Source organism: Gadus chalcogrammus, chromosome 11 (assembly GCF_026213295.1).
Source record: "Gadus chalcogrammus isolate NIFS_2021 chromosome 11, NIFS_Gcha_1.0, whole genome shotgun sequence".
Taxonomy (NCBI): domain Eukaryota; kingdom Metazoa; phylum Chordata; class Actinopteri; order Gadiformes; family Gadidae; genus Gadus; species Gadus chalcogrammus.
This window is the reverse complement of record NC_079422.1, coordinates 19,673,558-19,816,801: the sequence shown is the minus strand read 5'-3', so window position 1 is coordinate 19,816,801 and position 143,244 is coordinate 19,673,558. Positions and strand designations below refer to the sequence as shown.

The 143,244-nt window shown below is 46.5% G+C and overlaps 7 protein-coding genes across 10 annotated transcripts in view; 4 read left to right on the top strand and 3 right to left on the bottom strand.

Annotated features, from left to right (window-relative positions):
- Positions 1-24,332, top strand: part of LOC130392233 (CUB and sushi domain-containing protein 3-like) — a 232,674-nt gene extending 208,342 nt beyond the window's left edge. Inside the window, 10 exon segments of the mRNA XM_056602701.1 lie at positions 2,601-2,774; positions 5,083-5,156; positions 7,296-7,407; positions 15,101-15,280; positions 16,275-16,340; positions 18,365-18,523; positions 19,334-19,449; positions 20,429-20,516; positions 22,534-22,675; positions 24,072-24,332. Coding sequence (XP_056458676.1) covers positions 2,601-2,774; positions 5,083-5,156; positions 7,296-7,407; positions 15,101-15,280; positions 16,275-16,340; positions 18,365-18,523; positions 19,334-19,449; positions 20,429-20,516; positions 22,534-22,675; positions 24,072-24,237 — 1,277 coding nt within the window. The 3' untranslated portion in view covers positions 24,238-24,332.
- Positions 24,333-44,137: 19,805 nt separating this feature from the next.
- Positions 44,138-53,156, top strand: zgc:110410 (uncharacterized protein LOC553618 homolog). Its single transcript, XM_056602696.1, has 11 exons — positions 44,138-44,225; positions 44,987-45,126; positions 46,439-46,634; positions 47,724-47,802; positions 48,203-48,256; positions 48,667-48,757; positions 48,965-49,002; positions 49,526-49,613; positions 49,986-50,075; positions 51,176-51,223; positions 52,000-53,156. Exons 2-11 carry the CDS (start codon positions 45,025-45,027, stop codon positions 52,150-52,152), a joined length of 939 nt encoding a protein of 312 aa, XP_056458671.1. The 5' UTR covers positions 44,138-44,225; positions 44,987-45,024; the 3' UTR covers positions 52,153-53,156.
- LOC130392217 (ankyrin repeat and IBR domain-containing protein 1-like) lies at positions 51,496-96,348 on the bottom strand. Of its 3 annotated transcripts, XR_008896988.1 has the most exons (21): positions 96,008-96,347; positions 94,039-94,344; positions 91,462-91,762; positions 90,157-90,339; positions 86,507-86,624; positions 83,313-83,524; positions 81,650-81,738; positions 80,803-80,947; positions 77,754-77,920; positions 76,005-76,093; positions 74,753-74,883; positions 69,779-69,913; positions 68,433-68,519; positions 67,428-67,494; positions 65,501-65,646; positions 64,191-64,372; positions 62,680-62,731; positions 59,627-59,738; positions 58,164-58,201; positions 51,923-56,595; positions 51,496-51,580 (listed from the first exon to the last, which is right to left on the bottom strand). XR_008896988.1 is itself a non-coding variant. In XM_056602675.1 (20 exons), the coding sequence occupies exons 2-20, from the start codon at positions 94,224-94,226 to the stop codon at positions 55,576-55,578; spliced, it is 3,459 nt and encodes a 1,152-aa protein (XP_056458650.1). In that variant the 5' UTR covers positions 94,227-94,344; positions 96,008-96,348; the 3' UTR covers positions 51,839-55,575. The 3 variants fall into 3 exon arrangements, 2 of the variants coding, with proteins under 2 accessions (XP_056458650.1, XP_056458649.1); XM_056602675.1 differs by lacking the exon at positions 51,496-51,580 and having other exon boundaries at positions 51,839-56,595; positions 65,501-65,643; positions 96,008-96,348; XM_056602674.1 differs by lacking the exon at positions 51,496-51,580 and having other exon boundaries at positions 51,839-56,595.
- Positions 96,349-99,720: 3,372 nt separating this feature from the next.
- On the bottom strand, positions 99,721-103,759 carry LOC130392219 (eomesodermin-like). Its single transcript, XM_056602679.1, has 6 exons — positions 103,209-103,759; positions 102,909-103,063; positions 102,593-102,714; positions 101,703-101,861; positions 101,404-101,465; positions 99,721-100,594 (listed from the first exon to the last, which is right to left on the bottom strand). The coding sequence occupies exons 1-6, from the start codon at positions 103,757-103,759 to the stop codon at positions 99,721-99,723; spliced, it is 1,923 nt and encodes a 640-aa protein (XP_056458654.1).
- Positions 103,760-119,565: 15,806 nt separating this feature from the next.
- Positions 119,566-123,473, top strand: cmc1 (C-x(9)-C motif containing 1). Of its 2 annotated transcripts, none has more exons than XM_056602699.1 (4): positions 119,566-119,718; positions 120,369-120,458; positions 122,527-122,617; positions 122,754-123,468. In XM_056602699.1, the coding sequence occupies exons 1-4, from the start codon at positions 119,700-119,702 to the stop codon at positions 122,872-122,874; spliced, it is 321 nt and encodes a 106-aa protein (XP_056458674.1). In that variant the 5' UTR covers positions 119,566-119,699; the 3' UTR covers positions 122,875-123,468. The 2 variants fall into 2 exon arrangements, with proteins under 2 accessions (XP_056458674.1, XP_056458675.1); XM_056602700.1 differs by having other exon boundaries at positions 119,573-119,718; positions 120,336-120,458; positions 122,754-123,473.
- A 2,983-nt stretch (positions 123,474-126,456) lies between these two features.
- On the bottom strand, positions 126,457-134,639 carry LOC130392227 (5-azacytidine-induced protein 2-like). Its single transcript, XM_056602695.1, is given in 9 exon segments — positions 126,457-127,133; positions 130,323-130,447; positions 131,519-131,580; positions 132,288-132,421; positions 133,213-133,312; positions 133,663-133,779; positions 134,421-134,438; positions 134,440-134,537; positions 134,540-134,639. Coding segments are annotated over 9 exon segments (1,284 nt in total). The 3' UTR covers positions 126,457-126,603.
- A 3,780-nt stretch (positions 134,640-138,419) lies between these two features.
- Positions 138,420-142,319, top strand: LOC130392230 (zinc finger CW-type PWWP domain protein 2 homolog). The gene is made up of 7 exons (XM_056602697.1): positions 138,420-138,503; positions 138,756-138,963; positions 139,217-139,416; positions 139,984-140,146; positions 140,341-140,464; positions 140,660-140,757; positions 141,824-142,319. The coding sequence occupies exons 2-7, from the start codon at positions 138,799-138,801 to the stop codon at positions 141,962-141,964; spliced, it is 891 nt and encodes a 296-aa protein (XP_056458672.1). The 5' UTR covers positions 138,420-138,503; positions 138,756-138,798; the 3' UTR covers positions 141,965-142,319.
- Positions 142,320-143,244: the final 925 nt, after the last annotated feature.

Sequence of the window (143,244 nt, the reverse complement as noted above, 5' to 3'; positions counted from 1 at the left end):
AGCGCCGGCCGCCATTGTCACCGGCGCGCGTCGTCCGAATACCAAGACGCGGTTAGAAGTGTCAGACAAGCGTCACGTCCCGCTCCAGCCGGCGTCCTCATTTGCATCTTTATTTGTTGGCTCATCAAACAAGATGTGCGTGTTCACCTGGAGCGATCTCGTTGGGCGGATTGAAGACGCACGCCTCACCGCCGAGGGTGATGCAGCACAGGGGGGGAAAAAAATAATGACAAGGTCTTACCCGGCGCAAGAGGGTCTGTGGATACGTAGATTCCGGTGCGGATGTGACGGTCCTCGCAGGCCATTTATGCCATCGTCTGAGATCTGTCTTTTTCTCCACGGGTCTCTAAACTATGGTAGTTTAGCTGGTATCCATCGAGCCAGAGGGGGGGGGGGGGGAGGCTGCTTGAAGCCCCCTCGGCCCCCCACCCGTCCCTCTGTCGTGTCTTGGAGGGGGGGGGGGGAGGCTGCTTGAAGCCCCCTCACCCCCCCACCCGTCCCTCTGGCGTGTCTTGGGGGGGGGGGGGGGGGAGGCTGCTTGAAGCCCCCTCGGCCCCCCACCCGTCCCTCTGTCGTGTCTTGGAGGGGGGGGGGAGGAGTCTTCTTGAAGCCTACTCTCCCCCAACCTGTCCCTCTCTCGCCCTCACTCCACCATATCATGCAGGTGTGAGGGGGGGGGGGGGGGGGGGTCTGCTTGAAGCCCCCTCTTCTCCCTCCATGCCCCCTCTCCCCCCCAATCGTTCATCGCTCGCCTCAATATCTTTTTTCTTTTTGGGGGGGGGGTGGGGAGGGAGTCTGCTTGAAGCCCCTCTCTCCCCCCCCGATCGTCCCTCTCTCCCCCTCGCTCTGGTGTCTTGGATGACGGTGAGACGGTAGGAGAACTTATCTCTGACTCCAGGCCTTAGCACGCCAACAGATGTGTGGTCTCCCGGGGCCGGCTCTGTTATTATGACCCAGTAGCAGCCTGCAGCCGCGTGCCGCTGCCTCGCTCAAGGCTGCCTGGCTGGTCGGCTGTGTGACCCTTCTCTACCTGCCTCTTTTATCTAGCGTTTCTCTCATCCCCCCACCCACCCCCACCCCCCCCACTATCACTCCCGTGGCCAGTCTGTGAAGCTCCCCCACGGCAAAGTAAAAGCAAAGCCTTTGCTGACTATTAATAATAATAATGCATTTGATTTATCTAGCGCTTTTGTAGATACTCAAAGACGGTTTAAAGAGTGACCACAAAACAAAATCATTTCATAAGAATGTGTATTAGTCAATTGAAACCTAAGGCTAGTTAAAGGGTCGAACAATAAAGCTAGAACGTCAAAACACGAATGTAGTCTCAGGTGGAGAAGCGGCGGTCAAAGCAACGGCAGTCACTTTTTCTAAATAACACGGACTGCAGAAAGCCGGAGAAAATTGACATTTTGTCTTCAAAACCAAGAACATTATCCGTACACCAGAGACACATGGGGCGTGCAAGCCTTTGAAATGTACAGCTTAGAAGCGGCGGGTTGTGGCCGGAACAACCTCTCTCGAATAAACCAAACCAAATGATGAATACGCCTTGACTGGAGCAATAGGGGACTAATGATGAAGGTAACTGGATAAAGGAACAGGTGGAGTCCGATAGCGGAAGAGGGGCTTATTGTCATGGCGGTGTCTTCCGGACTCCAGCGATGACGAACACAACCCTAAAGAGAGGGCGGAGAGAGTATTGGACGGACTGCGGTCGGGATGCCATAAAGAACAATCCCGATCAAGGAACTATGTGTTGGGGAGGAAACCTTAAGACCTGTTTTATCTGCCACGGTTGTCGTGAATCATCTCCCCCTGACCTGGGACGACGGCGGCTATGCGTGGTCGACGCTATGTCGGCCATCTTAGCCGCTCACCGCCACCAACTGCCCTCCATGTCAACCATTTTGTTTCAGGAATTTTCATGTTAAATGTTTCATGTCTGATTTCATGAAGTTTCATGAATTCATGAATATAATAATAGATAATAGATTAATAATAACAGATTCCTGGCTCCAACCTTTCACCCGGTCCATACAGTCTTTTAATGGCAGTGAATACTATTTAGTAGAGCTGTCAAGCGATTAAAATATTTAATCGTGATTAATCGCATTAATGTCATAGTTAACTCACGATTAATCGCAAATTATTTTTCTATGCTAAATATCCCTTGATTTTTTTGTCCCATAATTCTTCTCATTTTAATTCTCTTATCAACATGGTGAAGTGCATCGGCTTGCCTTGTGCAAATTATTTATTATTGATAACATTGGCATATACTGATCAAAACAGGACGATACAAAAAAAGAGCCTATAGCGCAATCAAACGACTGCTTTGAACAAATGTCATTTGAACATAGCAGTCAGGCTACTGCTTCTTTGTTTTGAGCCAAAGAAAAAAAAAAAAAAAAGATTTATTTTTTAAATAAAATAATACCGTTAATCGCGCGATAATTTTTTTAACGACGTTAAATTTGGTTTGTGTTAACGCCGTTAATAACGCGTTTAACTGACAGCTCTACTATTTAGCGATAAAGACAAAGACAAAGCCCTGTGTAATCAATCTGTTCAAGCAGTGCCGTCTCTTTCCTTCGCAGCCAAGTTCTGCGGGGACCCGGGCACCCCGGCCCGGGGACGGAGGGAGGGCCGGAGCTTCATCTTCAAGTCGGAGGTGTCGTACAGCTGCGGCCCCCCCTTCCTGTTGGTGGGCTCCACCACCCGCCTCTGTCAGGAGGACGGCACCTGGAGCGGAGCGCCCCCCCGATGCATAGGTAAGACAGAACTACAACTCAACCTCATCGATAACACTAGAGCTAGGACTCAACCTCATATATAACACTAGAGCTAAGACTCAACCTCATCTATAACACTAGAGCTACGACTCAACTTCATATATAACACTAGAGCTAAGACTCAACCTCATCTATAACACTAGAACTACAACTAAACCTCATATATAACACTAGAGCTACGACTCAACCTCATCTATAACACTAGATCTACAACTCAACATCATCTATAACACTAGATCTACAACCCAACCTCATCTATAACACTAGAGCTACAACTCAACATCATCAATAACACTAGATCTACCACTCAACCTCATCTATAACACTAGAGCTACGACTCATCATTATACATAGCAATTTAACTACAACTCAACCTCATCTATAACACTAGAGCTACGACTCAACCTCATATATAACACTAGAGCTACAACTCAACCTCATCTATAACACTAGAGCTACGACTCAACCTCATCTATAACACTAGAGCTACGACTCAACCTCATCTATAACACTAGATCTACAACTCAACATCATCTATAACACTAGATCTACAACTCAACATCATCTATAACACTAGAGCTACCACTCAACCTCATCTATAACACTAGAGCTACGACTCAACATTATACATAGCAATTTAACTACAACTCAACGTCATCTATAACACTAGAGCTACATCTCAACATTATCTATAACTACAACTCAACATTATGTATAACAATATAACTACAACTCAACATTATGTATACCAATATAACTACAACTCAACATTATATAGAGCAATATAACTACAACTCAACATTATATATAGCAATATAACTACAACTCAACACTATATATAACAATATAACTACAACTCAACATTATACATAACAATATAACTACAACAATATAACTACAACTCAACATTATATATAACTACAACTCAACATTATGTATAACAATATAACTACAACTCAAAATCATATGTAACACTAGATTTACAACTCAACATTATATATAACAATATAGCTACAACTCAACATTATGTATAACAATATAACTGCAACTCAACATTATGAATAAGTAAGTAAGTATTTTATTCTCTCTCTCACAAGAGAAATTTGCTTTGGGCAAACAGAGCGTCGGCGACACATACATAAAGGTTTTTACATAGACATACATAAAACATGAAATATGAAACACATTGCACTACCCAAAACGTTGACTCACCCAAACACATGTCCTAACCCCCATCTTGAAACCCATTATAAAAAATATAGTATTGCATTTATTGCCCCCCCAGTTATTGCACTTGTTCCATCACGGAAAGCTCCCTCCATTAACAACATAACTACAACTCAACATTATGTATAACAATATAACTACAACTCAACCTTATAGGTGACATCATGACTCCAACTCAACATATATGTAACACTAGAACTACAACTCAACCTAATCAGAGTCTAGAGCTACAACTAAAACATGTGGGTAACAACACTCGATCTGCAAAAAAATACCTAGGTAACACCTAGAACTAGAACTCAATCAAATAGATACCAACACCAGAACTACAACTCAACCGTATAGCCAACACTAGAACTACAACTCAACCTAGTCAGTAATACTAGCTCTACCTTATCGATAACACCAGAACTACAACTCATCCAAATCAAATAGATACCAACACCAGAACTACAACTCAACCGTATAGCCAACACTAGAACTACAACTCAACCTAGTCAGTAATACTAGCTCTACCTTATCGATAACACCAGAACTACAACTCAACCAAATCAAATAGATACCAACACCAGAACTACAACTCAACCGTATAGCCAACACTAGAACTACAACTCAACCTAGTCAGTAATACTAGCTCTACCTTATCGATGACACCAGAACTACAACTCAAGCAAATCAAATCAATAACAACACCAGAACTACAACTCACCCGTATAGCCAACACTAGGAACAACAACCCTACAGCCACCACCAGGCCGTGGCAGCCCTGGCCGTGAGCGAGTGACACCACCGTTGACGACACATAGCCCGGCACTAGATTAGGAGTTCATTGGCTGACCCTGACTGGAATTACCCCAGGGCTAACAGCGCCATTAGGGCCGCGTGTCTCGCCGGCGGTAATTGACAGCATGAACTATTTAGCGGGGCCCTGGCAGAACCCCTCCCCCCCAGGACCCATCCATCCCCCCCAGCATCCAGGGCCCCTGAGACGCCTTATCGCAGCCGGCTCTACCGGCGTCCTGTTGTGCGGGGACCTGATAAGTCTGCCCTTCTTTTCCAGAGCCGTCCAGGACCAGCTGTGAGAACCCGGGCACGCCGCAGCATGGCTTCATGAATTACACCACCGGGTTCAAGGTACGCACACCACGGCGCCGTCTCCCAGGGAGACCAGGGTCGATGAGAGGGGGGGGGGGGGGGGAATCAGGAGGGCGGGGTCCTGCTCTCTCTCTCTCTCTCTCTCTCTCTCTCTCTCCCTCTCTCTCTCTCTCTTTCTCTCTCTCTCTCTCTCTCTCTCTCTCTCTCTCTCTCTCTCTCTCTCTCTCTCTCTCTCTCTCTCTCTCTCTCTCTCTCTTTCTCTCTCTCTCTCTCTCTCTCTCTCTCTCTCTCTCTCTCTCTCTCTCGCAGAACCTCACAAAGATGGACTGCTCCCCACATCACCTTCAGCACGTGGAGGTAGATTGATCCGGAGGAGCTCACGTCTGCCTCCACGTGCTAGTCAGCCCTGTCTGTAACGTCGAGGTTATCCTTACTTTTTCTTTTTTTCTCAATCTACGTTCACCTTGAGGTGACGAACAACAGAGCCGTGGCCTACTTATTTTTTTACCCTTCTTTCTTCCCTCCGTCAACATGTAGTCACTCCCCCTCCTGTCAGCCGCAAGGGGTCCTCGCTCTGAAAGCCCCTTTAATCCACTCCACTTAATTTCACTTGACTGGGGTCCTTATGAAGGAGCCGAGCAACAGGGAGGTGGTGGCTGTTCTCCCCGCCCACTCGGTTTAACTTTGCACCCCACACTTCTCTTGGTACTTTCGCCGTGCGGCACTGTTGTTATACAACGCCCATGGTGAGCGCGCCCTGTTTTTCCAGTACGGACGTGGATCTCCTCGACGTTACACACACACACACACACGCACACGCGCGCGCGCGTACATACACACACGCGTTTCTTCTATGTGCAGGACTTCAAACGTAAATACTATAAATAAAAATTGGTAGAGTGTAGTAACAACCGCACACTTTAATCAGAGAGTCATTCAGCCTTCTCTCAAGCACGTCATTGTGCTCCAACTTCAAATAGTCCTGGTTTAAATATTCAACCAGGATGACCAGCACTGTATGTGTTTAGCCCAGGGAGGGAGTAGCATCCTTGGGGATGCGGTATGGCCACCGCAGGTGGGCACCAGGGGCCTGTAGATAGGGGGACTGCAGGCGACTGGAGACTATCTATAGCTGGAGTCCCAGGTGGCTCTCTCACGCGCGGTCATTGTTTATTCCGTTGGATGACGAGATGTGGCTGCAAGGACGTGCAGAAAAACCCAAAAAAAGTGTTCCCAAGTTTTATCCCGACCGGGTGTACCGGAGACAACAGCCTGTGTTGCTCTTTTTATTTTCACCTCCCTTGCACTTTTACTTTCACTTTCGCTTTCTCTCAGAGATCCATTTTTTTGTGCTGGTGTCTCTCTTGTCCCGATGGTCAGCAGACATGGTGGAAGCACTTCTATTTTAGAAAGTAGAGAGAAGTTATTTTATCGTTAAAAGACTGCTTGCGTTTGGGGTGAGGAAAAAGCAGTTGGGAATAGTGTTTCGCGTTTCCCGTCTAGGGCGCCAACTTAAACCGTGTTGATATAATTAAACCATGTTTAATATTATAAACACAGTTAATTGGCCGGGAAACACAGCAGCTGTCCCATTTCATGTTGACAAATAATGTTGTATCCATCTCCATCTTATTCACCAAAAACATTGTACTCTTGGGACATTCAGAAACAATTGCCTAAAACCAAATGCACGTATGAACACACAAACACATTCACACACACACACACACACACACACACACACACACACACACACACACACACACACACACACACACACACACACACACACACACACACACACACACACACACACACACACATTTATCAGTTAACACAAATGCAAACATACACACTGACATGTTCACCAATTCACACACTTGAACACATATTCACAATTACCAATTCACACACATGCACACATACACACTCCCACATTTAACAATTCACACAGATGTAAGCATACACACTGACATATTAACCAATTCACACACACACATTCTCACACGCATTCACACATGCTTTATTTATGATTTTCAAATGACATCACCGGTGTGGACTTGCATTATATATGTGTGTGTGTGTGTGTGTGTGTGTGTGTGTGTGTGTGTGTGTGTGTGTGTGTGTGTGTGTGTGTGTGTGTGTGTGTGTGTGTGTGTGTGTGTGTCTGCTGAGCAGGTGGGCAGCCGGGTGGAGTTCCAGTGTCAACAGGGCCACCTGCTCCAGGGCTCCACCACCAGACTGTGTCTGGCAGAACTCACCTGGAGCGGAACACAGCCTACATGTGTCCGTAAGTACTGCTAGCCCTCTCTCTCTCCTGCTCGCTCACAACCTCTCTCTCTCTCACTGTCTCTTTCTGCTGCTCTCTCATAAGCTCTCTCTCAGTCTCTCTCTCGCTCTCGCTCTCTCTCTCGCAGAACCTCCCACAGACACACACTGACACACACAGACACACAACAACACACACAACTCCCCACACCACCTTCAGCTCCTCTGCTGGAGACACGGAACTGATAACTCTCCTTCAGGTCGATAAGTAATCGACCCCCCCCCCCCCCCCCGGGGCCCGCGGCCCCCCTGATTAAGGGTCCCTGGGTAAGACCCCCTCCACCAGGGGGCGAACCCATCAGGGAAGCTCCCCTTACACCCCCCCCCCCATCCCCCCCGAGTTGAGATGGATGGATGCTCTTCGTTCGGGCCCTCCGGGGAAATGTTTCCCTCAGCCCTGTTAATCCATCTCCCGGAGCGCTGGGCAGACAGGGTGCCACGCCCTGGGCTCCAACGCTACCACTGGAGCCCCGGTCAGGGGCAGACCGGCAGGGCATTCAATAACCAAAATATTTTTCGTTTTATTCATGTTTTTTATTTCTTCTGCGTTTATTTTTGCCAGGAAGATTCTTCTTACAGGGAGTCCTGGTCCAGACCTGGTACTGGTCACGAACGTGTACTGGTCGAGAGCCGGTCCGGGTCCAGACTTGGTCCCCATTGATGGCTGTTTGTTTTGTGTTGTGACGATATTGTGTGATGTTATCAACATTTATGGGACTCGAATCGGAAGTAAAGGCGTGAAGGCGTTTTCATTTAAGGCACGGTCAGCCCCAGTACACAATAAACTCCTTCCAGTGTATTCCTACGGAGGAAGCTGGCGAGCCATTACAGGAAGGGGAGGGGCCAGGCGCCAGAACGTGGGACAATTTGCCTCAGAGGGGGCTGTTTTCAAAGTCTTCATCATTTCACCTTTGCCCCCTGCAAACAATGGATTAGTGGTACAGTCCCAAGACGATAGCATGTTTTAGGCTGAGGCTGGTTCTGTGTGTGTTTTGAACTCATGTCAGTCAGCCAGAGAAGGCACCTTTACACATCCCAGCCTCCCCTGGGTCAGACCCGGTCTGAGTAGGTGTTGTGGGCGGTGACCTACATTGCGTTCTGAGGGTTTAGTCTACCTGCCTCGCAGTAAAGCGGTGTTAAGGAACAACAGACTGGTGCGGGCCGCTGGAGGGAATGCAAATTATATTTAGTCCAGCATGGTTCCTTATCCAGGCCGAGGATGTAATACCCAGCAGAGTTTCCTCCTGCTGAGCCGGCAGAAACACTAATACCTAGACTTCACAGTCCACCTGATCCCTCAAGCACTGTGCCCAGTGTGTGTGTGTGTGTGTGTGTGTGTGTGTGTGTGTGTGTGTGTGTGTGTGTGTGTGTGTGTGTGTGTGTGTGTGTGTGTGTGTGTGTGTGTGTGTGTGCCCTTGAAGGTGTATGTGTGTGGGTGGGTGTGAGTGTGTGCGCTTCAAGGTGTTGGTGTGTGCGGGTGTGTGTGTTTGCGTGTGTACGTGTGTATTTATGTGGGTTATGTACGGTGGGGTTTGTCTGAATTGCTGCATATTTGACTGCTGTCTCTACAAGTGTGTGTGTGTGTGTGTGTGTGTGTGTGTGTGTGTGTGTGTGTGTGTGTGTGTGTGTGTGTGTGTGTGTGTGTGTGTGTGTGTGTGAGAGAGAGAGTCCGTGTGTATGTCGGCCCCTGGGGTCATCTTAGAATCCTTTAGATTCCTTTCAGGCAGATTGAACATTGACTTTGGCTGCCATTTAAACTCTGCCTAAAGTATGAAGCCCCCACGGCTGCTTACCTTACCGTATCAGAAAGAGCTCAGGGGGGATTACCGCGGACGCTGTTACACTTTAATGGAATTCAATCGATCTAATGGAAGAAATCACCAAAGTTCACAGGTAGCGCTCCGCTCAGCGCACCGGCAACGGCACATATTGACATCAAAACAACCGTTAAGAAGCTGCATGAAATATTCAAGACGTTTTGACTTTTTCTGCTACCCCCCTTAGCTCCGATACCCTCAGTGTTGCGGCATAAGCATTCACTCACCCTTTTTTCGCATCGTCTTGGCAACGCAGCCGTCACGATCGGACAGAAGATGCCGCTCGACGTGGAGCACCTTAAGTGGAGCCCAGGGGTTTGTGTGTTTTTTTATTCCTATACATAGATAGTTGACATGATCGATTGTAAAAGGCTGTTGCCGACAGACACGGTCACAGCAGGGGGGAGCATGTTTGCGTTGACCCAGTTTCCTTCACACACACACTCACCCACACGCGCCCAGGTGTGACAGACACATGTCACACCTAGCTGCTGTTCCCTCTCTTCCCTGCGTGCCCTACACACCGTTTGAGCGTGTGTGTGTGTTTGTTTGTTTATGTTTTTCGGGGGGATATTAAAATGAGCGCGGCGAGGTGACCCAGATTACCGACACACTGATGTGTGTGTCGTTCCCGCTGCCGCGTGTGAAGGCTGGTGTCGCCGGGCAGAAACCAGCCTGCCTCGGTGGTAAATGGACTGCATTATATAGCGCCTTTTTGTAACCAGTGGCCACTCAAAGCGCTGTACAATCTTGCATTCACCCTGTCATGCACACATTCACACACCGACGGCGGCATCAGCCATGCTCGGTGACAGCCAGCTCGTCGGGATTAGTTAGGCTGAGGTGCCTGGCTCAGAGACACCTCTACACTCATCTAGGAGGATCGGAACTCGCAACCTTGCGGTTACCAGCCAACCCGCTCCACCTCCCGAGCTACATGCCGCCCAATCGCTTCCCTTCCCGGCGAGGACTTGACTCCGGATACCTCTCTGATCCGCACGCTCAAAGCGGCTCAGCGACCGAGCCTCAGGGGCATCGGGTGTTTCTCTGAGCCGCGAATGTCCCTCGGACTGCTAAAAGGGCCGACTGACCTTCCATGTCTTCTGCGGGGCCCTTTAGAGGCGATGGATGTAGGACGCCGGTCCCCGCGGCGTCGCGTAACACGGATCCCGGCGGCTCCAAACACGAGGCTCCGTCGCCTGAAACACATTCTGGACACGTCGGCTCGGAGTCGGAGTGGGAGGGAGGCTGTTCCCGCTCTTCGTTGTTTTTTGATTCCTCTGCGTCACTGTTGTTTCTCTTCCTGCCAGTTCTCTTTATTTTTTTCTCCTCTTTCTTCTTGTTGTTCTTCTTCGCTCTACACGACATGTATTCGTTATTTTCCGCGGCATGCAACGTAAACACAGATTGCAAGCGGGAGGTCGGCATGAATAATGCGGCCAGTCATCTTTTGCAATGGCGGTGTAGGTGGGGGCACGGCATCCAGGAAGAACACCAACTGCTCCGCTCGCACCGCCCTCCCGACCGACCGCCCGCCCGCGCACGCCGCCTGAATCAACAACGCTCTCTCAATGCAGATCACAAACCGCTTCCGAGGCTGAGCCTTTTTTCTATCAGTATTTATTCTGGTGCTCTCTAGAAAGAAAGTCTATTGCTAGGGGGCTCGTTCGTCAGAACGCATCAGCTGAGGTTTTTTCTGGGGCGATACTCCGCCATGTTGAGGGGAGTAGAGAGGGAGAGAGTGTTGTAGTTCTGTAGGATTTGAAATCAACATAAATATACCATAACCGCGGCTGATGAAATTGTTGTTTTTCCCCCCGGTCTCGCTTGAGGAATCCTGTGGCGGATTCAAAACACAACAAGTTCTCCCCGTAATGACAAATCACTTCAGGATGATTTGGCATCAAACAGTGACAGAAAACTTTAGATTCACATCATCACCCCAAACAAAATAACTCGCATTCCGATGCTCCTGTGCTTCCAAAATAGAGACGATCACGGCGTTGTGACAATGCAACGTACAAGCCCTAGAGCAAGGGGAGAACTCAACACAGATACAGTAGATATATATTCATTATAAAGGAGATGAGCAGTCAGCTCGCAGAGCTCCCAGAGATAAGCTGCAGAGCGGATGTTGTTAGTCTGCAGAAGGTTACTGACTACCTGGGGTTTAAACTGTGTGTTTTACTAGACACAACGCACCTGCAGCTCCACACAGGTTCCCTCTCTCTCATGGTCTGTCTGTCTCTCATGCACACACCCACAATCACACAGATGCATGCACCTATGCATGAAAGTATCGTTAGCTTCATAGCATGACCGCTTGAGTCATATTTTGGCCAAATTGTGATACCAACTCTACTCTTGCTCACCCTGCTGATTCACTGCACCTCATTGGCTTAATCCTAAGCATATCAGAGTGCTTTTTACATTCCATGATCACTATCTGGCTAAGTCCTCTATTTGCCTTTTGCATTTTTTTGCATTTTGACATCACGTGACGCAAAATACAAGATATGACTTGGACGATTATGCTATGATGCTATCGATATGCAAGCATGCACACACACACACGCAGAAACACACACATACACACACGCTAAATGTACCTCACATCGAATGAGCATTTAATGCCAGGCTGCAAAATAGTTTTCTTTGATTGAGATATCAAAGCTGTCGCGTTATGATGCATTAATTTCATCCAGAGGCCTAATGGGTGTTTCAAAGTGGTTAAAAGATACACTTTTAACCACTTTCTATAAAGTTGTGCGCTAGTCGTTTGAAGTGGCGAAACACTCGCTTGGGCTTTGAAACATCGCTGTTGTTTCTCTTCATGCCAGTTCTCTTTATTTTTTCTCCTCCTCTTTTGAATATAAAACCCAGTTTGAACGAGCTCTCCTTGTCGATGGAGCTCGCCAAACATTGTTTCCACGCCGCGCTTTTCTACAAGAATTAGCCCGGGACCAAAGGCTGAAAGCACCTTGCTGCCAAAACACCAGCCCCCGACTGACACCCAGAGGCGTGTTCATGTACGAGCGCCTATGTGCGTGCTTAGCCTAATTAAACGAGCTACCGTTGGAGCGGGAAAGGAATAAACAAATGACTTGTGAAAAGGGTGCGAATAAAGTGCCAGAGGAGGGAGAGAGACTGTGTGTGTGTGTGTGTGTGTGTGTGTGTGTGTGTGTGTGTGTGTGTGTGTGTGTGTGTGTGTGTGTGTGTGTGTGTGTGTGTGTGTGTGTGTGTGTCTTGTGTGTGTGTCTTGTGTGTCTTGTGTTTGTGTGTGTGCGCCTGCTTCTGTGTGTTTGTGCGCTCTCATGTGTGTCTGTGTGTGCCCCTGCCTGCCTGTGTGTGTGTGCATGTGCCTGCCTGCGTGCGTGTGTCTATATGTGTATGAATGCACCTGCCTGTGTTTGTGCCTGTGTGCCCGTCCGTGTGCGTGTGTGAGCTTCCAGTGACAGGGAGAGAACAACCAGGGGTAACCGCGCGGCTGGTGCCTGAGCCGGGTGCTGTCAGAGAGGCAGGCAGCCTGGCTGGTGGGGACACACCGCCACTCTGAATTGGCCTTTCACAGGCTCTTAATGACATTAGAAAGACGTAGACGAGAAGAGGAGCGGCGCCAGGAGAGCGTGGTGACTCTGGGATTCATCTAAGACATGTTTAGGGGGGGGGGGGTAAGTACTGAGAGGGTGGGTGGGCAGGGATAAAGGGTCATGTGATGGTGGGGGTGGCCTAACTCAAAAGGTGGGTGCGTTTGTTCGAGTGTGTTTGGGTAAGCGTGCGTGTTTGCATAAGTGTGTGTGTTTGACACGAATATGACCCTGGCCTACCCTTTCTCATGCAGAGATCCATTGAAACCCCCAGCTCTCCTCTTCAGACAGGCCTTTCATCTTTGCACATAAAGCTCTCCTTTGCACTGCACACACCCACCTCTTCTTTGATATGGAGTCATCTATTGTTTTTGTGACTTGTTTAATTTTCCTTATGAAAGACAATTCTGTTTTGCATCCATAGAAAGGCGTTGAAGAGCCCTGTGTGTGTGTGTGTGTGTGTGTGTGTGTGTGTGTGTGTGTGTGTGTGTGTGTGTGTGTGTGTGTGTGTGTGTGTGTGTGTGTGTGTGTGTGTGTGTGTGTGTGTGTGTGTGTGTGTGTGTGATTTTATGCACTAAATCCATATGGATGTGAGTGTGTGTACACTGGGCCCTGTTCCACATGAAGGGGCTTGCTGGAGCTGAGGCTGTGTATCCTATAGTCCAGGAGTGTACAGGTAGTACATGGTACAGGGCAGTATCGCTGTCGCTGTATACATCCCCCGTCACACACTCTGCAGACTCTCTGCATGTACCGTATCTCCCTCACACCACATGACTGCCATACATGTTCTCATTACATTTGTATAAGGCAATCAGGCGTGTATGAGTAGTTTGCATAGAATGGGAATTCATAGTCTGCCAGTGAATAGGAATATTCTTCCCTTGGTTACTTTATTTCGTAATTCTTGTAATTGTTCTGTTTTATATTTTTTATATTTTACTTAAAGCCTGGTCTTAAAGACTGGTATTCATGCCTGGTCTTAAAGCCTGGTCTTCAAGCCTGGTCTTAAAGTCTGGTCTTAAAGCCTGGTCTTAAAGCCTGGTCTTAAAGCCTGGTCTTAAAGCCTGTTCTCAAGGCCTGTTGTTAAGGCCTGGTCTTAAGACCTGGTCTTAAAGCCTGGTCTTAAAGCCTGGTCCTCATGCCTGGTCTTAAAGCCTGGTCTACAAGCCTGGTCCTCAATGTGCCTGGTCTTGAAGCCTGGTCTTGAAGCCTGGTCTTCATGCCTGGTCTTCAAGCCTGGTCTTAAAGCCTGGTCTTCATGCCTGGTCTTAAAGCCTGGACTTCATGCCTGGTCTTCAAGCCTGGTCTTAAAGCCTGGTCTTCATGCCTGGTCTTCAAGCCTGGTCTTCAAGCCTGGTCTTAAAGCCTGGCCTTCATGCCTGGTCTTAAAGCCTGGCCTTCATGCCTGGTCTTAAAGCCTGGTCTTAAAGCCTGGCGCTGCTGTCACTGTGGGAGCTGTGAGTGCTCCTGTCTCTGGGTGACCAAGGCTTCCCACCCTCCATCCCCAGCTCCTCTCATCAGCCTGCACACGTGGCAGCACAGTGCGCTCTGGCCCTCCCTTTGACACCTCACTGTGAGCTCTGGGGCATGGATCCCTAATCAGCCCTGTCTCATGCCTGCTGTGATGGTAGCATTGGGAGGTATCGATGTCGGCTGTGGAGTCGGATGGAATGGAGTTATTTGTTCAAGTGGATCGATTGTATTTGGCCATATATTTACCTAGCGTCCCGTGCAAAAGCGGAAATCATTGAAGGTAGCTATTGACACATACACTGCACAGGTTCACCACAGGCCAGTGGGTGGAGGTCTGTTTCATGTTCCTGAATTTTGGTCGGTTTCACATTCCTGAATTTTTAATGCCTGGGAGCTAAGTTTGTAAAAGGCTTCCGGTGTACTGTAGGCTTTGTCTGTTCCTGTGGCAAAAGAGGTGTTCCTTTTCATAAGGAAAAGGAACTCTCCCCTCTCTCTTTCTCTCTCTCAGTAAAATCCCCAGTTACAGGGATGCATGGACAATATAACATTCTCTCTCTCACACTCTCACTATTTCCTTCCTTTCTTTTTTGGAGGTGAGTGAGTGTTTGAAGTGATGCACAATGTAACCTTTTCTCTCTCTCACTCCCTCTCCCCCTGACTCTCGCTCACCTTCTCCCCATCCCTCTGTCTCTTTGTCTCTCTTGCTCTCTCCGCCCTCTCTCTCGCTCTCCCCCCCTCTCTCTCTCCCTCTCCTCTCCCCCCCCCCCCCCCCCAGCCCACTCCTGTAAGCAGCCCCGCAGTCCGCCCAGTGCTGACGTGGTGGGTCTGGAGCTGCCCTCCTACGGCTTCACGCTGGTCTACGCCTGCCAGCCCGGCTTCTTCCTGGCCGGCGGCTCGGAGCACCGGGTGTGCCGCTCCGACGGCAGCTGGACCGGGAAGGTGCCCGTCTGCCGAGGTGAACCCCCCCCCCCCTCACCCGTCTCATCCTCCTCCCCCTCCTCACCCACCCTCGGCCTCACCCTCCTCCTCCTCCCCCGCCCTTTGTATCCCTCCTCACCCTCCACATCCCTCCTCCCCCTCCTAACCCTCCCATCCTCCCCCCGCCCCCATCCTCCTCCTCCTCCTCCAACCCTCCCCCCGCCCTCCGCATCCCTCCCCATCCTTCCTCACCCCATATCCCTCCCCAACCTCCTCACCCTCCCACCCCCCTCACCCCTCCTCACCCTCCACAGCCCCCCTCCCTCACCTGCCCCCGGCGTCCCTCTCCCTCCACGTTAGACCGCGGTGTACGAGTCTGGCGGCGGCTTTGTACCCCACCTCATGGCTCCGTTGGCGCTGCACTCCGCCAACGGTGTGGGTACCGGCGTGGTGTTCCCCCTAAAAGGGTCGGAGAGGCGGAATAATTGGTCGGAGTGCGTTGTGTTGTGTTGTGCTGTGTTGTGTGGGTCAGCGCGTGCCTCTCACCGACCTCTCGGCCACGGTCTGTGAACCGCTGCCATGTCTACGGCGGTGAAAGCTTCTTTTGTGGGTTGTTTGCGGGGTTGAATCGCGCTCCAAACCGGCATTTAGTCAACCTCCGTCGTTTCATGCATATTCATTTTGCCGCCGTGAGTGTCACAATGAGAAACGCAGTCGCACACTCTGGCGCCACACCGCTCAATGATGAGACCGCGCAGACAAAAGGAGTTGATTAAAAGTCACTATGCACTCCCATTGTGCGCAGCATGCAAATATCGATGATTTGTTGTTTGTCGTTTTAATTTTTTAATGCGCGCCACCGTACACACGAAACCACCGAGGCCGTGTTAAATCGCCGACGCTGTGTGTGTGTGTGTGGTTGGTTTAGCACGCCCCGGGGTCGCTCAGCCATCGCTGACCGTCCATTTTGTTTCTCTTATTTGTTTCTTCGGTGTGTGTGACATCCGTTCTCTCCTTCCGTCTGCCCACAGCCGGCTCCAAGTCGCAGGAGAAGAGCGCCAAGCCGATGCAGGGGACGGCCAGCCCCAAGATAAATGGTGAGCCAGCTGCCGTGTCCGCCAGTGACCGCCGTGTCCGCCGGAGACCGCCGTGTCCGCCGGATACCGCCTCCTCCTCCGCTGTCATCGCTCTGCCAATTTATGCTACCTGTCAAATTGTGCCACCTAGATAGATAGAGAGATGGGTAAGAACTTTATTAATCCCTCGGGATGGTTCCCTCAGGAAATTGCACCTCCAGCAATAGCAAACACTGCAAATATAACAGTGAAGAACAACCAATATAAACAAATATAAATGTTCAAAAGTAAAACCTGCTGAATACTAAACGCAATATGCCAAAAATATAAAAAATATATGTGCAGGGAACAACATAACTCATGATTCTGCGCATGTGCAAGACGATAGAGGAAATGGGACTGCAGATTCAATACGCTACCAAACACATAAGGGAGCATTTTTTAGTTGCATACATTGTTCTGCTAATCTATGCTACCCCGGTCAGAGTCTATCGTTCCATGCTACCCTATCAAACAGTGCTACCTTAGGTGTTTGGTTGCGTGCTCGATCTGTAGACCGATTGCCTCGTATCAAATGATGCTCCCAATAAAGAATCAAATTATTTTACACCACGACTCACCCCAAGTACACTTTTAAGGATGTGGCAAGCATATTTTGATACTGCATTATGACATGGATAATACAGTACAGAACACGGTCACTCGCCCACACGCGCACTTCACCGGCCATAAAGGGACCGGGCACGAGGGGGGGGGGGGGGGGGGGGGGTCCGCGGGGGTCTGCGTCCTGTTATGGCCCCTTCCAACGATATAATGAGCGGGTATTCCGCGCCCCGCTCCAGTTGTCTCTCGGCGTGAGATGGAACATTCCGTTCTACCTGAGTGTGTCACCGGGGCAGACTGTAAGCACAGACTGAACACGGGAGTCACGCCGTAACAGGGCCTGTAATCAACAGTACACTGTACGACCCGAGTGGCCCCCGTTTGAAGACCCTTATAGCCTCGGGGAGGACTTTGAACAAATTGGCCCCTACCGTCACAGGAAGTGTCTCGCTGTTCGCTTCAAGGCGGCCTCTTCCCTTCTTCTTCTTGGAGTTAATCAGATACAGAGCACTAACGCTGTGAGTTAACTCTGCGGGGGGTAAGTCATGGACGCCCCAAGGAAGGTTTGGCTTTACGATTGCCTGGACCATTCCGAGAATTGCTTTATTCAGAGATAAATGTAATGGAATCGACCACATTGTTAAATATTAAATTGTATGTTGAAAAATCTGGGAAAACGTTAAGAATAATAATTTAATTCCCATTACCGATGAGGGCCGCCATGGTCTGTGTTGATGATGACATCAGGCCGCAGCTCAGAAATGATGACTAATTTCAGAGCTGGTATTCTAAGTTTGTAACAAGTCAGAGCTTGTTTTTACAAATTTTTAGTTGTTTTACACGCGGAAAAAACAAACCATTCAGTTCAATGTCTCTACTGTTGATGGGGCTCCCGGTCAATATAGATATTGTCAGTTGTGATTATAATCACAATGAGACAATATCCGAACATCCTAAGCCCATGCAGAGATAATTAAAAGATGCTTATCGACAGATTGGATTTCAGAAATAAATAAGGTACTTACCAAGCATTGCGTGGGTGCAAACATGCCATATCATACATCATGAAAATGATGTATGATAATTGCAAAGGTATAGATTATGGATATGAGTTTGATATACGTATCTATGTGACAGATCCGTAATAATCAGTCAATGAAAAAGAAAGTTAGAACCTTAAGCTTAACTTGACGAAAAAATTTAGGACAATTCTTTTGTCCAACCCTAAACATGGAAAAGTACGATTATTCGATGTAAACCAAAATCCAAGAAAAGTCCTCAGTATAAAGTAATTATATTTGTGTTGCTCCTTGAGTAGCTTAACTTGTTTACCAGTGAGTGAACACAAAATGTCTAGGTGTGTATTGCGTCGTTCCGGCGCTCCGACCCAAACGGTAACCGGTAGTGATTATTCCTCCCATGTTTGATTCCGCCTTCCCCAGTCCCGGACGACGTGTTCGCGCCTCACTTCCTGTGGAAAGGCTCGTACGACTACAAGGGGCAGAAGCAGCCAATGAGCCTGACAGTCACCAGCTTCAACGCCTCCTCGGGCAAAGTCAACGCGACCCTCACTGACAGCAACATGGAGTTCCTTCTTTCCGGTAAGTTAAAAATCAAAGTTTACAAAATCATTCACTCCCTTCCCTTCTTCATCCTCCTCTTCTTTCTCCTCTTCATCCTCCTCTTCATTCTCCTCTTCTTCATCCTCTTCATGCTCATCCTCTTCTTTCTCCTCCTCCTATCCATCCTCCTCCTCTTCCTCCTCCTCTCCTCTCGCTGTCTTCTCGCTGTCGGCCACTTTCATTTATTTTGTGCCGGACCTCCTGTCAATCAATCAATCTGCGAGCCGTCTCATGCATGAGAGGGCGAATTAACTATTGGCTCCGAAGACGGATGCATCAAGTCTCGGGTCGACTTAAAAAGTCTGGCTACTTCTCCATCCCCTCTTCCTCACATTCCTCCTCCTCCTCCTCACTCTGACTTCTCATCTATCCACCTTATTGCTTCTACCCTGCCCCTCCACTCACTCAATCTTCCCTCGCTACCTTCCCTTCTTCTTCTCCTCCTCTCCTTCACTTTCCTTTTCTCATTCAATCCCTGCCAACCTTCCCTCACCCCTCTCCCCCTCAGCCTCACCCACTCTCCCCCTCTCCCCCTCTCCGGTTACCATTTCTCATTTATTCTCTTCGATTCCACTTTCACTGTGCCCCTGTGTTTTCGTTGTTTGTCTCTGTGTGTGTGTGTGTCTGTATGTTTGTTGTGTGTGTGTGTGTCTTCGTGTGTGTGTGTGTGTGTGTGTGTGTGTGTGTGTGTTTGACGTTGTGACTGTGTGTGTGTGTGTGTGTGTGTTTGACGTTGTGACTGTGTGACTGTGTGTGTGTGTGTGTGTTTGACGGTGTGTCTGTGTGTAGGAGTGTACAAGAGCCAGGAGGCGCGGCTGACGCTGCTGCTCAGACAGGCCCGGGCCCTGGCCCACGGCTCCCCCTTCAGCAGGATCACACACGACTCCTGGGCCATGGACGGATTCGTGAGTACACACAATGAATTATGGAGTGGGTTCCCCCCTCGCACGCACACGCAAACACGCACAGGTGCACATGCGCATGCACACATGCTCGCGAACAAGCACATGCACAGGTGCACATAAACAAACAGACGCGCAGACATGCGCGCCGACACACACACACGCACATAGATGCGCAAACACCAAGACACACACACACAAACACACAAGAACACAGCCACAAGCACACACACACAAACACCAAAATAGTTCTTTTTAGGGAGGGAGACCTGATTGAAAAGTAGATTACTCTGGGAGAAAGTGAAACTGCAGTTGAATTCAGTTGTGGAGCCACAATGTGTACAAGCGACTCAACTTCGCCGCACCTCAACTTCTTCCTCTCCCGGTCCTTTTTTTCTTGTGTTTACATCATTTACAAATTAACCGTGAAGACGATAGTTTCTCTTTGACTCGTTATTATTTTGTTAGACGATGTATGTATACATGCACTTGAAACGTGAAGAGGACGCGGGGGCGGAAGAATGAGAAAAGGCTGTTTCCACGGACCCCCTCGAATCATCGGGATAATTGCATTATGCAGACGTATCGTACGGGATTACAACAAGGGCCCAGATGCGTTTCATCCGGAGATGTTCATGGTCATTGATTGAACTGAATTAAGAAACTGCTTGGGAATTCATCTTCCTTTAATAAACGTTGCGGCGCGACTGGGTTGTTCACGAGGGGCCTTTTCATCCTTCTGGGAACGATAATGATCACATAGTGTGCTGTGTCGTGTCTCCTCCTCGCTCCTCCTTGTGTGAATACACACATACATACACACACACAGACGCCAAACACACACACACACAGCCACAGAAGAGCTTGTTGGGTACTTGGGTACTCGCAAGCCTTCCTTTTGATTTGTATGCGTTGCCGGTTGTGTTGTGCGTTTCCAAAAGGTTTGTGTGTGCGCATGTATGTAACGCTGTGTGTCCTATAGGTTTCCGCGGAGCCAGACGGCGGCAGCTACGTGCTGCAGGGCTCCATCCAGGGCAAAGACTACGGGCAGTTTGGACTGCAGAGACTGGGTACGTCACGTCCACTTCCTCCAACTCCAAAAAAACAACTTTGAGAAAGTGAGCAGACTGCTTGAAAAGACACGGAAGCAGCTTCTTTGACCTCTCCATCGGGTCAGAGAGGAATAACTTTATTCCGCTACCGGTTTTTGGGGGCAGTTAGAAATCGAATAGATGGAAATTTGTTCGAAGAATACTCAGTATTGTGGAAGCGAGCTAAACCTCTGGCCGGTAGCTGAATCGGCAGCCTTAAGTGGCCTGTCAATCATTCAACACAGACACTTTTTGGGAAGCCTTATCAATGAAACAAAATGTTTCAAGGTTAATGTTTTTTGGGAAGGGAGGCTTCCACAAAGAGTACTGACCTGATGGAAATGTATTGACGTGGGGGCTGGAGATGGGGTTAAGGTTGGAGAAAGTTGGCTCCAACTCATGCGGGTGTTGTTTCTATAATGGTATCTAGCTTCATACTGGAGGAACATCTCGGGGCACTCGCATCACTGCATCGGCTCTAAGGACAACCCAACCGTAAAACAACTTATTGGAGAAAAAAAGTAGTAAAGGGTCGACACGAAGTTTGTGCGGAGGTGTTTGAGAAAAGTTTGATAGTGGGTGGGGACTAGTTCCACACGATGTTTGGCTTTGCTTAAAACATCAGACCGTGGAGACTAGTCTGTGTCCGTCACAATCATCCAATCCCGATGGGGTTTCCACAATCTTCCTTCTATATATTTTATACGAGTGGATTTGCCCATGAAATAGACAGCTTTTCCAACCCTAAAATGCAAACACCCCCCCCCCCCCCCCAGGGATAAACTTCCACTTTATTTGCTCTTGGACAGGAGATATCTCAACGCAAAGGGTTAAATGTCACATATTGTGGCAGGATGATATATTCAAGAATCACATCACCGTCCATGAAACCATCCCAGGGAACAGCCATAGCGCTTCACTCATTCCCTGAGTCATCTCTCAGGACCGCATATTAATACACTAATCATACAAATTAGTGGGTGAAATGACAAACCGAATAAATTGCAGATAAAGAAAATCAAAAAGCCTAGATCCTATAAAAGGTGACAGTTTGTTGGAATCATTATCTCGCCTGTTGAACGGGTGTCAAAACACAAGTGTTTATCCCCCTCCAAAACACTGATCTCATTCCATCTCGTCATGTCTTTCTGTTTACTTTTGTGTGAGTTATCCATTCATCCATTCACGTGTCCTTAAGAAGTCAGAGCCAACTTTGTCAGAACCGCAGTCTCTGATGAAAATGCCAACGCTCCTCGAGTTGGAAAACCAATCAAAGTTCCAAAAGGGACGGCAGATGTGCTCCGTATTAGCGGATAATAGATCAGCAGATGCTCATTAGATACAGACGCTGATCGCACCGCTGCCTCCCCCCCCCCCCCCCTCCCGCCCATCCCTCGCCACGCCGCCACCGCCGTCAATGCTGATGTCCTCTAACGCCATATTGCCGCTCCTATCCTTCCAAGATCACGCATCCTTAAAGCGGGCACTCCCCGTCCCTTTCAACCTAGCAGGCATCATCATCATCATCATCATCATCATCATCGTGATCATCGTCATCATCATGATCGTGATCGTCGTCGTCGTCATCATCATCATCATCATCATCATCATCATCATCATCATCATCATCATCTCAGTCCTCGTCCTAATTCAGAGTTTCTGTCCATCCAAGGTCAGCCATCCTTAAAGTGGACCAATCCCTCCACCCTCCCAGGTATCATCATCATCATCATCATCATCATCATCATCGACATCATCGTCATCTTAATTCAGAGTGTCCCTCCATCCAAGGCGCCTACGTTCCCTCCAAGACATCCACAGCGTCATCTTCATCACCTTCACCATCGTCATCGTCATCATCATCCACATCCTGCTCATCGTTCCCATCCGAACGGGCTTCCCGTTTCCAGAGCCTGTTCCACTGGGCGCCGGTCGTCGTTGGTCTGGCCTTGTGGTCCAAACCCTGGTTGTGTGTGTTGGGGACCCCCCCCTGCAGGCATGAGCGTGCGGGAGAACGTCACGGCGGTGGAGCCCGAGTCCAGCGGCGCCACCAACAGCAGCTCCGTGGCCGTGGCCATCCTGGTGCCTTTCTTCGCCCTCATATTCGCGGGGCTCGGCTTCTATCTCTACAAGCAAAGGTAATGCCCTCTGGGCCTGAGGCCCAATTGTTCTCAAATTGCGGTTCTCGCACCCATATGGGTACTTTAGGGGACGGTAGGGAAGAAGTAGAGGAATTGAAATAAGAATATTGGTTATTAACAATTGTAATATAAATCCACAGCTAATACAGTGAATTCAATCCGAATGCCTCCTAGATAAAAAAAGATTAAGTGGCACATAGGAATTCTAACCTACAAGTTCGGCAACCCGCGTTTAATATTCATGTGCACTCCAAATAACATGCAAGTAGAGGAAGTAAAATAAGAATATTGGTTATTAATAATTGTAATAGAATTCCACACGTAACACAGTGAATCCAATCCGAGAACCTCCTCAATAAAAAAAAAATGAAGTGGTACATCGCAATTCTAAAGTTTGGTAATATGCATTTAATATTCTTGTGCACACCAAATAACATGCGCATGCATTCATGATTTATATTCATGATTTAAATCTACTCCGCAATAAGGTTGGTCCTGTTGAAAGGGGGTACTTGGCTGGGGGGCTACATTAGTGTTAGTGTTTGACAGCCCCCCGCTTTAGGCTTTGGTTGGCACCACTGCCTCTCTGCTCTGTAAGGGGGAGTAGAGCAGAGTCGCGTTGTGACGTACCTGTCTCCACATGTGTATTTACTAGACTATATAAAGACACAAAATAGCACGCTTTCTGCGGCGCCTCTCTCCACACTGTCTGCCCCGCAGAAATGCACAGTGACGTTTTTAATGTGGCGGCTGTGGGTTAATGCCCAGAGTTATGTGTGATGTGCCTTGTAAACACAGGATGGTATACAGTGTGTGCACAGTCCAGATATCAGTGGAATGAGTTTGACAGTTCCCTTGCAACCGAATGAATCACTGTAGGGATGTAATCGCGTGTGTGGGCTCGCACTCACTGCAAGCCTGCGTGAATGTACGTATTTGGACAAATCTCAAATTTTGTTATCACACACACATGCCTACTGATAGATGCATTCCGGGCTCTGGAGATTCAAAGCACATCGCCTTTGTCACGTTCATTACCCAGCGAAGCCCTCGGCTGGGCTCTGCCTGCGAATAAGTGGTCCCACCGTTTAGTAGCGCATGTACCTCGGGTTGCACCACCTCATGCCAAGATAAGGGAGGAGTAATTGCTGTTGGAGCTAGCTAATTTGCTTGTTTGTATTGTGTGTCTGTGTGTGTGTGTTTGTCTGTGTGTGTGCCTGTGTGTGTGTCTGTGTGAATGTCTGTCTGTGTTTATCTGTGCGTGTCTGTCTGTCTGCGTCTGTCTGTCTGTCTGTTTGTCTGTGTTTGCGTGCGTGTCTGTCTCCGTGTGCGTGCGCGCGCGTGTGTGTGTGTGTGTGTGTGATTGTTCCCTTTGACGTCGGCGCTGCAATAGGAAAACGGACAAGGCGCAGTACACAGGCTGCGCGGTGCACGAGAACAACAACGGCCAGGCCACCTTCGAGAACCCCATGTACAACAGCAGCAGCACCACCAAGGCGGCCGAGGGCAAGGTGGTGCGCTTCGACCCCACCCTCAACACCGTCTGCACCATGGTCTGAGGGCTGCCTAGTGGGGCGGAAAGAAACACAGTCAGCACATATTCACACGCGCATACGTACGCGCACGGAGGGAACGCACGCATATGCTTTATGCTACACACGCACACACACACACACACACACACACACACACACATTAAAGAAAAGAGAGAAACAAACACAGGGCATGCATATATTTCCTGTTTCCGCCCACACACACACACACACACACACACACACACACATACACACACACACACACACACAAGCTAGGTCTAGGCAACACAAAGCACACTTTGAGCAACAGATATGACGGTTCAATAATTTGCTGAGTAAGTGAGGTAATGGAGGGCTTTAGGTCGGCCCCCCCTCCTCCTCCTCCTCCGTTGGGTGAAGAGATAGGTTTATTTATTTCTTTACACTCCGTGAGTGTCAGCTTTATTAAGAAAAGGACATAAATACTAATAAAAATATCAAAGCTGCCCCTCCTCCCTCCGGGAGTATTTTATATTCCTGGGGTGCGGGGGGGGGGGGGGGGGGGGGGGGGCTGAATCGAAGATGCCAAACTACATGTTGAGTCCCGGACGGCGTCGTTGTTGTGTAGCGGCCATTTCCCCGGCGGCGGTCTGGGGGAGCAGGGGGTCTAGGTACTAGAGAAGAGACTGATGTGGGCACTGTTCCCCCTTCAAGGTTCATTTCTCCCCCCCCCCCCCCCCAATTACCTCTACATCGATGTTTACCCCCTCCACACTTAAAAAGAGAACGTTTAAATTTCCAGATTCTTTGGGGTGTTTGGAGTTTTATTTATATCCGTACGGTGTGTGTACGGTTTCCAGTGTCATGGTGTCCCTCTATGGATCTCTCCACAGTGCTGAATCCAACTGTGAAAAAGTATGTTTTTCTACGGTAGTTTTGTTAAAAAAAAGAACACTTTTAAGTATGTCGTACATGTACCGGGTCGCCAACTCTTATAAAACTGGCGTTCTGTTACTGATTTAAGCACATCAGTCTTAGAATAGTCTTGACTTTTCGGTTATTTTTTATTTCAACAAGTTTCTCTCGCTCTCTCCATCTTTCTCTCTCTCTGCTCTCTGTGCTATATCTCTCGCTCTCGCGCTCTCTCTCGCTCTCTCTCTCTCTCTCTCTCTCTCTCTCTCTTGCTCTCTGCCTGTCTTGCTCTCTGCCTCTCTTTACTCTGCTCTGAAGTTGTAATTAAAACCTTTATAATTAAAGCTTTTCTAAATGTAACAGATTAAACGGTACATTACGAGAGTCCTCTGGAGTTTTTTTCCCGGAGTCCAAACTACCTTGAATCTGTCGCTCGGAATGACACGGTCCGACGTCGACCGGCAGTTAAGAGGCTATGACGCTCCGAGCGGAACGTTTTATTTGGGGAGGACTTCAAAGGGCATCGCATCCGTCCTCCAGTATACGTGTCACTCTTTATTTTAGTACGTTCACCAAGAAGGACCCGTGGTTTACCCCCCCCCCCCCACCCCCCCCCCTGCGCGAATCACAAAGTGTATTTCATCTCCTCACCAACACCGTATGTACAGGACACACATATGGGATTTGCACACGACGCACCACCACCACCACCACCATCTCCCATTTCAACCACTCCTCATGGAAACGAGTAATAAACCCACCGCTCACATCCCATCTGAGTCATTGCAGTGCCTTGAGAAAAACACACACACAGAAAAAAAAAAAAAACGGCTACTATAGGGGGTATACAAATTTGAAAGGAAAAACATATTTATTTTGATAATGAAGCGATGTCGTCGGCGTCACCAGACAGGACCCATGCGAAGGAGAAGGGCGGTTTGCAGTTTGTGTTCGGGTTGTTTTTGGTTTGTGTTTGCTCATTCTCGTGCATGTCGGCCATATGTGAACCAGTGAAGCGACTGCTGCTAGCGCACTTTGTGTCTATTCCCCATCACTGCTGTTGCATTTTGTACATTTATAACGTTTTGATACACGGTACCCCCTTGTCCTCCGTCCCCTGACCCCCCCACCCCCCCCATCTCCAACAGGTTTTCGTTGTGTTATTGATATGTAATATATATTTTGCGAGTTCACGTTTATTATTGGGGAAAAACCTAATGCGGCCGTGGAAAAAAGAGCGAAGCCCACACTACAGGTTGAACTGTTTTTGAACGCGTTTATCTGTCACTCACTCTGACGGACATCCAGTTGGGGAAAAAATAAAAATAACCGTGTTTATGTATACTGTATGTACATACGAACACACTTTTATATAGAGCTCTATTTTTATGCCGATAAAAAGATTTGTAAGTTATTGATTATATTGTGTACATTTTCACATGTAAATGTCATGTAAGATCAAAAAAAAATGTTTTGTATTTTTTCTTTATCTGCATAAATGTATAAATCCTTAATTTATATATAAAATATGAACTAATGAACTTGAGTGTTGCTACTGTCTTTTATTGAAGGAGATAACAGGGCCTTCTACCCCATTTTCATTGGCAAATGTCCAAAATAACCCAAAATGGGTGAAGGTCTCTATGATGATAAAACTGTTGCTGGATTCAGGTCTTAATAAACGTTGTTGCAATAAAATCGAAGTGTCGCAGGGAGGTGCTGACATTTAATCAAGCTTGGAAACAGTTCGTAAACTTACTAACGAAAACCCAACGAGGGCCGTTTAGAAACCAAAACCAAAATGGAAGACCGAGGCGGAAAATTTGTCTTGCCTATTTTAATGGCCGGTGCCAAGACCTTGTGAAAGAGATTAACTAACATGAATTGTGTGAGTTTGCGTGCAGGTTCTGTGAGGAGAACTTATAAGGGGGTTGTGTGATGGCAGAAAGCCCAGTTTATTGCCCTGGACGGCTGATCTGAGGGGATTATACATCAGTTTCACAGCCCATCTGACTTGAGTACAGTCAAACAGTAGCATAGATGCACATCAAAAACAACAACCGGGATCAAATGGCAGCGAGTGGTTCAAACAGCATCTCCGTGGCATGGAGTTACATGAAACATTGACATGAAAAATGTATCCAAGAATTGAAATTGTGGAAAGTGGATGAGAAACCCATCCATTCCCCATTTGATGAACTCTCTGTTGAAAGTGCTATTTGCCACAGAGTTGGCTGCACATACGGATGTGCCAAAACTGAAATTATATAACATAATGAAAGAATGAAAAAACAAATGGTAGCAATAAACGCGTGGGTAGAAATGATGAGGAATGCAGAGTGTAGGAGAAATGATCAAATGTAGCGTCGGAGAACCGGCATCGCCAAGCACCGTGGAAATCAAATAGCAGGCTGTGGAAATGCTAGTTTGATGTACAACCCAGGTTAGGTGTAAACCCCAAAATCTTAAAAGCAAGGATTAATGTATGGATTAGTAATATTTGCCCAGGGGGATTTTCTACAGAGCTTTAAGTATTAGCAAACACATTCAGCGATGATCTGAAAAAGTCTTTATAATATGCATGGCTCGGAGAAAAGTAATTGAAGATTTGCCACAGATGGATGTACTGCATCTACCAAATACTGCGCAAGCTCCCCTTCGCTTTGGAGGGTTGCGGTATTCGAAATGACTTTACAATGCATCATGAACCGCATTTCTCTAGGAAACCAATTTTCTCTTAAAGTCTCGGGATGTCACAGCCTTCAAAAGCACTGGTAAATGCGCCATTGAATGAAAAGGGGAAGGGCTCATGTTCAACTATGTTCAGCTTTTTCCTGAGCAATCACATGGACATTGCCATGACTGAAAAAATCCATCCTCAGATGAAAGTGAAGACATTTGGTACCTTAAGAGGAACAACTGATCCGCCGTTCCTCTCAAACGTTAATATTTACGCTGATACTTCTTTCAATGTTATGTTTATGCATCGCAAATTGAATCAGATATAGTCTCACTTTTCTGCAGACCTCAACCGTTTACAAAACTCCCTTCAAATACTCACTCTAAATCAGACTGAGCAACTTGATGTATTTTTATATTTCCTTCAATGTTCCTTCAACGTTTCTCCCCGATCCCTAGCCCACAGCAAACCCGCTTCCTTCCACTCTGCCAAGAGAAGTGGAACGGTGCCGGGGCCTCCGACTGTCTTACCTCGTTGTCGTCAAAGCGTGACAGGTTCTGCCTCGTTTTGTGGATCAGCCGTATCGTTGGGGGAATGTTAGTTTACAAACAAGTGGTCCCTCCGTTTGAGCGGCACACTTTGTGCACCCGGCGCGCAAAGGGTGCTGCCGCATAATAAACCGGACCCTAAACTGAGCTTGTGTCTCTCTTCCACAGAGAGACATTTACATTACCTTTATCCAAAGCGACTTACAACAAGTGCATTTGTCATAGTGAAAGTGAAACGATATATCGCTGTCGGTACAGTAAGGATCTTCATGGAACTAGCTTAACCCATTCCCCGTATTCAACAAAGATAGCTAGGACAAGATGCTATATTACTAAATCCAACATACAATAAGTGCGTACATTAAGTGCAAGGACGTACAACAAAGAGTAAGTAGGTGGGGTGGGAGGGGGAGGCTGTGCAGAGTAGGTGAAACCTCTGAACTCTCAACAGGTGCGTCTTGAGTCTTTTGCAGAAGCTGATGAGCGACTCTGCCGTCCTGACGTTGGCAGGGAGATCGTTCCACACCACAGCGGTGCCAAAACAGAGAAGAGTTGTGCCTTTGATGATCGACTTTTTCTTGCTCTTAGCGATGGTGGTACCAGACGAGACAGGTGTTGCGTACAGTAAAGCTCAGCCGAGTGGCGGCTTTGCGCGATATCAAAGCGTAGCCGGTTTTAGCTTGTTTATCGCTCTGTGATAGCCAGCTGTAATTGCCTTAAATAGTAAATCAAGGAGACAGCTGCCGTCAATAAGTAATCAAGAGTTGTAGTCTTAATTGACCTTGTCAGGTCTTGATGGAAAAAGTAGGCTTTGCTTCTCATTAGTACAATTAGAGTTGCAGCAGGCTTTCTTTTTTGTGTCGGTGCTTTCACTATAATGAATTGCTTTCAATAGATTGGGATTTGGCATGCTATACCAGTTTTAAATTGCAGGACCATGGGGAGTCACGTCGTTTTATATGATGTGTTTTATCCTTGGATTAATTAATAGTCTACCGTTTCCCCTAGCCAAAGTGCTGGAACATTTTTAAACAGGCAATTTAAACACGGCCATTGGGAAATTGGCATTGGAATGCCCTGCTTGATCTTGGATTGATGGATGTATCGCATTTCATTTCAGTCTGAGATACTCTCTGAATATGCATGAATATACATAGTTTGACAGGACAGATATTTTAATATCGTTCTCTTCTGTCCACTACCGTTGGCCAGCAGGCCGGACCAAACCAGCTGTAATATTCATGAGATGGATTGGTGAATTTCTGCCCTAGTTGTGTCGAGTTATTCTCTGTTTTCACTATCGGGATGTAATGGCTTTAAGTCTTTGAGTTCATTGGATTTGTTTCAGAGCCCACAGCCATGCTCACCACTTCTGTGATAAATTGGCTGCAGTGGGCGGCCAACATCCCCTTGTTTGATGCTTCATCTCATTGTGTTCGTTAAGCATGCTTTCTATGTAATATGCACAAGTTAGTTCCTTTTGCGTTCACACCCATTACTGCATACGCACTGACGGAGTAGACATAAAATGTACTCTCTGAGACTCATACCATCGCTCCTGTCGCAACGAACGCACACAACCAACTTCTTTACGAGTTGGTTGGCAGTTAGCATACAGACAATGCTGCCATTGTGTGTTTATGTTGCCATAAGAAGGGTGTGAATGATGCTCATATGTCATGTTCATTATTCATCAAGTCACATTCACATTTGTCCCATGAATGTGACGTGATGCATCTAGGGAAAACAAGAAGCTTTCAGACAATTTAACAACAAGCAAGGGGGTAAGGAAGAATTATTCAGATGGGGATGGCTTTTGGTCCTCCCAATTATTAGAAAATCACAATGCAACATTTTTTTACTAAAGCGACATCTTTTCTGTCGTTGACATGTCCTTTCAGGTACGACTTAGATGATCCGGCAGGCCATCTCATAAAAATATGCAGTATACTTTGCAAATTGCAATATACAGATGTGTAATCTTTTAATTTAGGCTTATAATGTATAAAGCTGTGGTTGGAGAAACCAGCCAGAGTAAGCTTTATTTTGAGATAGTGACAAAGCCACGCCCCCAAAACAAATGACTAGCTGGCTAGCTGGTGAGGGTTCAGCGAGTGCCTGTTCACGGTGTCGGATTGATGTGGATTCTCATGATGTTAACTATGTTAACCATTCCTTTGCCACAGTAGGCCTTTCATCACACAAAGAGAATATGTGTGTTTGATTAGAAGTTCATGAACTGTATTCACCGAAATAAATTGTGAGTTAAGGGATTCGTCTCCTTTATTGCGTAATAGGCAAGGTTTGATGTGTGATAAGACGTGGGAGAACCAAGATCAATACACAATGAGGAGGGTTCAGTCACACTCCAACCCTTTTTAACTATAGAAGTTGGGCAAATTTGAAACTCTATGAAGAACTTACACAGCGGCCCATCCAAACCTACAGTGTATGTAGCAACTCAATAGACAACACTTCATCAAGTGATGAAGGGTAAACAAGATGTAAACATTGTGTAAATGAGCATGTTTCTAATGGATCCCTCTCAACCGGTGAGGAATGAAGTGACAACTTATTTTTAGCCTATAACAGGGTATATCTGCTTATTTTTAGTCAGCCATCAGAAGGAAGTGTATATATAGCCAACCTGTCCACAGTCATGCAGGCACACACACACACACACACACACACACACACACACACACACACACACACACACACACACACACACACACACACACACACACACACACACACACACACACACACACACACACACATTGGCTACCATGTCACATCTGTCACTTTGGGGAATTCTCCGAAGCAAATCTTTGAGAAAGCCAGATCCCTTAGACATCAAACGGACACATTTAATATACGCTTCTCTCACCACAGATGGGCCCTTCCCCAGACGCACGACAGAAATGCCTGTTTCCTATTCTTTTCATCTCTCTTTCTTTTTCTTCGTAAAACCACATAATATGCATTGTAATTCCGTTTCGCCTTCGCAGCCTCGTTTGCGGTCGTCGTCTCGAAACTTCAGGCCTCAGGAAAAAAATATCTCCCTCCGGAAGATTCCAGAGAACAGGAAGTCCCAGTTGTGCGGGGTGAACTGCTTGATTCTGATGGTGGTAGCCTGTGAGTGAGTAATTGCTCCCCTAATTGAAACGGGAGAACGTATAATATTTAATTCCGGGGCCCCAGAACGACTGAAGAGCTTCCGTGACCTCCCTTTCCCCCTCACATACTAATTCTCTCCCTTTCTCCTTCTTGTTGCCTTTGTCTTGTTGTCGCCTGCGCCTCAGTCTCACCACTTGTTTTAGTAAATCTAAGTTCAGGAGTCAACAGAGAAAGGATGCAACAAACGCTAAAATTGAAGACAATTAAAACAACACATTAAATATTTGTTGAACGTCAAAGTCTTAATTTGGCTAATTTCGAGGCACTTGTTATAGCTCTAGATCCCAAACAGTTGGCGGAAAGAGAAGCGAATATGACAATATAACACTGCAACAATAATGTGAACTGTACATTGCAAGGTTTTTAATTGTGTTGCAATAACATTAGAATCCATCTGTTCAAATTGAAACTTGGAGAGCTCAGTTTGAATCCCAGCCCAATGCCGGTTTTACAAAACCGATATATACTCTTTTACTCCCTATTGTTTAATTTTTACCTCAATACCTAACATCAGATCCCCATTTTCTCCATATTTTAGTATCTAATATAATATGCCAGGTAGCTTTTGTATGGTTAAGGACCCAGCACAGTGGGGGACATTTAAACAATGATTCCCAGTGTGTTGTGTGTTGACCTGGATTCTGCCATAAAGCGAGAGAGGGAGAATGTGATGCAGGAATTCATATCCAACGATGCGAACAAAACTAATAAATGCCAGCTCACACCTCAGGACATTGTTATCAATCATATGATCCCCACATTCTGTTTTATAACTCAGTTGATTTTTCTGCTTTTGTCACCGTGTCTCTAGGTTACTGCTCTGTATGGTAGGAAGGCAAGCAGACTCGTGTGCGTGCGTGCCTGTGTGTGCGTGTGTGTACGTGAACGTGTGTTTGTGTGTGTACGCGTTCGTGGACATGTGCGTGTGTGACGCTCTGCTCTGTAGCACGTCGCTAGGGACAGAACACAAAACACGCACAACCCTGTGTGTGCATGTGCGCTTGCTTGTGTGCGGTTGTATGTTTGTGTGTGTGATGTTCTGCAAAGTATGTGTCTAGGAACAGAACGCCAAACACACGTACCCGTTTCCATAAAGACAAGTGGGCATGATGAGGCTGTCATTGAAACTACCATACAGTGAGCTCCTTCCCATGACACTATCAGAGTTCCTCCTGTCCCACACCTTAGTACTGTGTTTCGGACAGCCACACTACACACACTATGGACCACGCCTTCAAAGTCACTTTCCATTCATTTTGCAAAAAATCTGTTTGAAGCCGCAATCCATTGATCGGACATTCAGGAGGTGAAGGTGGTCTCAAATCAGAGCCCGGGCTAGTTTAAACGCCTGGGAGGAAATCGAATTGTCTTTGTTCTGAGACAGTAGATATTGATTTCTCACTCATTGGAGAGTGGGACTCCACCGTGGTCAGCCAACAAAAGGATGTCTTCGGACTCCATTAGCAGGAGTGTTGATGTTTAGTGTTTTCTGTGGTGTTGTCTGGTCAGTCTGTCTACCTCCTTCCCAGTGCCTGTGGTTGTTTGGATTTATTTGCCTTTAACAACCAATTCTTGTAATTTTCTGTACGTGTGTTTGCGTGTGTGTGTGTGTGTGTGTGCATGTAGTGCGTGTGCATTTGTTTATGTGTGTGTGTGTGTGTGTGTGTGTGTTAGTGTGTGTGACTGGAAATCCAATTCGGGTCCTTTCATTGGTTTAGCCAGGGACAAAGGTCTGTTTGACCGTTGTCCATGTGGCCCCGTGCCATTCGGTAATGCATTCTTGTCATTTCGTATAGGGCTATTATGAGATATTCATCTCGTCATTTTAGATATTAAATACATTTCACGGCGAGTCACAACGTTGCCTCGTGGATATGAGGACAGCAGACAGAGCTGAACACTGCCCAAGGGGCTGTGTGTTATCACTCGCCAAGTCTGCCACAAAGTCCTTTAATGCCTCCTTGTTTCAGGGGCTGCTGGGTAATTCCCACTCAAACGAGTTTAAGGCCAACTCTCTGCTTAAGGGCTCCCCTTGATGGTTCATGTAAATGTGGTTGTTAATGTAAACGGGGGTGCTGAAACACAATAATACACTGTGTTGTGCCATCCCTTCAAACGGCTGTGGAGTTCAGTGAGGGCATGTGGTTTTTGTAAAGCAGATATGACTTGATGGTGTTTGTGAAGAATGTGAACTACAGCAAGAGCAGAGAAGCCAAACTATTTGTGTTCCGACAAATAGAAGTTTTAGGAAAGACAGAAAAATAATGTGGTGCTTTATATATTTATTTCACATAATTCATAGAACATTTGCAATAACTACAAAATGTATGTAGTTATCAGACGTATTATAGCCGGTTTCTGCCAACGCTTCTCTTCCATGCTTTGCGTTTGAGAGGCTCAACTCTGTGTGTGTGTGTGTGTGTGTGTGTGTGTGTGTGTGTGTGTGTGTGTGTGTGTGTGTGTGTGTGTGTGTGTGTGTGTGTGTGTGTGTGTGTGTGTGTGTGTGTGTGTGTGCGTGCGCGGCTAAGCCTAATCCTAACCCTAGCTGTTAACATAGCTGCTATCACCGCAGGGGGGGGCACACTCTTGTACAATAAAATCCCTCTTCCCAAATTGATGGGGAGAAAAAGAGCGCTGGACTTAAAACACATTAACACATGAGAGCGCGCCCTCCTGGTGCTTTGCTTAACAGAACTCCCTACTTTACTTTTTCCCCTCAAACTTTCGCAAAAAACCGAGCCAGAAGGTATAATTAAACCCCTGTCCTTCTACCACAATGGAGCAGTAAAATAAGAATAAAACTGTGCCCCGTTCGGTTTTTAACATGCCTAATGATTTTTCCTCATGGATTTTCACCATCGGTCTGACTGAGCTGATTGGATTATACCCAGTCAAGAACTCGCTCTTGTTTCAGATTCTCGGATTAAATATTGTTCGTGTTCTAGTCGGAATGGAAGATAGACTGACAAGAAATAACTTGTTTCCACCATTTTTTTGGTTTTGTTTTTCTATAGCTGAAAATTGGACCTCCAAGTTAAGACTGGACAGAGGAATGGAGGAAACCACCGCAGATTCCAACTGTCCTTATTCAGGTTTATACCGCAGCGTTAATTAATCCTCATCGGTCAATAGTGTTCAGAGGGGTGCAATATCTTCCAACAACGGGACACAGCTGCCTCTCTCCAGGCCTGAATCAATGCCTATACTCATATCCTCAAAGCCTGCGGAGGTATATTTACATTTCAGCTGACTGAGTCGATAATAAACCAACAACGTTATAGATGAAGGTAACTAAAATCGAATCATTGTTGGCAACTGTGGTATAAGTGAAATAAAGCACTCCGGGCTGTTCCATTATTGGAAAATAATGTACTGTGGTAGTAAGCAACTTTTTAGCTTCGCCTCGACCCCACCTGTGCCACCATCATTTTCCAATAACTGGACACCTCGTCCTGGCTTATCCTATACTGTAGAGTTAAGAGAGAGTGGGAGGGGGAGTGGGGCTAGGGGTGAGCGGAGAGGGGAATTGGAGTCAGGGGAGGAGAGGAGGAGAGAGTGGAGGTCATCACTTTTGAGTATTCGGGTGCGGATGTGGTCATCCCCTACCGTCTCGAATCTGTCAGACAAACAGATGCAATATTTAAATGGTGTCCAGCTTTTGAGATGAATAGATGTTGCTATGACAACCTGCTGAGTGTGTGTGTGGGTGTGTACGTGGGTGTGTGTGTGTGTGTGTACTTGTGCGTGTCTGGAGTGGCACAGCAAGTGCGGTCTCCATGGAAACCCAACGTATCGATGGCATTTTGGAAAGTAACCGCCATGTGAAATGTAATGTCAATTATAGCCTCGGACCAGAACATAGCTGCTGTCTGGTAGCACAGCAGAGCCCTGCTAATGGCTACCAGCCCCAGAGAACCGGGTTCAAGTCGGGCAACGGCGCAGTGATGTACGTTTTTAAACTTAACAATGAAGTGGGAATCGAATTGGTTCTTTGGTTAAAATGTATTTTTAACGCTGATTTCAATTATAACTTCTGAGCAGATAATAATTTGGACAATAATGATAAAACTAATAATAATTACTTTTATTTGTAGAGCTCCTTTCATGCAATAAATGCAGCTCAAAGTCATTTGAGGCATGTCAGCAAACAGACCCGTGGCTTAGCACCAGAGATTAAAAACCAAAAAACAACAAATAAGTCAGACTCTACTTATAATTACTTATAGATATGTCAATATATTTAAAACAATTAAAATAACAAATAAGAAAATAAGTGGATGATTCATAATGGAAATGGAACACAGATTTAAAGAACGAAATTAAAAACGGTAACTTAAAGTGGTGGTCATTCTATGCTAGTTAAAAATTATAATAATTTGAAAGTACCCACTTAGCCTGCATCTCAAAACTATAATAAACACAAAACAAAACTCCAGTAACGTCTGAAATATCTTTTACCCATGCATTAACGCCAACAGCAAAAAGGGAAACTCAAAGAACAATAGTTAAAACAGCCATTAAAGACTGCTCTCTACGGTCTTGTATAGTCTCGTATTCCATCGTTTAGGGGCATAGTTAACAAACGCTGCCTCAGCCATTTTCTTTTCGGGAGGGGTCCTTCAGGGTCAGCTGCCCGGCAGTGAGGGTCTGGAGGGGGGGGGGGGGGGGGGTCGATGTCTGCGGATCATATCAGCCAATCCTGGTGACGCAGGTGGTGAGTGCTGACTGCATAGACAATCTCCCTTTGAAGGGACAGGAAATGTGCTGTGGTTCAGCTAGTCCCGCCCACATTTTAACAAAAAACGAAATATGAATTTTGATATGTGTTTACGCCAAAGTCAAACACACAAAAGGGTACAAGCCTGAAATCACAATCAGATCAGATTCTCGACGGATTTTCCGTTCCGATATACAAAGGAAAAACAAATTATAGTCGAGCACCCCGGCCAACACGTCGTGGTTTATGTGGAATCCATTTTCTCAGTTTGGACACACTGTGACCCGACTGTCTGTCTGGGGAAAAGACAACGAAGTGAACTTGAATGTTTCCCTCTGTCGTGTCTGGCAGCCAACATCTGATGGCTGAATGCCTGTCTGCTCCCCTCTCAGATCTGTCCCTCACGTCGCTCAACTGTCACTCGTTGTTTTTATCAAACCTTCGTTTCTCGCCACGCCTCATTATTTTACTTAATCTCAAAGCTTCGGCGTGTGACATCACATTCTTTATTTTTTTCAGCCCCATATAAACCCCCTCTTCGTGTGTCTTGAAGGCACCGATGATTTATGTGATTTATTAAATGTTCTCATCTGTAGGCTATGTTGAAGTATTTTACAATACGCAGGCCGAGACAAGATTGTGCTTTCTGTGCTAGGCCTACCATTGTGAATGCGTGTGCTGTGTTTTAGTTTTCTGTCCAAAGGCAGATGAGCTCTTTCCTCTATGACTGCCTCCTGTGCGCTGGTGTGAGGACTATCGATCGGTCCCTTAAAACAAAGCTTGGGCTCCTCGTGCTCTGAAAACATCTGTCTGTTGATATTGATCGTCGTACCACTGTTAGTTCCGACCAAGTGATTTGACTAGACAAGTGGCTACGAGGCTCTGATATAAAGATAAACAGCCCTGGGATCCCCGTCGTTTTCACCACACATGTATGACACTGCTTTACAGGTGCTTCTTTTAACCTGTTCAATTATTTTAAAAAGATTCAGCAAGGTGGGCCTCTTTCTGAATCAACCGTGTCCCCATAGCAACTGTCAACAGACTCTTGTTTCACTGGTTACACAATAAATGGAAACACACAGATATATATGTACATGGTATAAAGCAGCTGGCCGGCACAAACACACAGCGTAGTAAGCTGTTGTGCTGGGAAATGTTTATGTGTTGCTTAGAGACGGTCCAGTCACATTCCAGTTGCAGAACTATTCATGTTTGCGGAGCCAAACAAATGATTAAATTTTCTTGAACTGATGTTGCTTATTATTGTTAACTAAATAAATGGCAGTTGTAGAACTGTTGTATAACAGCGAGATCAAGGCGGCTGAAGTACAGCCTTTGTTGAAGGGGGGCCTCATGCCTTCATTCATAACCCTTGTCTGTGCATCGGAACGCGTCCGGCGTTGCTTTTGCAATTTAGACGGGAAATCCACGTCCATCGCCATTCCCGAGGAGTTGTAGTGCTGCCAGGTGCAACTGAGACGCAGACACATTTCACTTTCCTTTCCAGTCGACTCGGTCTCCGCCTAAAACAGAAAGACACAACTGTACTTCTGCACGGGTTATTTCCGAAAAAGCTCCTGCTTAAAGAAAATCCTATTTATCATCAAGATGGCGATAGGAGAAACCCCCCCCCCCCCCCCCTTTAACATGTCAGCTCTCCCTCCTCTCCTTTCTATTTGTAGTTCACTGCTGTTGTTTTTAGATCCCTTCCAAGCAAAGACCTGCAGCGGTTACCACACAAATTCGAGCGGGACTAAAGTTTGGCCGATGACACTGCGCTCCCAGAGCCGTGAGGCTGGTTTCTGGGGCTATATTTGAGTTGGCAGGCCTGGAGCCGGCCTGTCGGGAGAGCCAGGGTCTGCGATGAAGAGCGCTCGCTCGCACTCCTTCAGTGGCACGATGACATTCCCTCCTTGCTCCGAGTCAATCACTGCAGCAGACCCTCCCTCCCTCCCTCCTTCCCCCATCCCCATCCCATCCACCCCCCCCCCCCCCCCAACCCCACCATGCACCATCATCCTATGTCCTCTCTGGCCCAGGACCAGTCAAAGCAGGCTCACGTCCATCTGGGACTGTGTGGAGAGATCTTGGGGTGAATTGTGTTGGTAGATCGACCATGTAAGCCTCTCCAACCATCTGGGTGCTTAAAGGTTGTAGCCTACACAGTTTCGGTTTCGTTTTATATTCAATCGTTTGCCTCATCGTGAATCTGCTTTTGCATTTTTATTATGTTTTTCTGGTGTTGTGCTTTGAAAATAAGTCGTGATGATGGATGATGAATTTTACACTGACGAAATGTTTGGCCCATCAAAGTTATTTGTCACTTGGGATGTAGAGAGGGTTGGCTTGTAGCCGGAAGGTTGCTAGTTCGATCCCCGGCTCCTCCTAGCTGACACCTCACTTTAACTGCTCCCGACGAGCTGGCTGTCGCCTTGCGTGGTTGACTTTGCCATTCGTGTGTGAATGTGTGTCGGAATCGTTGTCGCTTTGGATAAAAGCATCTGGTCTTATATATAACTTATAACTTGACAGCTATGTGAACATGATTTAATTAGCCTCTTAATTTATGCTCATAATTAGTTTTAAATTGGCTAAGTAAATATTTCCTCTAGTTCAACAAAAAATAACCCAAATGTTCATGTTGAAATCACACATGCTACTAGATGTTTTCATCAATTGAATCTGTTTGCTTATTTGTAGACATAGTTAAATAGACTTTACTGCATATCTTTTTAACGTCTTATCTTTTAATATGATTTCTCACTTAAGCATTCTCACCGTTGTAACAGTTTTGTTCAGAGCTTCCAGGAGATGAACAGTTCATTTGATGAAATAGATATCGGTGACAGGGCAAATGCAAGCCCCTATGAAAGATAAGCTATTGTACATTTTAATATTCTCTGTGCCGGCACTAGTTAATTAAATCAACCGCAGATAGCAATATTTCATTCACTTAATTATGGTCACTGAAATGAAGTAAGATGCATAGCATCGTGTTTATCTACGTAGCCATCCACTAATCAATATATACATTGCTTGCTATCAATATAATTCTCTCAGCGTACTTGAGCAAGATGTAGTACGTTGTGGTCTGTATTCTTATTCCCCGTTAAACAAAAATCGAACTGTTAACATTGCTAACACATTAAAAAAAATATGTAACGTGATTTGATAATGGAAGAAAATTAGAGGATCAACACATTTGACCCTTGGTAAATTACATCATGTATGATTTCTTATGATGGATGATTTGTTGATAAGGTATTCCTTATCATTATAACTCATAACAGAAGGCCACTGACGTGACATTTAATTAATATTCAATGTTGCTGCATAATGCATGTCCAACGTGGCATTGATTCCACTTACACGTAAAACACACAGAATAGCTTTAACCCCCAACCAATAACGCTGATGCACGACCACCCTGGGCCCATGTACAATTATGGGTTGTCAATCAATTCACCCAATCAATGCATCAAACCAATTAGTCAAGTGTCTGTCAAAGTCAGTGTGTCAAATCAATTAATCAATCAACCAATCAAGTGCTTCAGCTCCCAAAGTGCCCAGAAAAACACGCAACTGTGCAAGACTGGAAAGATATTCCACTTACTCACACAATGCCTACGGTTCTTACTGGAACAGTGGTGTGTGCTGTCCACGATAACTCTTCAAAACACTTGAATCGATACTTTCCATTCACACTCACAAAAAAGTGAGTGCGGGTGTACTTCTCCCACTGTCTTTAGACACCAGCCCCATTACCTTACGCTGTTGTGTTCCCCAGTGGCTGTGGACCGCGGCTCTTTGTAGGGAGGGGAACACCATTACCTTACGCTGTTGTGCCCCCCCCCCTTCAAAGAGCCACGGTCCGCAGCCAACGGGGTTAAACGAGGCGGCTCGTTACGACCAGAGAGAACGGATCTCATTCCAAACCAATTGGGTTTTATTCGGCGCATGCACTCGCTCCGAGCTCTTCTGGCGCCGCCGCCTCTCGCCCCGGTGCCGTCACCACCACCCCCCCCCCCCCCCCCCCCCCCCCCCCCGATCACTCTTGGACCTCCATACCATCCTGGAGGAACTTAAAGAAACCCGCCACTGCCTGATTGCTGATTGCCTCTGCTCCAGGGCGCCTGAGTGCCAACCCTATGGACCCCAACGGCGGGGGTGTGTGTGTGTGTTGGATGGTGGTGTGTGTGTGTGTGTGTGTGTGAGTGTGTGTGTGTTGGTTGGATGGTGTGTGTATGTGAGTGTGTGTGTGTGTGTTGGCTGCAAGTACGAGTGCTCTCGACAAACCCAGATCCGCATGTCATGTCATGCTATAGGGACAGAACGTGGCTGAGCCACGGCGAAACGACAGACGCTTCCCCCGGCTCAGCGCTCTCTGCTACGGGCCCTGGGACCCCCGAGGCATCGTTGTCGTTCATCATTGTCATTTTTCCTCATCGTCTTCGTGGTCGTCGACATCGTGATCGTCATCGTCATCGTGATCGTGATCGTCTTCATCGTCATCATCGCCGTCTTCTTCATCTGTATCATCGTCGCCGCCATCGTCGTCATCGACATCATCATCATCATCATCATCATCATCATCATCTTCATCATCGTCGTAAGTCTTTGTCGTCGTCGTTTGTCTAGACAAAAACCAGGAGAGCTGTAACGGCGGCGGCCTCATTTGGTATGGCGTGCGTGCGTGCGTGCGTGCGTGCGTGCGTGCGTGCGTGCGTGCGTGCGTGCGTGCGTGCGTGCGTGCGTGCGTGCGTGGGTGGTCGGGTCCGGGAGGAGGCTGGGGATTGGGCAACAGGACGGAGGATGAAATGTCAGGCGGCTGAGGACACAGACATGCGGGCAGATCCGATTTAGATATGATAGTGCCCCGTAAGGGGTACCGGCATCGATACGGCCCTGTGTCTTTGTGTGCGTCGGGACAGAGTCAGGCTGACCTTAACAGGACGAGCAGTAGGGGGGGGGGGGGTCTAATAAAGCACCCTCCCAGGGAAGAGTTACCGGACACGGAAGATGGACACCCTACTCCTTCAGAGCACAAAGGGAGAGATACTGAGGTTCTAGAGGAACAGGGGGAGTGGACACAGGACACAATGTGTTGTTGTTCCATGGATGGGCTCTGTCGCTGTAGATGTTTTTCTGCTGGTACATAGATCTTCTACATAGATAGGACACTAGTGTAAGGGTTGATCTAGGGGTCATGCAGGAGGAACCACAACCGTGAGTCAAATTTAGGATGAAAATGTTATTATTAGGGTGGCTATGTCACAACTTGCATTCATTCTTACATTCAGGGTTAGGGTTAGAGTCAACCATGCAGGGCGACAGCCAGCTCGTCGGGAGCAGTCAGGATGAGGTGTCTTGCTCCTTGTCTACCTTCAGGGACACCTCAACAGGTGTCTACCTTCAGGGACACCTCGACACACAGCCATAGGAGGAGCCGGGGATCGGACTAGCAACCTTCAGATTACAAGTCAATCCGCTCTACCTCCTGAGCTAAACTGACCTCTGTCGTACAACTTCCCACTTAAAACTGGTGGTCTCATAACAGACACGTTAACCAAGGGATAGAAGGGTTAAAACGAAGTGGTTTAAAGGTAAGGTGAATAGTAAGAGTGAAAGGCCATGTTCATAGTGGAGCCGTATACCTTGAGAGAATAGCAGGATCCCAGGAGCTCAACACGAGCTGTGAGTTTGTTAAACACTGCCGAGTCATGTCATTTATCGTTTTCTTCCCCTGTCTAATTTCAGCCAAGCAGAAACGACAGCAGCAACACTAATGGGCTTGGTGCTCGTCTCCCTTACGTCTGCGTGTCTTGTCAGTCTCTCTGTCCACCTGCCAGCCTGTCTGTCAGTGCCATGGAGATATCTACTAAATAGGAGGCAGTGGACTCTGAAAGCCATGTGTTTTCTTATTTGGACAGCTCAGAGCTGATAGGATCGCTGTTAGCTTTGTACGGTGCTCCGCCGGAGTGACTGGTGCGTCAACACAGGACGGGTTTAAACAGCCTGCTCGAATCTGACATGGGTTGTGTACGTGAGGAATACGAAGTTCATTTCATGTTTCCTAAATAGGGGAGAACCCCTACTACTGCACTAGCTTGTGTTCACTGGTGGCGGTCGCCATGGAGATCTGGAGTCAGAATAAACAAAGCCTGCTTTTACTACTTCTTCTTCTGCTTTTGCTTCTGATTCTTCTTCTGCTTTTTTTCCCATTTGTAAATGGCTTAATTTCCCCAATGGTAAGACTATCAGATTCCCAAGAACCTTCACGGAAACAGTGTTGACTTCCCAAATCACTTTGGCTTTTGTGTGTGTGTGTGTGTGTGTGTGTGTGTGTGTGTGTGTGTGTGTGTGTGTGTGTGTGTGTGTGTGTGTGTGTGTGTGTGTGTGTGTGTGTGTGTGTGTGTGTGTGTGTGTGTGTGTGTGTGTGTGTGTGTGTGCTCGTGTCGTGTGTGTCCCCTCCAATCCATTTGCAAATGAAGAAAAAACTACCTGTCACATGGATAAAAAAAAAAAGAAGAAAGATTTGACCCAGCAGCTAAAATGAATTTGCAGCCAGTCCACACAACTCTCTGGAGGATCCCGTAGTGCCAGAGACCAGTGCCAGAGTGGGAGAAAGGGGGATGTGGTTAAAGAAATTATAATCGGATCAATTAGGGAAGAGCACAGGAGAATAGTGCCCCCTAGTGGTGGCCACGCCGCAGCTCACGCAGTACCCGAAACAAAAGGGCGTTAAAAAACAACAACATGGCAATGTTGTGTAAGCCGAGGTACCAGTTCCTTCACAACTTTATGAAGTCATAAAATAATTCATAAATGATTAGCATGTGAATAATTCAGGGTATAGCCTGCGTTCCACTGGGCTTCATGAAAGTGAAATGAGTCGTGTATTAGAACTCCCTCGTTTTTACCCATATCCCTTTTTCTCTCAGAGCAAACTCTATGGAGAACGTAGTGTGTTTTGTTTCACAAAAGCGTAGAAACACTGGAATTCCACCTAGAGGTCAATTCATGATCTTAAAGTCTGGCCTGCTATACTGTCACTTCACCATGGCAGCCAAAGACAAAGGTGTTAAAAGACCCTCATCTCAACGAATAAATGACAAAATTGATGTTTCTGTTAATGGCTACTCTTCAGATACGAAGCAATAGGTGTATAATAACCTTTTTTAAACATACATTTGTTTAACTTAATTATATTCACACCGGGCTAGACATCAACCGACAAGATGGACGCCATTAGTCACCACATAGACCTTCCGTCTTCATTCTCGGTATTTGCCAACCAGACATGACTCATTCCTGATCATTATTTTATTACCAGTTACGTAAATTAATGAAGGAATCAGTCCGTTTAGCGGACTGGGTGATGGAGGGCCCTACGCGGCCAGGGCTCTATGAATGATTAACCGCGGTAATAAATGACGCCATGGAACCGCACCATTACGGTCCAAATAGCCCTCCTAACTTCCTTCTATTTTCTTCCTGTTCCGTTTTGTTTCAACCCAAACTCCCTCAGTCAATAATTGCGGCACAAAAATACATGTGCAAAGAAAATGTGTGGGTTTGTAGCTAAGAGAATAAAAAAAAAATGGAAAACCCCATCAGAATCTTCATTGACATAAGATGGAGCGGGAGGGGACACTTTGCCCTGACACAACGCCATCTTGCTCCATTTAGTTTAACGTTAAAAATGTCTTCTTAATACCCCCATTCAGCCTAATGAAGGGGACATCCTCTCTCTTCCCCGAGCAGAAGTCCTGTGTCTGTGGGAGAGGACTGATAGCGAGTAGACTTTGCCCCTGAGGCGACACACACACACACACACACACACACACACACACACACACACACACACAACACAACACACACACACACACACACACACACACACACACACACACACACACACACACACACACACACAGGCGGGCATTCACAGTCCAGGAAGAGGAGCAAGGCTTAATTCCCTGTCAGACCGCAGGTAAGTGGGTGACTTTTGTTACGTACATTATTAAAAACCTTTTTATTTATTCATATATCGTGTGGCAGTAGTGCCTAAAGTGATATTTAAATATGATAAGGATGGGGTATTTTGTAAGGGGAATGGTACTTTTAGTGTGCCGTTTCAGGGTTGTTTGGTGTGAGATACTACAGGCGAGATTGAGAGAAGGTGTATTGCCTCAGAGAAGCTCACCGTGTTATGAGCAAAAGGTCATAGGTCGTATTTATTTGTTTCCAGTGCTTTCTCTGTGGAAAGTGAAGAGCCATTACTGGCTATGTTTGACTATTCTACTGCAAAGGCTTGATGTTGACGAGTTTGGCTGTTTGATTTTGAGTTGGCAGTGTATCTGACCACAGCATTGGTTAATTGATGGTGGACTATATAGCCGATCAGCAATGAGACAAAACATTTCACGCGATACTTTGACTAATTTGACTCTGTTGATGACATCTGCATGTCCTCAGTTCAATGGTGTACTTAAACCATGAAATGCATTTTACAATATCTGTACATATAATACAGCTCTTTCCATGTGAACCTCAAGCCATGCTGACGCAACATAACTATCAGTGTTTCCTATCTGCCTTATCATCCGTCTTATATCTTCATTTACTGATTTGTCAATCCACAGTTAATCAAAGTCATATCCACAATGCGCGTCGCCCAAGGAAGATGCATCTTGTATAATAGAACAGTAAATAATACTGTGGTGTGGCTGTCATAATCTGTATTCATTGTAGCTCGTGCGTTGAGCATCTTCCGCAAGGATTCTGTTGGAATGGAGCCCAAAGTGGACGGAGTTAGGAACGACTATGGGTTCAATCCACCGCCTTACAACGCAGGCTACGGTTCCGACAGGCCTTACCAAATTGGCTATGAGGTGAGTGATCTCGGAGGAGACGGCATAAGCCTGGGCAGGAAACCGAAAACAGAAAGGGGCAGAGTTTCACCTATTGAGAGAAACTCATTCAATCCAGTGGATGAGGCTTCCACAAGGGGGTTAAATCAGTGTATAGAGTCTACTCGGTGTTCATCTGAAACCCTTACAGAAAAAAATTCTACAATTTAGGCCCGCTAAGACAAAAACCGGACTTTAACATTATTTTGGAGACATTTTATAAATGAGTGCTTTCTGTACTCACTAATCGAAGGTTCCGGTTAACCTGCATCACGGACCTCAATGGTCTACTTCGCACCAACAGATTCTTTCCCGACAGCAACATTTAGCCAAAAGTGAAACGCCTCGTTCAGACAGATCTGAGCTGGTTTGTTATCAGAATTTTTTAGATTTAAATGTCATTCGTAAGACAGTGGTTATAAGCCTATCTGAGAACAAATATGGGAACAGGGGAAATTGTCTAAATATCCCCGCTTTAACAGAGACAAACACTGAAATGGTCAAAATAGAAACGCTTACAAATTGAGATTTATTGAGTTTGGTAATTGGTGATTAGTTCACACATTCCAATTTGAGTTCAGCTTTAGGGGAATTCAGAGCAATCCTGGGGTCGTAACCAGTGCCATCCCCTGTGTTCTTTGCCTAAACACATTCGTAATGCTGCCAAATCACTTCATGCTCTCACTAGGATTGATTCCATTTATTTCCTTTGATCTCATACATAAGTTACCACCACTCCCAATGAACCTGTAGAATCTTATGAATTCAATCCCAGACCATAATCACTCCAGGGATACTGATAAAATCAATAAAGAGAACGAGAGTGGTAGAGAGAGACAGAGATATAAAGAGAGGGAGAGGCTGGTTTGTATAGGGTGGGTACAAATGTCAACTAGCATCAGTGTGTGTAGACCTACATGACCAATTGATTGTGATAGATAAGTTGGTGCGTAATGACAAAAATGAAACCATTAATCAACGTACAACTAGTAAAAAAAAAAATATATATATATAAATTCTCAAATTGGAAAATACTAATTATAAAAAAACGAAGTATATATTTATATATATATGGTTATATATTATATGTGTCTGGTATGCATACGTTCACTGAATGTAAGACTGAACATGAGAGCAGCACCCCAGCAGAGAATCCTATCCTCCATACATTCATGTTAACTCCGTTCCCACGGTGTTCCCCACGTCCTCCGCCCAGCATGGGGTCCGACCCCTGACCCCCTCACCCTCACCTCACCCCCCTCACACAGCTCTGCTCCGCCCCCCCGTTCCCCAGGCGCAGGTGGAGGCGGGGAAGTCCGGCATCGCGGTGGTGTACCCCCCGGGGGGCTACGACAACACGGCGTATCCCCAGGGCCAGGCACCGTACGGGGGCGTGCAGTCCCCCGACAGCCCCCCCGAGTACCGGGTGGAGGAGGAGGAGGAGGAGGGGGAGGAGGAGAACTGCTTCAGCGACGCGGGAGTGAGAAGAGGTGACGGAGGAGGAGGGGGGGAGATGGTGATGGGTGCGGGGGGGGGGGGGGGGGGTAAACGAGAGATTGCCGGGTTGGGGGTGGGGGGAGAGAGAGGGGGGAGAGAGGTGGAGGAGAGAGCGGGGGGGGGGTCTTTTAGTATGGGCAGCACGCATCCCTTAGTGTGTGACTGGACTACAGAAGCCAATGTTTACCCCTTCATTTGTGTGACTGTGTTTCCTCGAAATTGATTTGAAATTGAAAATGGTTCCCTGGCTCTCCCCCCCCCCCCCCTATTCACTGGGCCTCCTTACCCATAAAGCTCATTTCATGAAGGGGGAAAAAAAAAAGGCTGTGCAATAGGGCTTTCAATACATAGCTCAACACGTTTATGGTAATAAACTGCTGCCCTAAATGGACCGCGCGTCTCTCTTGCACCTGTTCTGTTTATCCCTTTTTCTCCATCTCTCGTGTGGCTCTCTTCTGTCTGAGTCACTCCTCCTCCTCGCCCACTCTTATCTTAGTATTAGTATTAATACAAGTATTACTATTATTACTATACATATTATTGTTGGTAATATTATTAGTAGTGTTAGTATAATAATTATTAGTCGTAGTATTATTGGAAGTTTTGTTATTGGTATCAGTAATATTAGCATTAATAGAATTTGCATTAGCATTGGGCTGATGATCCGCTTTACGTGTCGACCTGTCCGGCTAGCCTGTCTGTCTGCCCCACTGTCTCTCTGCCCCCCTGTCTCCCTCCTCTCTGTCTCCCTCCTGGTCTGTCTGACCCCCCCCCCCCTCCCCCATGTCTGTCTGACTCCCTCATGTCTGTCTGACTCCCTCCTGTCTGTCTGACTCCCTCCTTGTCTGTCTAACTCCCTCCTTGTCTGTCTGACTCCCTCCTCGTCTGTCTGACCCCCCCCCCCCCCCCCCATGTCTGTCTGACTCCCTCATGTTTGTCTGACTCCCTCCTCGTCTGCCTGACCCCCCCCCCCCATGTCTGTCTGACTCCCCCCCCCCCATGTCTGTCTGACTCCCTCCTGTCTGTCTGACTCCCTCCTCTCTGTCTGTCCTCCTGTCTGACTCCCGTCTCTCTCCCTCCAGGGTTCATACGGAAGGTGTACCTGACCTTGATGATTCAGCTCCTGGTTACCGTGGGGATCATCTGCGCTTTCCTCTACTGGTGAGTCATCCCCGCCAGAGGCACGGCCTCCGTTCTATCGGATCGGAGAAGACCATCGTCCAATCAGGTGGCCATCAGCCCCTAACTAGCTTTGGATGGGTTTTTTTTTCCGTTAAGTTTTAAGAGCACTATTCATCTGATTGCAGCCATTATGGTTTGGAGTCATTTTTATTTGTGTCGTTATTTACGGCCATCGCGGTTCGCCAAAGTGCCTCGCTGGTTATTACTCAAACGCAGCGGCAGTTGGCTACGGAGATTGATTCACTCTGGGTAATGGCTGTGACGGACTACTGGCCAATCGTAGGATGCAAAATAGTGGCATGAAATCATTGTGCATGTTTGATATAAACAAACATAGAAAACAGTTTCAAATGTGTCTCTCCTCGTTGTGTTTCTGTAGGGACGCTCTCAGGCAGTTTACCTTGTCCACCTACTGGTTCTCCTACTGCATGATGTAAGCAGTGCTCCTCCAATCAAATCCAATGTACCTGTGGGCCTGTCCACCCACAGCTAGCTTGTGTGTGTGTGTGTGTGTGTGTGTGTGTGTGTGTGTGTGTGTGTGTGTGTGTGTGTGTGTGTGTGTGTGTGTGTATATTTTGATGTGTGTGTGTGTGTGTGTGTGTGTGTATGTATATTTTGATGTGTGTGTGTGTGTGTGTGTGTGTGTGTGTGTATGTATATTTTGATGTGTGTGTGTGTGTGTATATATGTGTATTTTAAAGTGTGTGTGTTGTGCATGCACATGGGTATTTATGTGTGTGTGTGTTTGTGTGTGTATTCCATGTGTGTGTGCGTGTGTATGTACGTGTGTATTCATGTGTGTGTGTATTCATGTATGTGTGTGTATGTACATGTGTGTTGAAGGGCGGTGGTGCTAGTAATGATCTTCGTCTTCTCCTGCTGCGTTGGCATCCGTCGGCGGGTGCCCCTCAACTTCATCGCCCTGGGCCTGTTTGTAAGCCTTCCTCATCACACCTCCAGCCCCACACAGTGGAGGCTGTCCTGCTGCCCACCACTTCCCTGGCTCTTGCCTTTGTAGTGTTTGGTTCCTTTGTTTTTACTCACCATCATCGCCCTCTCCCTGATTCCCTGCCTGTCTGTTTCACTCTATTGCTATTGCTAATTTGTTCACATTCTCTCTCTCTCTCTCTCTACCTCTCAGACCATTGCCGAGGGTATGATGCTGGGGTCCCTAACAGTGTAAGTCTCCAGAGCTGTCATGTTCGCAGAGAAAGCAGCTAGGAAATAGAGGGACATTTAAATATGATTAGGAAGACATTACAGCTGGTATATGCTGATAAGTCGTTGTTGATGATTTGGCAACGAAGTCAACAAAATATGAAACAAAACGTAGGAGTTCAACTGAACTCAATGCTACATTTTCTACTGGGGCTACTTCTCCAGCCAGGCTTCGATGAGCCTGGCTGTTTGATGCCTTCCGTCATCAATAATGCATTCCATATTATCATATTAATAGAAGATTGCCATAACTGATGCTTTTAGTGATATCAATTGAGCAACGGTGGATGTATAATGCAACGAATATCCAACGCGTGGTCTCTGGTTCCCTCACATGAAAGAGACTTGTGGATTCATAAAATAAACGAAAGAAACATTTATATTCCCCGGAGATTTTTATTTTTTTAGAGCTAGTGCTAGCTAGCTGTGGGGTAGTTCATGTGTGTGCGTGAGTAAAAGTGTGTGTCCTCATCTCTATCAATAGCTACTATGCAGCGGAAGCAGTTCTCTGGGCCATGGGGGCGACGGCCCTGGTGTCCTTCTCCCTCAGCGTGTTTGCCATGCAGTCCAAGGTAAGGCCCCGCTGCCCCCACCAATACTAAACCCAAGGTGAAGGAAAACTGAAAGTGAAACCGAGAGTGAAACCCGCTTTGTGTTTGTGTTGCAGTCTGAAAAAGTGTTCAAAGCATCTGAATATTAGATCTTTGCAAACACACACTTCAACGGACAGTATTCCAGGTCTTTGATCTGTTGCCTTGTTTTGTTCTCTTGTGGGGTTACTGCAGTACGTCCCATAATGCCAGGTAGTGCCGAGCACAGCTGCAATGCAGGGGCTCTCAAGCACAGCTTCTGTTGTAGGTTTCAATGTAGACTTACAATGTTCCAGTAGCTCTTCATAATTAGTCTGAACTTATCCTCTTTCTCAACTCCTGTGTGTTCTCCAGTGGGACTTCACCGCAGCCAGGGGCTCTCTGTGGGCCTTCGGCTGGACCCTGGTGTCTTTCGGATTGCTCTGCGCGATATTGAGATCCCAGGTAAATCTAGGGGCCAGACTTGATTTATCAGGATGTATCCATCTGCCCTCAGGAGAAAACTGATGAGTTGTTTTCTCACACAAAGTGAGGAATAGCAACTATAACTATTGTTAGAAGCACTTCCGGTGTCATCATCACTCTCTCTTAAAGGGGACATATTATACCACCGGGTGTGAGTGTGATTAGCCTTACTAACCGTTTCGAAAATCTGCCCCATATGACATCAGTAGTTGGCATGTCCACCTAGATCTGTGCTGGATAGATGAGTAACGTTTACTTAAGTCCACTTGGTAGGCTGGTAGACTGATCTATCCAGCACAGAACTAGGTGGACACGCCCACTAGTGATGTCATATGGGGCAGATTTCTAAACGGTTTGTAAGGCTATTCACGCTCACACCTGGTGGTATAATATGTCCCCTTTAAAGACGTCAAACAAGAGTTTTTGGGAGTATTTCGGCAACCGACAGTCATATCGTCCACTCGCAGACTAATGTTGAATCCCATTCTAGGCCTTTTCCTAGTCGCCGGCTCCCACGGAAAAACAATAAAGCTGGCCATTGTAGAATGCGAGACTCAATGGAAAGTTTGAAACGTCTTTATATGTATTTTTTTAAAACCACGTGCCCTTTTCCCGGCATTCATTGTGGTTTTATCTAAATATCACACAAACAAAACAGGCAACTGGATTATTCAGTAGGCTATTCCCGTTTTTATTTAAAAAACAGAAAAATTCAGTTTATTTGTTTATTCCTTTTGCCCTTTTTCCGTTTCAATACCAAATCAGAAAAACCAATAAACGACTCTGTTATTTGGTTTTTCTGATTTTGTTTTAAATCTGAATATTCAAAGAACGAACCATACACGGATTTTCATAGTACCCAACTAGTGACTTATTGAATGGGATTTTATTGATGAACGCATTATTCAAGACTGTATTGCATGAGAACAGTCTGTAGCACTCAGATGGTTGGCTGATTAGAATCTCAGTGAAAATGGGTCCACTAGAAGAATATGGGTTACTGCCTCAAGTTCTATTTGGATACAACCAGAAATATGCTGTTGTTTTGAAGCTGTGCTCTTTTTCCTCTGTCTACCCAGTACCTCTACATTATGTACGCATGTATTGGAACCCTGCTCTTCTCCATAGTAAGTAGCACACAAAACACTAAACTAAACGGTTCAAGTGATTTCTACGATATGCGTCTCGGATGTGACTGGGGGGAACCACAAAAGAGCAGCTTCAAGCCATGCAAAGAGGTTCAGCCAGAGGTCAGACATGCCGGTGAGTGTTAAGTATTGAAGAGGACACTCTTCAGCTCTTGTTGTTGCGTCGACTGCGCGTCGCCTGACGGCGGTGGTGAGCTTTCATCATCATCACCGCCCCCCCCCCCCCCCCCCCACCCCCCCCCGACCGTGTGCTGTTGGCCTCGACAGCGGATGTGGTGATCCAGGCTTTCGTTCTGCTGACCTGTGTGGTGACGGCCGCACGCAGAGCTCAACAAGCTGTCGACGGAAATCCACAAGTTGTTTATGGGCGGCCAAATGTCAACCTTCAATCCGTACTTCACCCTCTAGGCCTACTGGGTTTTATTTTTTCTGAAGCTGCGATGAACTCACACACACTAAAACCTATTTCCTCCGGAATACATTAAGATTTACATTTAGGCCATTTTGCAGATCCAAAGTGACTTAATATGAATACATTTATCAGAAGAAGAGAAACAACAATATACCGCTGTCGGTCCAGTAAGGATGTCCATAGAACCAAGTATTAACAATCTCTAGGTTAACCCAGTCCCTCTATACAACTGATAGCTAGGATAAGACTACAAATGGAATCCTTACCTGCGCAGGGATACTGCACCAGTTATGTAGAGCTGTCTACCCCTGAATCCTTGTCTATGTCTCTCCCCGTGTGCCAGTACTTGGTGGTGGACACCCAGCAGATGGTGGGAGGGAAGAACCGGAAGTACTCGATCTCACCCGAGGAGTACATTTTCGCCGCCCTCAACCTGTACCTGGACATCATAACCCTGTTCCTGCTACTGCTGCAGCTCATCGGCCTGTGCCGCTGAGCCTCTGTCGAGACCTGGGTTTGAATGATGCGTGTTAAGTGAAGGCACGGCCATCTTTAATCAATCTCGCCGTAAACAGATTTATCCCAGTTTATCGCACTTTTGTGTTTAACGACGAGCAATGCACTGACGCTGGTTTTCCCTTCAATGGCACTTTTCCCTGTCCGTCGGGTTTAATGGTAGGGTTTCTTACGTGATTTGATGGTATGGCTTTAATGTGTTCTGCACTGAGGTGTCTGTCTTTCTATATATTAATTCCCAGGAACACTTATGGCTAATAGTTGGTTGAAAAGCCGGGTGTGGGAACAATTATTCAAAATGCATTACACGGTTGTCAAGAGGGGAAATGGATGTAAATATTGCATACTGTTCTTACAATTTGCTGTTATTTTTGTTATGTGCAAAAGCCGTTATTGTCTGTTTGCCTGCCAAGCAGCCCTCCCCTTCCTCTACCCTTCTGTACATGGAAACCCTGCATCTGGGATTTCAATGCATTTTCCCAATACGATCCCTCCAAACTCAGAGGGCCATCAATCCCTCACCCTCCAGAAATGTTGTGTCTCTCCCTGACTGACGGTTCTGTTGGACAGGTAGGCCTTTCCACCCAGATATCCCCCTGCTTAATTGCAGATATTTCTGCTTAGTTGGTTTAAAGGCTGCTCTTGGTAGAAACAAAATGTATTCCGCTGCACTACAGCAGAACGGTTTGACCAAGGCTCATTAGCCGAAAAGGGGCTGTCCGCATTAGGGAACAACTCTTTCCCCTGGAAGACAGCTGAGGGGCTCTTGAATTACCATTATGTGTATCACAGACTTTTAATGACTTTCTAATACAATTGCATAGGAGCTAAAGTGACATACCCTTACTTTAATGCAAATGTATGAGGATAGAAATATTCATCATCCGTTCCTATGTTAATTCTCGGAAAAAAAAACACCACCTTCAATAAAACTCAACTCATTTTATTGGCATCAGCACACTTTTTTTTTCCTTTCATATAAAGAGGGAATGTATCAAGTATAAACTATGAAAGTGCAAACGGCATCTCAAGGATTAGTTACTTTACAATAGAAAAATCTTAATGTGTTACAAAAAGTTTTGTCAGTTTTAAAATCATAATCACCTGAACAATCGGAAGTGCAATACACAGGAGAACACACAATCCTTAAGGAGGACTCGTGCCCTTTTACACACACGCACACACACACACACAGTGGAGAAGAAATAGGAGTGGGGGGAACACTTTGCAACCACACTCATTACCACACCGCACCGTCGTCGACTAATGACTCACCGCGTCGTAGCGCGCGCGTGCTATACATCTTCAAAGACGCGTTTCAAAGCCATCAACACATTAAGATCCACTGCTACGTTCGGGCGCCGCGGAGGTCCCCCAGAACAAACACTCCATTAGCGGGGACTTCATTTCCAGATAACGAACCCTATTTACGCCCCTCGGCTGTGACACATCTACTGTACATGGGAGCAAATTACACCGTTTCAGCTTGCGAACCGTTTCGACTCGCTGCGTCGCGTTGTTTTTCTCGTCTCAGACGCGGCGCCTGGTCTTTGCTTCGACATAAATTGCTGCTTTGAAGGGTGTTCCTTCATCTTGTGGTGGAGGCGATAGGTAGTCAATTGTCGCAGTGCTCTTGTTCACCGAGTCAACCCTCTTGAGTTTACGCATCAAGTCTTTACTTTCACGTCTACTTCCAAAATAACCCAGGTCAACCATTTCAGATCAGCACAAAAAGCCGAGGGGAGACATAAACCAAGCCAAAATGTACTTCAATATAAACATTATGTACTTCCTGAATAAAAAACAATGAACTCTCGTCACCAGGGATCCAATTAAGTATTTTCAGAAAGGCCGTTAAAATATCAAGTCATTTAAATTAGATATACTTTGTTGGGGCACATACATTGCCAAGTGTGAGGGAAGTCAAATTTAAGGTGAACATTACTTATTTTATACACCGTTTTATACTATGTATATTATAAATTATATATTTCTATATGGTTTGTGAATACTGCTCAGTAACACTCTTAAGAAGTGCGTCAACAGAATAATAATTATAATAATACGTTTCGATATAGGAAGGCACTGTGAGAGAATGCGTCGGAAACCGTTCTTCTGAAGGCTCCAGATGTTACTTGGAATTGGCTCAGCCAAAGCTTTAGCCGGGCACCATGTTGCTGAGGACAAATACAAATGACTCAGGCCTGATTAACTAAGTCACAGAGCTCAAGGTCACCCACTACATACCATCTCAGTGGCTTGGTTACAATGTCTATCTTCTGCAAGTTAAGCCGTGTGAGATTGCTGCAGATTCAGAACATACAGTATATTCTTTCTTTAGTTCACAATAAGCAAGATTGCAATTCCTTTTTGAGCCATTTCTTTCAAAATAAGGACATGTACTAAATAAGTATACACTTATAATTCCATTGAATGAAACCGTAGGCGACTTGTTGTCTTAGCAGCTCACCTACTATTTATAGTAGAAATTGCGCTATGGATAATATTTATGTATAGTTACTTCAAAGACAACCCCCTTTTAACATCTTAAAGGATGCACTCATAATAATAATAATGATAATAATCATATCTGAAAGACTGGGCTCTCAAACCGAGATCCCATTTCATGACTCTCAGTTTGTCGGGTCAACAAAAATGCAAAGAGGCACAATTTGCTTTGAATAATCCACTTGGTGACGACAAACTGCGCTCTTGCTAGTCAGTGTTTGGCACCCATTTACCGGAAGGCTGATAAGGAGAGGAGTGAATAGCGTTACACAGACGGCGAGATACCCAGTCAAATAACATGTAAATAAATCTATGCGCTCTAATTAAGTTTCAAACTCATCCCGAAAACTACAGTAGGCTTTAACTCCAGTGGAAGAAAAAAAAGAAAAGGTAACAGAAGACGTAGAAATATTCTTACGTCACTCTAGCACAGAATCCAGAGACGCGACTCATTTACACAAGCACTCAATCGACGTTACATTAACACGTGGCCTCGAAAATCTATTGGTTCAGTTATTGGTTCAGTGAGTGCTTACCGTAGGGAATCATGCCCACCACCCACCCAGACAGATAGCACTGAGTAGCGGGCTGCCCAATCACGCCCATTACAGGAACCGATGGGTCTAGCAGAAGGTGAGTGCAAGCCACTAATTCCACCGCAGCCAACCTCTGTGAACTACCGCTAGGAGAACTACGACTCATGAAGATGAGAAGGGACTCAGAAGATGGCGACCTGTAACACATTCCCCAGTCTTAGTCCCCGACCCAGTCAACCCGCCAACACCCACTGCCTTCCTTTCCTCTATTTCCCCCTGCTTATTTATCCGGGCCTTCTCCACATAACAAGCCCTCCTCTTCCTCTCGCGACCTCCTCCTCCTCCTCCTCCTCCGTGGGTCACACGGTGTGGATCTGCTCCTCCCACTCCGAGGAGCTGCTGCTGGCCAGCGGGTCGGAGGTCGAGGAGCACTGCGGCGTGTCCACGTGGCACGTCCTGTCCCTGCCCGCGTCCGTCACGTCGAAGGTCTCCCCCGACGACGACGTCTCCCGCCCCTTCAGGTCCAGCTGGGTGGGCCTCTCCACGGCGGCGGTTACCGTGGCGATGGCGGCGGCGGCGGCGGCGGCGGCGGCAGGGGCGGTGGCGTCCCTCTCGGAGTGCGTCTGTCTCCCGGGAACGCCGCCGCTAACCCCCCGCCGCTCCTCCCCTTCCTGGAGCTTGGCGTCGTCCGAGAGGGGGGCGGAGGCTGTCCTCTTCACCTCCAGGTACCCTTCCCCTCCCCCTCTTCCTCCTCCTCCTCCAGCGGCGTGGGGAAGGAGCGCGTCCACGTCCGTGTCGGAGGAGGCGGAGGACTCCAGCGCCACGCCGGGCCGGTCGGCGTCGTGGAACCACGCCATGATGTTGCCCAGCAGGTTGGCGTTCGCCGCCTCCGCCGCCGCCGCCGAGGACGGGTCGTGGCTGCCGCAGGTGGTGGAGTCCAGGGTGTCGCTGGACAGGGAGAAGAGGCCCGTAGACGAGCCTCCACATCCGCCGCCGCCGCCGCCCCCACGGGCGGCCGCGGGGAAGGGCAGCGAGCCGCTGAAACGCCGCTGCTGTGGCGGATGCTGGTGGTGGTGGTGGTGGTGGTGGTGGTGGTGCTGGCTGGAGGACACCGCCACGGCAGAGTACTGGCTGGGGCTGATGTTGACGCTGGCCAGCTCCAGCAGCTCCGAGCTGCTGAGGGAGGACCGGGGGAGGACCTCCAGGCCCCGGGCGCTCTGCTCCAGCCGGGAGGGCAGCGAGGTGCCGATGGCCCCCAGGGAGGCCTCGTGGGCCGGGGCCGGCGGGTTGGCCCAGCCCCCTGGCATGGCGGAGTCCTGGAGGGACAGCTGGATGGCCAGCAGGATGTTGGGGTCCTCGTCGTCCAAGGAGCCGTGGTCCTGCGGCCGACGACAGAAGTGGGAGTTATGAGACACACAGACTAAAATGCGTTTCCAACAGAACGCACACACTCCAAAACCTCTAAAAAATCCCACGCCCGAGTGCTTTTTGAGAACGGAGTCCTTGAGAAGAAATGCAGCATGTGTAATTGTGCGCCTTGAACAGATATTTTTGAGCGAGGGAGGCAAGGCCATCACTTTCCTTTCTGAATAAACTATCGCCTCTACACTGCCAGAAAATCTGCTTCTCTTTGTCGTTGGACATTTTATGTGTTAAGTGTTCTCTTCCGTTGACCAGAGTCGCTACTTCATGCCCAGCGACCAAAGTTTACATTTAATCACACAAGTGTAACTCATCGCAGCACAGCTTGACAGTAAAGCACACGATGCGGTTTTCATTTCGCAGTGGCCGCGTCCCCTTTGCGCAGCGGCGTATATATAATGTATGCATGCAGCGATTCTTTTGTTATCTTACGAACATCAAACCGATAAGAGACCGACCAGGGGACCGACCGAGGGAAGCCGACACCCTCGAGACACTCTTGGTACACATTTTTCCGCTGTGTCACCGGTTTCTCAGACTGCGACACACACCCTCTCCCCCCCCCGTGCTGGCGCTCGGCCAGGAGTGAACGTAGTTAAGTAGAAGGACCCCAGACAGCCATGATCCTCAAGGCGCTCGCAGGACAGCGCCTCCTCAACAGCGCCTCCTCAACCCCCCCCCCCCCCCCCCCCCCCCCCCCCCTCGCCAAATACTTGTTTTATCGCTGCAGCGAGTGACCTTTGCGACTTGTCTTTAAAAAAAAAAAGAATATAAAACGCTGCATCCTGCGTTTTCTGTCCGAGGAACCGCCTCACCTTGAAACCCCGCTATGTATGTATATCACCCCCCTGGACCCCCAGTCCCAAAAGTGCAGAAGAAGAAAGCCGGAGGTGCACCCAACCTCTGCCCTCCAAATAGAATAGCAATTACCCAGCGAACGTTGTTTGGCCTATTGTACTCTTTCTTGGCCGGCGACTTTACATACGCCACGTCTGAATTACAATGACTGATTCATGAGTAGGGATGGGGAACGATCGTCGAATATTCGAAACAGTCGGAATCACGTAGAATATCGAATAATGAATGTGAGTGCCGTTATTTATTACACAGCTCTTCTCAATGCAGTTGAACGCTCCGTTCACTTGCATGGGCCTTCACAACTTCCGTTGGTGAATAATTTTTTGAGAATTGTGTTAAGTAAAATAAATGGCGATCTGTTTTCGGCGCATGTAGGCCTATCTGCCTGAGCCTGAAATAATTTTGATGTTGAATGTTGATGGCGCAGTTGTTGAAATAAACGAATTGATTTCAGACAAATAATAAAAGCCTCTTCGTGTCATTGTTCGGGCTTGTATACGAGGTGCGTGTGTGCGTGCGTGCGTGCGTGGGTTCTTGATTGACCGATCTTTTAATATTATTAGAATACTTCTCAGCGAATATCGAATAGTATTTTGGCCAGAAATGCACATCCCTATTTATGAGGCGCCCCAATGTACGCATGGCATGCGAACATTGGTCAACTCACCGCCAGCCGACGCCTTTGTCCATGCCCTTCCGGACCACCTGGGGAGGAGAAAGAGAAAGTGAAACCACAGGGTCAAAACTACAACGTGGGAGGCCAATTGAACCGAGGCAAGAAATAAAGCCATTGTAAAACGATATGATTTATCCGGCCCTTGAACCGATGTCCACATTTGATGAAATTATCATATTATTATCCTCCGCAAATGACCAGGTAATGGCCGAATGACACAGGCCATTTATCACCCTGCCCACTCAAAGGTTTTGATGTAAAAGTGTAGTGAGCCATTATCGCTGCAGCGTGAAATGTGACGTGGGGAAGACATGACACGTTTCTTGCCCGACACGGAATAATCTATTAGCTCACAGTGGATAAAAGACCCTCCATTAGCCTGCTGTAAAGAATAGCCGACTCTGAGTACGCAAGTGATTGCATACATTGACTTATTTCTAGGAAATGGAATGTGGATCTGACCTTCATTTTGCAACCCCAACAGAGATTTCAAAACACATTTTCAAAAGTCGAACATCATAATGTGCTTTTAAGTACATAATTGTAGTGCTGTATATTCGAAGGTTATTAATGAATATTATTTTTGAATTATACAATTTAGGGGGTGTTGGGTCGATCATTGCAACACTATAATTACAGTTAGCTGCAAATAGCAGCTTCTCTCAAACCAACGGTATTTAACAGGCGGTTCAGTTTGACGGTTCAAACTCAGACTTTGTCAAGTCTCAGTTTATATAAAATGGAGGCAAAAGGGTCTTAAGAGGAACCTCCCGCAGCATGAATCAAACAGCATGGAACCCATCGACTTCACAGCATGTTTGAGACATCCAAATCACCAACACTGTGAAACAAAGCGATGCTGAACTATGAGATTCGCGACTGCAGTATTTGAGCGATAACATCTGAATAGCCGTCCTCGCTCCCAGGCGGCTCAGGAAGGAACGCCTCGAACGCACATTGCTTCCAATGTGCGTGCACTGCTGCGAGAGAGAGGGCGGGACTTCCGCCCACGCATTGGAGGGACCTACATTTGGTTAGCAGAGAGAGAGGGCGGGACATCTGCACAGGCTTTGGAGGGAGCCATAATAGTTTCAGTTACATTGGGGTCAGCGGCAAGAGGAGGCAGGACTTCTGATAGCAGGATGTCCTGTGTCCACCACATGTTTAGGATATTGCCATGTCAAATTCCCGGTCAAAAAACTCAACATTTATTCCCATTGTTGTTTTTCTCATCTTTATTCTAACTCTTTTCCCTCGGGGGACTGGTAGCTGACATACACCTCTCACAGGAAGTATGGAGCGGAAATTGCTTTTTGCGGTTGGAGCGGTTCCGCAATTAAAACCTCACAAGCTTCTCTCAGCCGGCTGACACCGAGTAGGCGTGTAGGTCCTGCCAAACCAGACCCGGGTTCGGCAGGGAAACGCGGGGGAACACATGCTGCGATTGGCGGTACCTAAACCGGGGTCCGCGGGGTCCTCTCCGTCTGGGCTGTTGCTGCGCAGACTGCCCATGTCTCCTCGTCTCCTCTGCCGGTGTCTCCGTCTGTACTGGAACTCGGCGTACTCCTGGGGGGCCAGCAGAAAACAGCCGCGTCACAACACCCCCCGGACCCACCCAGACACCATGAGCGGCGGCAGCATCAGCATCATCATCATCATCATCATCATGCAGTCACGCCGTTCGGGTTTTCTACGTTGATTAGTCACACATGCTGCGTCGACAGGAGTTAGGGATGAAGCCGGCCTTGCCAATCCAACACTAGACCACATCTTGAGTGTTTCTAGTGGAAAGTGAGATATGGAGTTATGGTACAAATTTCCCCGACATAAATTTGTAAAATCATAACGTGGATTCCTCATTAGAATGCGTGGGGTGGATACGCGTGTGTGTTTGGGTGTGCGTCTGCGTGTGGGTGGGTACGTGTGCATGAGTGCGAGTATGTGCATTTGTGTGCGTGTGTTTGCATTTCTATGAGTGCGTGCCTGAGCGTGTCTGTGCATGTGCGTGCATGTGTACGTGTGTGCGCGCATGTGCATGTGCGTGCATTTGCCTTTGCATGTCCGTGCGTGCGTGTGAAATGTTCCCGCAGAGAGAGCACCAGAGCTCAGCCTCCTCCAGTGGCTTTGATGTGCTGAACAAGCGATCCGATCATTAGGCCCAGAGTGTGGACCGGGACTGTCACAGAACACCCCCAACACCCACGCAGAAAGGGACTCGGATATTAGGTAACGCAAGAATTAGGGTTCAGATGTTAATAATAAAAAAGAGGATTTAGTCGACAGTCCTCAAAAAGGGAGAGCAAAGATGATTCATCAGAAAGTGAACTGGCCCCTCTGACTGACAGTATATAAGTGAGAGTTATGTGAAAGAATGTATTAGGATTCGTGATTCGTTTTAACCGCATATCTTGCTGAGCTTTTGTCAAAACAACAGGTGCATAGCTACAACCCTTTCCCTACTAAAAAAACAGAGTGCAGTGTGTTGCTGCATGAGAAACAGTGAGCCAGACAACATATTATGGGCTTTAATTATTATAACGAACAAGCCCCTACTAATTCCATAATTATTGCACACTTTCACTCTGGGGAATAGAAATGATGTAGAATGAAATTAAATGTTATTCTGACAGAGGCTTGGTAAGAACCAACATGGTCTACATTTGAATTTGAATTCAACTCATTTCTTATCTCCAAAGAATAACAATTAGAGACTGAACATAGTCTGTTTGAATGTGTGTGCGGGAACACAGGCACACACACAAATTGAAGTAAAAGGTATTAAAGATGAATTGTATCACAATACTTCAAAGTAGTGTGTGCGCTATGGGGTATTTAAGGTGATGACACATCACTTAGCATATATCAAAGCGTTGATATAGACAGCGTTAATTAAATTGTACATCCTGTTTCTTTACATGGAGGAAGTGTGTGTGTCCGTGTGTGCGTGTCTGTCTGCGCGCGGCGTGTGTCCGTGTGTGCGTGACTGTCTGCGCGTGTGTGCGTGTCTGTCTGCGCGTGTGTGTGCGTGTCTGTCTGCGCACGCGCGCGCATGCGTGCGTGCGTGCTAGTCTGTCTGCCTGTGTGTGTCTGTGTGTGTGTGTGTGTGTGTGCATCCATCTGTCTGTGCATCCGTCTGTCTGTGCGTGCGAGGGGGGACTTTGAAATTCAAGCATTCAGGCATCAGGCATTAGATGATGTAATGATGACGCATGCATATTAAAAGAGCAAAACCAAATCAATGCTAAAATGGGGGAAAATACATACTGAAACATTCTCAGAGTCAGACTGAAATCAATGCAGGTTAAAGGGAAAGGGTTGTTAAAAACGCACACATCACTTTTGTCCATTATACTTCATATCTCCCTCCAACCAAAATATATAAAAATCCATACAATAATATAAAAGGAACACTTAACCACAGTGTTGAATTTTAACAAGGCATAAAAAACACCCCAGAATCATTAAAAGCACACTATTGAACATCCCATTCCAGCCTCTCTCAGGGCTAGCAGAGCTAACGTTTAGCAGTAGGGTGATTTCGCCCCAATACTGAGTGTGCAGTAACAGCAGTCACCCAACAGGTACGAGCCAAGCCGACCGGCGCCCGTTCATCAGCCGGTAGTGGGGGGCCCATGGGCACGGGGCCACACAGGGGCGGGAGGGAGACAGGGCTGCGGAATGTACTGTGATGACATATGGCTGCAGTCCCCCCAACCCCCCCCCCCCCCGGGGAAGAGCCCCCGAATACACAACTCTGCACCTCTGATGATAATCTAAAAATAACAGCGTTGTTGTCATACATCATTGTTTTTTTCGTGGCTCCCACTGTGTTTGGGGGAACTTACGGACACCTGTTTGAGAGACCTTGGCCTGTTAATGCTTTTACGCGGGGTGGAGCTTTTCTGAAAATACCCGTGCAGGCGCGCAGCGGTCTGCCGGTAGTGGAGAGGGCCTGGTGAGAGGGCCATCTGCAGCCATCCCTCCCCTATCATCCCTCCCCTATCATCCCTCCCCGAGCCAGCCATCAGGCTTTGATTGCGGGTCGACGGGGCCCATTACCTGCCCTCGGCTCTCAGTGATCACCAGGCAAAGAAAAGTTGCATTCTGCCGCCTATTTTCCCTTTTTCCGACTGAATTAGTATTTTAGTCCCACGGAGAGGCTTTCGGATGGCAGCCAGAGATAGGTGCTGCTGGCGCCTTGCTTTTGTTATTTCTAACGCTGTCGGAAGAAGAGACCGAGGAGATAGCGCCTTCAACCTGAATCTCCAACGACGTCGGGGCTCTTCTGATGAGAAGCCACGTCTTTGTAGTGTACGCCCGCGTACTTAATTAAATCCGTCCCTCTGAAATGCAATGGCGTCCTGTTTTTTTTTTTTTGTGGTGCGTTTTCTTTACTTCCTTCCTTTTCTTCCGCCTGCCAAACTATATCGGTATCTGGGGAGTTTTTAATTAAGGGTGCCCGCGCCGGCCAGCCTGCCTGGTTCAGACGCGTTTGAGCAGTCATTACCTCGGGTGATGCAAAGCCCAAATACTCCCAGTCCCAGGTCCCGCCAGCGAAGCTGAAGGGGGGAGACGGGGGAGGGAGAGGGGGACAGATGGAGGGGGAGGAAAAGAGAGAGGGAGGGAGGGAGGGAGGGAGGGAGATAAAGAGAGGGAGGAAGGGAGGCAGATGAAGAGAGCGGGATTAAGAGGGAGGAAGGGAGGGAGATAAAAAGAGGGAGGGAGGGAGAGAGGCAGATGAATGGAGCGGGAGTAAGAGGGAGGGCGGGAGATAAAGAGAGGGAGAGGGAGGGAGGAGAACAGAATAAATATGGGCAAGATCTCACAAAATGTAATATACGTGCATTCAGGGTGTAATAGAACAAATGCTGAGGTTCCACTACTATTAAATATTTATTACACTTTTTCAATAAAGCTATAATGATGACATTTATTTACATGTGTTAAGGCAATAATAAGCATCAACTAACAATGAATTGTAAATTGACTTATGGTCTAGAAATAATTTAGTAATAGTGTTCATGTTAACTAAGGAAATGGTGTTCTCATTAACTAAGGTAATGGTGTTCAGGTTAAATAAGGTAATGGTGTTCATGGTTACTAATGGTTTGCATGGTTACTTGTGGCGTTCATGTTAACTAAGGTAATGATGTTCATGTTAACTAAGGTAAAGGTGTTCATGTTAACTTGGATATTTATTCATATCATACATCATTTAGGGTTAGAGTAAACCCTCATCCACTAATTTCAACCCTTATGCAAGGATATATACGGTACTAATATTTTATACTGCATATAATTATGTAAACTAATGGTTAATATATGGGCCCTTTCCATCATATGATAAATTATTTCTGCAATTCCCTTTTTGCAGATCATATTACACTTGAAAGATAACGTTTGGTCAAAACCGACGGCTCAGTTTAGAAAACTTCCTTGGATATTAAACTTAAGTTTACTAGGCTTGCTAAGAAATGTACTTATTGTGAGTCACTTTGGATAAAAGTGTCTGCTAAATGCCCTAAATACAAACGTAGGCAGAAATTGAGCTCAGCATCTGGGGTGCATTTCCCTGCATTTAAAATGATTATACATAAGACATGTGATTGGCTTATACTGATCGAAAACTCACTGTGTGAGTGAGTGAGCCATCGAGGGAGGGAGGGAGTGAGTGAGTGAGTGAGAGTGCAAGTGAGTGGGTGAGTGAGTGAGTGAGAGTGAGCAAGCGAGTATGTGACTAAGTGAGAGTGAGTGTGTGAGCGAGTGAGAGTGAATGAGAGTGAGAGAGTGAATGAGAGGGAGAGCGGGTGAGAGCGAGAGAGAGTGAGCAATTAAGTGAGAGTGAGTGAGTGCGCGAGTGAGTGAGTGAGCAAGAATGAGAGCAAATGGGAGCGAGAGTGAGAGCAAGAGTGAACTAGAGTGAGTGAGAGTGAATGAGAGTGAGTTATTGAGCGAATGAGTTAGCGAGCGAGCGAGAGCGAGTGATTTAGAGTGAGTGTGCGTGCGTGCGTGCGTTACCTGCTGCGTCTGGGGGCATCGGGGGAGTCGTTGGGGGCCACGCCCCTCGCCACTGAGGCCAGGAACTCCTGCCTCTTCTGCTGCACCAGGCAGGCGGCCCGGAGGATCTTGTGGCGCGGCGTGCGCAGGTACGGCCGGTTGACCTTCTGGGCCAGGTCCTCCGTCACCATCTCCAGGTCCGTCTGAGTGGGGGTTCATGTTCACGTACGCTTCATACAATTATAGTGTGTCCAACAGGTGCGTTCATGTTCTGCTTATGAAAGGACAGAAAAGTACTCATAACGCCTTGGAGCACAAAATGGAATTGGGAGACTTGAAAATCGTTCTGAAAAGTTTCCGAAATTGCCGTATTTGAACGCAAAAAGCCGGGGCGACGCCACGCGGTCGTCAAGGCTTGGGGCCAGTTTGAAGTGGAGCAGATTTAAGAGTCTGAATGGTGGACGCGCAGGCGAGCTGGACCCTGTAATCATGGTGCACTCATGAGTAAAAGATGCACATATCCTCAGTAGAATAGCCAGGGTTCAAAATCAGTCCAACATGTTTGGATATTATCTCGGCTGGCCTTTGGGTGACCGTTGTGTTTGTTCCCCTCAAAGACAGAGAGTGGTTTCTAGACAAAGAATAAGCTGGAGAAAAACGGGATGACTTTCAAAAACATCAGCCAGTATTCAACCCGCCCACGCACACATCTCCCTACACCAGCCAATACTGGCACCCTATCCGTTTTCCACCACTTCTTTCAGTGCGAATGGCTGAGCAAACAGCCAAAGTGGCGAGCTGTACGGCGGCCATGTGTGTTTATCACCGAGTACGGCACAATACACCCTCTATCAAGGAAAGGGGTCGCATGGAACCGCGTCCGACCGTTCCTTTGTCCTCCTTCTGTAGACACATCAGCGTTGCTACGTGATCGCAGATGAGACGGGGAAATCAGCATTTGTCATTGGTACAAGGTGCCTTGCTAAAGCGTCTGGTAGCTTGTGAGAATCATGTAATGTGGCCCCTCCTTCAGCGCCACGAGCGACACCAGTTCACAATCTGGCAGACTGTATAAGTTAGGTTCACCTAAGGTGACACCCCACTTAGAACGCCATGCATTTTGCATCCACATGGCCTTCAAGACGATACATTATGGATGCCTGTCTCCTTATGCCCAGCCCATGCAGGCACAGAACTGAACACACACACACACACACACACACACACACACACACACTTAATTAACGCTGTTCCTCGTCCTCCGTTGACGACCCCACGCACGCGAGGGGTCGTCGTGGGTTCAGAGGAGCAGAGTCGGGGGGGGGGGCTACCTGCATGAGCTCGTAGATCTCCTTCTTGGTGCTGCGGGGCTCCAGGAAGAAGCCGTAGGGGTAGGAGCACTTGAGGATCCGTCGGGTCTTCAGGAGCTCCAGCACCGCGGCCTCGATGAACGTGGTGTCAGGGGGGCCGCCTTCTTCTGGGGGGGGGGGGGGGGGCAGCAGAGAGACGGACTGTATGGGTCTCATGAGGAGCCAGAGAGGGGGATGGAGGGAGATAGAGGAGGGGAGGTAGGGTGAGGAGGGGAGGAGAGAGGAGAGGGGAGGGGAGGAGAGGTGAGGATAAGAGGGAGGGGAGGAGAGGAGGGGAGGTGAGGATAAGTAGGAGGGGAGGAGAGGAGAGGAGAGGAGAGGAGAGGTGAGGATAAGAGGGAGGGGAGGAGAGGAGGGGAGGTGAGGATAAGAGGGAAGGGAGGAGAGGGGAGGAGAGGAGAGGGGAAGTCAAGTGAGGTGGGAGATGGAGAGGGGTGTTGAGGATAAGAGGAGGGAGGTTAGGAAGTCAAGTGAGGACACGAAGGAGAGAGGGCAAGTGAGGATAAGAGAGGTGAGGGGGGAGGGAGGGAAGAAGAGAGGGCAAGGGAGGAGCAGAGGGGAGGGCAGAGGAGAAGAGGGGAGGACAGAGGAGAAGAGGGGAGAAAGACAGGGGGGGGGGGAGAAGAGAGGGCAAGGGAGGAGCAGAGGGGTGGGGGAAATAGGAGAGGGGAGGCAGCGTGGGGCTAGGAGGGGAGGAGAGGAGAAGAGGGAGGTGAGGAGAGGAGATGGGAGCGGAAGAGACCGGAGGGGGAAGGCAGGTGAGAGGATGAGAGGTGAGGAGAGGGGAGGGGAGGGGAGAGGGCAAGGGAGGTGAAGGGACGTTAAGGGAGGAGAGGGAGGCGTGGAGAGGAGTGGAGAAGGGAGGGGAGGTGAGGGGAGATGACAAAGGGATGCTAGTGTGCTACTTTATCTGCGCAGGGGTTTCTGGCAATCGTTAAATCGCCACCCACTGCCTCTTGGCAAGGCCATCCACACATCTGAGCAGGGAGGGACAAATGAGTGTGTGTGTGTGTGTGTGTGTGTGTGTGTGTGTGTGTGTGTGTGTGTGTGTGTGTGTGTGTGTGTGTGTGTGTGTGTGTGTGTGTGTGTGTGTGTGTGTGTGTTGGCAGGTGTGTTTGTCTGTGTGGTGTGTGTGGTGGCAGGTGTGTTGGTCTGTGTGGTGTGTGTGTGGTGGCAGGTGTGATTGTCTGTGTGGTGTGTGGAGGCAGGTGTGTTCGTCTGTGTGGTGTGTTTGTGGGCAGGTGTATGTGTGTAAATTGCCGGATGTGTGTGGGATGGCAGGTGTATGTGTGTGTGTGCGTGTAAACGTGTGTGTGTGTGTGTGTGTGTGTGTGTGTGTGTGTGTGTGTGTGTGTGTGTGTGTGTGTGTGTGTGTGTGTGTGTGTCTGTGTGAGTGGGTGAGTACGTGTGTAGGCGGATGAGTATGTTTAAATGTGGGTGTATTTCGTGTGCGGGGGTTGGGGGCTATGGGGTATTTAAGGAGATTACACTTCACTTAGCATATCAAAGTATAGTTATAAACAGCGTTAATTAGATTGTACATCCTGTTTCTTTACAAGGGTGTGTGTGTGTGTGTGTGTATGTTGGTGAGAGTTGAGTAGGTTTGGAAGGCCTCAACTTCAAAAAGAAAAATGGGACAAGTGAAATTGAACAACCACAATAAACACAACACACAAGTGCATTTTGTGGCGATCTAAAAGGCTAATTTCCTCCCACAGAGTAGTATGTGTTGACTCAACCAGATTTGATCAAAGGGTCACTTCACTCTCCCCTTCCTCGTCTCCCGTGCCTCCAAAAGGCTCAGAAGGGGGGAGAAGATGGGGGAGAAGGGGGGAGGAGGAGGGCTGAAGAGGGAGAGAGCCCGAGGACGCGCGTTCCGGCCACTCACTCGAACACAGCGCACGGCTAAGCTGCTCCATCTTGTCCTTTGCCGTCTTCAGCAGCCGATGCTCCAGCTATTGTGAGGAGAAGACACACGTGATTTTACCCTTCATTGTTCTGGAAAATGGCTTTGGGTGCGGGGGGGGGGGGGGGGGTGTCGAAACCACCAAACGAAAGAAACTGAAGAGATTTCCTCAAAGAATGCGCCAGGTGCACAGAGATGTGTTCCGAGCGTGAAAGAAACAACATTGTCAAGGTGTCCCCGGGGATTTTGTCATGCGGAACACAGCCAGCTCTGCGTTGTTTGTGGGGTGGATGGCTGGTGTAAGCAGCCTCACCTGGTGAAGCTGCTTAAACCAGTCCAACTGAGGTGTATGCATGTGTAAGCGTGTGTGTGCATGTGTATGTGTGTATGTGTGAATGTGAATGTCTGCCCACGTGTCTGTGTATGCATGTGTATGTGCTAACACATACAGTCCACCGCTCCACACACTCCACACACAGAAGACAATTTTCTTGCATCCCATTGGCCAGGCCTGCGTTACCGCACCATTCCTCAGGGGGCATACTAGCAAGGTCCGTTGATAGTTGCGGTTTTCTACCCCAAGTTCCCGACCACCACCACCACCCACACCCTCAAAGGCGGGATATTATGCCCCCAAGTGCGAGTGTGATCAGCCATTTTGAAAATCTGCCATTTTCTGTGTTTTAGTGACCTCACAAGTGGGCATGTCCTCCTAAATGTATGCTTGATAGATCAGTCTATCAGGCTACCCAGTGGACTGTAGAAAATGTTGCTTTTCTAACCATCATGCACCTAGGACTTAGCTGTATGATGGAATGACGAGTAATAGATAAGGACCTAGATTCGAGGTGGACACTCCCACTGGTGAGGTCACAAAAACACAGGGAAAAGGCCGATTTTCAAAAGACTTGTAACCGCTAATCACACTCACACCTGGTTGTATAACGGGCGAGGTGGGGTGGAAGGGGTAACCGGGTGGTACCTCACCTGGTAGCTGTGCTCGTGGTTCTTGAAGCGGGTGAAGTAGTGCATGAACCGATCCAGCTCCTGGAAGCTCTTGTGCTTTTTCTCCGCCTGTGGGAACACAAACCAAAACAAGAACCGGTGAACGGGAAAAACAAAACCGTCGTAAAAGTCAGTCGATGAAGCTTTTACACTTCTGCGTTGAACAGCCGTCGTATGTTTGCCCTAGACTGATGTATTTCACTTTATGTTTCCATAGAGGGGCCATATGACTTTTCCGATTCCTCTTTTGAATATTGGTCCTGTAACATAGAAAGGAATCAAGGTTTTTCCCAACATTTGATGAAATAACCCTGAAAAGCCTAGATCAAATAAGATGAAACACACACACACAGACACACACACGCACGCACGTACGCGCTTCAAACAGGGTACGTTCTTCACGAGGCCGGCGTAGCCACAAAATAGGCAACGCAGCAGCGTACGTTACACCGCTCTACCATCACGTTGGCGTAGTTCCACGTCGGGGAAGCCGAGCCATGAATGCAGCACCTGGAAGGAGAGCCTAGGGGCGGGTGTGTGACAGGAAGTGTAATTGGGCTGGCTCCTCCTCGGGGGGATTGGCTGACGGTAGGCCCGGGGAGTGAGTGCTCATCGCAGGGGTTCAAACAAGCACTGACGATTGAGTGGCGCGCGGACCAACACGGGCCCTGGCTCCCGCTCACCTCTGCCAGCGGTGAGCGGGAGAGACTGGATGATTCATCTTGATGAGTGTGTGCGTGTGGGTGTAGGGAAACTAGCAGGGGGGTGTGCTCGTTTGAAGCCTCCCAGACTGCAGCAGTGTGAAAATTAATGAATGAAAGTGTGAGTGAGAGAGTGTTGCAGGGTACGGCTAACTATTTTTAGGGTTAACAAGGCTTTCCAGTGATATTTTATCAGATGTTGTTGAAATTTTTTTTTTTTTTCTATATTGCATGACCAATTTTCAATGACTCACAGGAAGTAGTCATACTCTTTGTGAAACCCGGTGAAATACTTGACTTATTTAACGAGGGTAATTTAAAGCCTGCTGCCTCATCCCAATTTCCAAGCCGATTTTCATTCGTACATTTTCAGGGGCTAAATGCCTTGATCCCCTGTTCAACTCTGACCTTAGCGTGTACACACACACACACACAATCTAGCTGTGTGCTTGAACCCTGAGCCTTAGTTACTCTGTCCTCCTAGGGGCCTCACTCTCTCCTCCTAGGGGCCTCACTCTCTCCTCCTAGGGGCCTCACTCTCTCCTCCAGGGTCCTGACTCTCTCCTCCTAGGGGCCTCACTCTCTCCTCCTAGGGTCCTGACTCCATGCCCTTCTCCCCGAGCCTACCTCCACCGTCATGTCCTTGGACTGCTCCTCCACCTGCTGGATGACCTCGTAGCGCGTGCAGCGGTAGTAGCCGCCGGTTGACGAGCTGTGCTTCTTCCACTCCTCCAGGCAGATCCAGCAGAAGTCGTATTTGCACTGCAGGGAAGGGGGGGCCAGAGACGCACGATCTCGGGTTAATTTGGCGTCAAAAGCCACGGCTTCTGATGAAATATTCAAAAGAATTCCAGAATGTCTCAAAAAGAAAAAGTAGCATCACCGGCCTTGAGATAACGAGTAGTTAAACGGAATAAACAGCGGCACAGCGTAATGTAGATGGGCTTCATAATGAATGGACATCGGGTGGCAGATGGTAAACCATAAATAGCTGCCATGGCATCCAATCGCTTTCAAACTAGCTGGAGTCCTCCCCAGGGACTTTGTAGTTCTACCAAGTTTCTGCCCGGGCTGGGAGTGTTCTTCCTCGCAAGTTTCCTAATGGAGCCATTAGGGTTTCCATTTTAATTAAACCTGTAGACTTTCAGCTAAGGCTCCCTGCAGTCCATAGTTAGATTCTTAGCGGTGTTGGGCTCATAAATATTTACGCACATTTTGTTGTTGTTGAGGTGGTTAGGAAAAGCGCTACTCTCTCATTAAAAGGATTACACTTGTGTGATTTTGATTCATGGTCGTTATTGGGAGATTCCCCGCCAGGGTTCAATTCAGCTTGTGTGCATGGTTTGACTAGAACGCAGATAAACACGGCAATGCGTGGAAGAACAAATGTCTGCATACACTGCTTCTAATCCCATTCATCTATTATTGAAGTAATTGAAGCAAACATTAAAGTATAGATTGATTACCTACTTCAACAACACACAACATGAGAGTCTTTGTAAGCTTAACAGGAACAGCAGTAAACAAAGCTTTGCATGGTAAGTCAACAGCCAGCAGGACCATGTACTTCTACTCAGCCATGCGCACAGACATAGTTAAAGTGAAGCAATAAGGAGGAACAGGGCCGGCCTATCGTCCAGGGCCGTATCAGTGTCCTTGTGTTGCCATGAGCAGGCTGTCAGACAGTGACTAGAGAGCGACCCCAGCCAAACCCCTCTGGGGCTGTACAACACAACGCTACAATCTGCTAGCTACTCTGTTTCCACACAGACACACACATAAACACAGAGAAACGCACACACGTATACAGAGACACACAATCAGAGAGACACGCACGCACGCACGCACACAGACACATACACACAGTGAGACACACACACACACACACACTCGAAGAGAAACAGAGAGACACACACACACAGCTAAAGGCCGAGACAGTCAATGATCTTGGAAACATTGTTAACATGATAGTTGCTGGAGGAGAAATAAAAAAGTTAAATCAATACCGAGATGAGTTTGGGAGGGGGGAGGAGAGAGATGGAGGGGATGAGCGAGAGAGACACACGAGGGTGTGAAATATGAGAGGCCGAGGGTTGGAAAAAAACTAAAAAGAGTGAAAAAGTCGACCAGGGGGAGGAACACAGGGGCGGGAGAGGATGGATCACGGAGAGGAACGTCGGGAGTTCTTCTAGGGATGTGGCAGATCAAGGGCACTCTGCTCTGCATGCGGCCCGCCACGCGCGCGCGCGCACACACACACACACACACACACACACACACACACACACACACACACACACACACACACACACACACACACACACACACACACACACACACACACACACACACACACACACACACACACACACACACACACGTCAGTCTGGTTCCTTTCAGCAGGGGGAAAGAGGGGGCGGGATATTGAGTTGTAGTGTCATCTGGAAAACCGCTGGGTTGCCAGATTAAGCTACATCACACGAGCCCTGCTGCTGGCTGCCGCTGGCTGCTGCTGGCTGCCACAGAGCGGGGCGCCTATTAACCTTCACTATTCGTTTTCGAATGCTGCATTAGTGTTAATGAAGCCCTCATGGGGCTGTGTAGTGAGGGCGCGCACACGCACACACACACACACACACACACACACACACCGAAAGAGGTGTTGATTCTTTGCATTGAAAGTGGTGCCTTAACTGTGCAGCGGATGGACTTTGACGCCTCAGAGCCCGATTTACTTATTCGAAAAAAGACCACATTTTGAGTTCCATCGGGTTTTCAAAAGGTGGTGATTGCTTTAAGAAAAGGAAGTGTTGTATTTGTTGTATTTATCAAGGCGGGAGGTTTCTCTTCTGTGTAGCGGGCATGTTGCATACGATTTGTTTTCAGAAAAAAAACACATTGAACATATTCAACACTTGTCGTTTGATCGAATCCCCAACTTCATAGCCCAAATCGAGATTTAATCCTGACCTTGTCCACAAATTCATACCTACGTGTGTGAACAAAGCAAAAGCATGTCCGAACGCTTTGGTTTATTTGAGTTTGCAGTCAAATGAATTGCGTTAATCTTAAAGCAAACTAGTTTTAAAACTAACACAATCATTTGAATGATTCATTCTCGCTCCTCTTAAACCGCCGGATGTCTCCGGTGTCTCTCGTTCCCTGAACAGGATTCGGGAGCCCCTGAAAGCCACGGCTGCTTCCCTGGTCCTTCGAGCCCTCATTAGAGCTCTTATCTGTAGGATGAAGAGCGTGTGTTCGACCTGACGCATCAGGCGCGCCCGGAGGAGGCCTCTGAGAGTCGCGACTGTCAATCGCTGGAGAGCCCCTCTAAGTGGGGGAGAGGCTCAGAAGCCCTGCCTCGTGCGGAACTCTGGGTATTCCTATAAGCTGTTCTCTGGCTGGCCTGCTGTCCAGAGGGGCGTGTAGGCAGAGGGGCTCCTGCTTTATAGCAATACTGACTGGTAAAGACAAGAACGAAAGAATGACCGGAGGAAAACGCCTTGTCCTTTGAGATACGTCTCGACGGGAAAGGTTCCTGGACTGAGGTCACACAGAGTAAATAGAACGAGAACCTAGCTAGTAACAGACGGTGTGTGTGTGTGTGTGTGTGTGTGTGTGTGTGTGTGTGTGTGTGTGTGTGTGTGTGTGTGTGTGTGTGTGTGTGTGTGTGTGGTGTGTGGTGTGTGTGGTGTGTGTGTGTGTTAGGGTGTACGGTAATAAACGGTGCTGAAGGTTTATACGATGTGAATTTGCCCGCTTCCGGTAGGGATTTTGACGTTACCTCGGGACCGGTGTGACGGGTAGACAATGTTGTGTTTAACGCGTAACAAAGTAAGTAATGCGTTAATACAGTTCCCTAAAAATTAAAGTTACGAGCAACTACTGAAAATATGGTAACGAAACAAAGTTCCTTTTTCAATTCGGCACCATGTTACTTTTCCCAGGGACAGATTGACAGCGATACTGCCTTCTCAGGCAGTATGCTATTGCACAAGTACGCAATAGTCCCTTCACGAGCTCTCATTCCACAACGTACGAGACAGAAGCTGGTAGGGGTAGCCGTCTCTGCCAATCAGACATTGCTTCCGCAGGCTTTGAAAGCCAGTCCTTACAACAAAATGCCAGTGGTGGAACGAGATGACAAACGTTGTCCACTGGTTTACCTGTTAAGGACATGGTTCCCTTCAAAATGTCGATAGGAAAGGGCTTTAAAGAGATGGTCAAAACACTCGATTAATAGTCCAATTCCATTGCCAGAACACTGCAGTAAACAATGGCAAGACTGAAAGGCGTTTAAAATGGTAAAAGCTTCACGTTTCAGAACGTTCCCCATGGATTTAGATTGCGGTTTGGAAGGGTTTCCCGCTAGCTCTGCAATAGTAAAATGCAGGTAAAAAAACTGCCTAGCATTTCAAACTCCAGTGGGGGTGAAATGCACATAGAGTGTATGTAACTCAAATAGAGTCAATAAAGCACATAGAGCGTGTATAACACATAGAGTGTATATAAGGAACATAGAGTCAAAACTAAAGCGCCTACAAAACAAGTACACGATTTCTCGTTGAGGTTTAGTCTGTGTGTTCGATTAGGGTTTTGGGATATTTCAGGGGTCCTTAATACATATTCATGAACCCTGGATTGATTCTACTCAGGAACCTTGCCAGCAGTCTTCTCTGTGGGGAAAAGCCAACAAAAATCCTCCCATTGTTGATTTCACGGGGAGAGAGAGCGAGAATGATTCGATGTGTCGAGTACGGCTCTGCAGTGAAATACGATTTTACCCATTTTGAATGGTGAAAGACTGCCACCCGAGAACGTATTGAAGACTCCCGTACTCCGTCTCCATCTCCCATATGTTCACTGCTTCTTTCTTTATTATTATTCCTATTCCATTATTTAAGTACAGTGTACAGTATGTGTGGGAAACACACATACTGAGCCTCTTGACATGGTGGCACATTATGTATTAGGCTACATAAAGAAAGACGTTTTCTCTGTCAAATAAATTTGGTTTTGACTGTTGGGGGTAAAGGCCATATGACGTCACTGACCTCACCAAATTTAACGGGCCAGTAACGTGACTAAAAGTAAGGGTTACTCAGGGTTTGAACATTGTTAGAAACATTTGAGATAATGTGAGCTATACAACTCAACAAATAATATAAGATAGGTATGGTCGTTTTTAGACAATCTAACGCGGAAATGTTACAGGTCATACCTTTAATAAACCTATAACAAACAGCTGGAGTCCGCAATTACGCAGAGATGAAGTCCACCGTGAAAAAGAACAAAGCCCCAAAGCAAAGGAACATCTTTCAAAGAGAGAAGCCTTTTATGCTGGTCAGGCACGGCTTCCTACTTAACGAACAGCATAACCGGGCTTAATGTACAGTAAAGCACAGCTTGTTGCACTTCTCTTTAAAACATTTTCAAATAAGTCTGTTAAGGCACATTAAGCCTTTCTAAGCGAAGTCGATGTGCTAAACATAAAGTGCGCGTCGATCCCGTTTGTGAACGAGTGTTTCCCAACAGGTACTCCCCCCATCCTCCCTACTGAAGCGCGGTCTAGTGAAACGCCAACACACACAGGGTCTTTACCTTGGCGCACTGCATGTGATTGCAGCCCTCGTTCTTCTGGATGGGCGACTTGCAGCTGGCGCAGGCCTTGGAGTTGGTGAGCATCCACAGGCTGTTGGCCGCGTCCTCGTAGGCCTCGCTCACCCCGCCCACTGCGGTGGCAGATAGGGGGAGGAGGACACATTAACGCCGGCACTGCCGCTGCCGCTGCTGCTGACACTTGTTTTAAAACAGGCCGTTGGGTTTGTTTATCGTCTATATATTTAACACACGCACGCGTGCACACACACACACACACGCGCACGTGTACACACACACACACACACACCACACACACAAACACACCTGTGTGTGTGTGTGCGCCTTTACACGCGCTTACACACAAACCAGACGCTTCACCACACACACACACACACACACGCACACGTCATGGCACCTGTATGATGCCTCTTCAAACCCCCGGCATACTGTGACATAATGAGATTTCGCAGCAAAGAAAATAAATCCAGAGGGGAATGTTTAATAACAAGTCATTTGATTCCACCTGGGTCACCTCTGCAGCACGGCACTTTATAGACTTCAAAGTCTTAGAGGCCATTTTCCCGACATCACTTAGACTGTCAACACTCTGATTAAAGCTTATGCACCCCGAAATGTGTCAATATGTGAGGGGTTCATTTAAATTAATCATTTATTATCAACACTCAACATTTTAATTGGTTTAGCTCTAAATGGTTGGTAATTAATGTCTGCCTTGTGCTCAAAACACGGGGCAATTCCTCCCCTAGATCAATCACTCAATACAAACGCTGTCAGGAGGAGAGATTGGATGAATAACAAGTGTCCGCTTCCGTGTTGCAATAACTTACATCTGCCGGATCTAACGCCCCGACGAGCGGCCTGTCAAACCAGGGGATTTATCAGCAGTGTCACTTTTATTCAAAGCAAACCTCCCCAAAACAAACGTTTGAAAACATCACAGCCGCATTAAACCACAACTCAGGTGGAGTTAAAAAAGGAGCCCCCCCCTCAATCCTTTGTGCTGCGCGATCCCCCCCCTCTCTTAAAAAGGTCCCATGACATGCCCCCACCACGGCTTGTAACGGCTAATCACACTCACACCTGGTGGCACGTCATGGGACCTTTAAGTCACCGATTAAGTCAACGTCCCCTTAGGGAGTCGCCGTCCTTTTGGCGTTCGGATGAGCGCTCAATGCGTGCGCTTAGCCGGTGGACGACGTTGGTGGAAACCAGACGGCGGTGGTGTACTCACGCTCCTGCGGCCGCATCTCGCTCACTTTCTGCAGCCACAGCTTCCAGACGTCACAGTCACAGGGTTCATGGGCTTCTCCTTGACACTCCCTAGAGGGCGAACACACACACACACACACACACACACACACACACACACACACACACACACACACACACACACACACACACACACACACACACACACACACACACACACACACACACACGTCAACAAAAAGGCAGCGGAGGAGGAGAAGACGGATGGCATCGAAGGATGAAACGGACAGACGGCAACATGTGAAACGAGCCCAGCCGACGAGCACTGGGCACGGGTGACCCAGCAGACAGACGGGCGGGGGAGGCCCCCAGGCAGGCGGGAAGAGAAGCAGGCAGGCAGGCAGGCAGGCAGGCAGGCAGGCAGAAGGACAGATGAGACGGCGTCCACCAGATGCACAGGGTCATGCTTAATTTTGTTTGGCGAGCGTGCTGGGCCATTCCCGTTAGACATTCGAAAAACTAAAACAAACGACCACAATGAACAACTGCCGGCGCCACAAAGTAAACAGGTGCGCCCGCCAACGGGTGGAGCGGCTGGCGTGCGACAGCCGTCATCCCTTGGCCCCCGTTGCCGTGACGACTGAAGGCATCCACCGACTTCCTCGCGTCGGAGCACGGTCACGCCTACGGACGTGTTTCAAAGCCCGTGACAAGTAGACTCTGCAGCTGAACAGACAGGTTTAAGAGCTATGGTTTGTGGTTAGGAAGCCTTATATACTGGAGATGGAAGTATAGGAGAAGGCATGTTGATATTGACAGGTAGGGGGTCTTCTGGAAGGGGCAGATGTAGTCAGGAGGTTGGTAAGGGGGGGGGGCGGGGAGGCAGATTATTAGAGCGCACTAATGTGCAGATGGAGATGCAAAAAGACCTTTAAAAACACAAAACAAACATGCTGGCGAACGTGTAGCGATTAAGGCAAGACAATTTGGACAAATTGCAAACGTCGCAAATCAATGATTACAATGTTGATCTCTAGACATGGGCCTGATCGTCTGCCTTTAACATTCTGCAGTATCTGGATTATCATCTTCTGTATCTCTGTGCACTGACGGGTTTTTTTGCGGGGGGGGGGGGGGGGGGGGGGTAAGCTTGGCCCCTACCTTAATGAGGAGGGATAATTACTAATAATATTTGATATGCAATTGATGATACACACTCAGAATGCCACATCAATGTTTTTTTGAATTACGAAATATGTAACCTGATTTAATAATAGTTTAAAATGAAATACATATAGGCAATTCAGGGCCTGGAATATAGTTCCAGATGCCTGTCTGAGAGCCTTTCCAAACTCACCACAAGAACCATATCTGCAGTTTGCTTTTGCTTAAGGCTGTGCCCTATGCTGCCCGCAGTGAGTTAAACTTTATTCTGACCTGTAAAAACAGATGGACAAACATTGTATACACCGCGTTTACGACCTAAAGTAACCATAAAAGCACGAGCCATAGAACCACCGGGAACCCATTTCTATCAGGCGGTTGGCCGCGGCCCCGTGTCAAGAGATCAACCATGTAATGGAATGCGGCCCTTTGCTGCCCAGTGTTAACGAGGGCGCCTCTCTCTGTGTGTGTGTGTGTGTGTGTGTGTGTGTGTGTGTGTGTGTGTGTGTGTGTGTGTGTGTGTGTGTGTGTGTGTGTGTGGTGTGTGTGTGTGTGTGTGTGTGTGTGTGTGTGTGTGTGTGTGTGTGTGTGTGTGTCCGGTGCTGACCAACAGAACAGGTGGGCCTTGCCGCAGTCCACAGCGGGGGCCCGGAGCAGGGCAAAGCTGAGCGGGTTGGCGGAGGACCCCCGGGTCTCCTGGGAGTTGAGGCGCACGGCCCTCTCGCAGCCCGCCCGCGGACACCAGCGGATGGCCGGGTTGTTCTCCACGAAGGCCTGCCGACACAGGGGGGGCACGGGGGGCATGAGACAGTGGAATAGAGCTAAGGCTACTTTATTTATATAGCAGTATTCAACCACGAGGCTGACTCAATGCGCTTCACGTAGAAACAGTCATACAATAGAACAAATACAATTAAATTATGAAATAAGAAAGATAAGTTAAAGGAAACGCAGTATAATGAAGGAGGAATATAGGAGGACACAGCAGCACATTGTTTGCCTCAAGGTCATTGCTTACCCACAAATGAATGGTGAAGAAGCCTTTTTATTTAAAAGAAATACATTATTTTACTAAGCTACAAACCAGCATCTACTCAAGTTATTTCTGAGACCTAATGATGCTAAGTACTACAAATCCCTTGAATGGGGCCATTCTGTTAAATACCCCCGTCCCAGCCTGAAAGCCTGACTGCGAATTGGACCCTTTTAGTAATTTTCTATAAACAGACCAGCTAATAAAACAAAATCTCAAGTTGCCAACTGCGCTCCAAATCCCTTTTCCTCAATGTCGTCTCTCCCTGCTCGTTATTAGAGACAAAAGCTTCTCGAAATAAATGTATTATTGACATGTGGGCAGCGAAAACGCAAGCCACATTATTACCAGACTAATGCGCGTTTTGTTTTAGCCGCCTGGAAATCTTCTCCACCCAAATCATTTGTCAAGGATAATTTTACTCCTGCGTCTACAAAAGTATCGATTTAAAAGTTGATGGATTTCAAAACTTTTTAAAAAGGGACAGGAGGGAGGACATTTTCGTGGTGTTGGCATCAACGTATGGCACAGATGTCTGGGGCTGTTAAAGGGAAGGCTGGCCATATTCTGTTTTTCCCATTCCAGAAATCTCAATGGGATATACGTTTTTTAGTATGGCACAAAAGCATCACCTGTTCACCACAGGCTGTAAATGGAGTTTTGAACACCCCAAAAAAGACCTTTGAACGAGTGACCGAGCAGCCCTGCTGATATGCTGGTCTGAACAAGTCACTGCCGGATTGATTTAAATGGCAGTAGACCCCTAGCCTAGGCAGGGGTTTCGTCCTCTTCCCACAAATCAATACATTTGTGTAATATTTCCTAATATTATAGGAAAAGTTGAAGACTCTCTGTAAAGTATGGTGCTACTTTCAAGCTTGCGTCTTAGTATGTATTTTTTTAAGCATCTTTCTGCCGATAGGTCAACTGATAGTTTGGGATTATTTCAGTTCCTTTTGGGCAATATATATTTATAATGAAAAAATAAAGAAAGAAATATTTAAAAAAAGTATGCCCCCAAATATATCCGGAGAGCCAAAGAAATACAATTTACCATTATGAGACTTTTTGTTTTTTTTTTGGGTGCAGTTGGGTCTTAAAACATAGCTAGTAACACCCAATTAAAATCACATTGATGCTTTGCATCCAATATTAATAATGACAATAAAAATAAAATAACAAAGAATATTTTTGCACGCAATTAAATAGCATATAAAAGTGTTTCATGTCGTCTTTAACCATTCTGCCCGCCTCCTTGGAACCATTATTATATGTGCCGAAACATTTATCAAGTGAAACAAAAAACTACCAACCAACTGCCTTTTACAGTTTCAGGAATTATACGGTGGCTTTGCCTCCATTTTGGATGATAAATAAAAATTATGCTTTACTTTAAGAAGGCAAGCTAATTAAACCTGCACTACGTAACTTTGAAGAGGTTTACTCTGTTCAAGAATATCTGAACTAGAAAGCTTTTCAAGCGTAAAATGTGTCAGGGAAAGTTTCTGTATAATACGTTTTGTCCAAGTCCCTCCTTGAACACAAATGGACAGCTCTTGTTTGGGTTTTGGTCATGGTCATGCGACTAAACTGAGTACACAGCTCACTTACTCACTTGGTTCCCCCTTTTTAATAGTTTTTTGGTATTTTTTTCTCTGAAGCACTTTGAGATTCTTGAATATAAAGTGCATTATAAATAAAATTTATTATTATTATTATTATTATTATTATTACTTAGCAACAGGCTTTTTAATCAAAAACGAAACTGTTTCTTTGTCCCACGTCAAACCCATGATAGTGAATTAAACAACGGAACAATTGAAGTGTAAAGTCAAGTGTTTTTTCAATACAATTTCTCTGACTCATAGTGTCCACAGGCCACATTCTGTGCTCCTACTGTTACTGCCCTGCAGACACAACAAAACATATTTAAGAAGACGGAAAACTCGACAAGCAGGATCACGACTACTGAATACTGAATGTTGGGGTTGACATCTTAACACACACCTCCAAATCCAAACACTGGATTGCGAAACACCAACAGCTTTTCAGCAGTGCATTTGAATGATTTTACATCTTAAATCACATGGATACCTTTGTTTTTTTTCAACATGTGTTCAAGGAAGCACTCTTTCATATCTGTGGTTGCAAACACTATACTGCCCCCTTGTGGTAACGTTAAATTTAGAGTGCCGATGTGAATACAGGCTGATCTCTGCCTGCACAGGGTACGCACACAAGAGTGGATTCAGCTTAAGCCTACAACGAGCCAATCTATCCAGTATCACATGATTTCATTCGCACATATATAGGGTATAGTACCATTAACTAGACCGACACATACGTTACTCTTTACTTATTTATTGACGGCCCGAAAACTTAGCACTCCCGCATAGCGACCATACATCAACGGGCTAGCTCAGGATATCTAGTGGTAGGTTCTTGTACACAGCAATGGCACTTCTGCCCCTAGTGGTCGGAGGCCAGTATCACACCAAAAAAACTGCTTTAGTGTCAACCATGTTGACAGACACCCCCACCACCCCCCTCTCTCACCCCAATCAGGGTGAGGTTGGGGGGGCCTCCCTTCCCCCAGTGTACCGGGTCTCCCTCCCCGCCCTACCTTGATGTCAAACTGGAGGTAGCGCCGGTCCATCTCCCGGGACACCACGCTCTCGATGACCTCCACGGGAACCAGCTGGAAGCAGTCGAAGGCGGGGCAGAAGATGTTGTGGGCGTCGCCCTCCTGGATCTTCAGGTTGAGGAACCTGTGGAGCCACGAGTCACAATACGACGACACTTACTGTTTTACTGAGGGTGGATTATGGATGTCAAGTTGGGAGACAAACATCCCGTTGTGGTTCGCACAGATTTGTTTGTTTGATCTTAAATGGCCTATATTATACCACCAGGTGTGAGGGTTTAGCCTCTACAAACCATTTAAAAAACCTGCCTTTCCCTGTGTTTTAGAGACATTACTAGTGGGCGCGTCCTCCTAGATGCATGATGGATAGATGAGCAACGTTTGCTACAGTCCACTGGCTACGCTGGTAGACCGATCTATCCAGCGTACATCTAGGTGGACACGCCCACTTGTGATTTCACTAAAACAGAGGGAAAGGCAGATTTTCAAACGACTTGTAACAGCTAATCCCACTCTTAACTTGTGGCATAATAGGACCCCTTTAACGAGTCATGTTTGCCTGATTGATTAGGCAAACATGACTCTTATTTATTTTTAAACATATTATTTATTTTTTTGTCGTTTTGAGTGTAGTGCCACAAGATCCTAGTGAGGAATTTACTTCCTCTAGCATCAAAAGAAGACAAACGGGCTAACAGTAACCATGCAATTCACATGAAAAAATAAAAGCTTTCAATGTTCCCAGATCAAAGATGGAGCCCACCTCCCCCAGAGGGGGGGGGTGGGCTGTGGAGGAGCGAGGGCGTGTGGCCGTGTATTCACTCACCCTTCCCAGCAGACTCGGCAGAACTCGTGGCCGCAGGACATGTCGACGGGCTCCTCAAACAGCGACATAGAGCACATGCAGATGCCACACTGCCAGACACCCGGGGAAACAGTGTGGCAGTCAGCAACATGCACTTAAAAGGAACACGCCTCTGGAATCGCTACAAGTAATTGATGCGGCCTGATGCACTGAGCCGCAAAAAGTAAAGTACATTTTCCACACTACTACTACTTCAGAATCAGTTTCTCTAGTTTCTACGACACCAAAGGATAATAAAAGAACGACAATGTGGGAATAATGCAAATGTTTTTGAAACCTTGCAGAAAGCCTACAAACATGCATATGGAGAGTGTCACCCTATATACTGGATGAAATATTATAAAGAATAACATTATGTTTCCGATACTATATAAAGTATATAAAGTACACCAGGAAAACTTGGCGAGGCGAAGGCATAATATCATCTCAAAGAGCACCTAACGCAATTTATCAGTCGATCGTGGCTCGGTTATAGACCAAAAGGCACCATGCCAAGAATAGCCCTCCCTGCTATCTTCCAAATCATATTTTACTCCCCCAACCCCCCTCCTCTACCACCTGCCCTGAAAAGACCCCCACCACACACACACACACACACACACACACACACACACACACACACACACACACACACACACACACACACACACACACACACACACACACACACACACACACACACACACACACACCTTATGACAAGGGACTGGGCGTCACAAAAGGACACACCGAGTGGGCCCAGTGTACTTCGACAATGTACGAATTGATTTGTGAAAAAAGAGGCCGATAGTTGTAACCAACTGTAACCTTTAAAACGGGGAGCCCAGAGTGGCCCCATCGATCGACACCGGGGGGTCCTGGCTCTTCTTCACAGCCCGCGATGAAAGGTTACTCGTAGTCTAGTCGGTACCCCCCCTCCGTGATGTCCCCCCTGAGTCAGTTTCCGACACAAACCTTTGAACGCGGCCATCAGCCGACGCTAGCCTCGATGATGACTATGATTAGGGGGCTTTTGAAGAGCCTTCACCCTCGCGTTTGAACTGTAGCCGCAGCCAAACACATCATTTGGGCCCCACGCAGCGCGGTTAGCTTGAATTGCAGCCTCTGTCCTCACCGTTTGGACGGCGACCTATTGAGTCACCCGCGACCGCCTTTATCCTTTCACGGACAAAAGCCGAAGTCTAGCCGTCCGTTTTAGGGACGCTACAACGTGGGAATCTTTAAAAAAGGAAAACCTAGCAGAAGCCGGTGAGCTTCAATGAACCGCTATCTCTAGGAAAACATCCATTCGTCACTTTACCCATGGTGCTAACGGCGGAGTGCTATTGAGAGCCAGCATCGCTTCCCTAAACAGATAGGAAAGCAATGTGTCAGCAGGTACAAGAAACTTTATTTCCACACTGCCAGGGTCGCAGGTAATTGCCAGTTGGCTGTCGCTGCTCTTTCTCTCGCTCTCAGCCTGGCTCTGAATACGTGTTTGCCTTCGACAAAGACAAATGAACCAACCGACTTGGCAGTTGGTGTCGCCTCCTAGCGGTAGCGTTAGCACGTCCTCGCGGCGCCAGTGGGCTTGCTATTTTGGCGGCGGAGCCACGTAGGCGGGAGAGACGGCGTTCCACCTCACCAGAGCGGGGTCCTCGTCGGCCGGGGCGAGGCAGATCTGGTCGGGGGTGGTGGGGATGGAGCAGCGGGCGGCGCGCGGCGTCCGCGGCGAGGGCAGGGTGTCCCAGGCGTTGCAGCCGGTGGGCGGCGGGTTGGGCATCTGCACCCCGGAGCGCTGGCAGCAGGCCTCGGCGTTGGTCATCCAGGCCTCCAGAAGCTTCTCTCTGTCCCAGTCTGGAGGGAGGGATGGACCAGTGAGAGGACGAGTTTGTTCAGGTGGTGTGTGTGTGTGTGTGTGTGTGTGTGTGTGTGTGTGTGTGTGTGTGTGTGTGTGTGTGTGTGTGTGTGTGTGTGTGTGTGTGTGTGTGTGTGTGTGTGTGTGTGTGTGTGTGTGTGTGTGTGTGTGTGTGTGTGTGTGTGTGTGTGTGTGTGTAGGAAAGCCTCTGGGATCGACCCACACAAATTACCCTGACACGTGTATGAACGAACGCTTGAGCACGTGGCGGCAAGCATTAAAAATACAATTTTCTAGTACGTGATATACGTTTTTTGGGGGCATTTTGGCGATTTCCCCGGACAATTTATCAAACGCTGTGAATTACCTTATTTCGTCTGAGTTGTATCACCGATATTCAATGACCTCAGTATTTTGGCCTTTAAAAGCCACGGTCATCACAATATCAATTCAAATGTTTTTCAGGGGCAAGTCCCCTTGAATAAAGTGTGTGTGTGCGTGTGCGTGTCCCTCTGTCTGTCTCTTACTCTCTCACAATGTTACTTCATATAAATAGGGAATTATAAATACTCCATGTTTATAGAACATATACTCAGGTTTTTCAGCACCATTTACACTACTCCTAAACGGTAACCAATGACAGAGTCCAGGTCTTCAAAGAAAAATAATTATCTCCTACGCATGAATCGATTGAAAAAGCATAAGAGTCCATCATAAAAGTGAAAAAACATGTTGGGGAAACTCAGCCAGACATCTTACCTGTAATCATCAAATGTTGGTTATAATAGTCATTAGAAAAATCAAATAGTTACGACTGCAATGAGGTCAAAATAACGCCTCAGGATATATTTGAACACTGAATTATCTTGTTTGGAACTTTGACTACGGTACAAACATTTAGAAAATTCAATGATCTTGCCTTGAGGAAGACTGAATTAGACTGTCATGCAAACATGAATTAAAAGCTTTTATACAAAAATCTAAAAGCAGCCACAGCTGTGCAAAAGGAGGCCAAATAAGAGGGTGTCCTGATTGTACCGCGGACAAAATTGTAATTACGTCTGAGCAATTATCAAAGAGTCCAAGTAGCTCACTTCCTGGACATGTGTAAGGACGAAAATAAAAAGGAGGGTGAACATCCTTAGCCAGATGTCTGGTGCACTGTACGTACTGACCTCCCACAAGAGAGGCGGGTTAAATATAGCATCTCTGGGGTCAGCGGGTCCACTCTCTGCTCCCAGGAGCTCCCATCATGTGTAGCACACAGCCAAACACGCTCAACAGAAATACTGAAAAATTAAGTATTCCAAAAATCCAAGGCCGTTGGTTCACCATACATTCTCAACGCCACCTCCACACCTCATTTGAATTCCACACAGTGTCTCTCCCTTTATGTTGCTTGATTTTACATTTGCGTGGAGGACGTTATTTGCATAATTGTAGCCGGTTTAGCGCATATTAAAACAGGGCAACCGGTGTGAGAGACTGAGGGTGTAATCCCTGGCGTGTAATGAGTGATGAGTGAAGTATCCGCAGGGAGAAATTAAGAGGCAGGCGGTGGTTGTTCCAGGGGGCCTACAGAGTGTGATCAATAGGCTTGAGTCACCGTCAACGTGGGCCGCCGCGGTGCCATTGGGCAAGGCACCGAGAACCAAAACACAAGGGAGCTGTCGGAAATCGGAGGGTTATCGTCCGGCTGGAACTGCGGTGCGGTCCGAGTCAGGACCGCATGTTAGAAAGTGTTTATTGCTCACTGAACCCTCACAAAAAAAGAAGAAAAAAAAAGAAAAAGCAATCCCCAGAACTTTATCACAGAGTACTTAAAGACATTCACCCCCGAGGTCATAACCACACTCAACAGCCACTAAATAAGAAACTCTGCTCCTCATGTTACTTTTCTTCCATCCTTTTCTTTCGCCAACAAATTTTAACCGTCGCTTTTCGGGAACGTACATTTTGAGGGACCATGTTTGAACGGCAGGCCAGCATTCTACATTTAGCCAGCCTAGTGTGGCCCTGAACTTAATCAAAAATAAAACTTAGTAGCAGCCCTAGGTGTGACTATTGCTACAACTAATCCCACTAATACTTTTTCAATGAATAATTTATTATTTAGATGAGTCATCATCGTCAGAATTAATAGCAAACGCAATTACAAGTAACCAGAGTCCAAAGTGATGTCTTAAATGGGCTGGCCTTATCTGAAAAGCAGCCAAGAAAAACGTAACTATTCCCTTTATAATTAACCTTGAACTGCAACCTTAAGCAGAATACTTTTGTTATTTGTACTGTAAAAAATTACTTTTAAAATGATTAATAGATTAGCTAAATGAGATCTAACGTATTTTCCTGTCGATCTACAGATCAATGTATTGAGTGGGTTAGCTCGAATCGTTGCAGCCCAAGATATAAAAGTCATGTTTTTCACTGAAAAGTTTTCCTCTCTGTGCTCAAGTACAATCTGATTAAGCAATGTCATCTCTGCCGCCGCAAGAAATCGTGCAGCCCATCAAATGTTATGACCACAGATCAGTATTCAGCACTTTAGACCGGGCATGAAACCCTCTGGGACCGACGCACACGAATTACCCTGAAACACACGCCTATGAACCAACGCTTGAGCCCGTGGCGGCAAGCATTAAAAGTCAATTTTCTACTACCTAATATACGTTTTTTGGGGGCATTTTGGCGAATTTCCAGGACAATTTATCAACCGTTGTGAATTACCTTATTTCGTCTGTGTTGTATCACCAACCCACTGATATTGAATGACCTCTGTATTTCGGCCTTTTAAAGCCACGGTCAGCACAATTTCGTGAGCAATTCAAATTAGGTATGGGGCAAAATCCCCCCCGAGACCCCTTTAATAAAGTGTGTGTGTGTGTGTGTGTGTGTGTGTGTGTGTGTGTGTGTGTGTGTGTGTGTGTGTGTGTGTGTGTGTGTGTGTGTGTGTGTGTGTGTGTGTGTGTGTGTGTGTGTACCGTGGGCTCGGAGCAGGGCCTCGGCGGTGAACAGGGGGGCCTGCAGCATGTCTGCCGTCTCCACAATCAGCATGTCCTTCAGTCGCCGCAGGTCCTGAGGCTGCAGGCCCTCATAGAGCTGGGGAGGGGGGGGAGGGAGGGGGGAGGGAGAGAGGGGAGAGGAGGGAAAGGGGAGAAGGGAAAGGAGGGAGAGGGGGGAAAGGAGAGAGATAAAAGAGAAAGGAGAGGAGGGATAGGGGAGAGGGGGAAGGAGGGAGGAGGGAAAGGAGGGAGATGAGGGAGATGAAGAGAGTGGAGAGGAGGGAAAGGGGAGAAGGGGAAGGAGGGAGAGGAGAGGAGGGAAAGGAGGGAGATGGAGAGGAGAGGAGGGAAAGGGGAGAAGGGGAAGGAGGGAGAGGAGAGGAGGGAAAGGGGAGAAGGGGAAGGAGGGAGAGGGAGAGGGGGGAGGAGAGGAGGGAAAGGAGGGAGATGGAGAGGAGGGAAAGGGGAGAGGGGGAAGGAGGGAGGGGGGAGAGGAGGGAAAGGGGGGAGAGGAGGGAAAGGGGGGAGAGGAGGGAAAGGGGGGAGATGAAGAAAGGGGAGAGATGAAGAAAGGGGAGAGGAGGGAAAGGGGAGAGGGAGAAGGAGGGAGAGGGGGAAAGAGGATGGGAAGGGAAAGGGGAGAGAGGAGGGGGAAGGAGACGGAGAGGGGGAGAGAGGAGGGAAAGGGGAGGAGAGGGAGACAAAGGAGGAGGGGGGAGAGGGGGGGATGGAGAGGGGGAGAGGATGAAGAGGGGCGGTAGGGAGAGGGGGAGGAGGATGGGAGGGAGAGGGAGAGGGGGGAGGGAGGGAGATAGAGAGGGGGGAGAGGAGGGAAAGAGGGAGAGGGAGATGGAGAGAGGGGAGAGGGGGAGGAAAGGGGGGCGAAGGGAGAGAGGGAAGTGGGATAGAGGGACAGAGGAGAGGGTGACGGAGAGGGAAGGAGAGGGGGGAGAGAACACAGTGAAAGTGTTGCTTAGGGAGTATGATGCGAGATGATTGCTTGCTGAGGCCCCGACCCACCTGACTGACACCAGGGCCAGCGTAGAGACCAAGTGAGACAACAGCCTGCTGGTGATAATGATGGGAGCAACAGGAGCTGCCAGAGTAAACACTGCTAATCTGTAAGTGTGTTGCTTTGTGTGTGGCCAGCACCGCTGCAGTACAGCAGGGGTCAGCTGTCCCACTACTCCTCTCTGGCCCAATAGATTACATGTCAAGAATGACTTGACCTTCCAACATAGAACCATTATAAAAAATATCCCAATGAGTGCACAACAATGTAATGAGATCCCAGCTTATGCATAAGCTTATTAGCAAACATTCGGTATGTTGTTTGCTTTGCAGGGCCAAACCTTTTGGCTAAACACAGGAGGGAATCATTCACAGATTGGATGTAATTAGTAGAGAAGCCATAACACTTAATGAATGTGGGCTGGACGTGTAAGGTGAAACCTCATTCCGACTCAGATTCTCAGAGCTCAACACTGTGTTCACATTTCCAATCTCAAAAAGCCATGCTCGCAGGAGAAGGTCACGTCAGGCCATCCGCACAGACCCACCACCATATTAATCTTAAACATATTCATGCATCTCGACTGCATCATAAATAAAATGGATGCTGTGCCATCCTCCTTCCCTAACTACTCCCTTCCTGAAACATTTCACCCAGTCAATAACTTTTCCCGAATTTCACATGGGCTCCACATCAAACACGGAGATGCACTCGCAGGCCAAATAAAGTGTTTATCTCCCCTCCATCGATTTCCATATTGATATAATCATATTTATATAACACTCAGAAACAATTGACTTTAGCGAAGGAGTAAAAGCCCAAGAGAGTTTAAACCCTAGCAAGAAGTCATTTCATAGCAGACAGCTCGGTTCCCAGAAACAATATTATGTTTAACAATGACTTCCTCCAGCCAAAGGGGACTTTCTCACACAAATAAAGACTTATACCCCAGTAAGCCATCGAGTAGATGTAACACGACGACAAAAACAGACCCTGCACAAGCCCAATGGCAAGGAAACCTAAGGTTGTGTGGTAGTTAAGCAAACTGCAGTCTGTATAAATTTGTTAAATCTCCCCTGGTCTCTCAAGATGAGGGCCAATATAAACCGCAACCTCACTCTGTATATCAGACTGACATATCTCTATGTCGAGGCCTGTTCCTGTACGAGAGATGTAAAATTGTCTTGGTCCGTTGTCGAACACTTGGGTTGGGCGCTGCATAGACTCAGGTTCCTGATTGACTCTTAAGTTCTTCAAAACATTTTTAAGTGCTTAACGTTCTGATTCAGTTTAACCCCGATACCACACGGTTTGTTGGTAGGTGTCTTCGGCATACTAGAAGGTGTTTACAGGGTAATATGAAGATCCTCTTTTGGTTTCGATTTTGGGAAGACCTTGTCTAAGTCTGACCTGATTGGTATGCAGCTAGTCAGAAAAGGGCAGGTTTCAAGCCAATGTTAGGGTTCAAAGTTACTTTAACTCTGTTTGTCTGTGTGTCTCTCTGTGCGTGTTTGTCTCTCTCTGCGAGTGTGTGTCTCTCTGCGAGTGTGTATCTCTCTCTGCGAGTTTGTGTATCCATCTGCGAGTGTGTGCATCTCTTCGCGAGTGTGTGCATGCGTGTGTGCATCCGTTTCACCCTTTTCCAGGATTTCACCATCCCGTCTGAGTCACTCATACCATAATCTTCTACTCAGCATCCCACTCAAGTCATTGAAATCCTTACTGATCACCTCCGGGCAGTCACACATGGTTTTGCTGTTTTGTTTTTGTTTATTGTAGATCCAGTTGTCACGGTTACTCAGTTTGCCACGGGTCACTCTGGGGGAGATTTGGTTTCGTCAAGATATTGCATTACTCCTCAACAAGCTCTTGAATAACCTAATTTGCCCAGTCTTTGTTGTTTTCCATATAAGATTAACTGCCTACCTACCTTCCTGTGTCTGTCTGACTGTCTACCTAAATGTCTTTCTGTCTGTCTAGCTACCCACCTACCTACCTGTCCACCTTCCTATTGGGGTGGCAGTGGTTCCGGAGGTAGAGCGGGTCAACTTGTAACCTGAAGGTTGCTAGTTCGATCCCTGGCTCCTCCTAGCCGAGCCTCGAGGTGCCTCGGGGAAAGACACCTCACCCTGACTGCTTCCGACGAGCTGGCTGTCGCCCTGCATGGTTGACTCCCCCGTTGATGTGTGAATGGTTGAATGTTGTATAGTGCTTTGGGTGGCCACTGGTTAGAAAAGTGTTATTATAAATGCAGTCCATTTACCTGCATTCCCTCTGCCCGTGTACTCATTGCGCATCAACCGAATCTTCTTTAAGGCTAGGCAGGCATATTGCGAATGCCATCAGGCTCAGTCATGTGTTGGAGAGAGTGGCTACGGGGGGGGGGGGGGGGCTGAGACTGCTAACTCTTGCTGATTTCTCCAAATTACATTCCCTTGCTTTAAGAGCTCCAAACAGTATTCAGATTTCCATTGGGAAACGCTTTACTCAAAGTGGAAGAGGAAGGCCATTCATTAACCCCAACAAATATTCATTTTGCATGGCTTTAAGCCTCACAAACTCTGAACGATAGTAAAGACTCTTTCTTTAAAAGCATCGGAGAGGGGCTGGTCCGTACCTCTCGGTGGTCCAGCGCGGCGTACTCGGCGTCGATGCCCTCGGCCTCGGGGGCCTGGGAGAAGACCATCTGGGACTCCAGGCTGAGGGCCAGCTCCGTGTGGCGGTGCTGCTCCGCACAGTCGCACGGGGTCTCCCGCCTCTCGTTCTCCGCAAACAGGTCAGCCTCCCGCTGCACCAGGTACTGCCCAGGGCAAGGGGGTGGGAGGAAGGAGGAATGACAGGGTAAAAGATATATAATTATATTCATTTAGAAAAATCTAAAAATATATCTATAGAATAATAATAACGAATAAATAATTAAAAGAATATATATGTATTGTTTTTTTTTTACTTATTTTTTATAAATATAATATTTCAAAGGTTGATGCTAAATGCTCTGGTTTATCTCCGGTTCACAGTTGTCAAACTTGACATCACATGAAGAACTTTTAGACGCCCACCACTTCCGTTGGCATTCATGAAACCCGATATCGCCATCAATCTGGAATTATGGTTTCAGACAAATTCAGTTTATCGCCAATAAAATAACCGTGGCGTACATTCAAACACATTTATGACGCCGTTTGCAGCGTCCCGGTCTCCCAGCGACCCATAAAAACGCATCGACTCCTTTGGATCTCAAACAAAGGTGCTCCACCGGGAGAGCTTGGCTTCACCGTCACCCTGGGGGAGAGTTACACATTGTTCTGCCTTGACATTAAACAAACCGGGACACACCTGACCGGAGGCCAAGTCCCATTCAAAACAGCCTCGGCCAGCAAACACAAGCAGCCTCTTTTTTGTCCTTCTCCGGAGAACTTCCTGGCCCGCTGCCCCCCCCCGGCCGCACAGGCTTACCTCCATGCAGGCCTTCATGACTGAGGCCTCACCCTCACACAGGCCTTACCTCCACACAGGAGGCTTCAACTCCACACACAGGCCTTACTACCTCCTGACAGGCCTTACCTCCAGCTCCACACAGGCCTCACCTCCGGACACACCGGGCAGACTCGAACCAATGACCAACTGCCTTTATCCAACAGCTCCCTTGCCTCTCGTCTTACCCGTTCGGCAGAGAGGCTGCATTGGGGTAGTCCGGACCCTCCGACACACCGCGCTGATTCGCTGGTTGTGTGCGAGCAGGCACGCAACCAATCAGAGGCCTGGAGCCTCACACCAACGCTGATTGCATGATGAAATCGGACCAGACGCCGTCCGCGCCGTTCCAGCTTCCCACGAAAAAAAGCTTTGTTCCCGCAAAAACGTTCCAGACGGCCAACGGTTGGGCCAGCGTGTTTAACCCCCCCCCCCACACGGGCCTCACCTCCACGCAGGTCTTCAGGCCCGAGGCGGCGGCGTAGTGCAGGCAGGTGTTCTTGCGGTTGTCCGTGGCGTTGATGTCGGCGCTCTCGTACTCGCCCTGGTCCAGCTTGGCGCCGGTCCACGCCAGGATGACCTGCAGGCAGTCGGCGCGCCGGCGCTCGTCCTCGTACGGCCGCGTGATGCGGGGGTGCAGGGGCCCCTCGCCGCCCAGGATGTGGGGCCCCATGCACAGCAGGTGCAGGGCCGTCTCGTTGTGGACGTTGCGCTTGTTGGGGTTGCCGTCCTTGCTGAAGATGAAGGACCTGTGGAGGGGGGGGTGAGGTGGAGGGTAGGGGGCGGGTCAATGGGGGGAGTACAGGCCTGGCTTTGCTTATGGTTTTTGACACACTACCTAAGGCAGGGATTGGCAACTGGCGGCTCGCGGGCCGCAGACGGCCCGTATCCGCACTCAGTCAGGCCCGCACATAATTTTTATTTAATAAAAAATAAATCGAGTTACAGAAAACTTGGTTAAGAAAGAAGAAGAGCAGAGTATCTGTTCATAGAAATCAAAGGCAAACCCATGTGTCTAGTTTGCTTAGAAGCGATATCAGTCATGAAAGATTTCCACTAAGTAGCCACTACAACTACTACAACTGCTCTGAAGTGAATATCATTCTTGTTGGGTTTGAGTTCATTGAGTTGTTGAACTTAATGTTGGGCCACTGTGTTTCAGTTTTGTGACATCATTGAACGATGATGTATGTGAGCCCTTTGCAAAATACTTACGAATCATGTGGCTGTTTGAGCATGGAAAACATGAAATGAATGCATGTTGTTTCAATCAACATACCATAAATAGGTTATGAATCTGGAAGATTTTGTAGGTAGTGGCCATCCCCAAAATGCACCAGAATACAGGAAATCATATCCAACAAATTCAAAAATGTGTAGCTTCTCTCAGTTTACGTCTAGTTGAAGTGCACAGTCACATGGCCCTCTGATGGTGATGAAGAATTGTGGCCCTTTTTATCATAAAAGTTGCCCATCCCCGCCCTAATGTCTCAAGGTCCTTTTGGATCACATGCCTCAGATGCAAGTAAACGATGTGATAAGCGGAAAAAAACAAGGAATTGTTTGTCTGTTTGGAGTTTGGACAGCTATGGAGGTGCGTAATCAATACATATAACAGCTAGGCTATGTATTTAGTTTACAACTATGGACGCAGTTGGAGGGATGTGTGTTGAGAAACGTGATCAGGTGGTTACCTCCGTTATGTCGTACAACATGGACAGTTACCATGGTGACTGACAAAGATACCCGATTGTGATAGGTTAAACTTATTAATTCGCAGGCTAAAGCCCTAAACAAAATAATGGAACTTGAAATGAATAAAAAATAAAGCTGCTTTTTCGATCCATGATTTGTCATTTGTCATCATTTTATTGACTTGGGAAAGAAATGGCAACAAAGCAATCTTGTTTAACATAAAAGGACCTTCAGAGTGGAATTGACAGTCGGCACTATTGGCTTTACAGGCCATTTAGTCCTCATGATAGAGGCATGCCTGGCAACTGTTCAGCATAAAACTGTATAGACGACAGCAACTCCATATTCCCAATGTTGTATCAAGTACTCAAGTCATCAGGTACCGCTCTTCCATCCTTTTGTTTACTCAAATGTTGAACTTAAGAGTGCTGATTGTATTGGTGGATTCTAATATACCGGTCGGCTCGAGGGCCTATTGACAAGCTGCCTGACCCGTGAGGGCCCGCAGCTTATTGGAAACCCAGAACACCAACTTCCAGTAGGCCATCGATCAACCTCCTCGGTGGTCCAGTCGGTTTCCATGCCACTCTACCTCCCAAAGTTAATTCTGCCTTAACCAACATTTAGTGCAGGAATTGGAACGATCGCAAGCAGACCACCAGAGGGAAGAGGAAGGAGTGGGGTAAACAAGAGTACAACCGAGGAGGGAGGGAGGGAGGGAGGGAGGGAGGGTGTGTGTGTGTGTGTGTGTGTGTGTGTGTGTGTGTGTGTGTGTGTGTGTGTGTGTGTGTGTGTGTGTGTGTGTGTGTGTGTGTGTGTGTGTGTGTGTGTGTGTGTGTGTGTGTGTGTGTGTGTGTGTGTGTGTGTGTGTGTGTGTGTGTGTAGGAACTGGAAGCTCTTGGAACACCTTCCTGTTCCGTCCCAGCGCCGTGCATTCCTCAGCGATGCTAGCAGATGGCAACGTGCCGGAGCGCCAGATGGAACGTACACGGACGTATGCGAGTGTATATCGTGAACGGATTTTGTTGTATTTATTTTGACTAACAGCAACTAGGTCCTTGTGTTACTGTAAGGAGACAGAGGGCTAGGAAAATGGTAAAGCTATTCGATGAATGACGGATGAACATAACAAGCTAAATCAATACGGGAATAAAAAACACTTGGGGAAAATGGGATGATGCAAATGATCAATGAGGGGCCAAATTAATCAATGAGGGGCCGAGATAAGCAATGAGGGGCCAAAATAAATCAAATTAAACGATGACCACAGACTTTTGAATGAATTTCATAATAATTTAAATGGACACACATGCAAACTGTACCCCCTCACCTGAGCAGGCGCGTCATGGCGTGGCGTGCTGCGTAGTGCAGCGCCGTGTTGTGCTGGTAGGGTTCTCCGTAGCTGGTGTTGGGGTCCATCGCCTCCTTGAACTGGGGGTTGCCCTCGTACAGCTGGCAGGACAGCAGCTCGTCGCCGTTGACCAGCGCCTTGCGGAACTTGGTGGCCGTGTTCCCCATCGTCCCCCCGCCACGGGAAAAAAATTAAAAAAGGTCCCCCGGACTCTAAAAAATAAAAGCGTCAACGGGTCGACTTCAAGGTCCCCGTGGGCGAGGGATCGACATAGTGTGTGTGTTCCTGAGGAAAAGAGGGGAGAGAGAGAGAGGATTTGTACGCTTTAAGTGGCAGTTGGTAGAATCAAAAAGAAAAAAAATAGAAGAAGTCCAGCAGTTATCCTTCAGGTAAACATTAAAAAAGGGCTAGCTTATCTGGGAGGCTCGCCGAAAAGATCCTGACCTTCAAGGTCAAACCACCTGGGTAATCATCGACACCCTTCAACAAACAAATCCTCGAATCCCGTGACAGCTTAAAAATGTCCTCTTAAAAACAAGGAAATGCCTCTTTGGTTAAAAGTAAAAACAACGTCTTTGTCTCGTCATTCCCTCGACACTAATGAGTCCCAGTGTCAGCGCAACAACCTTCTCCTTGTGTTTTTTCTGCCGTTCGTCAAGTGACTCAATGTTGTAACGAACTGAAGCCACGCAGCGAGAGGGACAATGCTTCCTCCGGCGCACCCGGGAGCTTTCCGTAGCTCCCTGCCAGAGCCGCCCGCTCCGACGAGGGCCCATTGCTCGCTGGTACGAGAGGCATTACCGGAATTACACAGAAACGACATGCAGAGAGTCAACACATGGCCTACAGTAGGACCATATGTCAAGACTGTATGAGCCACAGAGGGCTCAGACTGAGCTTTTTTTCTGTGATCTACAGTACACTACAGGCTATTAAGGATGCAAGTGTTGTTGTTTTTGAAAGAACAACTTCATCCCCATTGTTGAATCAATGTCAGTATGTGTGTACATTCATTAACTGAAAGTTACACCAAGGATGGATCAGGTTACAAAGTACAATGAACCTGAATAAATTAAATCGAGAAACCAGTCCTGTAAATGTCTGGACTTGTTTACGCAGTAAAACAGAAAGTGAATCTCTGCATGGTCGATTGTGGCCAAAGTTAGTTTCAGAACTCCTCCTCAAACAAACAAACTGATATGAAAACGATACAAGTACCAAGCTACAATTTTGGAGGTAACGTATGTTTCTTAATAAAGTGCATCACTTGCATATTTCAAAGTAGGTTGTACAGATAATCAAGCCCTATTATTCTTCAACTCTAACACACAAGGAGCGACAAAATCAAACTCATGCGTCCAGTGACTCCCATACAACTTCTCAGGGCTGCCCAACTACAAGACAGCAGACATTTAACAGAAGTAGTTCACCAAACTGCGATGCCTGATTCAGAGCACATTGTTCACCACTTAGTAAACAAACAACACACTCTAAACAAGCCAAAGTCTGGCGGTGGCGCACACTGACGAAGGGGGGAGAGGGAACCATCAGTATATGAACCCACAAACAATTTGGGTGTGAACCCATAACGGTGCGACTCATGATCCGCTGGGATAAAGTAGTATAAAGTCCTGTCGTCCAGAGTGTTGTCCTGATCTCATATCCCAACGTGTTGAGTCAGACCAGCATGCTAGCGCTCCGGGCTAGCCTTAACTAGCCCCTGTGAGACCTGTCAAACAACGAACTGGACGCGGATCGCTTTAAAACAGGCAGTTTTGATGCTGCCAACAAGTTCATGGTTGAGTGTTATTTTTTTTAAGCACATTTCGAAAAACAAACACCACGACATCTGCGTCGGCTAGCGCCCGATGCGTGTGATGATCTCGATCATGGCGAAGCTACAAAGGCTAGGCGACTTAGCAGATTGAACTATCAAAAGTTTACTTACGAGGGTTGTGTGTCCGGCTAGCGTTATTTGGGTTGTTTTTGGCCGTTGGTTACCACAACAATGTGTGTTTCCTTTCTTGTTAGGGGAGGCAATGCTTTCCCATAAATTACGTGCTGGGCGCTGTGATGATGATGCCCCTTCCTGTCAACTCTGTAGGCTGGGGGAGGGTCATGAGTTGTGGCGTTATCCGAGTCTACCACCGCACAACGTCTAGTTCGCTGCTTCCTATGAGATGTGTACGCCGGTAAACAGTCCCCGCAGCAAGAACAATACCACTTTGAACGATTAAAGACAACAACGATGACAAGAAGAATGAAAAAATATTTTTTTGATGAGTGATTTGGCAAAGAAATATCCGAAACATGTAAAGGAAACGGATATAACTCTGCCGAAAGTCCCTCCTCTAAACCCATCAAAGTGAAAGTCCCGCCCTCTCTCGCCAATAACGTTCAATTGGAGCATCTCATTCCAGATATTCCTTCGTGATATGAGAATGCCTGGGAAACGGGTTAAGCGTCTCTGTGATTTGGACTACACTAAATCACATAAAATGTCCAAAAATACTACAAATAACTTAACCTTAATAAAAAATGGAATAACATGTAGGCTGTTTCTCATTTCAAACGATTCAAGTAAACAATTCGAGTCAAGTGTTCCTTGCTTGAAAACTTAAAACCTGTGTGTGTGTGTGTGTGTGTGTGTGTGTGTGTGTGTGTGTGTGTGTGTGTGTGTGTGTGTGTGTGTGTGTGTGTGTGTGTGTGTGTGTGTGCGTGTGCGTGTGCGTGTGAGAGTGCGTGCGTGCGTGCGTGCTCTCATTTCATAAATCCACTGACAGCCAGAATGACTGGTCCATTGAGTAAAATAGTCAGCATTGAGTTAAATGTGGGATAAATCACGCAACGTGAGCTCGTTTCTAAATTGTGACCTGGCAACATTTGACCACAAGATGGCGACAGAGCCCGTATAAACCACATCAGCCACCAGAATCGCAGTTATACGTTGAGATTGGATATTCTCTTCCTGATGAAAAAGGCACTTGCTGGATAGGAGATTTTCCTCCCGAGGGCACTGCTGGGTCTTGTTATGGCAATTTCTTGATCAGGTACTGCTTCTAGGTCAGGGGACACATAAGAGGTAAATAATACAGCTTCCCGGCCTCATGCTCTGTGTCCTCCAGAGGTTCTCCATGGCAGAAGTCTAAAGAACAGAGGTTCTCCGTGTTCTCCATCTGGTCAGAAGACTCAAGAACAGAGGTTCTCCTCAAACTGATCATCAGACCAGAGAACAGAGGTTATCCATGTCCTCTATCCGGTCAGCAGACTAAAAAGCAGAGGTTCTCATCCAACTGGTCACCAGACTAAATAACAGATGTAGGTAGCCTACTCTTCCAACTGGTCAGCAGACCAAAGAACCGAGGTTCTCCTCCAACTGGTCAGAAGACGTAAAAACAGGTCGCTACGTTCTCGTTTCTGCTTCTTTACAACTGACTGTCACAGTTTAATTTTTTCGGTAGGGAGCGCTGTTCGGTCGGTTATTTTCAGAAGCTCCAAGTTAATGCACCTGTGTTTATTGACTCAATTGTGTCACAGTGTGTGTATTTAAGTACTCAGGTTTGCTTTGTTGGCTACAGAGTCTCACACCATGTACCGGTTTGCCTGATGTCTGAAGCCTGGATATCATCTCGTTATTCAAAGCTTTGGTTTTTGAGTGTCTTTGCGCCTGAGCTCACATTCCTCTTTTTGGTTTTAGTCAAGTGTGATGATTACTGAGCCAGCCTCCCTCTTTTGTTCAAGACAGGGTTTATAAGAAATGGGAGAATAAGAAATGGGAAAACGACATGGATTTTCCATTACAGTCTGAGTGTGTCAAAGCTGAAACAACGATTATTTGTCGTCAGGTGATGGTTGTGATAAGTCCCCTCTCCGTTTCACCGATACTGTCGCTCAGACACACACACACACACACACACACACACACACACACACACACACACACACACACACACACACACACACACACACACACACACACACACACACACACACACACACACACACAGTTGCAACATAATTGCAAGGGAAAACAACTAAATTGGTTAAGTGCATAACAGTGAATAAATCATTTAAATCAGTTTAATACTGCTTGCTGAACATGTAGAGGGGTGAATTTCTCTTTAACAATGTTAAGTACGCCTTCAAAGTTGAACAAATTAGCATTCTTTGGGGTGGTTGCATTGGTTCATTGCGCATGAAGTTTGCAGTCAGACGCTGATCAGATTTATAATCTGCTTTGGTTCGTGAAGTAAAGTTCTCCATACGAACACCAGCGGGTGCTAGAGGTCTGCATCGACAAATAAATAATAATGTTCGAATTAGTTGAAATTAGAACGTGCCAAAGACTAGACGCATCGTTTTCCCACTTCGTCCCGAGACTCGTCCTTGTTCTCAGAGAGTGTTGTGACACTATTTGGAGGTGAGGATAGACTGCAGGCATACATGATATTTAAATGTAATCCATTTAGGGTAAAGGCTTACAAGGATCGCAACTACATTGGGTTCCTAAATGTCTTGCAACATATGTCCATGATGCAGGGAAATTAAAGAAATGAGCCCATATTACAAAAATACAAACAGTTTAACTGAACGGTACAACCTAAATTCTTGAACAACTCAGAACATACTCGACTTTTGTGTGCAAAACCTATTGAGGAGCAGTCGAGTTATGCTGGTTCATGAAGTCATGAAGATGCTTTTATCCAATGCAAATCCCAATAAGAACTCAAAACTGCTTCATTGTGGATAACAGTGTAATTATTATCTTACAGGCAAATGTTTACAACATCAAAATGAAGTTGAAACTGAAGATAATAATAATGACAAGAAGACAATGGTTCATGTATTATCTCTAAATGTTTATCACAATAACCCACCCACAGGGGAATCAACCAATGAATCCATTGAAAGGCGAGACCTCCACTCTAGCCTTTATCCTATAGGTGGATCATGGATACGCCGGTCAACCAATGGAGCACCAGGGTTGGAGTTGGGATGTCATCGCCACCCTCGATGGAGGTTAAGGGTCGATTCCTTCGGCCTGGATGACCGTAAATCTCAGTGGTTTGGGTCCCCCCTCTGCCCTTTTAGCTGGTCTTATCCAGCCCTATTGTTTCATAATAATGTTTGTCGTGGGAGGCTATTTATGAAGCATCGTCCACCACAGATGGACCGACTCTGGTTCTGCTTATAACACATTGGCACTTTATTAACAAATCTCTGAACATTTAAATGCAGCTATTTACAAACATCACAGGATGCCAAATGTAATACAAAGAAGCTTCAAGATAAATACCGTATCACAAATATTTTACTGTACATAAGAGGAAAAAATATATAGCCAGCAGCAGAGGAAATAAGCAAATGTCTTTCAATGTTTAAATATGCAAATACAGAACAAAAATATATAGTGATAGAGTCATTTTGATCTTTACATTTAAAGTATTGTTGTCTGTAGTTCTCTGAGATACCTTGCGACACCACACATCGTAACTCTGTTTTCTTTCAAATCACATTCTAATTATCCTTCCATATCATCAAAAAAAATCGTACAATTCATGAAAATTCATGAATATTCATGAAAATTCCAAAAAATCATAAAAATTTATGAAAAATCATGTTGTTGTTTTTTAAAACAACTTCTTTCTTTTGTGCGGACCATCAGGGGCTTGTGTAAAAGGAATAGTACGCCGGCAGGGCTCTTGGGGGCCCGTCCTTGCTGTAGGGCCCACTGTGGACGGTCGTGGCGGGGCCCAAGTCCTCACACTTGACCTCTGTGGGCGAGTGCCCCTCGGCGCTCGACCCCTCCAGGGACAGACGCCGGCGCTTGCAGCCCGCCGCGTACGACCCCCCGTCGGGCTTGTCCGGGGCCAGCCCCGGGGTGGGCGTGTCCGTCCATGCTGAGATCAGCCCCCCGCTGCCCCCGCTCCCGCTCTCGCCGGCGCCCTCCCTGGCCAGGGTCTTGTCCTTCCCCTCCAGGTCCTCCGGGAAGCCCGCGGCGGCCGTGGGGCTAGGCCTGGGAGACCAGGGCAGGCCGGGGGCCGGCCCTTTCCTCTGGTGGTAGGGCCCCCGGCCGGAACCCCAGCCCCCGGCCCCCACGCTGCTGAAGGGGGAGTCCGGGTAGTAGCCCAGGGCGTGGGCCGACGTCTGCATGGAGAGGGACTTGAGGCCGTAGGGTAGCAGGGGCCCCGGGTACTCGCCCTCGTAGGGGGTCAGCTCCAGCTTGTTGGGGGCCGCCCCTCCGTTGGGGGCCCCCTGCTGCATGGAGGCCACGAACCAGCGCTGGGAGGCGGGGTCGTCGGGCGGGGAGGCCGACAGGAAGCCGTTGGTCTGGGGGACGGCGCGCTCGCCGCCGCCGCCGTGGCAACCGACGCCGCCGGCGGCGCCGTAGAAACGGTTGGGGGGCAGGTTGTTGACGAACTGGTCCTGGAAGAAGGGCTGCATGGCGTAGCGGGCCCCCGGAACGATCTGGTGCGGGCACGGGGAGTCGCTGGGGGAGGGCGTCAGGCGGTCGCCGTCGGGGGCCGTGTACATCCTGTGAGGAGGGGGGAGGACGACATGGATGTTGTGGTTTATTTGGGTTGTGTTTGTGTTTCTGTTGGGTTGTGGTGCTGATGTAGCCTGGCTCCACCTGCCCACGTACTTCCGCTCAATTTTAATTTCCCTTCAGTACTAAGTCTGGGTTTGCGGTATATTCGCGGGATTTTGTCCGGCCAAATTTTTCCGGTCCAGTCAGCGAACAGAGGGAGTGGCTGAGAACAATTGACGTTGAGGTCGTGCGCTGGTTTGAGTTCTAGTCAAACGTTAACGCTTGGTAATGGCAGATCCAGAGTGGCACCGGGCAGATCCAATAGTTTTAAACTCCAACCGACACCTGCCTTAAAGTGAGTTAACGTTTGTCAATGAGAGAGAGGCCAGACTCTGCAAATGAAATGAAGTACGAGAGTCCGGTAGGACCAGGCTAGTGCTGATATGGGAAGGCTAAAAACATGCTCTGATTTCCACTCAGGAACCAGGTTATTTTGGGGGATTTGTTGATCATTTTTGTAGTTTTCTTCATATAGATATAATTGGGCGTGGCTATTTCACCAAACGTCCTGGATGCACAGGAAGTCCAAATGGTTGTTCTCTGGTTTGGCCAATTGGTCTTCTATGGATTAAGCCTAGGAGTAGATGTATGTAGTCAGCTATATATATATATATATATATATATATATATATATATATTGACATCGTTTATTGGTTGGGGGTCGTGTTGGGTGGAACAGTGTTTCATTATTCTTTAAAATATATGATATCTGATGTAAAATATGTAATTCATTGCAAATAAATCATGGTACTCACGAATCGTAGTTATCCCTGAATCCTTTGGCAAAGGGGTTGTGGTCGATTTTTAGCTGCGTAATCTAAAAAGAAAAAACACATAAACAATAGATGTTTTTTTAGATTCCCCCACCACTACTGAAATATTAGAAAAATAATTGCCGTTAAAATGAATAATGGGTATAGACCGGTATATAAGTTAGAGACAAAATGAAATCTTTAACTGATGGCGAGGCGTGTATCAAGTCGTCTATGATGCAGATGATGGATAATGGCCGCCTTGTTATAATAAAGTTTAGGTCCATTCCCGCAGTGCTTACGTCTGTGTTCTGGTAGGCAGTGACGGCTATGAACTGGTTCTCCGGGAAGGTGAAGGTCTGGGTCTTCTGGCTGCTGTTGGGGTCCTCCGCCCCGTCCTCAGCCACCTCCACGATGTGTAGCCGGGGCTGGTACTTGTGCAGAGACTGCAGCACGATCATCTGCACGGAGTCACATGGTTCACAGAGGGAGTCGAGTGAAAATGAATAAATAATAGGTCATAATAAAAGATCCAGAGTGACAAATAAATAAATCCGGGAGTCTATATTTATTTATTTATTATGTTTTTTTAAAACGTTTATTTATTTATTTATTAATAGCACCGGTAGACGATGGCATATAGGGCCTATCGTATTTGAATATTAGCAGGTTTCGATGAAGATAAGCGGCATCATAAGCCTAGCCTTGATCATTTAAAAGAACAATGCTGTTCCTCAGGTTATGTTAAGGAACAAAGCGCGTGCACGCTAATTAATGCCAACACTAACCACTTGAATCACTAATTGAATATTCTAAAAGCCCCCAACTGAGGCCTGGACAAACAAACGCGACCATTACCACAGCTCTAACGGATGGCATTTAATGCATTTAATGCGTTTAACTAAACAACATCGACTGCGAACCAAAGAACGAACATGCAGTCAAAGGGCCAAAATATGTTGTGCATATTGTGACCCTTTTGATATGGGACTGCATGCTCCCGAATACATTTTGATATATTGTTAACTTCACAAGATATTGTGAGTATATTGTGAAGTAGGCCCACTTCTACTCTTCTACTGGTTATTATATTTTTGTTATTATTGCTATTATCATGATTATTACTAGAATAATAATGTGATTATTATTATGTTACTATTATTATTGTTGTATTTTGGTATCGTTACATTACCTGTGAGGTGCTGGTATTGATTCCTTTGTTGTTGGTGACCTTAAGTTTCCCAAACGAGATCTCCTGCCTCATCCAGTGGGCCCCTGTGTTCGGAGACTCCGGGTGGATGTACACCTTATTACCTTTCAAATGAACCACACGGTTTATTAATTAATTTAGTAATCTGTACGTGTACACTATGAATTAATTAAACATAATAATTAATAATAACACATCCATTAATCAAATCAATGAAGACATTGAAAATAAAAGAGAGTCCGAATAACGAGGTTGAAATATGACCCAGGCCTTTGAGAAGCCTATTCGGGTGACATACCCTGCATGTTGTTGTCCGCCTTCCCGCAGGTGACCCACTTCCCGCCCTGGAAGCGCCAGTGGTTGGGGTCCGCCAGCACGACCTCCACGAACACGTTGTAGTGCCTTGTCAGGTTCAGACCCGCCATGTTGAAGCTCAGGAACGGGAACATCCGTCTGCAGAGACGAGCAGGAACAAACAATCAATGTGGGAAATCAAATCCGTTATATATGTTATACTATTATTATTGTCAAGCAATTAGGGTGGAAAAATAAGTCACGAAATCCCACTAACAAATGTCATAAACCCCTAAGGTCGCACCTGCCCTGCTTCGTGATGATCATCTCGGTCTGGTGCCGGTGGAACTTGAGCCACAGGGGCCGGTTGCAGAGGTAGACCTGAGCCCGGGCCCCATGCCCCCCGGGGTGGAGCGGCATCGGGCTGAGGCGCGCTCCCGGTCCGCCATACGGGGGATAGATACAGTTGGGACTCTGTCCGAACTGGTACGAAGGGCTGAACTGGGAGCGCGCCCCCGGGGAGCACACGGCCGGGGGGAACCCCGCAGGGGACTGCAAGACGGAGCCGAAGTGGAGCGATGAGGAGTACCTGGAAGCCCCGGAGCCCGGGGGATAGGGGGGCACCGGGCCCGCCTGGCCGGTGTAGGGGAGGAAGGAGCAGGGGTTCGCGGCCTCCTCTGCGCTTAGTTTAGCCGTTGTGGAGGACGGGGGTGTTAGGAAATATCTGTCTGTGTGGAGTCCGTGCTCCGCGTACCGAGCGGTGGAGGGGTCGTCGGAGGCGGGGGATTTGTCCCTGTCCTCCGCCACGTCTTTGGGGGGGTGGAAGCTGCTGCTCTCGGCCTCGCTGCCGAGCATCCTGCCTGCAGCACCCGGCCTCGCTGGCGGGCAAGAGGGTCTGGATCCCGGGGGGCAAAGGCTTCACTTGAGAGCCTCTGAGGAAATATTAAAAAAAATCACATTGTGTTTTAAGGGCGCCTCTAGGAAGCAATAGGTCACATAGTTTATTCGTAAATATATTTTTTTAACAGAAATTGCCATAATGTATTTTTCAGCTCCATTTTCTGATATATTTTGGATGGGCGGCTGTCCCTTCAGACTTTGTAACATCCAGTGTCCTTGTTGCATTGCAAGATATTGCAAAGATAAATATTTAGCCCAAAAAAATTCACAACAGGCAATTGTAACGAATAGGCCTAATACAAATATAGACTTATAGGCCTTAGGCCTATCATTAATTTCCTGCTTTGTGGACAGAACCTTTACATTTTTAACTTCTTGAATCGTTTATAGTGGATTTATCTGAAATAAAATAATAATAAAAGTTAATAAATTAATTAAAATAAGTCGGAAAAAACTTTTACTTTTTTTTATAGGCATTCATTTTCGTTCTAATGGCTACATTAAATAATTATTTAAGGTTTACGGAAATATAAGAAGACTGGCTAATTAAGCCTACCTAATGCAATTATAAGGATTAATAATAATCCATAATAATAGGCCTATAGCCTATAATAATCAAGTTCTGCCTGAATATGGACATAAAGGTGCATGTTTCCTGGACAGATAAAGCCTACCTTTTTACTTATATATATTACTGTATTACTTATTATAGCTTAATATTAAAAAATTGTATACATTACCATAGCTTACGTCCTATTTTAGCCATTAAGGTCTATTTAGCCATTTTGAAAGATTGAATCTGGCCTACATGAATCCATTCTATAGATGTATGCAGAGTGAATGAATTAAGCGTGTGATTCCGCGTCCCTCAGGGATGACAAATGCAAAGATCAAGATCTGACGATTAATTTTCCGTGTGAAGAAGCCTGAGATGTGATGAGATGTTCCTCATGGGAGACAGACGGGAGAAACCAAACACATGGAGCGTCTTCCACACGGGAGGCAACCCGAACGACACAAACACACACCGCCAAATAATGATCTCCCCCAAATCCATCCACGTATAATTATGATAAAATATGAAAAAATGGAAATGTCTAATTTCAGCGCAGGCATCCTCGCCTAATTTCACTGTTTCAATTAACAACAATTAAAGAATATCAAAATGTGCAAACTCACCCAACAATCCTCCTCCTCTGCGTCTGTAATTATTAATATTATTCTAATACATATAAACCCGTGTCGTCTTCATTGAAAATGCGCCCCAGAATCAAACGGAAGGCGGTGGAGTCTCCTCATGTTGCCGCGGGTAGATCAATGAGAGAACCGCGGAGCGCGAGCGACGAGCTGCAGTGAGGAGCGTCTCGAGACTGGAGTTCACAAGTGTTCTCCCGCGGCGATGACGCAGAGATAGCAGCCTATTATCAAACTTCATCCTTCTCCCCGGGGACGAGCGTGGGCGCGTGCTCGTGTGTTGCGCTCACAGGTAGTAGTCGAGTACAGTGGTATTATCAGACGTAGGACCTATAGGAAAATATTATGAATATGGATCTGTGTATGCAACTGCATCGAGTATCATGCAATAAGAAATTGAAATGAGGTAATTTTACTAAATGAATAGAATTTGACATTACTTAAAGTGTTTCTTCAAATACTTCAGTGGATGTCAGAAAGATTATTGATTATTGACATTTAGTAATTTCTCTGAACCACATCAGATAAAAACAACACAAACAGTACTTCAAACCTCACAACATCCCCATGTGGGCCTAGTCAGTGGAATGATGAAAAACACAAAAAGATAGCACAAAGGAAAGGTACACTTTGTTTTTAATTGAATTCCTAATTCAAGGGGTGTGTAATAGATGTGGTCCTAGACGATTGTGTTTGGTTTCTGCTACAAACAGCTCAAACACAACCCAGAGCGGCAGAATGAGAAATTTCCCTTAACATCTAAATTTCTCCCCAGATATATGACTACTTACTACACTGCACAATATATATTGCAGGGGGGCTTGCTGTGCAACAAAAGCTATAAGGTAGTTTGCATACCATTTTAATCAATCATATTTCTTATGCTTGTGGGATTCGTCTGACTAATCAACAAAATCCCACCAAAACCAAAGAAGAAACCAAGATGTCCGCCCATCTGTTTCAGTGTCCCGGGCCATGCATTCAGCCCCAGACGACCCCCATCTTAGTTCAAACACCAGCATATTGATATCAAACTGCCCCCCATTAGCATGCTAATGTTGCGTGCTTCATTGGCGTGTACTAGCTTAAATACCCACTGAACTGTCCTGGTCACTTCCGCCGCCCGAGTGTTTTAAAGCCAGACGGTGACAGACAGCTGCTGCTTATTGGCAGCAGGTTTACATGTAAAAGAGAAAGACTAGAGTGGGAAGAGTTGTGTAGTAGGTTGACACCGTTCAGATAAACACTGTGTGCCTCAGACGAGTGGGCCCTGGAAGGGAAAACAAACAGTGGATGTTATTGGAAGCTTTGTGTTTGGCACACGCCGCAGTAGTAGAGCATGTTGTCAGTTTGACGAGGAATCCACAGCTTGTCATGCTTGTCAAGTAAACTTAAAAAACTTTTGAGTTTGGAAAACCATGCACAGGTCCTCCCTTGTTTTTATGGGCCCTAATCATGTGTCCTGATTTATACTCAAGTTTACCCTCAAGGACCTTGATAATTAAGATATAATACTGATTTCAAAGTGTGTTTGCGTGTGTGTGTGTGTGTGTGTGTGTGTGTGTGTGTGTTTGTGTGTCTGTGTGCGTGTGTGTGAGTGTGAATGTGTTTGATCCTATAACAGGTAAAAACAAGGCAACAAACATCACAGAAATTACAACAATAACATTTGGAGGAGAGGTTTTTGTTCAGGTCATTGTGTGGATAACAGACTGTATCTAAAACCCTCAGACTCTCTTGTTCTTTGGGTTGGACCTCTTGATAAAACAACCAACAAGAGAACACTTAACACAGTAACGTTGTGGGGCTGTAACAGAGCCTCCTACCTGAGGTGATTCTGGATCTGGAGGATTACCCTGCCAACATCTCCTCTCTTTGTGTACTTTGGGCACTAAAGGGGGCATGGCCAGTCAGGGGGACCAGGGGGTTTGGATCCAGTCTCGACTGATGGGGCAAGTATGGGGCTCAGATTTCAACCTTCTTCAACCCTTTTTGGATACATTTTAATTCTGACCTCAATGTTGAAAACCCGCCATTTTGTTCCTGGATTGATTACTCACAGTGCCACATCGTGGTGGAGCAGTTTGTCTTATCTTGTCAGCAAATGACGCACAATTTTATTTATTTAACTTTTGGTTCATGAAAGATGGCACACACAATTCTTCGAGTCACAATAACCACAGTATTCAGTAGCTGTGCTCCAAAACGGCTTGGTGTCCTTCAGCAGAACATCTTGGCTGTTACTTTCCCCCGACAGAAGTCCCTCTGTCACCGCGAATGGCACGGCAAATGATTTGTCACTATTCTCAATTAGGCTCATGCTGTGATATGGCAAAAAAACGGTCAAAAAGACTAGAATAGGGCGTGTTGACATTTTCATCTTTATCCAACACAAGAAAACCTAACAAGCCGCTTCCCTGCTCTTTATCATCACTTATGAATGCTCCTGTTATCACGAGGAATTATTATAAATATCCACGTTTTATGGGGGGCAGACAGTCTGTGTGTGTGTGTGTGTGTGTCTATGTGTCTTTGTGTGTGTGTGTGTGTGTGTGTGTGTGTGTGTGTGTGTGTGTGTGTGTGTGTGTGTGTGTGTGTGTGTGTCTGTGTGTGTGTGTGTGTGTGTGTGTGTGTGTGTGTGTGTGTGTGTGTGTGTGTGTGTGTGTGTGTGTGTGTGTGTGTCTGTGTCTGTGTCTGTGTGAGCTTCCCTCTCTTCTCTTTATATCATGCTCAATGAACAGCTTCCTCTAGCTGTGCCTGCTTTTTGACACGTCTAAAGGGCTGCTCCTGACATCCTGCCATCCCGCCCTGCGACCCGCCCGCGGAGCCCGTGTCAGGGAGGAGGAGAGGGGCCGGTGACCTGGCCACCCCCACCCAGTTCCCCACCCTGGGTGGAGCAGAAGGTCGGTTGGCCACGCAGCCGTGCCAGTGAACCCCCCCCCCCCCCCCCCCCCCAAACACACACACACACACACCCGTGTGGAGCGCAGGCCTGCTGTACCTCGCCATGGCCACGGTGGATATATAGGGATGATACAGCAGCCATCTTGGTTCTAAATGGTAGCTGGGGGAGAGGATTCAGTTCCCCCCGTCCAGCTACCGTTTAGAACCAAGATGGTGGCTGTAAGGTGGATAGCATGGTCGGTAGCCATGGTGTAGTTAAGTGTGCAGATATCGTACTGTATTAGCTTCTCTTGTCCGTGGGATAACCAAATAAATAAAAACAATTGATGTATGTTCATCAAAATTGCATAAATACATTGGAAAACCAAAAGCTCTTCATGTTTATGGATTAATAATCATCTTAAATTGCCTCACTGTTGAACACAAAAAAAAGATGCATGAAAAAACTGTATGAATGCAATTTGATGAAAAATATGCATTTTTGAAGGAATGGAGAGAAGCAGCGATGCCAAGTTCGACCCAATTCTTGGCACTCAACCGACAACGCACCAACAACAGGGAAACGTCCCTGTTGGACCATTATCAGTATTATTGCTCCGGTGAACTAGTCGTGGTGGCGGCCCTTGTCTTCTGGGGGTTTCCGAGGGACAGAAGTTGGGGAGGGGGGCGGGTAGGGTAGGGTAGCGGCCTCCTCCAGCTCCGGGGGCACCCATTGGTCGGGTCCTCTGTCCTGTAAAGTGCAGCAGCAGGAGCGGGCCGTCACATTTGGTGCCCAGCATGGGGTCGCTTGGTGAGCTGCTGTCGTGTCCCAGCTATCCCACGGAGATCCACCGCCGCCTCGCTGCCAAGATTTGGTGTTTTTCCTCATTTGCATTCGCTAATGAGATATCCTGAAAGACACTCATCTTCCTGGGATGTCTCCCCTTCCAGCTCAGATCAGTGGAGATGAGATGGCCGGAGAGTTGGGAGAGTTGGGAGATAAGGGGAGATATCAGGCAGGTATCAGGGAGATATCAGGGAGAGAGGTGTGTAAGGAGAGAGAGGTCCGGACCTCACAAAGCACTGCATGGAAGCAAACATATTTATTAACCCGACGGCTCATTCTGATGTTTGTTTAATGAGTTAGTTGGGTTAATCAGGTTATGTAGCCCTTGCCTTTATCACGTGTCAAAGCCCTTTGCAGGAAAACATTCAAATTGAATTTGAAGATACCGCCCACACTATGAGAGCATTAGGTGCCAGGGCAGCACATACAACATTTGTTTCTCATTCCCCCCCGAAATCTCCTCTTTTTGAAATATCTTTTGCTCTACTATGTGCTGTACTGTCTGCTCTGACACCCTAATGTTTCATGCGATCCATGCAGATAAAGTACAACCTTATCTTGTCCTTAAAAGTCACAACACAACAGCAAAGGGTTTTGTCCTCTTAAGGCAGCCTCAAGTTTGCTGGCAGCAAGCAAGCCATCATTGTAAAACAAAACCCACAGCAAACACTGCAACCTAATTATCCGTGTAGCTCTACAGGCTAGACTAATGGGAGTGAACCCCACATAACTGACACCAGAGTCGAGGTGGGGGTGAAAGCCTAGGTGGTTAGGACCACCCCCTCATTATCACCCAATCAACACCCAATCTGAAACGTTATGGGTTCCTGACTGCCAGAGACGGCAGTCCCACTTCACCATGAAAACTGTTTTAATTGTAGATTGTTCTTTATTTATTTGTTTTATTCTACACTTATTTTATCGTTTGACCGTAGGGCATGATTGTATTTTCCGGGTAAACAGAATTGACTTAAACCCCCCTTTCAAAGACTTGCCCAGTTTGTGTCACCACCTATTTTACATTCAAAGCAGCCACAGGGAATTCTGATGCATGCATGCCACTAAGAGGAGGTTACTGGTTGTCTATCTTGCTCAAGGATGCCAGGTAGCAGACATGAGAGGGATCGAACCCACGTCGTTTTGGCTGGGAGGGGACAGGCACACAACCCACTTACCAAGGAGAAAATATTAATGCTTAACCAAGCCTAACAAGATCCTGTTTCTGATTTTAATCTTTTCTCGGTTAAACGAGAAAAGATTAACGAGAAAAGTTTCTTTCCCCTCGGATTTAAGGTTAGGGTGGCTTTTTAAACTGGTTTTGAGATTGGAATTATATACAAGGAGTAAACATTATAGTATAACTTCCCCATACTATTAAAACCAATTCATACATTACACTTTTAAATTAAATGTCATACTTTGTTGAAAAAGCAATCATAAAAAATTATATTCTAGGATAAGGGTTTGATCCATCGACAAATCTATTTTCTTAAGCTATCACTTTTTATAATCTAGTCTTCATGTTGTTGTGATTTTCTTTTACATCCGACTTGAAAGTACTGTTGTGATCGAGGTAATGAACTCAAGCTGAATACCTTAAACCAGACAGACATGTATTTTTTCCCAGTGTTGAAAGCATTTTAGACAAGTAAATCGCATGCTTTCGGTTTTCAAACAAAGAAAAAGAAACACTATCCTAACAACATTTTAAGGCGTATTTCAATGCTTGATAAAACAGCCCTTCTCAAGCGAGGTGGAAGCCATATTTCCCGCACTTCCACCACTTCTTCCTTCTCGCGCTACAGACGACAAGTCACCGGGACTGGTGCTGCCACAGACAATCTGCTGACTGCAGTATCACCTCATGATTAACAATTTACCAGCCAGGCCGCCCTCCCTACCCATTGTTATTCCACAGATGACTGATAATCACAATGGAATTTCTGAGGACACACTGGCTTCATTAGACCCATTGATAGATTTATTGTTTTCCATGTTTCTAATCACTTCCCCCCCTAAGGTAATTTGTAAGCTCTTGGTTCAGAGGTATAAGCCAAGGAGAGTTAATTAATCTGCCTTGCTCAGAAGTCTGGCAGTGGAAATGGCTCCTTTCTGAATCAGTGATGAGGGTGTGTGTGTTTGTGTGTGTGTGTCGTGTGTATCTGGTTGTGCGATTGATTGTGTGTGTGTGTGTGTGTGTGTGTGTGTGTGTGTGTGTGTGTGTGTGTGTGTGTGTGTGTGTGTGTGTGTGTGTGCGTTCGTGTCTACGTGTATGATTGTGTTTGCGGGTATGTGTGTGTCTGCATGTGTGTGTAACACTAACCTTTGTTCACCAAAGAGCAACATGAGGTCAACACATTTCAGTGTGTGCCAATATATCTGATGCTTTCAATCTCCATCATTTACATTTATCTTTGTCTGTCATAAATTGTAGTAATTCAATACTATGAGTTGTTTTCAGTTATGGGTTTTGCTGAAAATTCTGGGAGAAAATTTAACTATGAGAAATTCTTCAAAATTAATATGTGGATATATGTGTATACAATGTTTTGGCGATCAAAGTCTAATATATTTATGAATATGAATAATTATTATTAACAGCCATGTCCCACTGTAAATTCGACCTTAATTAAGAAACATCAAAATATAAGTATAATTTTTTTAAAACCAGTTTAATTTAAATTAAATTATCTCCCCCCCACCACCCTAGCAAAAACACACACACACACACACACACACACACACACACACACACACACACACACACACACACACACACACACACACACACACACACACACACACACACACACACACACTACACAAACACATACAAACACAGACACACCAGACACACACCCACACACACACACACACACACACACACACACACACACACACACACACACACACACACACACACACACACACACACACACACACACACACACACACACACACACTCAACCCTTCCTCGACCTTACTGATTAGGTCTCTTAACTCATGATACATACTGGCCTTTGTCACTCCTAATTGAAGCTCCAGTTGGCAGTTAATTGGCTTTTCTCGGTCCTATGCAAATGTGGGGCTGGTGTGTGTGTAGGTTAAATGCATCTTAATCAGAGCTTTAATCCAGTCATTAGCAGAGAAACATGAGGTGTTGAGTGCAGCGAGGAGAGCCTGATAATTGAGGGGCGGCTCATGTTCCCTGTGCGCTATAGGATGTGTGTGTGTCAGTGTGTGTGTGTGTGTGTGTGTGTGTGTGTGTGTGTGTGTGTGTGTGTGTGTGTGTGTGTTTCTGTATTTGTGTGTGCGTGTGTGTATCTGTGTAATGTATGTGTTCAAGTGTTCAAATTATTGAAAATCAACATTTTGTTTGTTTGTAAGCTTTTTTTTTATTTAAGGGATGGATTTCTGGGGACCTTTTTTGTCAATTTGGTATTTTATTTATTTATTATTATTTAATGAAAAATCAGGGAATGCAAACATTTTTAATACAAACGTTATACTTTTTCCTTTTCTTACAAACATGACTGAAATGAAAAAGCATAAGCAAAAGCAGATACATAACAGCATGTGATGTACTCATTATATACTTAGTAATCAATTAACCAAAGTCACATAATAAACATAATATGCAAAACTGTTGCGATCTTCAAAATGTCGATAGATCCGCCGTTGATTTGAAAAATTAAATCAGCATCGGAATTCATGTTAGAAAAAAATAGACGAGTTATTGTCGTACTATAATCTACATTACTAACCATATTAAGTATAATTTAATTATATTGATCTTGACATTTTCTACAACAAAGAGATTGGTAATGGTTGTATTTCATATCTTTAGATATAGAAACAGAGTCCTATTGGTATTGTGTGCAGCCCTGATCGTTTCCAACGCGCCTCTCGCCTCTTCGCTGCACTGCTGTCAAATTCTCACTGTTTTTCTCACTGTATATTTTAGCACCTTTCCCCCGCGTGAGTCTTGTGTTCTTCCGCCCCCCCTCCTCCCTCAATACCCATCTTTCACACTCACACACACACACCCGCACAAACACACACACACACACACACGCTAATAAACACACACACACACACACATACCCGCACAAACACACACACACACGCAGAACACAAGCACAAACATAAACACACAGACATGTACACACAGACACACTCACACCCACACATACACACACACTCACACACACACATGAACACACAGACCCCACACACGCACACACAGACATGCGTGCGCACACACACATACACACACAGACACACACACAAACACACACAAAAACACATACAGACGCAGTAGCGCACACAGACACACACACACACACACACACACACACACACACACACACCACGTGAAGACAGAAACATATGGGCTCAAGGAGCAATGCATTCAAAAAATCCCTTTGAATAAACATGCTGCCATCAGACAGGTTGTTGTTGTGTGTTGTTGTGTGTCGATTTGCATCATCCTTCCTTACGTGTGTTCCTCACCTCTTTTGTGTGTGTTATTAATCATCGGCGCGCCCACACCTTCTGATCCCTTAAAAGAACTGTCAATTGGTCACACGCACCTTCGTACCTCGTCTGCGAGAATCTTCTCACAAAATGAGACGCGGACAAAATTATCCAATTCATAATCTGTTTGTGTCGCCGAGGCAAATTAAAAGGGCTGGAGATAAACACGTAATCACACACATAATCTATGCCCGCATGTGTTTGTGTGTGTGTGTGGTTGCGGGTGTGCATGAGTGTGTGCCTGTGCCTGCGTGTGTGTGTGTGCGTGTGTGTTAATGTAACACAGTGCAGGGTGAGAAGAGGCCGTTGATAAGATAAAAGAACAGGCTAATCCTGACCTCTCACAGCACCTTGCTAAACGCTTCGTGCGCGTACACCCGTACACAGCCACACACACGCACACATGCACACAACACACACACACACGACACAATTACACGCCCTGAGACAGGGAGACCGTCAAAACATTTACAGGCCATTTGCAGCATGGCATGACACAGCCATGCTGCTACGAGCACCGCAAGAACAAATACACCTTAGCGGCCTTGGTAGATGCTTGGGGCAGTGTGCAACCAGCAGTCAAGTAGTGATGGCTGGCATGCTCTCTACCCCTAAGGGGCAGTGTGTTAAAGGACGACTCGAACTCTGCCTCTTGACATTAAACCAGACATTAAGCATAACACCTCAGTGGCTCATGAAGCCGGGGAAACGACTCAAGGCCAACGCCTGGAAACAACAGTTGTAACTTAATGGGAATGATAACCCGCTCACCTGAGTGAGAGTTAATCTACCTATACATAGTGTCTCCAAGCTGTGAATTTAAGGCCGCCTATGTTTTGAAGGTGCACACTACGCAGACCATACTACCAGTGTCTGTACATCGCATTCATACACATAGACATGTAGACACAGACACAGACACATAAAAATACTCACCCCCACCCCCCCCCTTCTCCCATCACACACACATACATAACACTAAAGCACACTCTTCCTTCTTAGAAAAGGTTTGAAACTCTTTTTATCCATTAAAAGCCAGATCGATCTTGTGCCTTTTTACTTGATGGTGTGTTTTTTTTGATAAATGTCATGAAGGGAAGTCTCCTTGGCCCATTTCTACAGCCTATTCTTCATTTGGGGGTAATTATAGATGAAGAGATGAAAGATGTATTCCCCTCCACCACCACCACCCCCCCTCCTCACCCACTCCCCATTCTCTATGCCTATCTGCCTCTCTCTGCCTCCCTGTGCATTCAGTGGGCCTCTCACCACTGCATCCTGATTACGGGACACTGTTCAAAGCCTTACCCATACAGCCTAGAGTGTCCCTTGGCCGTCCACTACGGCTGCTGCTGCTGCCGCTGCTTTTGTTGGCATTAACAAGCCAAGCCAACAAGATGTTTCTTGTTTTTTTTGTCCTTCTTCCAACAGGTACAAACTTTTCTTTTTATAATTGCCTGCATTCAGGCAGTCCGTCGAGTCGTGGACAACGGCGTCATGAAAGGAGTGGGGCGGGAGTAGGTTATACGGCTCACCCGAAGAAAGGAGTTAGAAAGGGAGGGAGTGGGAGAAAAACAATTTTAGAAGATTTTAGTAAGACAGGATGTTCTGTAGGTGCTCGTCGATGTTATACCTGAACTTCTGTTCGGATTTCTGTTTTTAATTCCATCCTCGTTCCTCTCTCTCTCTCTCTCTCTCTCTCTCTCTCTCTCTCTCTCTCTCTCTCTCGTCCTCTCTCTCTCTCTCTCTCTCTCTCTCTCTCTCTCTCTCTCTCTCTCTCTCGTCCTCTCTCTCTCTCTCTCTGCCTCTTCTTCATCTCTTTATCCCACTCCGGCGAGTGATGAGTGAAGACTCTGGAGACTTGGGAAGAATGGCCTCTGCCATTAATGAATGGAGAGAACACACAGATGGATGAATGGTCCTGCTCATTGGGTTTTTCTGTTTCCCTTATTCCCCGTCTGGAGTCAAAACCCCGGGATGCCTCATGAAGAAGGCAGAGCCTCATCCCTGGTTTTTGCAGTCTCATCTCTTGAAAAAGAAGGAGGGACAGGGTTAATAAAAGGCACAAGAGGAAGGGGAAAAGTAATTTCTTTTCCAGTCCAACCATTCTTTGGGTGGGGCTTTCTTACACTTCCCCCCCTGTGTACTTTCATAAAGCTCATTATTATTTTGACAAGGGCCCCTCAGGTAAGAGCCAATGGGGCCTTTGTGCGATGCTCCATCAGTCTCTCTGGCGAGGAGCGGGGAGTTACATTAACATCTGGTCTCTTCCTGCACCAATGTGCCATTGAAGCCTGCCTTGTTCTTCTGCATGGCCATCGCGTAGATGGGCCTAGACAATTATCTTCAACAGAGCTTTTTTTTTAAAATATATATCGACAATATGTACGAGAAAATATAATGGGCTGCAGCAGTACAAGAGCCATCTCTACTGCAACCACAATTATTTGTACGGTTCATTGTTTTCACTACTTTCATGTCATCTATTGTTACTATTCATCAATTTGCTGCCGCTGAGGGATGTAACTTTATAATGCATCTTTGTTCAAGCCAATGCCTTCATTTCATCAAAACCAGGTCCACAAGCTGACTGCATTGCCTGCAGTACCAGTCAGTCAACACCACCGGCATCGATCCATGATCATGAAAACTGCAATGAGAAATCTTGCACCACACGCTAACCCCCACCCCAATGCCCCCGCTCCCACATCCACCCCCAGCCTCCAACCTCCCCCTCGAGCCAACCCCCGCCCCTCTGCCCCCCCCCCCCTTCACCCCAGACCCTCCACCCCTCCCTAACCCCACTCTTCCGGCTGATTTGTCCTAATGTAATTTTAATTAAAAATGGTGGTGTCAAAGGGCTCGGCCTGCCTGAGAAGCGGGTGCAGATTGCATCCCAGTGGCAGATCCCCTCACTTGGTTGAGAGGAAATGCATCCTGACACGAGGCGAGGGTGGTGCCCACGCCACACGCCGCCAACAAGAGCCTCCGGCCCATCTTTAGCCCCCCACCCCCCCACCCGTATCGGTTTGGTGAGGCTGCCACTATAAGGCAGGATGGTCGTTTAATTTTGTATTGGAGCGGTATTGCATCGCTTGAATATCAATTTAGTAAAATTTATAGTTCGAAACAAATGGTATATATTTTTTGATGTATTCGAGAGGGATTAAAATATTAAAATAGTGTTAATTATCATCATACCTAACATTAAATCGAAGCTTTCTTCATGAAGCATATTTTAATTTATATTTGACTATTGTGTAATATCCCCTTCGATATGTACACATTTTGAACGATGTAATGTTTTGCATTATTAACAAGATGGTGTAGTGAGTTTCAATAAGATCCAAAACATAGGGAAGATAAATTGTTAGACACAAAGACTGAGGAAGCTTTTTCTCACTCCATAGGCTGTCAGTGGACGTCAAGCGGTGCCCTGATTCCCCCAGAGTAGCACGTGCTTGTGAACGCAGTCCCACTGAACGCTACAGACAAGCTGTCTGCGGTTGTTATTTATAAAAGCAGCCTGTTAATTAACAAATACATCCTACACGCATGTATGCTGCGCATGCTGTGCCACACCACACGTCCTATACTCCTCCTCCAGGCTTCCTTTAGCAGAACTCAGTTATCCACACACAGTGTTTGCATTATTTATGTACAGATACCTAGCTAGGGTCTACTCTTTTCCATGTGCTTGATGTTCCATTGAGAACGATCCAACTATGACAACATTTCCATTACATTTTATGCATTTTATCCGAATCGACTTTGGTTCAGACACGCTCTCCCACGCCGACGGCGGAGTCAACCACACAGGGCGACAGCCAGCTCGTCTGGAGCAGTCAGGATTCGGTGTCTTTCCGAAGGGACACCTCGATACTCGGCCAGGAGGAGCCGGGGATCGAACCATTAACCATCGGGTTCCAAGTTCTACCTCCTTGGCTTAACTGACCCCCCTAACACGACAAGCTCGATGTAAACAGGCCCAGAGACGAGGCCTTATTGGTGGTGGTGGTGGTGGTGGTGTGTGTGTGGGGGGGGGGGGGGGGGGGGGCAGACAGACGCATACTAAAAACATTCCTTGGCCAAGATTTCCCCAGGCATGACCTGCGCTAGGGCCCTGAGCAGCGGGGGCCACCAGCAGAGGTCAGCCGGTAGGTTTGTAATCTCTCCCCCCAAGCTGTTGGGATTATCAGATCTCCGACGACCCCGAAGGGGCTCCCCGCGGCCAGGGGGCTTAACCGCGATGAAACCTGCCCCTCCAAACACCCCACCTGTCAGCCACCACACAGTGCCACCTCTTAGAGATCGGACGCTGGAAACACGGTGGGGGGGTCGCGGCGATGGAGGCAGATGGACAGGTGAGAGGAACGAATGGGAGAGGGAGAGGGGGGCGGGGGGAGGACGGGATTGGCTCGTGGCTGGATGGGAGGATCGACATGGTGTCTTCAGGCTACCTGGATGCATCCTTGAGCGAGACGCATAATCCATATCCATTATGACGTGTTTCTGTGTACACTGATGTGTTGTTTTTGGAATGAGGTATCTGACGGAGTAACTAATAATAGCAAATGGATTTGAACATGTACGCAAGCAAACAATGAGTTGGATTCAGTTCCAATTTTCTATTCGTTTTTTTGGTCATTTTCCATTTCTTGATATGCAACATATGCAAATGAAAATCTAGAGTTAGCTCAATCTATAGTAATATTAAAATAGCATATACAAAATCAATATTGAGAGTTGAGAATATTTGTGACCGCTTATAAATCTCAAAAGGGGTATGTGTGTGTTTGTATGCATACATTTTTAATGTGTGTGTGTCCAACTATAGGTGCGTGTGTGTGTTTATCTACATGTATTAGTGTGTATGTGTATGTATGTGTAGACGTGAAGGTGTCTTTTGTGTGTGTGTGTGTGTGTGTGTGTGTGTGTGTGTGTGTGTGTGTGTGTGTGTGTGTGTGTGTGTGTGTGTGTATCTGTGTGTATATATGGATGTATGTGTACATAAAAGGTGTGTTAGTGTGTGTGTGAGTATATTTGCGTGTGAACGTGTCTGAGAGCGTGTGTGCCATGTGTGTACACGTTTGTGTGTGCATGTATGTATAGAAGTGTAGGTGGGTACGCGTGCATGTGTGTGTATGCCGGCGTTTGTTAGTGTATGTATGTGTAGAACTAAAGGTGGGTATGCATATGTATGTGCGTATATTCATATGTAAACCTGTGTGTTCGCACACACATGCGCGCGCACACACACACGCCCACACCGGTGGACAGTTGGGTGGCTGGTGGTGGGCCGGGCACTGAGGCGTGTTGTAAGAGGGTTTAACTTCGCTGACCTCCCTTCTGCCAGGTTGAGGGGCGCCCGCTGCTCCGCTGATATTGGATCGGTGGGTGACGGCCCACTTCTCCTGATACAGAGGCCAGCGTGCCAACCTGCCGACCTGCTTCCCCTTATTAACGTGTTCCCGTGCCAGCGGTGTGGAGAGGCCCTGGTGGTCCGCGCCGGGGAACACGGCCCGTGTTTGGATCGTATTCACGCCGTCTCTGTGGGACGGCTGTAGAATAGAAGCAGGTTCTTGAATTGATGTTATGGTATCATTAGTAGTATTGTTTATGTTGCGTTTGCAGACCATTTTTAAAGGCACTCGGAGCTTTACATTGTGAGTGTGTGTGCGTGTGCGTGTGCGTGTGCGTGTGTGTGTGTGTGTGTGTTTTGGGGGGGGGGGATTCACTACTACAGCTTTACATTTTATGTTGAAAAGCAATAAAAAACAAGCATAATAATATGATTATATTTAAAGGAAAACAGCAGTATATAGCAAACTTATTTTTTGGAAAGATAAAAAAACAAATGAATACAATTATATCTAAAGAAATATATGAACAACCTATGGGCCTGTAACATTCTACATCAATATAGTAGCATGGATGTAGCTTCTCTTGATATGTGAAAGAAGCTTGTCTTGCAACCAAGTGTAGTGAGCCTGTGCAATGGTCTTTCGACATACAACCGTGTGGTTCAAATATGTTTTGTCTTCATATATGCATTTCTTCAACGAAATGTATAAATACATATTTTATATATATATATATGCATTATAAATATATACATTATATATATATGCCAATTTTTTATAGATTTTATATATATATGTATATATATGTATAAAAGATTGTAGGCAGGATTTATCAACAAAAAATTAATTGCACAGAGGATGAGCAATCAAGAAAACAACAACCAGGTTACAAAAGGCTTTTGAGTGACAGTCTGCCTCTCTCAGCGGTGAACCTGGGAGTTGTAGTTTTATTACCGTTCTTCTTCCGGTAGCGGAAGTGTTTCGCGTGTCTTGGAGGTCATTTTCGGTCGTCACATTGCTTTCTGTCATCTCCTGCTTTCAGACTACACCTGCAAACAGAAAACGATACTCAATGGAAGCCGTTCAAGCAGGTAATGTAATCGTGTGTGTTAAGTAACGCCTGCTATGTTTTCTCATAGACAGCGGGTTTAACACTGGTGGGTTGGATGATCCTCCACGGAGGCAGGAGAACATAAACATTGAATAACCGATGCCTCACGTTACATATCCGACATGGCATGCACCATGGACCCGACCTGTTCAATGTTGACAGAGATATCCTGACGATGATAGCCGATTAGGAATATATACAGCGTCCTATCTGTCCCTTAACTTTATGATATATTCCCCATGAGGTGTGTGTGACTAGAAGACAAGTAATATTAGTAATGTAACCATCTCCAATGGAGTTAGACTGGGCTTCGTCCTCCTGAGATGAGATTCTCAATAGCTGGTTTATATTTTTAAGGCAGAGCGTGTTGACTTGTAATCGGAAGGTTGCTAGTTCGATCCCCCGCTGCTCCTAGCTGAGTGTTGAGGTGTCCTTCAGCAAGACACCTCACCCTAACTGCCCCTGAGGAGCCGGGCTTTCGACGTGCATGGTTGACACCGCCGTCGGTGTGTTTATTAGTCAAATGCTGGATGCCCTACAACTAAATGAATGGATTAATGAATTAGTAACATCTCACCTGCTCCGTGGATTGTGGAGGAGGCTGAGTTGTCCTCTACGTTGTGTTTTCAGAGCCTAAACTGAGGCACGTGGAGACAGATGTTCTGATCCCCAAGATGATGAGAGAGAAGGCCAAGGAGCTCTGCCATGAGAAAGTCCAAGGTGTGTGTTTACATATTGTTTTGAGGAGTTAACGTTTTGGTGTGTATTTCATTGTGTATAGCAAAAATATGAATTTGTTTACCCTGCAAAATCGGCCATTTTAATTGGCTTTTCAAAATAAAAGTCCCACTAGGCATGTTATCGTACCGCACCACTAGGTCTGTAAATGGACTGCATTTATATAGCGCTTTTCTAACCATTGGCCACTCAAAGCGCTTTACAATATTGCCTCACATTCACCATTCACGCACCGACGGCGGAGTCGACCATGCAAGGCGACAGCCAGCTCGTCGGGAGCTAACAGTCAGGGTTAGGTGCCTTGCTCAAGGACACCTCGACACTCAGCTAGGAGGAGCCGGGGATCGAACCAACAACCTTCAGGTTACCAGCCAACCCGCTCTACCTCCTGAGCTACTGCCGCCCTCTGTGAATGTGTTAAACCATTGAAGGGAAGCCAAGTCATGCTTGTTACATGTATTTGATTGATTGGAGTGCTTTAGAATCATGATAGTCTTGGTGCACAGTTTATTTATCTTTTTATAGATTTAACAGAAACCTTATGGTAGTGGTAGCGCTCTTTTCTGAGTTGGCCACATTGGCAGTGATCTTGGACCCAGAAGTTTGACAACGCTATAGGCGAAATCTTAGATGATTCACCTCTACAGCCCATATCGCTCCTCTTTGTTTGTTAGATTCTGTCAGACAAAATCAGTTGATTTTCCCAATAAAAAATAAATAAATATATACATGTCATCAAAATTGTAAAAATATTTCAGATGTATGATCAACCCTTAGTATTTAAAACGTAAATTTAAACCCAGAACAAAACAACACAAACCTGGCCTGTTACCTCTCCTTGCATGTCCCTGAATGTAGGCTAGAATAGGTAGCCTGGATAAAACCTGACCTGTGACAGGCTGTCCCTCGTAGCGTGCAGAGCAGAACACTGTCAGGTGGGCCCCCCCCCCACTGCTTCCCAAACTGTCAGGCTGCACCTTTATGTGCACATGGCAATACCTGAAGGCTCAGATGACACCGTACCGAAGCCGTCCTTTCATCCTGAAATATAACATCATAGTGTCCTTTATGGGCGATAAGAGTGAACTGATTAAATTAAGTGTGTGTGTGTGTGTGTGTGTGTCTGTGTGTGTGTGTGTGTGTGTGTCCAGAGACGAGAGTCCTGCCCTGTGCAGCTACTAGCGGTGCCCTGAGACTTGAAGTGTTTGTTGATTAGATTAGTCTCACTGCTCTGCCTCTCCAAATGGGTTTTTGTTAATGTCCGCATCCTGACGATTTGTGTGTGCGCGTGTGCACACGTTCCTGTGTGTGTGCATTAACCACGGTGATAATAAAGGTAATTATTACGGCGGTTGGGTGGCGGTTTGCACACGCTCCTTTGAGGGGTTCGGTGGGGGTTTGTTGACGGAGATTGGGGGGCGGGGGGGGGGGGGGGGGCGGGTAGTGGGTCATGGTTAATTCAAAGTCTTTCAGAGAACGCTGGCTAAGAGGGTAACGACTGAAAGCATTCAACACCAGGCTTGTGTCTACTGTCCCCTGCGACCTGCTTGGGTCAGGGACACCACGACCGCGCTTTGGGAATTAATAAACGTCATGTTAGAGGCGACCACTCTTACCTCCCTGAGGTATGTGATGTGGTGTAGAAAAGTAATGCAGTTTGTTCTTGGCAAGGGTCAGAATGTTATTTAGCAGGTTCTTCAGCTTGGAACAATCAAGGGATACGATCAACATTGGACTACAAAAATGAAGAGTGCGGCATTAGCAGTTTTTTTTGGTATGTCGGCAGTATCTCATAAATATAAAAGAAAAACGTTTTCTATATGTCTGGGGGTAAATATACACATCATCATTCATAACCCATATTTTAGTTTGGTTTGTGTCGTTCTGTAGTGTGGACCAGATGTACAAGCAGGTGCTATATACAGCATCGGAGAGGAATTGTTCATGATTTGTTAGCCTTTGCATTTTTGCAGAGCCGATGATGAACATAGTCAAACCGTTTGCAGTCTTGGTATGGCTGTCTAAACCCCCCCCTCCTCCTCCCCTACAGCCTTTAACGTCTGCTGCAAGGACTCTGGCTTCCTGATGGTGCTCAAATGCAGGGAGCAGAACGCAGCCCTGAAGGAATGCCTGACAGTCTAGTGAGTGTTTTGCAAGCTTGTTTTAGATAATATGTGTACATTGTGCAACGCCCACTCCAAGCCACCATCTTGCTGTTTTTGTTACCGTTATAGAAAGAATAATACATAATTTTGAGTTTGTATGTACGCCCGACAGCTACAGAGATCCAGTCTTCTATGAGGAGTGTAAGCAGGAGTACATCAAGGAGAAGCTGGAGTTCCAGAGGACGGGAATCGCCACCAAGAACAGGACGCAGAAGCTCCCGGCGAGCATGTAGGCCCGACGCGCTCCGGGGACGGGAAGGAACGGGGACGGAACAGGGCGGGTTGGCTGAAGACCGGACGGGGCCTCACGGCGCCATCGTGGAGGGAGCTGAGACCCTTCTGATCCGGAGCTCAGTGAGGGGCCATTTGCCTCGTAAATGATGTGCTTCGCTGGCATTTGGAGTGTGAAGATTAAAAACAATGTTGATAATATCTTTGATTCCTATGAAGGGGTTCAGCTGTGCTGCGCCCGTGCGCCTCCATCTTTGGTAAAGATCTTGCACCACCCACACATAGCTGGATACATCAGTATGTCCCATGTTGGTTGAAGACCTTTATGCCTGTTAAGGGTTTAAGGGTTTAAGGCATTAAGTTGATGAGTTCACATGTGTAGGGTAACCCATCTATGTGTGCATCTATTATATTGACTCAGCTTTTGCTTTCAAGTGCAAAAATGTCGCAACATTTTTGTGCATTGCTGCACAATTGTTAAATAAAATGACAGCATATTGATACCTGCAGTCAAGTTAATATTACAGAAATGTTCACCCACTCTTCATTAAATTGTGTTTGTTTATACATTGTTTACCATCCTTTTTTCGATACAAAATCAGTTCACCTTTAAATTAAACCGACTGGTAACGTGGATTGCGGTTTGCTTGGTAATGATTGAACCGTGCTAGGTTAGTTAACTCATAAAACTATCTTAAATTCACATTACCACCTTAGTTCATCAGGATGAACTGTCAAAGTTGAATTAACCTTCCATCACATGTACCATCTTCCCATCTTAAGAAAAATCAAAATAGCCTGTTATTTTACCCGAGTGCTAATTCTCAAATATGAATGCAAACATATGGATATTTTGTCATTATGCACGAGGTGATTTATTTTTCCTCCTTAAAATACCTTATGTGCAGGGCCATTCTGATACCTATGGCTATGACATGTTTTGATTCGTATTCATATTATTCATACAAAACCCCAGAATAATGGCAAATTCATGTGCAGATACCGATGCCTCTGTAATCATATAGGCGCTGGGCTCATTTCATCTCCCGTCGATAAGAGCTTATTTTTAGATGTGCGTGTGAGTTTCCCTGATTTCTGACGGGTCGACAGTCAATCAATAATAGACTGAAACCAAATAATGAAAGAGCATGCAGGTGGCTCAGAAAGAGCGTATTTGTGACGATTGTTTTCTAATATACGTTTAATGTAACAGAAAGCCGTTGAATCAGATATGATTAAACCATCCCAGGAATTAATTTCAGAACTAAAAAAAAGGGACACAGTCACACTCATTCATTCCTTCTTTTAGTTTGCCATATTTACAAACAGTCTGAGTGCAATAATTCTAAAATATAATCCATGTCTACTGTACATTGCATTTTGGTTTGCAAATCGTTCACAGAAGTATGAAACTGCCGCAGCTGTAAAATAACATTTTTCGTTTTAAAAATCAAGGAATCATTGATCGTGTGACAAACCAGAGTTGAGGACCTAAGGAGAAGCAGACGATAATCTCTTTTCACAACCACAGACTTGTGTGCTCCGCGCTCCCACTACGTGTCAAAGCCATGGCTCACATTACTATACAGGTTGAATATTCACCAGGCATCCCCACGCCCACCACTTCCCCCACCCCCAAAAAGGCAGACGACTCTTGAACACACTGAAAATCTGGCGGGTGGTTGGGCTGGTGGTTCAGCTAGGCTAAATCAATTTGTCTGGAGGAGTACATAAATCTGGCCTTGCGGATGAAACAAAACCATAAAAAATACTTTAAAAAGCCTGTCATATACATTGATATAGTTTACTGCGATACGTTTTTGTGGTGTGTTCCCCTATATACTGACTGAAACCTTGTCCTTCTATACTACCCATGAAGGCTTCACATGGTATTCACACTTGATGGGCTGTTTTTTGTTCGTTCCAGTGTTGCAGTGTACATACAATTGTGTCCGAGGATTGTTTTGCTTATTACAAGCGCTTTCCAGATTCTTTCTTATTTCTTTCAAAACACAGTTTTACTTGATGAACTTTCGTAATTACACAACAGCGAAAAGGTTTGTGGGAGCACTGAGAAAGCAAAATAAAATAAATGCGATAACAATCCAGTGCAGCATGACAACCCTTCAATACACTCAAGAATTAAGTTCAACCGTTTTTACTTTTCGGTTACGATCACAAAATATGTAAGTTTTTCTACCACGAAACAACTTTTAAAATACCCAGGCCTTGCGTCTCAACGTCCCCGTTACAATTTCACTCGAAAGAAGAAGAGAGAAATAAAACCACAGCGCACATGATGGTGTTCCACATCAGCGCTGAGAGATTTATGTAAAATGTGTGGCATGAGATTCAGGAGGCTTGAGATGTTGAATTGTGTGAAAGTGTAAACAGTTGAGCCATTGTTGGAATTCTTTTACGTTTTTGTCGTTTTTTTTTGGTACCAGTGAGGTTGAAGTTGAAATTCATCCAGTTTTTTGATGAAATTGACCACCTTGGTGATTATTATCTAATAATTACAAATAAATTACAAAAAAAGGCTTCTGTTAGAACAAACGTGTCAATCATATTATAGTTCCCAAAAAAACAAACATGTTTTTTTTTGGCCTGAACATGCCTTGGTCGTTTTTTTTACTTGATCCAGCTAGTGAAAAAAGTGTGTGGAACTATTAAAAAAAGATTAAAATAAATAAATAAATTCTTCCTTACACTTTGGAATGAAGCTCTTCCCTTAAAAAGGTTTACTGTATATTAGCCACCACTGTACGCAAACAAAACATCCTTCACATGGGCATCCAACAACCACGGGAGGCCACGCCCCCTTTTCTACTTTACAACGGTCCAATATAAACAGACTTACATTGGAGAGAGAGAGTACAGAGTTTATAGTTAAAAAAAACAACAAGTTCTAGCTCTATTATAAGATCCTTCGTTGGATGGAGAGGCGTGTAGAGCCCTGTCGAGATTTATTAGGTGAGTGGACGCTGCCAGGCGAGGAGGTGCCCCTGTGCAGAGCTGCACGTGCACACAAGAGGCACCCATACACACACACAGAGCTGCACACGCACACAAGAGGCACCCATACACACACACACAGAGCTGCACACGCACACAAGAGGCACCCACAAACAGACACAGATGCAGACAGACACATACACACACAAACACAGCTGCACATGCACACTAGAGGCACCCATATACGCACGCACACACACACTAGAAGCACCCTTAATTCTGGACACACACACACACACACACACACACACACACACACACACACACACACACACACACACACACACACACACACACACACACACACACACACACACACACACACACACACACACACACACACACACACACGTACCCTAGAGGCTCCCATACACACACGCAACATAAAATGCACGCGCAGACCTAACACCCAGTTTCTTCGTTCTTTTTATCAGTCAGAAGTCAGACGTGTTCCCCACCAACCGACGTGGTGGGAAAAGACCGACCACAAAGGGGAGCCATGTTCAAAGGGCAGTGACTCATGACAGCCCCCCACCCCCCCCCCCCCCGCCCCTATCCGGCAACGTGGATCCAGTTCAATCCAGTTTGGTCAAGAGGACTGTTCTTATCGTAAGGCAGGTGAGGTGGTAGCTATGCGGCAGGGCCGAAGGATCCCATGGTTCGCTCGTCCTCTCCTTCGCCCCACCCATCTGTCCCTCGGGGGGGGGGGGGGGGGCTCAGTAGGGCTTGGCCCACTCGGCGTTGGGGGGGCTCCGCGGGGTGCAGCTCCCTATGGAGGAGGAGGAGGAGCTGGAGGCGGCGGCGGAGGCGGCAGAGTGCCCCTCCCAGAACAGGGCGTCGCTGGGCTTGGGGGGGCTGGGGAAGGAGCGGGAGCTGTCGTCCAGGGAGGCCTGGTTGAGGGGCGGGGGGGGCAGCAGCACGGAGCTGGGGTCCCCGCTCTCCGGGGGGGCCTCGCAGCCGGGGCCGGCGCCCCCGGCGGTGTTGGTGCCGGCGGCGGCTGCGGTGGGGGGGGCCGCGCTGGGACGTCCGGGCCACGGCCCGTTGTACCAGCAGTCCTCGCGTAGTCCGTCCAGCAACGGGGGGCCCGACGGGGCCCCGAGGGCCGGGGTGGTGCTGGAGCCGGAGGAGGCGGTGGTGGGGGGGTGAGGCACGGACACCCGCAGCAGGGGGGGGTGCTGGCGGCGGCGGTGGTGGTTGTTGTTCTTCTCCACGTCGTCCAGGCACTGGATGGGGAGCGCGGAGGCACCTGTGGACCCAGCAGCCCGGTTAGAGGGAGTCAGGTGGACCGCAGAATGCTTTAAAGGGGACATATTACACCCCCAGGTGTGAGTGGGACCAGCCGTCACAACCGTTTGGAAAGTCGGCCTCTTCTGACATCCCAGGTGGGCGTGTCCACCTAGATGCATTACGGATAGACGGACGTTTGCGACAGTCCACCGGGTAGGCTGGTAGACTGTTCTATCCAGCACACATCTAGGTGGACACGGCCACTTTTGATTTCACAAGAGGCCGATTTTCCAAACGGCTTGTAACGGCTATTCACACTCACACCCGGGGGTATAATATGCCACCTTTAACAATCTAGGTAGGACAGGTCCCACAGGAAGGTGGAGGTAGTGTGGGTAGGCAGGCACCCAAAGGACATGCAGTTGCAGTGTGACGGTTTTAAGAAGAACCCTGAACCACCCTTCCCTGAGGAACACCGAGGGCAGAGTTCACAGGAGGAGGAAAGGAAAGGGAAACCAAAGGAAACCAAGCCAACCGGAGAACAACATGCCACCCGTATTTGTTTTGACCAGAGCTGAGGAGCGGAACGGCCCTATCACCATCGTGGCTTGACACATCAGCCCACTGGCATGTACCTTTATGGATAGTGTGCTGGGAATGACCCTGAAACGAAAGAGAATATGAGGGAGGATACGGTTTTAATGGGGGTTGAATTGGGGGATTTTGAGGCTATTTAGCAATATTACAACAACAACAGTAACGACAACTTTAGCACTCTAATATGTGTTTTGGATGAAGAAATTAAAAGGGAACTCCAAGTTTGGCTCAATGTTAGCTTTCTATGACTTGCGTAAACGGGATGAGAGAGGGTGAGACTAGTTCTTTCAGAACAGTGTTTTCACAGACCTACATGCAGTATAACTAGAGACGTCACCCATGACACTCAAATTGAAATACAAAATGTTGATTATGAAAAACATGTAAATCTATATGGGAATTTATGGGATTTGGGAATTAGATAAGATATCATCAAATGAACGAACAAAATGTCAAGAGAAAATAATATAGTATTGCTATAGTATTAATGTACCAGTGAAGCAACCATAACGCAAAAGCCGCCTTGATGAAAGCGACATGCTCTAATCTCCATACATACGACATATAACATGATTACGTATAAGCATATAAACAAAATAATTAAAAGGTCCTGGAGTGTAGTTTACTATCATGGATAAGAGAGGACTTTGTGCGAGAAACACAAATAGGCTGTTACCTTGGCCATGTCCTACAACACGTACAGTATCCATGGCTAGGACAAAGTTGCGTTATTGTGATTGGCTAAAATGATTTATTTGCCGGCTTTTCAGCTCCATGATTTGGAATAATTGCATTGAATTGGGGAGAAATTTTGCCGCAAACAAAAGTGTTCCACGTAAAACAACGTTCACCTTTAAGATGAACTTTAAAATCCTTCCCTTTCTACAATTCTTTCATGTTAAACATTACACCGTGTTTAACAAAGTTTAACATTAAATTATTTTAACAGTGTATGCTAATCGCTCAGAGAAGCACCCCCCCCCCCCCCCCCCCCACACACACATACAATCCTCCTAGCCTATAGGACGTATTTGCAGAAGCCTCAGCCACAGAAACCCGACTACACAAAATGCCCCCACGTCAGCCTCCCCAAAATGACACAAACCCCTGATCAAAAGCAATCAGAATGCAAAGGCGACGTCCCCGGTCCCTGTTCCCATATCAAGCGTATCCTTACACGTGCATATACAAATCACATACAAATAGCCTAATCACACACACTCCGCTGCCTCGCTACCAAATCATCTTGAGGGGATAATGAAGTTTAAATGAGAGTTTCTTCCTTACACATTCTCCCCCCCCGACACACACACACACACACACACACACACACACACACACACACACACACACACACACACACACACACACACACACACACACACACACACACACACACACACACACACACACACACACACACACACACGAGAGGGTCCCTAGGGGCAAGGATTTGAATACAAAGTGATTTCAAAAGGAAGAACATAGGAAGAATAAAGATGCAGACTATCATGGTATTAATAAATTAGTGTATATATATATATATATATATATATTCTTCTTCTGTTCCACCTAAATCCGCTGTGCCCTCTCTCTCTCAACACACACACACACACACACACACACACACACACACACACACACACACACACACACACACACACACACACACACACACACACACACACACACACACACACACGTGCGCCTATTTTCCTAGGTCTGTCTCTCATCTACATTACAGGATTACCCAATTATTGAATAGAATAAAGAATAAGAATGTTATTTTTTTTATCTCCTTTCGTGAAAAGGCTTATTCCTACTTTGAAGGGACTATCTCAGTCAATTGATGGGGGTTTGCACTTCCTTAATTTTCTCCCAATGCAACGCTTCTCGAAACGCAGATTATAAGAAAGTATTGTACATCCAAATCTTTCAATCATATCCCGAAAGAGTAATATTCAAAGATAAGCCCTCACATACAAGCAATTAGCGCTCCTTCCCTTTAAGAGAAGCAGCGATGATTCTGAAAGTGTGGACACCTGTGGTGGGGTTGGGGGGGGACCATTATGCTACAAGGCTGTATAGGAGAACAGCATATGTATATGCTGAACCTTAAACGTTTGGGGTCCAACATTATAATCGCGCAGTCAGCCAAAGGGTTTCCTGTGGCCTTTGCATGACTTAGGAGGTGTGATGTCAGAGTTTCATAATGAATTGCAAGTACCGGTTTGTATACGAGTAATTTCTATCGCAGAAACATATCGGCATCGACCGCAATGTCACAGGAGATGACACCATCTACCACCCATCCATCTCTGAGGTTGGAGGGAGTAGGGAATAAGGCAGCAGACAGAAGGTGGTACCAGGTTCATAAGGTTTTTTATGTACAATAACGTCATTTTTTTTTTTTTACAACATGCCGAAGTAAACGTAGCAGTGTGTGTGTGTGTGTGTGTGTGTGTGTGTGTGTGTGTGTGTGTGTGTGTGTGTGTGTGTGTGTGTGTGTGTGTGTGTGTGTGATTCTGTCTGTCTCTCTGTCTGTGTGTGTGAGTCTTTGTGCATCTGTGCGTGTTCACTGGAGCGGTGCATGCTGGGACACGGGACTCACCTTCTCGGTTGTCGTTGAGCAGCGGTCGGAGATGCCTGACCAGCCGTGATTGGTGCTTGAGTTCTGCGTGGAGGCGGGAGATCTCACCGCACAGCACCTGGTACATCTGCTGCATGCCCCTCTCCCTGGAGAAACAACAGGGTAGTGGGTTTTGTTTTTAGGGCAGTAAGTGCTGCTCTGTGTATGTGTTGGACAGGAACGCTGTAAACCTGTCTATTTAGATTTAGATTTAGGGCATTTTTACAGACTCTTTTATCCAAAGTGACTTATAATAAGTAAATTTGTCACGTTTCCCATTATTTGTCATTTGTCTATAGTGGATGATACTTTGGACTGGCTGTGACAGTAAAACCATCTTCCTTTACTAGTTCTAACTTTATTGGTGGGTAAATATTTGCACCGAAATGTTAAGTGTTTTAATTGCTCGGTTTAAAACACAGTTGATGTTCTGTGTATCATCGACTTATGAATTTGTTAAGGCAACGAAGATGAGTCCACAACATAATGGTAAAGAATATCCTATTCTTTCAAATTAATAGCGCAACATTTCAGGACAGTTTGATAAAAAGAAAAGATAAAAATAAATTAAATAAAAAGCAACTAAAAACACAGAAACTGCAAATATTACAATACGTTACGATATCAAAAGTTTTGGTTTGCTCACATTGACATTTAAACAACACCTTAAACCTATCTTTGGTAATGATGCTGAATCTCACTCACATCGTGTCTCAACTTCATACATTGAGATGAGAGAAACGTATGTGTTAAAAAATGTGTTGTGTGCTGCTCAACAAAAAAGGAGCACAGGCAGACATACCTAAAAAAGGTAAACTGCCAGATATTTATATTGCGTGTCAAGTTATGATAGAAAAATTAATATGTAATGTAATGAAATTGTTAACTGGATCATCTTGATCACCTCCTTACAGCCCATTTTGTTACTGTTATTGGTGCCTATAGTCATATGTTTCTAATACATCTTAGTTACAATTAAGGTTGGCCAAAGTGAAAACAAATCTGCATCACCCCCTGGTGGCTAAAGAGAAAGAGTCCACCTCAAGGCCTGATGGTAAGGGGAGCCACAGTCTAATGTTTTCCCTATCGTTGTCATTAAGTTGTCATTCACGCACACGTTTCCCTAAAGCCATACTGTGACGCCAGGGTGGGTCATCATTAACATTAGCTCCAAGAACCTTATGTTGTACGCCACGTCGGAGTCCTGATCAGAGTCCGGTCCGTTGAGGCCATGGGGTTCCTGAGTCAGGGGAACAATGACATCATTCAACACAGAGGAAAATCGAAAGCCAAAAAACGGTAGAGTGAATTCAACGGCACAGTTCCAGGACACACGGGTTATGGGATATGGGAGAGGGACAATCTCTGAGCAATCATAAGACGGGCTGGGAGTCTAGACAAAGGGCAGGATTTGTTCAGAGTTGTTCAGAGCGAGCCAGACACCGAGCCAGACACCCCTCTTACGCACCTACTGCATGTTGTATGTCCTGGTACTTAATGTACACACTTATTGCATGTCGTACTTCATTGCACTTAAAATTAGTTTGTTTGTAGCGTCTTATCCTAGCTATCTTTGTTGTATAGGGGGAATGGGTTAACCTAACAATTGTTAGTGCTTGGCACTTGGTTCTATGAACATCCGTACTGCACCGACAGTGATATAGTATTTCTCTTTCTTCTGACAAATGTACTTATTGTAAGTCTAAAAGCGTCTACACAATGCCCTAACTGTAAAGGTAAATATAATATTGCATAAAACACAACGCATACAGTGTGTCTGTTAACACAACAACATACTAGGGTTCTTTTCCATGGAAATTAAGGTGACGTTTTGTTTTTGCAATGCTGATTCCAAGGTTTCACGACTTTCCCGCCTCTACTGCCCCACCGTTCCAATGCCCTGATCTGATTGGCTCCCAGTGGGCCCTAGCGTGGGGGGGGCCTCACCCCGTAGCGTTCCAGCAGCTTGCCGTTCTCCAGCGTCACCCTCTCCAGCTCCAGCTGCAGCTTGTGGATCTGCAGCTCGCTGTTGGCCCCCTCCACCTGCCAGTAGTCCTGGGGGCTGGTCAGGCTCTTCATCACTGGACACCAAAGGGGGTTAGCACACACATACACACACGGGCACACAAGAGCGCGCACAGACAAACACAAGCGCATGCACGCTCGCACACAGACACGCGCGCGCACACATACCCGACACAAATCATTACAGCCATCTGATGGTTTTGTTAGAGCTTTGCAGTGAAGTTACTCATTTGGGTATTTTGAATATGCAGAACTGTTTTTCTTCTAAATATACAGAAAGTTGTTTTTTTACGCAAAGGAGGAACGAAAAGAGGATGTGATAACATATTTTTAATGTACAATGTTAAAGGTCAAGGGCACATGGTGAGCTAGCGTTGATAAGGTAATGTTTTCACCACTCAAGATCATGCAAAACATTTCTTTGTCCTTTTCAGACCACATCAGATAACAGTGTGACAGCCCCTGTGGTTATCCAACACTACCTGGGTATGAAATACTCCATGTGCCCCCTAGTGTATAAACCAAGGACTTGCAGAGAGTTGCACATGACCCCAATGGTTTAAATATTGATAACGTATACATTAACGAAAGATAACATTAACAAATGTGGAATAAACTTTTATTTTTCTGTCCGTTTGTTCATTATTTTATGCCTAACTCACTATACAATATATCCATCCTGTCCTTTCTCTCTATTGATTGACGTTTTAAGTGGTGCTCAACAGCTCCTGCTTCTCATATTTTTGTTTTTGCACAACGCTAGTTATATTGTCCATTCCATTGCATGCCTTTGAGAGTGATAATAAGCTCCAGTGGATCACGGTAGACGTAGGCGCTGTACCTGTACCTTGGCTGGTCTCCATCTCTGTCCTCAGCTGGAGCAGCTCCATCTCTCTGGCCTGGAGCTGCTCGTTCAGCTGCCGCTCGCTCTCACTCCGCTCCTTTTTCTGATGGGGGAGAGAGAGAGATCGAGAGCGAGAGAGAGAGAGAGAGTAAGAGAGAGTGAGATAGAGTGAGGGAGCGATGGAGAGAGAGAGAGAACAAGAGAACGAGAGAGAACGAGAGAGAGAGCGCCAGAGGGATGGAGCAAGAGAGGGAGAGAGCAAGAGTGAGATAGAGAGGGAGAGTGAGTTAGAGAGCGAGAGTGACAGAGAGAGCGAAACAGAGAGAGCAAGAGAGGGAGGAAATGAAAGTGGGAGGAAATGAAAGTCGGTACATTGATTAGATATAGATTTGCACATCATGGTCACACTGTGGGGTGGGGTGTGATGTCAAAGCACAAAGCACCGGTCTGTACCACTTTGTTGAGCTCCAGCTGCAGGTCCTCCTTCTCGATGTAGATGCCTCGGTAAGCACTGAAGGCCTTGTTCACGTACTGGGGGCCTTCGGTTGGGGGGGCGTCCGGCCTGAAGAGCTGAACGCATGATAGCAGACGCAGGCCATATCAGGACATGCAGACCGGATGAGACAGTGAATAATCAACCCAATGGCGTTGAGTCTTGCTCATTTTCTGTGTTTGCTGGATTTTTTATGACATTTATGATTACGGCTGGGTGGGAAGATTTGTGCCATTTCAGAATACAGAACCAAAATCTAAAAATGAAATGTGTTCTTCCAGTTTGGCCATTTCAACCGCAAAGACTCTCGACTCACTTGTTTAGAGTTCTCCTCAACTCTGCATAGCTTCCCCCTTACCCACATTGCATGTTGTACGTCCTTGCACTTAATAATAGTACTTAGCATTGTGTAGCTTCTTATCCAAGCTATCTTTGTTGTATAGGGGGAATGGATTAACCTCACAATTGTTAGTTCTGGGCACTTAGTTCTATGAACATCCTTACTTACCGAGAGCCATATATTGTTGCCATATAATGCCCAAACTGTAAATGTAATGTAAATACAACATTGCATCAAACACAACGCATACATTTACTAGGGATGGATTCCATGGAAATTAAAGTGACCTTTTTGTGAGGTTTCATGGCTTAAATGTAAACGACCACCCTCGCTCCCGCCACCCACCACCACCACCACCGTCTCCTTGGCACCCCATACCTTATCCTCCAGCTGCTTTCACCCTCTTCCTCAGCAGCGTGTTCTCCCTCTCCGTGTCCCTCAGGCGCTTCTTGATGTCCTCGTAGGCCGTCACCAGGGCGAAGTGCGACGCCACGACTCGTCGCCGGCGCACACCGACACGGGGCTCTCGCCGGCCACGCCGTACGCCGTCTCGTGCTTGAGGATGCAGATGTCATCGTCTACTGTCAGGGGCTCCATGCCTGCACAGGCCCGCGCGGCAGCAGAGGCAGGGCCTGCGATGCACGGGGAGGGAAGGGGAAGAGTTAGCTCGGGGGCTTGACAATGATTCAGTATTGCAGATTGTCATCTTTGAACGGTGTTGTGTCGTCATCGTGAAATGAAGATGAGGACTTATCGTCATATCCTGTTGACGCATGTGAGGTTTTAAAACATCAATGACGAAGAAGACTTGTTTGAGTCTGATCTATCATTTTTTTTAGGTGCATATTCCTGAATGTAATGACTCCAAGTTATATTGTTAAGAATGGTGTTTTCCCCATAATTATTGGGATAAATGTAACCGCACCACCCGTTCCTAGTTTTATCTTGGAACTATAAATTAAACTCAACATACTGCACCAACTGTTAATTAGATAAGGCCTTGAGGTATATAATCAAATGTTGTGGTTATAGCGCAAGGCAAGATGGCAGCTTTATCTTTGACAAGAGGTCATCAAATAGGCAAATGGGATATTTATAGCACAGCGTTATTAATACGAATGTATTATGGCACCATAATTAGTAATAACACAAAATTCAACAGTCTACCCGTCTATAATTATCCCGTATTCTAAATCATGTTAAATAAATCCAATGACATTGAACTATGTGGTAATATAGCATATACAACACATGTATAACATGCAATCTGTTCAACAATGTGGTACACCGTGACACCTCATATCTCAATCGTATTACGTCACGGTCACGTCACATCTACTGATTCTAAAGGACGCAAGTCCACTAAGCAGGCACGAGCCTTCCTAAAAACATCACATGTGCACCATTATATTCAATGGTTTCCCGTTAGTCGGTTGACATCGAATTGCACATGAGGAACCACAAGAAGCGTTAATAATACATGATGCTCCACAGTGACTTTGGCTCGCCGGTGCGGGTCACAGGGTGCACCTGACTGGTGATGTCAGCAGGCGATGATGCAGCAAACGACGAGCAACTTTTAAAGGACGTACTTATAAATAAAATACCCTGTTACCGATGGAGGTGAACCACAAAGGGAAATGTTTAGACCGATTCAAACACCTGACACGTCAATGACAGTCCGATCCCTTACAGCTGATCTGTGAACGTCGCCGACCACGAAGGGGCTGCAAAACGAAACTAACATAGAAACGATACCCGACAACACACAGCGCTCGGATGACTGCATCCTCTAACAAGGAGTTAATAACACAACCCACCAGGGTTACAATCAAGGGAAAGCTGGGGAATAATCAAAATAGGAAAACCAGACAACGTCCAGGGCAGGGAAACCTTGTAAACAACGAAGGTTTCTCTTGTTATTTACGAAGCTAACACAGGACAGTTAACAACTCTGTTGACAGCCCTCACACCAACACACAAAACAAACATTCATCCCAACACAGCAAAGACAACACACGATACACCCCAGACATGTCGATCATGTTAGGCAGCCGATCACCGTGATCGATCTGTTGTGATCACATCTATCCTAGACCGTTGGCTAATGCTCGCCACTGGCAGTGTTGCCAGATTGGGCCATATATCCCGCCCAATCTGGCAACACTGGCTAGTGGCCGTCTGGTGAGGCTAGGGCTAAGCTACTACCGCCGATGCCGCGGGACGCCGTCGTCCACTACTCACCGTCTCAGATTACGGTCGAGTGTGTGTCGCGTCGTCGTCGATGTGTGTGTTGTCGTGCATGGGTATAGATGTTTCACCGTCGGGGGGGCGGGGGGGGGGGAAGTGGCGATCCGTCTCTGGGTTGAAAAACAAAGGAAGCCAGACGACACTTCCACCACCGTGTCAGAGCTGACAGGTGAGGGGAAAACATAAACTTCCGGGGGGAGCCAGAGTTTGAGTGCCTTCAAAATAAAAGCACGGAGTAGGCGACGTGTCGTGTGTGCGAGGCGATCTTTCACACGGGTTGGATGTTCCTTAAAGATGAGATGTGTAGTGTTTGTGTGGCGCTCTTTAAAAAACGGTTGAATGTTACTTAAAAAAAAACAAAGAATAAAACATTTGAGGTAATTTATGGAAAAGTATAATCCTATATAAAAGAAAAACGAGGTTTACAACATGGCCCCGACTTGATGTCAAGAGATCATAGTTGAGGGATATTCCACAAGCCGGTTTTATCACATAAACCGGGTAAATTAACCCAGGGTTTGCGGTAACCCTAGGTTTTCTGTTCCAACATGAACACGGTTATGTTAGTTACTATAGAAACATATGCTCTGAATCAAACCTGGTCGGAGCAGGTTTTGCGCAGGTAAAATTTGGAACATAACCCGGTTTTGGGTATTTCAACCCACGTTCACCCTTTTGAATGAGAGGCCTGTTGATACCGGAGCGCAAATTATTCGTGCAATCCACCGGGGAGTGATTAATAAGACCACTGCTCGACATCTTGGCATATCGGATGACTTTTTGCTTGGGAGATATAGATTCTCGCGCAAATCTTTAATATATTTAAATAGCCTTCTCCAGCCTTACATAGCCAACACTAACAATCGAGGACCTGGCTCAGTTCACTCCAGACTATTTGCGTAGCCCTCCGTTTTTTGCAAATGAGTTTTATCTATAATGTTGGAGATGCTGAGCACGTCTCAGTTCTTTCAGATGACCCATCCATGTCCGGACCAAGTTTTTCATCGGCCTCCTATCCTACAAAGAGCAATATTGGCTGAGTAGGCCTACTATGCCGAGGCGCTTACAACAGAAAGTATAAAATAGTCATAACGGACTTACATCCACTGGAGCATGTTCGTTCGTAGCCGACGGCTTCATTACAAGCACTAATCCATCTTGATCTGTGAAGTTGATGAATTGTCACTTTTAGGTTTTCTACCCAGTTACCAAAAAAAAAACATTTGGAAAATTTGCGCTGTGGCACGCACACGGTTTGTATGTGTTACTTCGCAGACAAACAAAATCTTAAGTACAAGAAAAACACAAAAACCTACATTCAGCCAGTGGGGTACCCTCACATGGCCCCTGACTCATTGAGGAGGTACCTCCAGGTACCCCCTCCATGCCAGGGTGCCCTGAATTTATGTCTATCAACAGCTGCTCCACCGGGGTCAAGACAATTTGAGGGCCAGATCCAGTCCACCGACTGTCGGCCTTTTCACGATTGTCTTAAAAAAAGGGCTTATTTAAATTTATACCAATACGATGGTGGGAACAGCTTACAAGTTTGTATGTTTTTATACTTCATTTTTACTTGATCCGCTGACTGGACTGCTTGGGAGCCATCGGAATGATCGGAGTGCATATTTTTTTAGAAGAAAGGGTTATGTGGTAGGAACGTTAAGAATGCTTAACTGGGATATTAATAGATTGGCTCAAATATTAAGGATCGTGCTTTCGACATGTAACTAACGCATTCGCATTTACGCGGTCAGCGATCCGCTGCCAGGCTTTTGTTCTCCGGGTTGCGGCTTTAGCGTTCCCTTTTCTTGTGATAATTTCCTTCTCCTCGTCATAGCTCTCCAGGAGAACCTGGAGTTCAATTTCATTGAAATAAGCGGCCCGTTTCGCCATTGTGTAACCATCCCCGTGTTGGTTGAACTAATGCATAACCCGTGCGGTGGAACCGACAGCAATCAACCTAGAGTTCAGCGTTAACTCTTTTTTTGTTAAAGCTCCGTTCGTGGAATACCCCACAGTTGGCACAGATGGCAAGGTTGCTACAAGTTCGAGGTGCTGGTGGTCGCGTGGCACCTTTAGGCCTACTGGTGGTCGCGTGGTGCTTCTTCACGTGACGGTCTGAACATTTTTAGTCTAGGAAAAATATTAATGGTTGTTTGACGATGAATTTTGGAGCACAACCACACAAAGAGCCCACCAACGTTAATGGTTTGTGTTTATTTTAATTAGTGTAATTGTTTCCCTCATTGCTAATTAGGTGTTATCTTTTGCAATTAGGCCTACCGTAGTTTCGATAGTCAGTTTAAATTTAGTTAAGCTAAGCCAAGTTAGCTTCATTTTTGACCATTCCAATTTAGTTTACACGATTTGTTGCGTATTGTAGATTTTTTTTATATTATAGACAGTTTATACAATGTTGTTAATTTTGACATTCCTTATTTTACATATTTTCATTTGCAGTGTTTCATATCGTCACATAGGGGGCAGTCAAGGAGCACTGACGATGGCACATCCCCCCAGCTCTGTTGTACCGGGGACTCGACTACGTAAATCACCCAGCACCACCAAGAACGTTAAGAGTCACAACGAATCTTCACATGTGGAAGAGAATCAAATATGGGTCCAGTGTGAAACACCACGCTGTTTGAAATGGAGGCTAATTCCTCAGGTGATTAAAAAATGTTCTATGTATAAAATATATATATATGCTGACCAGTTCTTTTTTCTGATATACGTTCTGAATATCTGATAACAGCTCTTAAAAATTCTATGAGCAGTTTTATTCTTATGTTAGCTTCATCATTTCAAATAGGAAATCCAAACACAATTTTTCTAATGTTGACCCAAAAATCACTTTATCTTAAACTTGTGTCCATGTTCACGCTCCTTATCTCATCTCCTTGTTTATCATTGCAACTTAGGTGAGCGATGTTGGTGTGAGGCTGAGCTCAGAGCAGTCCTGGTTCTGCAGCATGAACCCCGATCCGGTGTACAGCTCATGTGCGGCGCCCCAGCAGCTCTTACCAAGTGTCTCCCTGCTCAAAAAGCATGGCTTGGATTATGTTTACTCACAGATCCCCGTAGGCAGTCTTGTGTCTGCAAAGATCAGGGGATGGCCGTGGTAGGTGTATAAAAGAGCCTAGTATTCACGGTTCATCGATTTTGTTTTTCATGAATCTTGAAATATAAAAAAAGGCATCTAGCACTATAGCGGAGCACACAGTGATAAAACACAATGCGTGTCAAATTCAAATGGGGATGGGGCGAGGTCATATGAGATATAATACTGAGAAATGTGCATGGCTCTCTAACATAGCTTACTGTGAGGCTGCCGAGTTTTTTTAAAAACAGATCTCCTCACCTAAGTGCAGCTCGATATGCTGTTCACTTGGCTTCAAACACCCAACAAGAGAAGGACGTTTCATGGTTTGTTGTTTCAAGGTGAAACTGAAACACAAGGGTATTTATAACGAGGTCAGAGCGGCCTGCAAACTACTGTATAGATGCAAAGGCTACACAAGGTTAAAATTCTCCAAAGAACAATGTCACAGTTTTTCAATCCATTGGTTGATTTATTTCATTTATCAAAGCAAACATTTTTTACTTGAACTTACTTTTCCATGTGTCATTTTTTGAATTTGTAGTTAGTTAGACCTTTTACCAAGAATGTCTTGTCATCTGCTTTTAGGTGGCCAGCTGTCTTGAGCCCGGACCCAGGCAACGGGATGCACTTGAAACAGGATGGAGATGGAGATGTGCACAGCTACCATGTTGAGTTCCTGGGCAACCCCCACAGCAGATGTTGGGCCATGGCCAAGTGTGTAGGCAGCTACCGATCCATTGCTGAGAAGGTGCTTCATAGAGTGATTCTCTTCTGTTAATTTAATTTACCAGTGGCCTCGTTTTCAACAAGCTCTGGCAGCATTCATATGAACACTTTGCACTTCCTATACCTCAACCGTTTGCAAACATTTGCTAATTTCTCCTCCCTTTAAAGTGTTACTTACCGATTGTTGTTTTCTAAATTTTCCCGGTCAATTGATAGGATTTGAGAGCGCTTACGAAAACTGGCAGGAAGTCATGTAATATTGCCATACAGGAGGCTGGACAAATCAAAAACATGTCATGTGAGGAAAGACTCCTCTTATGTCACTTCCAACCAAATTACTGTAAGTGCTGCAAAACTTGCCTCTAAAGTTCTGTACAATTCTTTAGAAGAAAGAATCGCCATTCAGCATACAATCTGTTCATGTCGTGCTTGTCTTGCTTGGAATTTTTTGTGGTCAAAATGGCGTCTCAGCATCTAGGCCAGGATATTCATAATCGCCTGGCAAATATCAATTTCTGTTTTTGTTTTGCTGCAGTATTGATTAAAGCCGAGAAGCTGATGTGGGACATTGAGGACCTGATAAAACAATTTGACTCAAACGGCGGCTCCAGACAGAAACAAAAACACAGCAAGGTATGAATCACTAACCGGGCAGATAGATCTGTGTTTCTCTCCTCCATGTTCAAATGTGTTCACTTAGCTGCAATGGGCACTTTGTTCATTACATTGGATGGCTGAAATCTGAATTAAAACAGCCTGTTGAAAGTAGTAAACTGCGAATGATGGTGCCGGGATGTATGTGTGTGTGTTTGTGTGTGTCTGTGTGTCTGTGTGTGTGTCTGTGTGGGAGAGTGTTTGTGTGAGCGCGCACTGTGTGTAAATCAGTGTCTGAACTAGCTGGGGATCAAAGTCAGGTGGAGGTGATTTTTCTGGAGACCTTTCCGTAGGCAGTTTATATGCACATCAATTCACGTAATATATTGTGCCGGTTATAGCAGTATAATAGTGTCGCCCTTTTCAGTATCTTGCATATCTTAAGCCTAGGGTTTAATAAATGATATATGCATCATTGACATTGGGTACAGAAATGACTGAAATACTCAAATGTGTTGAACTTCAAACATACACTAGGTGGAGCTCTAAATTAAGTTCTCCAAATGAGATTTGAATTTTCTAAATTTATCAGATCAATGTGAGAAAAACAATGACAACGCCTGCACGGACATTGAGTCCTCCTGTCTATGTACATTCCATCAGCAGTACGTTTTTAATTATCAGGGAAAATAGATCTACTTGAGGTGCTGATATTCCAATCCTACTCGTTTAGGTTCTGCTCCAAACGGGTGCGATAGAAAGGGAAAAAGGTTTTCCATTTGATTGCAATTGACTTTCAGAAATGTGATCAGTTACATCAGAAAACTCCTATTCTCTTCTGTGAGCGTGATGCTGTCACAGCTCCACTTACTTGCATACGTTTGAAGGGCATGCTTCGGTACATCTTGCATTAAAGCTGGCGATGTTGTTTCATCATGGCGCATGTTGTTTATATTATCTGGATTCGATGATTGGCTGATTTGTTGGTTAACAGTGGTCCAATAAAAACAGTACATTGCGATGAGGCATGAGCGATCCTGTACAAATCACACTCAGGCGTGTGAGCCCACAGCCAGGTCCAATGGCTTGTGTGTTCTTTGAACAGGACCAGAGCTCCTGGTTGTGTCAGGGCGGGATTGAGGAGGATGGCGATGCCTTGATCGTCGAGGGCTTCAGGTTTGAGAGTGCAGCCAGCACGGAGGAGCTGAGGAGCCTCGGTTCACAGCCTGGCCCAAGCAACTTGTAGCGTGACAGATGACTCCAGGGCAGATCGAATGAGGAGATCCATAGGTTATGATTGGGAGGCTCAAACCAAAGGGCAGCTGTGTTGAGCAATGTCAGTTGGCTCTATGGTAAGCTTTATTTGCGTTTAATTACTTTTTTTTGTTTTATTCTTTGTTGTTTATTACTGTTTGTTCGCCAAAGGCTAACCAGAGACATGATCCACTTTGTTAATTTGATGAATACGGTATTTTAATATTTTTTTATTTTTGTTCCTTTGCTAGTGTTGTGTATATTTGCATTGGTATTTAAATACCTGAAAATGTCTTGATAGACTTCAGGCTGTAAATGTAATTCGTTTATAAATCTGTTTATAAATCTCACTGTTAATAAAAGTAGTTATGCGTTTACACAGGTGCCCAAATTTTCCATGCTGTTCAAGATGTACCACAGCTTTATGGGTTTTGTGCGAACTGTGCAAAAATCGACCGACAAGGAGTAACGCTGGAACATGCACTTAAACTTTAAATATAACCCCTTCTCGCTAAATCTCCCTTTTGATCGAGCTCTTTTGTCCACCAAACGTTGCAGTGAGACTGCAGATTTGGTAAGCTAGGATTTAAGTATTTAAGTAAAAAAACTCACTATGAACAAGAGGCTGCCAGAATCTTAAGAGGAATCATATAGAGGGTATTTTGTCATCATGTTTTACAACCGAGGGAATGTCAACAGATCATACTTGGTACAATATCCTTCTGCATAATATGGTACAGTTTGTTCCGTTCTGTTCTGTGTCATCCCTCACACAATGGAATCTATTGGATTGTCAAGGGGTCAGGGAACCACCATCATACTGTCTGTGCTCATGCAAGGCATGGCGACGGGACCAAAGACACCTCTCCAGCTCTCTGTTTGATTACCAGGAGTGGTTGGCGTGGTGACGCGGCCTCCCGCTTGTTTCTTGTTAGTCTCGCCTCTGTTCTCCGTAATCTTCTCCAAAAACTCTTGATTGCAAAAAAAATAAGCTTTCACAGCTTGTCCTGCCTCCTCTTTTCCGTGCTCTCTGTATTTACCAAGTCGGGCTCGAAATAAAAACAACATGTACCTGCGCAGCACGCGCCCACCCACCCAGCGAACCCCAATTAATACGCCTAATTTCTTAACCCAACTTTCCACTTGCCATTTTCCCATCTCAGGGGAACTTTTTTGCTCGGGATAAAGTTTTAGCCTCAAGGGTGATGGTGCTGCTCCCAGGCCAGGCTAAACTGGGACACACATACCTCCTGATGGTTGAACGCTGACTGG

Bases quoted from the DNA above. Each gene is read 5' to 3' on its own strand.
- zgc:110410 (XM_056602696.1), top strand. From the start codon at position 45,025: ATGGAGCCCAAAGTGGACGGAGTTAGGAACGACTATGGGTTCAATCCA. The intron at 48,257-48,666 runs GTAAGCAGTGCT...TGTGTGTTGAAG, and splicing joins TGGTTCTCCTACTGCATGAT to GGCGGTGGTGCTAGTAATGA. The intron at 49,003-49,525 runs GTAAGTCTCCAG...CTCTATCAATAG, and splicing joins ATGCTGGGGTCCCTAACAGT to CTACTATGCAGCGGAAGCAG.
- LOC130392217 (XM_056602674.1), bottom strand. From the start codon at position 94,226: ATGGGGAACACGGCCACCAAGTTCCGCAAGGCGCTGGTCAACGGCGAC. The intron at 62,732-64,190 runs GTAACGCACGCA...TCCCCCCTTCAG, and splicing joins GATGCCCCCAGACGCAGCAG to CTTCGCTGGCGGGACCTGGG. The intron at 56,596-58,163 runs GTGAGTTGACCA...CGTCGGCCGCAG, and splicing joins GACAAAGGCGTCGGCTGGCG to GACCACGGCTCCTTGGACGA.
- LOC130392219 (XM_056602679.1), bottom strand. From the start codon at position 103,759: ATGCTCGGCAGCGAGGCCGAGAGCAGCAGCTTCCACCCCCCCAAAGAC. The intron at 103,064-103,208 runs GTGCGACCTTAG...TCGTCTCTGCAG, and splicing joins ATCATCACGAAGCAGGGCAG to ACGGATGTTCCCGTTCCTGA. The intron at 101,862-102,592 runs GTAATGTAACGA...GACTCCGTGCAG, and splicing joins TCAATACCAGCACCTCACAG to ATGATCGTGCTGCAGTCTCT.
- cmc1 (XM_056602699.1), top strand. The intron at 120,459-122,526 runs GTGTGTGTTTAC...CCTCCCCTACAG, and splicing joins CTGCCATGAGAAAGTCCAAG to CCTTTAACGTCTGCTGCAAG. The intron at 122,618-122,753 runs GTGAGTGTTTTG...TACGCCCGACAG, and splicing joins AAGGAATGCCTGACAGTCTA to CTACAGAGATCCAGTCTTCT.
- LOC130392230 (XM_056602697.1), top strand. From the start codon at position 138,799: ATGGCACATCCCCCCAGCTCTGTTGTACCGGGGACTCGACTACGTAAA. The intron at 140,465-140,659 runs GTAAGTGCTGCA...GTTTTGCTGCAG, and splicing joins TCACTTCCAACCAAATTACT to TATTGATTAAAGCCGAGAAG. The intron at 140,758-141,823 runs GTATGAATCACT...TTCTTTGAACAG, and splicing joins AGAAACAAAAACACAGCAAG to GACCAGAGCTCCTGGTTGTG.